At 37.2% G+C, this 126,146-nt stretch overlaps 5 protein-coding genes across 7 annotated transcripts; 3 read left to right on the top strand and 2 right to left on the bottom strand.

Annotated features, from left to right (window-relative positions):
* Positions 1-36,960: 36,960 nt before the first annotated feature.
* Positions 36,961-48,772, top strand: LOC113049696 (probable G-protein coupled receptor 146). The gene is made up of 2 exons (XM_026212269.1): positions 36,961-37,296; positions 45,976-48,772. The coding sequence occupies exon 2, from the start codon at positions 46,018-46,020 to the stop codon at positions 47,017-47,019; it is 1,002 nt and encodes a 333-aa protein (XP_026068054.1). The 5' UTR covers positions 36,961-37,296; positions 45,976-46,017; the 3' UTR covers positions 47,020-48,772.
* Positions 48,773-59,341: 10,569 nt separating this feature from the next.
* Positions 59,342-65,567, top strand: LOC113041876 (G-protein coupled estrogen receptor 1). Its single transcript, XM_026200446.1, has 2 exons — positions 59,342-59,515; positions 62,940-65,567. The coding sequence occupies exon 2, from the start codon at positions 63,359-63,361 to the stop codon at positions 64,418-64,420; it is 1,062 nt and encodes a 353-aa protein (XP_026056231.1). The 5' UTR covers positions 59,342-59,515; positions 62,940-63,358; the 3' UTR covers positions 64,421-65,567.
* Positions 65,568-70,030: 4,463 nt separating this feature from the next.
* On the bottom strand, positions 70,031-71,923 carry h3f3a (H3 histone, family 3A). The gene is made up of 4 exons (XM_026212257.1): positions 71,785-71,923; positions 70,764-70,904; positions 70,528-70,681; positions 70,031-70,413 (listed from the first exon to the last, which is right to left on the bottom strand). The coding sequence occupies exons 2-4, from the start codon at positions 70,889-70,891 to the stop codon at positions 70,285-70,287; spliced, it is 411 nt and encodes a 136-aa protein (XP_026068042.1). The 5' UTR covers positions 70,892-70,904; positions 71,785-71,923; the 3' UTR covers positions 70,031-70,284.
* A 1,197-nt stretch (positions 71,924-73,120) lies between these two features.
* Positions 73,121-90,831, top strand: LOC113049675 (putative E3 ubiquitin-protein ligase UNKL). 3 transcript variants are annotated; one of them, XM_026212229.1, is made up of 16 exons: positions 73,121-73,247; positions 74,158-74,367; positions 77,227-77,403; positions 79,705-79,838; positions 79,975-80,110; positions 80,326-80,443; positions 80,544-80,628; positions 81,311-81,477; positions 81,851-82,033; positions 82,552-82,614; positions 83,430-83,607; positions 84,106-84,198; positions 84,298-84,531; positions 84,613-84,809; positions 85,401-85,658; positions 85,882-90,831. In XM_026212229.1, exons 1-16 carry the CDS (start codon positions 73,183-73,185, stop codon positions 86,014-86,016), a joined length of 2,433 nt encoding a protein of 810 aa, XP_026068014.1. In that variant the 5' UTR covers positions 73,121-73,182; the 3' UTR covers positions 86,017-90,831. The 3 variants fall into 3 exon arrangements, with proteins under 3 accessions (XP_026068014.1, XP_026068023.1, XP_026068031.1); XM_026212238.1 differs by lacking the exon at positions 81,851-82,033; XM_026212246.1 differs by lacking the exons at positions 73,121-73,247; positions 74,158-74,367; positions 77,227-77,403; ... (5 more) ...; positions 81,851-82,033; positions 82,552-82,614 and having other exon boundaries at positions 83,470-83,607; positions 84,426-84,531.
* A 126-nt stretch (positions 90,832-90,957) lies between these two features.
* On the bottom strand, positions 90,958-100,389 carry LOC113049670 (uncharacterized). The gene is made up of 29 exons (XM_026212217.1): positions 100,176-100,389; positions 99,932-100,021; positions 99,647-99,826; positions 99,480-99,570; positions 99,262-99,397; positions 98,440-98,670; positions 97,959-98,234; positions 97,756-97,879; positions 97,468-97,659; positions 97,215-97,364; positions 96,816-97,010; positions 96,624-96,737; positions 96,218-96,362; positions 95,879-96,149; positions 95,280-95,362; positions 95,040-95,194; positions 94,794-94,920; positions 94,576-94,701; positions 94,332-94,499; positions 93,784-94,077; positions 93,628-93,684; positions 93,509-93,547; positions 93,253-93,422; positions 92,407-92,599; positions 92,233-92,327; positions 92,052-92,154; positions 91,600-91,888; positions 91,430-91,499; positions 90,958-91,170 (listed from the first exon to the last, which is right to left on the bottom strand). Exons 1-29 carry the CDS (start codon positions 100,242-100,244, stop codon positions 91,099-91,101), a joined length of 4,305 nt encoding a protein of 1,434 aa, XP_026068002.1. The 5' UTR covers positions 100,245-100,389; the 3' UTR covers positions 90,958-91,098.
* Between the last annotated feature and the right edge of the window lie 25,757 nt (positions 100,390-126,146).

Raw genomic sequence — 126,146 nt, 5'->3', positions numbered from 1 at the left:
TTGTGTTGAGATTTTATCGTAGCATTTCTGTAAGATGTTGTCTTTCCTAAAGAATGTATTCGTTTATGCCAAGTGGTCTATCAATTTACGGGTTTAATGTTCAGATGGTTCTCTTCTCTCGTATTTTCTCTGCCAAATTACTTGTTTCTATTGCCAGTAAATGATTAGGGTAAAACGTAGGACTTTTCCACACCGCAAAGGCTTTTCACCACAATGTTTTGAATGTCTGGCTACTTTTGTGACTTAAGCAGGTGCAGTATATGGGGGTTTATTGGATTTATGAACTCTTCTATTACATTCTTTCCCATCTGTACATTACCAATAGCACTCAGCAGGCCACTTCCTGTTCAGCTATTATAACTACAGCCTGTTACTTTTCCTCAGCAGCATCTCTCTTCCTCTGACCTTCACACTTATCATGTGCTATTCACCTCCCAGTGAGTTAAAACCACCCAAAATAAGCCACTGGCAAACAAATGAAGGCCAAGCCTGCTGAAACATACCATAGCACCCAGCAACACTGATATTATTGCTCCACTTGAAACACGCTCGAGAATGTGATACTGTCAGCAACTCTGTCTCTTTTGTGACTCCAGTAATGGTGTAGGTTATATGGTGTGTGTGCATGCACGTTGTGTGGCTGCGTGCACTTTTAATTCAATAAAGAGATGATAACAACTAAAGAGACGTGTTTATTAAGTTACAATTCATAACAATTACAACAGAGTTTAACAGTACAGCAGTTGTATACCCTTGTTTTATTATATAGCCTAATTCTCTATTTTATAATTTTTAAATTATAAAAAATAATTTTAATATAATTTTAAATTAATTTACATATATATATATATATATATATATATATATATATATATATATATATATCCGAGACTTACGATTAATTAGCCTTTAGGTAAATAACTAAAAGAATAACGAAGTGCAGTAAATGGTAAAAATATCAAAAATAGCTTTTTTTCTTTTTTTTTTTTTTTTTGTCAAATAGCTGGAAGGTAAAGGAGAAGCTCTGCACGTCCACCCCTAGGTGTCCTCACAGATTTCAGTATTACTTCCTTTAGTTCCTTGTCTGGACACTAGATGGCACGTATTAAGAGGTGAGACGGGTTCAAACAAAATAGTCCGTTATTAACCCGCATCATTACTAATAACTGCCAGGCCTCTTTAAAGGACAAAGAACAGTATCATAAAAGTCGAAAGTGTATCACGCCCTCTGGAAGAGGTGGGAAGCTGATCTGTGTTGCGTTGCAGCATCGTAATTACGAACACACCATTAAAGCACTGAGAAGACACCTACTTATTAACTCCACTTATTACATATAGTTGGTATACTTATAATTGACCAGTCCTAGTTCAAAACTAGCATGGAAACACTGCCTCATATTGTTTGCAATGTATTATTAGACTGCTAAAATTAAATGTGTTTTAATACTGCTTTGGCTTTTAGGCTATTGTGAAACCTTTTTGCATGCATATAATAATAATAATAGAAACGAGCGATAGAGGTATTTCATAGATGATGTGAGTGAACCTCAGATATCTTCTTAAATGTGATGTCTTGAGTCATATCTCACTCTTAAAATGTATTTATATATATATATATATATAGCAGCTTACCCATTTTATATAAAAAAAAATGCATTGCATACTAGTATTTATTACATCATGAAAATATTAGCAGATATGTCACACATTACATGTGTAGTCAAATGGTATTTGTCAAGGTACCATTTTTTTTTTTTTTTTTTAACTCCTGCTTATGCCTTCAGCTGGAAAGTGACCTGAAATGTCCGCTTCGAGCCTCCTTGCACATGTTTGTGTCCTGGCAGCATCTCATAAAGCCAACCATGGGCTGTTAAGCTCTAAGTGGCTCCTGCTGATGGTCAGGCTCTGTGGACTGTTATACCTGGTGTGTGGGCCTGATTGGACCCAACAGACTGGTCTCTGTTCCAAATAAACCACTTCACTGCCTACTAGTCAGTTGTCTTCTAAGACAGCAGCTGTAATTGCACTTCACAGGTTAGTGATTTGGAGCGCTCTGTTTGGACAGATGCAGCACTCTACATGGGAGACTAGACTTGCAGTTGACTGAAATAGAGTTTGCTGTTTACACGTTGCTAAATAAATTGAAAAATATAGAATAAATATACAAATATATACAACAGGTAAATCTATTTGAATTACACTGCAACATTATTTACAGATAAATGGATGATGGTATATGCATTTGCTTGTTTTTTCCAGCATCTTGGATTTTTGTTTTCCAGTCAGCCCATGTAAAAAATAAACATATAAAAAAGTACAAGAGGGTAATTATGTAAATAATATTCTTCAAAAGAATATTCTTCAGTGTGTTTAAATAGTGTGCATGTGTGCGTGTGTGTGTGTGTGTGTATATATATATATATATATATATATATATATATGTGTGTGTGTATGTATGTATGTATGTATGTATGTATATATATATAAATGATGTGAAGTAATAATATGATTAAGTGCACTTTCTCCCACTAAGGAGCTTATGGCAATACATTGTAAGCAATCCCTATAAAGAATACATGTACTGCTGCTGCATATGCAAACAATTGGACTAAAATCTGGTATCTTGTAAATCAGAGTAATAAAGATTTTTTCAAAAATATTTCATGTATGGAACAAGAAGTAATGATTCCTTCAAATGTGGCCTCTCTAGGAAGCCAACTATGATTTGTGAAAGAGCAATGGACTCAAGTGAGATCTCCTGATGTCACGAATAGGAACTGTTTTATCTGTATGACCATTACATTGCATTATTAATAACATATAACAGGCCTAGCTGTGTCTGGTGGTGGGGGGAGGGCTAATTGCATTCCCATTCCACTTATCACACGTTAGCCGTGATGGACATCTCCTTACACATGGTCCTCATCCAGCCTGGACATCCTAGACCTAGAGTTGTTAAAAGAGACAGATGCTGCAGGCCTCTGTATCCCCCTTAGCACTCATCCTGGGAGCGAGACCCTCTTCTGAGTGCATGTGTGAGGGCCACATGGTGCTTGGGATGCCTGCCTCAGAGTAACGGCTTAGTGGGGAACTGTCCTGAATGACGGGGGTAGATGAGGAGAGAAGTGCAGATCCACTGTCAATCCTTTATAAATATTACATAGAATGACTGATGAAGGGCACAGAACGAGAGCATGTTTGATAAGATAGAATGTGCTGATATGAATGCCCACGTCCTGCTGAACTTCGTGAATTATTCAGGGGACTTGCAGTACTGCGTCTTCACAAACACGAGGTAATTCTCTGAACTACCATAATATCAGCACTTTTTTGTTTTGTTTCAACTCATTTAGAAAGTTGGATTTTATGCCTTAAAGGATTATTCCGGGTTGAATAGCGATAATGATTAGCACAGAAAAAAAAAAGCTCCATCCTTCAGTAGTGAAAACACATTTACTCTTTTTTTTAATGCTCTAGCAATGCAGTAAATGTTATGCAACTGTTAGGCAATTTTTTGTTATTGTTTCGAAATGATAACACTTAAAATGTGCTTTAGAATGTATTAGCATAATACATTGAGTGTATCCACAAAGCATTGCCTGCTTCGAAGCCAACTCCAATGATATTATGAGAAGTTCATCCACTTAGAAAAGTAGTCCCCTCTAAAAGGATGCATTAGTCAATTTAGCAGCTCAAATTTTAGGAATCAATGTAAGTGCTTCAACAGAAAAATTATATAAAATAAAAAATTAACCATACAAATAAAAGCATACAAACATATTACTTTTAGCATACCACTCCTAACTCCTATGCTGCTAACAAACTTTGGCTTATTCCAAAATATCATACTGCTTTTGAATAAGTACATAAACTTTGACAATAAAAACATATGTCCTAGTATTAATGCGTTTATTATAAATATGATCTGGATGTACTACAGCTGACATGTTGTCATTGGCATATGACCAACCAGCATCAGTTTCATCACTTTCCTGCCCTTCATAAATCCTCTCTAGGACTTAAGTATCCATCAGGTGTGCACTTCAGCATTTCGCCAGAAGTACTACAGGTTGGTCATCTGTGTACTTTCTGCTTTCTGTTTAATGAACATCGTGAATTCTGACATACTACTCTGTTCACATACTGTTTTGTGATTACTATATATAAAGGAAGAATGCATATTTGGAATCAGCCATCATGCTATTCCAAATTGAGCTGCTCTTAAGCCTACACAGGATCACTGGCTCAACCAATAGTGTGAGTTTGGGGTGGGGCTTTCTGTTGGACCAACTAATAACAAATAGGGACACCTGTTCAAAAGCAGTCTTTGTTTTTGCAATTCCATTTTATGTAGCACAGAAATTAAACACTCCACCTGTATAAACAAGAGTTTGTCTTGTTTCTAAAAGCAAGACAAGGGCCTGAAACTCCTGCAGTCTCTCTCTCTTTCTCTCTCTCTCTCTCTCTCTCTCTCTCTCTATATATATATATATATATACATCTAGGTGTGTGGAGAGTGTCTAAGAGAAAGAAAGAGAGGAATGCTGGCAGAGGGCTGTGCTTAGGGGTGGGTCTCAGTTTAGATCTGGCTCAGTCAGGTACATTTAACAGCTCTCTGATCTCACATCCCTTATCTGTTCTCTCACAGCCTTAATCTTCCCACAGAAATGTAGAAGTGAAGAGTTTCATCAATAGCAGGCCAACCCCTCCAAGGCCCCACCGTACAGTTACACGTGCATGTTCCTCTGTTTCACCTGAGCAGCCCGCATTTCAGGATTAGTAATAATATCAGATGGGATATGTTTCCATTTGAGATTTATGCATGCTGGGCTGTCATTAACCTCAGGGTTCGCGTTATTACTTTCATGTTAAAACATGTTGTCTGAAAGCCAAAATCCTCTCACGGGGAACTTCCAGACTTCCAGCAAGTCAAAGAAAATGACATCAAAGGCACAGAAAACTGATCTGCTCTTAAATATATATATATATATATATATATATATATATATATATATATATATATATATATATATATATATCTTTTGCACAGCTCATCAGATCTACAGTATCAAAATAATTGGAATATCCCATGAAAGTCAAACCAATAACCGAAAAGAAAGTTCCTGGCAAACACTTCTACAAAAAAAAGGTTGTGTTAAATCTTTTGCTTTGTTTGAGAGCACATAATTAGATTCCCACAGATAAAAGCTGAAAAGAGGCACCTGTTGAAATGCCCTTTGGCAGAAAACCACAGGTGGACTGCAGATTGGAAGTGGCGTCGGGGTAATTAAGCATTTCAGAAAATAAGGTTGGGAGAGCTGGGGTGAGGATAGACCGGCACAGCGACTCCTTTGTGGCTGCCAGAGCTCCAGTCAAAGGGAGCAGAAATTATATTGGACAGCTCGCCCCTGAGGAATGCAGCTGGACCGGCAATGGGGGCTTAGCTCAACCCCTTCCTCTGTCCCTGTCCCTCTCGCCTCAGAGGACTTCTGAAAGTGCAGAGTCATTCTTGTTATCTCCACTGAAGAGAAGGGAAATACAATGAGTGGTCAAAATGAAGAAGGAAGATATTCTAATCACACCATGTTAGCAGGCCAAATCGTTGAGCAGCACATGGTTTCCCAGATCCACACCCAAGATATTTTAGCATAAATTACCAAAAAATATAGCATTGTTCTGTCCATACCAAGAAAAAGCATTTATACCTTGTAAATGTGCATTATTTCCACAGCGATCATAACTGCGGAAAACAGAATCAGCAACAACATGATGTTGATGAATTGGGTAAACAGAAGTACTGTAAATCATCTTCATCTGTTCTCCAACCACCCATTTCCATACCACTTGTGTAGGGTCACAGGGATGCTACAGTGTCTCAGACACTGCTACTCAGGTACTGACCAGTTAGGATTTATGCTTTCTTACCTTTATAGGTATTATCACTGCAAACTTGAAATTTCACAATGAGTATTTCACATTGCACATTTAATTTCATGGCCATTCATCATACTGGCTTGTGAATGCAGAGGCGTTTCTAGATTTTAACGGGCGGGAGACCCATCAAATTACTTTTACTGATAAATTCTTGTCTTTCAATGAAATGTACTGTATACCACCCTGAAAATAATTTTCCATGATCATTGCATGTACAGCTTGTTATACCAAAATATCCAAAATAGTATAAAAAATATACGGGGCCACTTTCTTGATGTGAGGCCTCTGTCCTCTGTTGAAAGGCTAGAAATACCCCTGTGTGAAACTGTTTATGTTGGGACCTTTGTTGGAAAGGAACTTTAGAGACTGAACACCCCAGGACTATTGTATGGAACGTAAACACCCTTTAAACACTGTGTGTCACAGTAACATCTAGTCACAAACAGCATTCTACAAAACGCATGATAAGAATTACAAAGAGCAGCTGACACCAGTGGAGAGCTTCAGGGTTGGGAAGTGGGAAAAGGTCAATCCTGAATATAAACGATACATTCTATGCACCAAGATCAGGGCATTTCTATATGTTGCCTCACTGGAAGGGGTTTACATATATGAAGAACTGTTAGCGATTATAATGCTAGGAGACAACATTTCTGGAACCGTTGATTTCATAAATACATGGCAGGGAATCACATGAGCCTAATCTGATTTCTTTCCCTTGTCCTTGTGTTTCTGCTGTTGATATTGTTCTCTGAAACAGAATGGCATTAAGCCAGCATTGTAGAGAGGAGCCAAACAGTCCATACGTTTCATAGTCTCATGGGCCTTTAGCTTGGGCAATTAATTAGCTTAGGTTGGCTCACTTCCCTTCAGTGCAATCGAAAAACATCAGATTGGCGGACTCATTTGTTTTCCCTGCCCTCAGCCAAATTTGAGCTCCGCTTGCAATTTTGTATGTGGATAAAAGCAGAAAGGCCTTCCCAACAAAAGAGGGGGACAGTCGGGGAGTGACGTTAACCCACTCTGGGAGCATTTTCTGAGGCCTGAGATGTTCATTTTGGGAGCGCTCTAATGCGGTGGATGTTTGTTCTGCTGGGTGGAGCAGAGGGGAACTGCACAGTACCCATTATTGTGGTGCGGCTGGGCCACATCAACCATCTGTTTATGCCTACAGCTCTGCATACTGAGACATTCTGCCTCCTTCTTCTGCAGTCTCCTCACACACACATCAATGCTCCAATGAGCAAGCCTCACACATGGACTCAAATGACAGCAAGTGGACCAGAACTTTCCTATAACTTCATATTGAAGGTTTAGTCCACACAAAAATGAAGATTCTATCATCATTTATTTACCCTAAATAGCTATTTCGATCATTCTTTCTTCTGTGGAACACAAAAGATTTATGTGCAGGAATAATGAATGAGGTATTCAGACTTCAAAAATGAAATGACGCAAAAGCAGCATAAAGTAGTCCATTCAGCTTGTGTGCTAAACCTGAAAATTTGGTCTTGGACTCAAGACCAGTCTCAAGTACTTCAACACTGTTCATTAAAGAGTGTTCTTTTGAGACAAGTCTGAATCATAGAGTACACAAATCATACGGGTATGATTTTCTCTCTCTTTTTTGTTGAAGCTTGAAAAGCTCTGCCCTCATTCATTAGATGAAAAAGAATTTCTCATAGCAAATCTAAATCCATATTTCAAATATGAAATTCCTTCAAATTGTAGGTAACAAAAATCAACCATAGCTAATGTAACATAACTCGAACCATAGACATACATCAAGGTCTCAGTATACATTTTTGAACTTGTCTCTCATAATTTAAAGACCTCTAAATGCAGTTAGTTCACCTTTCATAGGTTATCAATCTAAAGTAAGGACAAGGGTAAGCAAAAAGAAGCACAGGTTTACTCAGCACAAGGTTTAATTGAAAGTAAAGGTCCACCGCACTTGTTTTCTTATGTGTGCACCCCTCCGGCTGTTCTCTCTCCTGCGATGCACTAATACCATCAGAGGCTTAACTAATACAGAAGTGCCCCCCTGAATCCTGTGACACCGCATTGCAGTATACTTCATTTCCTATCATGACTCCCCAAAACCGGGCATTTGCCGTTCAAGTGGTCAGTCGCCAAGCCAAAGTGTCCACAGCTCCTTCCCTTTGATGTCTTTCATGACCAGTGAAGTAACAAAGACCATGGTAGCCATGACCACCAGCAGAGCAAGAAAAAGAATGACCCCGGTAGCCATGGATGCAGTCTCCTGGTTCATTCGAAGGTCACTGGAGCTCCTCCACTTCTCAGTGCGCAATGCACAACTCGGCACATTAAATGAATAAACACTTACACCTTTAGTTTCAAAGCCTCCTTCAATGCTCCCTAATAACAAGTACAGTTGACCTTTATCATCACAGACAAATTAACCAAGTCTTACAGTTTACTTATTACAGAGATAGTCTCTCCTGAGCAAACTGAGGCTTATTGTGTTGCTCAATGGTACAGTGGTCGCACCTATGTTTGATCACTCACAATGATTATCAGACTTGACCTTGTGCTATTGAACGTAAAAGCTATATACCTATATGGTTAAGTGAAGCACTGGGAGGGAGCACTGACATAACTAAATAAACTAAATGAAATAACTGGCGCTGATATTCTGCACAATAGCCTTGACCTAATTTAACTTCAGTACACAATACAATAGAGTTTTTATGATATTGTTAAGATTCTGAACACCTCTCCTCCCCAGGTTTACATACCTGAATTATACAGGTCTGATGCAACTAAATGCCTCAGAATTACATAAATTTCAGTTGTCATTGAAAAAAACACACATTTTCAAATATAAATAAGTCAATCATTTAAAATACTGACAGGTTTGAAAAAAAAAAAGTCATTTGTGTAATCTCTCTTTTTGAATCTTTAGCTTATACGCTTTGCACACATGAAACTGTAAATGCTGTATACAGTATTTTCCCCTCTTTTTTTTACTTTATCTTAACTTTAATGGTTGATACATTGCTGGAATTTAATTTATTTTTTAAATTTGACATCTTCAAGATTAAGTGACATCTTGATTAAAAGCTAAAGCTTTTAAGAGAACTGTATGTGAAGATGTAACACTGGGTGACAGTCTGTCATGTCCACTGGAAAAAAAGTGTATGTGAGTGATATCACATTCAACCATCCATCCATCCATCCATCCATCCATTCATTCTCCAAAGCAAACTGTGTAAGGTCGCACGATGCTGGAGTCTATTGTCTCGGGTCAAAGGCAGGAAAACACCCTAGACGGATGACCAGTCTATTACAGAGCTAAAACACACACAGATACACACATTCATAGTGACTTTATATCTCCAGTGAAGCACACTACACACTACAGAGTACACAGTACAGTGAGTAGACCACAGTAGCCAGACTAGTCAGTAGAATTTGCTTGAGAGTTCCTGCAAATCAAAGTGCTGAAATAAGTGTGCTTATTAGGATATTTGTCAAGGGCAACCATGAAATTACTGTACTTCCCTACGACTTCATTAGAAGTGCCATAAATTGTCCCCTGGTGTGAGGCGCAGGCTCAGATAAACCATCTTTCTTCTTTCCCTCTGACCTCTTTATCTCCTGGTCAGCCAGTTGCTGAGTAACTGTGGGAATGCTTGTAGGGAGACTTCCCACTTGGGATGTTAGAGTATGAGAAACACAAATTCCTCAAGGGTTGCTGGTCATGAGGGCTTGTGGGTACAGTGTTCTTGTATATTAGGGGTTAGCCAGGACGTCAGCAACTCTCTCAGACCCTGTGTGTCCAACCGCACAGAAAGGGTCCAGTTCATGGCATTTGCCCTCCTCACCACTCACAAAGGCCTCTAAACCGCCCTGCTGCCATTGGCCCCAACAGCCTGAGGGAGGCAATCTAGCCTATGCTCCACTACAGGAGGTGAGCAAGTGGAGTGTTTTGATGGGTACTGAGCAGCTGTTAAAATGTTATCTTAACGTTTTTTTCAAAATGCATAGAAACATACCATTTCAACAACATGTGGCATTGTCTCAGCTGTTCCTACTTCCCAGCTTATATTCTGTGAACCTCACTGGGAGCATGTGTTTTTCTCTTTAACTCTTATGTCTTTATTGTTCCTTCTCAAGTATGTAATGGATTACATTCATTTGTAGTGGTGTTTGTTCATGCAAGCATCACTTTTAATACTGGATTATCCAAAACCCCTAATCCTAAATATTAAACTCAAGAATTTAATGCATCCCACATCATGAATGATACCTCAAATACAGAAGCTTTTTTTAAGTAAACAGACATCATGGACTTGTACTGAAGAAGGGACCTGGATATCACAAGGCTTGAAGGTAGGCTCCTTTGATTCGGGTCAGTAAGTAACCACCCAGAACACCCTACTAGCAACTCGCTAAAAGCCACAGAGTGCATTAGCGCCCTCCCACTTTTTCAGCGGCGCTGGTTCCAGAAGTATTCTTTTCCATTACTGTTACCAAAGGAATTTAAAAAAGACTTCATTACAGCTTTATGATCAAAGAAACAAACAAACCAGCTGCGAAGTTAGTCCAAATAATTAAAGGCAAACGTGCAAGACAGTGTACTTAATGGCTTTTAGTCCCATGAACCACTGTCACTGTGTATGACATAATTTAAAAACTATGGCAAAATCTAAAACTATCCATTTGAAGTTGTTGAATGTCTATATATTCAGAAATGATATATTATAAGTTTAATTGGTGGAATTTCCTGCACAGTATCATGGGTAATGTAGTTTTCACAAGGAATCCTGGTGTTAAATATGATTATTTAAAACTTAAGTTGAAATAATACAAAGTGATGGCTCCAACAAAAGCATATAACCCCGATTAACAACCTCTGAGCTCACAATGGTTCTTTAAAGAGGTCAGGACATGAGTAATCACATTTGGTTTGATCTTTTGATATATAAGAGGCCTTTGTACCATTAAAACATCTTGCAAATTTCATAGCTTAAAACGTCCTCCTCATTATAAACAAAGCATTTATTTAATCAAGCTCCAAAAATAGCTCATTTAGAAATGGGGTGGCATGTGACGTCACAAGCGCACAAACATTTGCTCATACACTGCCTCCAAGACATCGACAAATAGTTATACACTGTCTCAACATAGGCCCTGCCCACTGGCATTCAGTCGCTTAACGACTTGTTTACACCAAAGACGAGCGTTGTGTCGCAAGAAACTATAAACACTGATGCTGTTTGCACTGGATACATTACACAGAAGCACATTCGGTTTCTGATATTCTCAACGTGCTCGGATCTGCTGACAAATGGAAGAGTGAAAGAAACTTCCCGACCGAACCCGACTGCTGCACTCTATATTGGTTATGCCTTAGCAACCACATAACAACCCCTTGACAACCACTCAGAACACTCTAGCAACCAAACACCAACGCTCTGTCCCCTCTCTGGCACAGCATTTGTTTAGACGATAACCCTCTGTAAAACTGGAGGGAAATTATGACTCATTCAACTCAAGCTCTCATTTACTGTCATTGCTTGCTTAAAAGGATTTTTGTTTCGCTCCCCTAATGTGTTCTTGCTGACAAACAGGAGCTTTAGCAAACAATTTTCTTTAATAGACCTGTTTACACACCACCATCTATCAAAAATAGGAGCTTTGTCAGAAAGGCAGCTCTCTGTGAAATTAATACAATGACTCCGAGCAATCTTCCATTAATAGCAAATTCAGATCAGTAAGAGACATTGTCACTCCATCCATCATGTTCAGACACGCTCAAGGTTACACTAACAGCTCTCTACTCACGTCCAATCAGCATCTAGAAACCACAGAGCAGAGGTTAAACTTTAGTCTCACATAGCCATAAGTTTCACTAATGGATGAAAGTCCATTACTCCTGATGTAACCTCTGTTAAACCTGTGATTCTGACAAGCACACATGGAATTAGCTTGTATGTGTTCAAGTTTGGTTCTTATCAAAGGGGAGATGTTTGTTTGGTGCACCGCCTGCGGAAGATGTAGCCCAGCCGGGAGAGCAACTGGATCCAGATGACTGTTAATGGATAACACCAGCCTGCACTGTCCCTTTGCACTTCAATGGCTGTCAGAAAGCACATCACAGTCTGGATACAACCCTCAGATGGTCTCTTTCGTTCCTCCCTTTTGTTCCTCTCCTGTTTTACATGCTCTGCTCCTCGTGGTTCCACTTCTCTCTTTCATTACTGCACACTTTGTAAATAGCAATTACTCATCCAGACACACTATTCAGTGCAGCTGGAGGAACAAACAATGTGTTAGAGTATACAGTGTGGTCCAAGAGTATGAAAGCACTATAGTGAAATAGAGGAAGTCAAGTTTTTTCTCATTTTTAACAAAATGTATTTAGCGTAAATGTAAATTTTAAAATCACAACTGACATGGTTTTCAAAGTGATCTCATATTTTTGAACCTCACTCTAAATTTGATGGCAGTATAAAATATGGCATAACAACACTTTTTAGTTAATAATTAAATGTGAGAAAATATGTCGTCTTATTTCATTTTTCTATAAAAAAAAAAAAGGTTTTCCATTAATGAAAGAAGCAGTAGTGAAAATTTGAATTTTATTTTATTTTGTCCCCCTTTTGATTTTAATGAGAGCAACACATGACATGATTTTCAAAGTGATCTCATACTTTTGGACCCACGGGAAAATTTTGATGGTAGTGTAATAAATCTAACTTTTTTTTTCTTTTTTTTTTTTATCAAACAATTAAATGCATAAAAATAAAGTGTAGAAATAACTATTTTTATTCCTCAATGGAGGACTTTTAGATGAGGAAGTCCCAGCAGGGATGATTCACCTAATGGGAAATGTTACAGAAAAACACATTAGATGCTCTGCTTCTCTGGAATCACTCCATGAAAAAGCAGGCCGCAGGCTAAAAGCTTTCCAGGGAAGTAAAAAAAGTGCCAAGGTCTGCCTCCACGGTTTATTTGCTTTCCCTGAAGCAGAGGTGCTATGACATCTTTGACATACTCTACAGCAGATTACAACCACAGACTGTCTCATGCGCGCACAAATGCACATAGGCAGATGACTTCACTGACTTATTGTATTGCTCATTAATCAGTTCTGCTTTGGCAAACTAAAAATTGCTGTCTTCCAACTGCACAAAGAGAAAGAAAAAGCAAAAAAATGCTGCTTTGGCTCATTGCACGGCCCCGTCTGTTTCTTTTTAATTGTCCTAAACATGTGGCCGTTTTAAAGGAAAGCCATTAAGGAAGATTATGAGCGTAAAGATGCTGCAAGATCATTATTGTGCACATAAATGTGACAGCACTTTCCCAGCAAACTGGAGGTTTTGTACTTTGAAACAGTACACAGCATGGACTTGCACAAGAAGTGGATAATATTTAATAAGCAGGGGTCACACATGACTCTGGATCATGGCTGCTATAAGACTGTATTCGTTACATGTAACCATGTAGTTATTCGTGCAAACTCTGGCTGCGCTCCAGCAGTTAGTGCTGCTGCATACGCTGCCAAAACATTCTGCATCACTTGGCGAGAAGTCTTTCAACAAAATGATTGAATTTTCCCCCTGCTTGCCATAAACAATAACGATGTCCACATTCAGATTATGCTCACAATGCAGAGATAGACAAAAATAGCCTGCTTCGCGATTATTACACCACAAAGGAGAAAAATAATTTGCGAATACTTCAAGATGTCTTTGAAGGTTTGCCATCCGCCATTCACTGTAGGAAGAGTTCTGATGATGACAGCAACAGAACTTTATGTTCCACCCTGAACGGTTTCATCTAGTCAGAGAAGACAGCATATTTAATGTGACAACAAAAAAAGAAAAAGCTGTGAGGTATGGAAGTACAGTCTGTTCCATACTTCAGTAACTATGTTGGATGTCGATCATTGCGCACACAAAACTTTGATACGTTTTCAAAGAATTTCCAGTGGAAAATAAGTTGTGTAATCAATGTTTCATTTTTGGAATTACTGAAACTGAATGACTAAAGCAACTGTACTGATATTCCTCACAGCTTTACTTCCGTCCACATCCAGTTGAATAAAGACTATTTAGCCTTGTTTTTCAGACTAAAGTACAAATCATGTTTTTTTTTTTTATTATTGAAAGATGAATATTTGTAGAAATACAGGCATTAAATTCTCTTTCTAATTAGCAAATGACCGTTAACACTATGATAAATCATAATAAATTGTAAAATGGTCAACCTTGTTAAAGGTCTTCTCATTACCCCAACATATATTTTTGGATATTTAGATGGCACCATGAAAATTTAAATCACCATTAATCACCATTAAATCACTATTTAAAAGGCATTTCAAATCAAATCCATATTTTCTGGTCTGGTCTTTCTATGCTTTCAGCATTCTGACAGAAAACAGGCACTACAGGGTGGACGCAATAATTTTGCTAACAAGTTATAATCAGTGACATAGGAATGCTGTGTAGTCATAGTTATTATGTGCGTCTATGGTACTCCCTTCTGTCGAATGATGCAGAAAGTATTACACACTCTGTTGAAAGCACGTCTCCATCGGGAAAACAGAGATGTTGCTTCATGCTGAGCAACTCAAGATAGTCTGAAACAAATGTTACAGTGATCATAACGTCATGGACCAAAAGAGCAAGGACCAGGTCATGAACTGTCACTGTCCTAACCCTCTGTCAAACAGAAATTAAAAATGTGGTTTTCCAGTTTTAAATCTAAGTCAACTTAAGAAAGTTTGAAATGTTGGTTTTAAAACATGAATAAACGTGTGACAGTGTGAACCATTTTTTCCTAACCTCTCCCAATATTCCACAGGGAAAAACTTCAGCTTTACTAAAGCTGTCTTAATAAGTTAACATTAAGTAATGACCAAGATAATGTTCACCTCATGCATACACTCCTCCAACCACTGTATTTTATGAACATGTATAAAATTCTCCTAACAGCCTATGTAGGGATTGTGGAAAATGCAGCTTTGTAGGTGCTTGCAAGAACACCATTCTAGTGCATCCCTGGTGGGTGGTCCTCCCAGCCCAGGGGGAAAACTCTTATTAATGACTGAATATATGGGCTTTAATCAAATCCCCTTCCTGAGAGGATCCAATTAGGGGCAGGAGATCACTGCCTTCTGCAATCTAATAAATAACATGCATCGCTGCAACACTGTCTGATCTAGGACACAAATATGACAGCGCACACAAAGAGCTCCTTGTGTGGGGCCGAGAGGAATGCTCGACTTACTCTGTGTCTGTTTTCAGAGCTTGTTCTTATCTGATGCATTGTGAGGAGAGGTTCAGGCTTTGCCATTGTTCCAGCTCTTAAACAGGCTGACTGTGCCTGCTTGAAAGGGGACACCTCGGCTCCAGGGATGAGTGCACACTGCTGTCTCACTGATACAGTATCACACACAGCCCGACTGATGGCAAGTCTCAAAATTCTCCATTTACTGTTTTCAATTAATGCAGACAAACTACAAATCAATAAAGGGCTGTGTAAATATTTATATATAAAGTGTATACAATATATAACTTTATGTTAAATATACACATTACGTTTCACTTTATATGATATATTATACAATTCCGTTTAAAATACTTTTCAACAAGGATGCATTAAACTGATGAGAAGCAATAGTAAAGACATTTATAAAACTACACACTCTGATTGTATTTCCCTGCTTGATTATTTATTTAAAGTCATTATTTATTTATTGAATACAACAGAACTCCCTCCACAGATGTCTTTAAATGATTTCAGTCATCATGTAAAATTCAAGAAAATTGCATGACCGGAAGAAAAATCTAAATTATAAAGCTGCTATAACTGTAGTGCCAAAAAGATCACAAGATAACAGCAGCACTAGAACGGTTTGCTGCTCAGATGGTGTTGCCTCTCTCAGATGTTACAGTGTGGACAAAACCAGAATTCCATTCTTGAGACACGCTCTTGGCAGACTCGACGAGCAGAGTGAAAAACAGAAACTCCTTTAATGATCCTCTCCCTCTCTATGGGCCCCACCTCAGCTATGACCTCACAGTACTGGAGACCCTCTCCGTCTTGGTGGAGCTTATAGAACCTTTCATAGCTTTTCTAGGGTTTTGTGGGTGGTTGTCAGGATGTTCCTGTGTGGCATTTGCTGTATTGCTATACAGTTACTTACTGCCCCAAGTCAAAAGAGTCCAACTTTTATCATCTGCCCAATAAAAATCTTAACATTGATCAAAGCAACTTCAACAAACCACATTAAATAAGGTGAGATGAGGCATATTGGACAGGTTATGTGCTGTTTAGAGATTTGTACAATTGCAAGGAAGAATTTCTCAATGTGGGCTAAACTGCAGATCGTTTATCATTGCTTTGGCACAAAATGTATTGAGTGACTACTGTACATCTTTCAAATGACATTAAATATTTGAAACCCTAACCCTAACCCTAACCCAAGTTCAAAACCAAACTTAATACAAAACTCAATAAGACAGCAATCTGATACATTTCAACATGTAAGAGTCTGATTTGGGCATTGGTCCAAATTCAAAAAGCTCTCAGTAATTCAGAGCTTTGACCGTTCTTTTATCAAATATGTTGTGCACATGGACTGCAGCCAGTTCTGCAAACTCAACATGAAATCATCCTGGTTCCCAAAAAGAAAACAAGGTTTAGGACTAATCTCTACAGAGAGCGAACAGTGTACAGCTAACAAGACTCTTTTATGGGCTGAGGGTTAAGCCATCTGCTAGTTTATTTGTTCCTGAGGGACAGGCCGAGTGGATAATCTAGCTGTAGGGTGTATGAACCACATACATATGAGTGTGTGTTTGTGCTTAAGATTGAATTGGTTGGTCTTGTATGTCACAATTGTGTGTCTGATAGTGTTTATGTGAAAAGCTGTGTGTGCATGGGTTTACTTAACTATACTTTATAGGAAAGTAGTCTGCAGAAGTTATCTAAATCTGTCAAGAACCTGGGGATTTAAATTGTTTTGGAAAAAAAAAATAAAGGTCAAATGTTTGGGATAAATGTTTTAAATGTTTTTGAAAAACCTGCGAACCTCCAATCTCTGTGAGTTCAACTCAGGATTCGTTAAACGGTTCTGCTAATCAGCTTTGGCCCTCTTTTGTTTGGAAATGTGTTGATTAATATAGAATGTCTGTCATTTTTATTACTTAGAGTCATGAAAAAGCATTGAGCAATACTTTGGTTATGAAACTGCAAGGATTTATCAGTGCTCCCAGTCTTTTCGGCTATTGCATATACCACCATTGTTTGGGTCTTTACTACCAAGCTGTAGGTCTGGTTCGCTGGAATAAGTGTAAAACAGATGCCATCTTCTTGGTCTATACATTGTGCACTCTCTCCAGTTATTAATAAGCCGTAATGCAGTACTGGTGATGAGCGTATTGTTTCTGACTTTCACTGTTTGCAGTAGACCAATCACAACTGGCTGGGTCATCAGACCAATCAGAGCAGAGTAGCCTCATGCTACAAGGAGAGGTCCTCGTGTGTGTGGGTGTGGGTGGGTTTGGGGTGGAGCCAAATTCTATTGATATTGACAGCTCTCTTTGAACACACCCACCAAGATATCAATAGAGATTAGCAGGACTTCATTGCAGAAGAGGCCCACACAAGGGCTCCAGCACATACAGGCCACACAGCACGAGGACGACCTGATCACAATACAAACATCTCAAACCTTTAGAAGACTAAACTAAGATCTTAGGCATGATCCCTCTTTGTTCAACAGGCTGAAAATCAAACTACTGTATGTAAAAACCCTTTACAATATGCTCAACAGCAAAACGGTTCAACAGGCTGAAAATCAAACTACTGTATGTAAAAACTCTTTACAACATGGTTGAAATTTGATACATGTTTCACATTCACATGTTATAAACCACTTAAACTCTAAGGTGCCTAAACTCTGGAATAACCTACCTAACATTGTTCGGGAGGCAGACACACTCTTGCAGTATAAATCTAGATTAAAGACCCATTTCTTTAACCTGGTTTACACATAACATACTAATATGCTAATCCAAATCTGTTAAATGATTTTTAGGCTGCATTAATTAGTTAAACAGGAACCGGAAACACTTCCCATAACACCCGATGTACTTGCTACATCATTAGAAGAATGACATCTATGCTAATATTTGTCTGTTTCTCTCTTATTCCGAGGTCACCGTGGCCACCAGATCCAGTCTGTATCCAGATCAGAGGGTCACTGCAGTCACCCGGATCCAGTACGTATCCAGACCAGATGGTGGATCAGCACCTAGAAAGGACCTTTACATCCCTGAAAGACAGTGGAGACCAGGACAACTAGCCCCAGATACAGATCCCCTGTAAAGACCTTGTCTCAGAGGACCACCAGGACAAGACCACAGGAAACAGATGATTCTTCTGCACAAACTGACTTTGCTGCAGCTGGAATTGAACTGCTGGTTTCGTCTGGTCAGAGGAGAACTGACCCCCCAACTGAGCCTGGTTTCTCCCAAGGTTTTTTTTCTCCATTCTGTCACCGATGGAGTTTCGGTTCCTTGCCGCTGTCGCCTCTGGCTTGCTTAGTTGGGGTCACTTCATCTACAACTATATCGTTGACTTGATTGCAAATAAATGCACAGTCACTATTTAAACTGAACAGAGATGACATCACTGAATTCAATGATGAACTGCCTTTAACTATCATTTTGCATTATTGACACACTGTTTTCCTAATGAATGTTGTTCAGTTGCTTTGACTCAATGTATTTTGTTTAAATCGCCATATAAATAAAGGTGACTTCACTTCTTCTAGCACAGCTCTTATAGCACAGCTCTTCATTATTTACTTTTCTGCATATTGTTCCAAACCCATTTGATATATAAAGACTTCAGATGCAAAAGCCGAAGTGCCATCTGAAATGTTAATCTAAAATTAGCATTTTTATCAGGCTCTTATATTTATGTTCAGTTATTTCACTTTAACGGCATAGAAAATACCTATACATTGTACTTAAAGTGAAATTACTGAACCTAAACATTTCAGACGACACTTATTTCATAAATACTCCCTGAACTTTCAAATCCAACAAAACAGATAGATTAACTTTCTCACTTCTGTAAATCTGCCATCTGATCACAGAGTTTATTAATAAAAAAGAACAGGTCAATGTCAGAAAAGTCAGAGCAGCTTTGAGCAAGCAAAGGCGCGGATGCCAGAAAACAGCGCTGTTGCAAGCCACTGAATTTATGATGAGACATTTTCCTCCAGTTCTGCCTGTCTTCAAAGCAGCTGCTGCCAAACAGAAACCATCTTAGGTTCTGAAGTGTACCTGGTTTAAATAGAACCACAGCAACCCTTGATCACTTTACTGCACCAAATATATCTATAGCCATGGTTGAATTTCTTATTGTTCCTCCTTTTTTTTAAATCTCGGATTAATGTTTAAGTACTTAAAAGAAGGAATTATTTATATTTGTGTAGCCCTAACTGAAAATCAAAAATTCAACATGCCAAAAATACTGGAGTCGAAGCGAGACCGTATCAAAGTTGACTTGTTTGCTGTTTTTTCAGCATGTCTACTTCCTCTGTGTTTTGCATTGACCCATATCACACTGATGACTTTGAGCTAGACTATGTAAACACATTTTGTAGCCAAACATGATATGTGAGAAGACTGAAGCATATGGAAGTTCCCTGCTTTCGGGTACCATGTTAATGGGTAATAAATGTTGGTTATTTAACTGCACTCTTTTGGTGCACCGCAATATCCAAGCATGTTAATACAGAAGCATGTCCCACATAAAACAACTACTGATGCATTTGATCTGGTGAGGAAATTGGGAGGGAAAGTTGAGGCTGTAATGATGACATCCAGTGTATGAACAAAGCTCAGCAAATTTAACAATCTGTGACATAGATGTGTTTCTGGAATAAAGCTGAACACAATGTTTTCCTAATCCTAGAAAATGAGGTTCCTGGGAAGTCCAACTTGTGGTAATGAGAGGGAATATGTTGCGTTGGCATGTCTTAAAATAAACATGTACTGTGTGTGTGGGTGTGTGTGTGTGCGAGCGTGCGTGCGTGTGTGTATATATACATACTATATGAACCCACCATGTTGCTATGTTTTAACAAGACATCAATTGTACAAAAATAGTAAAAAAAAAACATTTTAATAATTTTAATATAATTTTAATAATCATTTTTCATATACGAAATGCGTAAAAGTGAAATAAAACTTTTTGAATATGTTTCAATTCACAAATGTGAAAATGTAGTGCAGTTTGTCTTTATTTCTATATTTTTTACTATACCCATACATGGTACCTGCATACATTGCATTAAATTGCAAAATATAAGCACTAGTTACCATGTATGGAAATGTATTATTTAATATTTAGCATTATTTTGTTGGTGTACAGTGATTAATATTCATGAGCCATGCTGATAAGATAGAGGATGTGTTCCACCGTTAATCCCTATTCGGATGGGACTTATTTTCTAAACAACGTTTGAGTTACAGCTCTTATTATTCGACGTCTGTGAGTCCACGTATGGACTTGGACGGGACTAACATCTGTAGTGTATTACAAAGATGGAAGGTCTGTTTTGTACATCTGGGCATTGCAAAGATCACATCCTCTGTATGCGTGCTTTGCGTATAGTCATAAAATATAACATGACAACAACCATATTTTTATTTATTTGTTTATTAATTAATTTATTTATCTTTGTTTCTTTGCCGGCAAAGTCACTGACATCCATAATGAATGGCAGGCACCTAGCAGAAAATGCACATTGAGTAACACTTTAGAATAAGGTTCCATTAGTTAATGTTAGTTAACTACTTTCGTTAACATGAACTAAGCAAGAACAATCCTTCTACAGCATTTATAAGTCTTAGTTCATGTTAATTTCAACATTTACTAATGAATTATTTAAATCAAAAGTTGTGCTTGTTAACATTAGTTAATGCACTGTGAATTACCATGAACTAACAATGAATAACTGTATTTTCATTAACTAACATTAACGAAGATGAATAAATACAGTAATAAATGTATTATTCATTGTTTGTTCATGTTAATTAATACATTAACTAACATTAACTAATGGAACCTTATTCTAAAGTGTTACCGCACATTGTGGTAAGAGCATATAAGGTAGTTCGCACAAGGAAACATGTTGTGAAAAAAATTGTCACCATTGTATTCCAGAAAGCAACACTTCTGAATGGATGGCCAGGTGGAGTTTTTTAATTTAATTTTAATTTTTTTTAATGGGGGCTGACATGCTGCACTTCTTTGCTGTTGCACTGAAATGGGAACACAGCCATGGCAGTTAAAACAATTTGTGTCAGAGACACGGATTACAGTCTTATCTGATGGATGCTGAGGGTGGAATATCTCTAAGATAAACATCACGCCTTTAAAAATCTGCTTAGACAGTGTGCAGCACACAGATGTTCAGACGCCTGCGTGCTGCTCTGGAGCCAAAGGTTGCTTTCAATGCAGTTTGGGCCAGTGAGCAGAACAGTGTTGGTGTTATCTGATCAAGGGGCCCCATGGCAACTTGGGGCTGGTCGAGCTTGTGGAACTGGGTTGGAGAAGGGGGGTTAAATTTCTGCTCCATTAAGATTGAACGCAGGAGGCCCTATGCCACTCCGCACCAAGGGGGCTTCACTTGCATATAGCTTTTAAGAGCCTTTCATCTCGGATCACCCGGTACAACACAAACACGCATGAGACTCAGATACCCAATACACTTTTAGGCGGTTCAGATCAATCCCAAACTAATAAAGTCTTTACACTGGAAGCAGACTAAAGACATGATGTCGACAGAAGTGAACATAAATGGGGTAGCGTCACAAGTCTGGTCAAGTTACCAGTGTCTTTTATGCTGTGCCAGGGTGGCTCCTCCATTACCGCTGGATGAGTTCAGGACTAACAGTGACATTCATTTAAAGCTAATGTTGGCTAAAACTGGATACGACACTGGTAGGGCTTGGAAATGAAATCCATTTCTACCAAAAAGCCTGAACAGAACCAATCTAAAGCATAAAGTCTTTTGGGGTTATGCAACGAACCTTCTCAGGCAAAAGAACAAAGAACATGAGAATGTTTTCACAGTGTTGGTTCACTTCAGCCCTAAGCACCCTGTAAAATCATAATACCACTGATCTGTCTGAGAACACTCTGACGAATGAGTAAATGCACAGCAGAGACTGTAACCAGTAGATTTATGTTGCCTTTACAGCTGTTACAGCCAGTTGCACCAACTCCTTTCCTCCATATGTGAACATACCAGCTAAATAAAATAACATTTATACATGCAGAATCAGTCTTTCAATCCTTACATATAAGTACTGGTGGTTTCATGGTATAAAAGTGGTAGCAAGTGATGTTATCATGGTACTTTGCTATATGCTATGTTGCATATAGCATGTACATGGTGCTTTTGGGTATTTGGGTAAAAAAACAGCAAGGTAATAAAAAATGAACACACACACATTATAACACCATGGTACATTTTAGTAAATGAATACAGTGTATACAAAGAATTTGTTCATAACATTTTTGTATGGCAAAATATATATAATATATTTGTTTTCAAACAGGTTTCCCAAACACTTTATCCATCTTGCATTGGATGGTGTATTTAGGCTGTTTAGATAAACACAACAATTATGTTTAAGAGCTTCATTAAATTTGCTTTTCAGCAAATCAGCAAAAGATGAACCTCAGGTCGTCTAATTAATATTCATGAGCCAAGCTGATTTAGAATCCGTAAGGGCGCAATCACACAGAATGTGTTCTTCAGGTTTGAAAACACAAAGAGTACCACACTGCCTTTTTATTTTTAAAATATGTTTTTTTTTTTTTACTTTTTTAATTCAGAAAAGAGCCATGCGCTGCAGGTTTTCTTTTAATGTTGTTAAGCAACCACCAAGTCAGCTGTCTGGTGAGTCTAATCAATGATTATATAGCAAATCTTTGGTTTGCTGTTAAGTAAACTTATATTATCAGAAACTAAAAATAAATAAATAATAATACCCTCAACAGCTACCACAAGTTTCTCCTCCATCATTGCAATCTACGGACGTTCCCATCAACTGTAGCTTCCGTAGTCACAACCCGAAGGCCTGCCTATCCATTCATTTGAATGGACAATGGGAAAAAAACATGAATGACGTCAGGCACTTTCTGCTTAGAGTTGCTTTTTTTCAATTTCAGGCGCTTAGAGTACTCCTGAAAATAATGCTAAAAAGCATCGCGCTCTGGGCGCATAAACAGCGCCCAAAACGTTCACTGCAAATAGAAAACAATTTTAAAAAGGTGCCTCTCTCAGCAAAAAAATGCATTCTGTCTGATCGGGGCCTAACTATCTAGTTTTTAGAATGTGTGGCCCCCACTTTTCAGATTGTTCCTTTCCCCTGGTTGGATGCGTTATAGAGGTCAGATCATGTTCCATACACAGTTACACACATTCTTGTATTTCATGTTTATTGGTAGTATAAAATAAGCTGTGAGGTCTACACTATAAGGTATTTTGCTCTCTTGTTGCTCATGTTTTCAGATTTTAAAGTACTATGATTTCAGAGGCTTCTGGGAAAATCAATATGGAGTACCTGTTGAGATACTCCTGTTAAGAGTCGCCTTTCTCACAGCGACCAACCAAGCCTCCAATTTAGCGAGATAAATCACCACAAGCACACTGAAAGTAAATGGCTCTCTAGTCAAAGCTCACGGATCGAATTCACTTAACTTCACTTGATTTTTTTTTTTTTTTTTTTTGTTTACAGGCTGAGTTTAGGCAGCCAAAGGCATTGGCTGTTTTAATGTCTCATATGCCTCACCAAGGAGTCTTTGTTTGAGGAAAAAAAGACCTCCAGGACTGTTTTTCAAGGTACTAATTAAGATGTTCCTTTTTTCTTTTATGCAAGAATTTTGCAATGGTTTCTTAAGAAGGATGTGGTCAGTTGATGTCATCCCTGATTTTAAAACAGAGACACTTGACAATAGACAGTTGGGGTACTTTCTTTCAAATAAGCTTTTTATCCATCACAAACAATACCATTCTAACCACAAATGTGAGAAAAAAACAACATATAACATAAGCGTCTCTGCATATTGAATCGGACTATTAAATTTGGAGAAGACAAGTGCTGGACAAAACAACCATCAGATTCTTAGCCAACCTCCTCATATGCAAACCTCAACAACATGAGTTGAACAACAGTCAACTTTTTAAACTGATGGGGTCAAATTCAATAGTTGACCACTATATTAAGCAAAAAACTAAACTTAAAACTCTTAATTTGAAACACTCTACATGAGAAGCAACTTCAGGAATTAGGAAAAAGCAAAAGAGACTCAACTCACAAGTGAATACGATAATGGTCATAAGCATAACATTTTAAAAATATATTTCTATCAGCAGTTTTATAAGTACATTTCTGATGCATTTGCTTCATAGATTGCTACACTATTTACAATGGCCTTTTTTTTTACCAATGAAATTTTACCAAAATGTTGCTAATATGACCACACCTTAATGAGGCAGTATAATTTGCCTAGCTTTTAGAACAACGTTTGCATCATCAGATTGTTTGAAGATCATCAGAAAAAGTGCAGTCATACGACTCATTTGCAGCTCCCAGTTGTGGTGGTGGATTTACAGTGCATTTTGACGTATGATATTAATGCCCAAAAGCCATCAATAAAACAAACAATAGACATGTTCAGTGCACAGAGCTTCCTGAGGTGAGCCCACACATCACAAGACAGTCTTGTGAGGAGTTGATCTAGGGAGAACCAAACCTGCAGAAAGAAAGAAAGAAAGAAAGAAAGAAATACATGCCTTGATAAAACATAGTTCATAATGAAATGTAATCCTGAATTATTATTATTTTTCTGTATTTATTTCTACATTTATTTCTATTCTTTTAAAAATGTATTTTCTTATTCTTTCATTTTTTTTTTATTTCAACTATTCATTTATTTTGATACATATTTATTCATTAATTGATTTAATTTTAAATGTATTTATTTATTCCCACATGTATTTATTTCCAAATTTATTTATTTATTGTTTTTTACTTATTTTTTACTTTTCTGTGTGCAACATGGAAATGAGGGAGGCGGTCCTTGCAGAGCTCTGACAGAAGCATCAGATCAAAGTAACGATAGAGATCTGAGTTTGCTACGGGATGTGTCAGATCAACTGGAGAGTTCCAATTTTCATAGATATTTTCACAGATTCACATTATTATGTCAAATTATTTTATAGCAACTGAATTGACTATGTATATGCATGGGTACTTCCTGGTTTTAGATAAGCCAACTCAGTCATTTCCAGTCAACTGTCACATTCAGCTGTGCTATAAGGGGAGTGACGGTTTCTCGGTTTTTCTACATAATCCATTCACAATTTGAAGAAAAGTTTTGTTTGTCTGAAAGGACCAAACGTCCACGTATACTGTTTCATGAATAACAAACATGAGTGTGAAACCTTACGTGAGTGAATTCCCTAAATTGTGCCGCGAGTCATTTCTGTGATTGATAGTGATGAAGTATTGGACAGAACAAAACATCTGTTATGCTCCACGTCTGTGAACAAACCATCTGTGATTGGGCCGTGTTTCCAAAAAGCATTGCTTTTGGGAGTCAAGATTTTCTCTGTGATTACAAAATGAACACAGCTTTGAAACCTCCACCCATTGTGTCTAGGTGCCATCAACCTAGAATCTCATCAACAACGCTGATGGTTCTGAGCTTAATGAGAAAACTGTGAGGACAAGGAACTCTGCCGTGCAAAGGCAGAAGGCCATTACTTTGTTTTTGGTTGAAAATGTATATTTTTTGAGAAAATAATAGGTTGTAATATGTAAATATGTAAATATGTATGTTTTTTTTATAATGTAGATTATTCACTCAGTGCCAGTCTGTTAGTCTTGGGGCAGCCCAATTTTAGTAGCATGCGTGTGGACTTGAATGCCGTGACAGTGTAACATGTATCACACATAAATTTAGTAACAGTTCACAATTAAATCCATATCATACCTTTTAATCCACAATCATCCTGAGAATTATTCCCACTTGCTGGCATTCACATCAATCCATAAATTGTTATTTTAGGTCAGGTTATTTTAAATAATTTCCATGTAATTAGGCAATTAGGCTAAGTTTTTCATCCTTTTACGTTAGTGAACATTGCAAATAAATTAGTTGCCAAACGGTCTCCACTTACATGTTTAACTTGTCTTGTTTTTACAGTCAGAAAAGTCACATTACTAAATGTTGTAGCCCATGATCACTAGATTTTATACAGGTGTTACTATAATGATTTTTTTAAATGGTGATCAGCAACTAGATATTGATAATGTGGAAGATACTGCCTTTTGCCTTGGTGTGACTTCTCACTTTTTGCAGACAATTCAAAGGCAGAGTACAGTAACTTCAAAATAGATGTAAAAAAAGTTTAAGCTCATAATTTTTTTTTTTTTTATGTAGATAATTGTAATTACTAAAACATTTAATTACCAGAGTTCCAGTGTCCTAACTATAATTAATTTGGCTGGACAAATCAAAATCTTTAAAGTATTTTTTTTTTTTTTCAGTTCCACACTCCAGTGAGTTCTGACTTTTGCCTATGTAGGTCAGAGCTGAATTCAGTCGCTAAAAAATAATTTGACATAATAATGTGAATCTGTGAAAATATCTTGGAACTCTCCATTTGATCTGATTCATCCAATAGCAAACTCAGATCTCTATCGTTAGTTTGAGCTGATGCTTCTGCGTGAGCTCTCAACCAATGAATCACTGGAGCTCCGCAAGGACTGGATCTCTCTCTGTCTCTCTATCTATTTTTAATTTCTGTATTTTTCAGCCTCCATATTGATCAGCATGATTATGATTTAAGAAAATCACTGCTCTGCTTGGCTCTAGTGCACCACTTTTATCAGCTGATTAGACAAAGCTCAAGCAGTGTCCTATAACTAAATGCACAGAAAACCAAGTCTGATTATAAACAGTAATTATTTGAAATTTGAAGCTTATAACTTTTACTTTCTCCAGTTCTTACACATTATGGACACAAATACAAGCACACACACCCTTTGGCAAACTCTTTTGCAGATAGCGGGCCACAAGGAATGGGCTTTATGCCAGAGTAACCTCACAGCACTGAATATCTTAAATGAGACCCAGACCAGAGCACAACACTCCAGAATATAGGCTTAGTTATATGCAATAACAGCTGAGCATGCATTTGACATAAAAAAATATATATATATATATATATATATATATAATCTTTAAAGGCACATTATGGAGTTCGCAGCTCTTTGGTCTTCATCAACTTTTGACATATTTTCTCTGAGCTCTTTGGTTTTCAATCAAAGCAGGCTTTCTTAACTCTCTTAATTGTTTTTTTGTTTTGTTCTTTTTTTATGATAAAAATTGAATTGAATATTCAAGACAGAAAACAAACATACCCAACTAAAGATCTGTTAACACTAACAAGAATGTTTGGTATGAAAATTCAGCCCAATTTTCACATGCAAATGAATAAAAAAAATAAACAAATAAATAAAATGGTAGAAAGGCTAAATGAAATGACTCTCTGGCAATGGGTGGTATATATTCTATACTACTATAAACCCCTGGTACACATATGACTAAAAGCACAAACCTTATTGTTTTTACAGCATTATTTACAGTGTGAAGGAAAAGGGATTAACACCTATCCATAAAAAATAGGATGCATTGATGTCATGTGGATGTTCACGTCAGCATCAACTTTCAATTCATAATATTTATCAGACATGAACATTTCTCTTGGTGTATCCAGGCCTTAAGCCATATAAACCGGTGCCACGTTAGTACATCAAACTATCAACTGTGCAAAACTTTTATCTTTTACAAAATGACTGGAATTACCCAACTTTGGCTACCTTACATAATGCCATGAAGTATTTTCCATTGGAGGGACTCTTTGTTCTCGGCTTTTGTTGCCAGTAACAGTTACCGTGAGCTGACGCAAGCATGTTATGGTGGCATGACATTAGATCTCACCTGCTAATGGTGCCAGAACAAGGGTTGCTTGTTCAGCCATTCCAACAACATTGCATTGATCTTATTCAGACATCTGTTATTAGTTTCAATTCGGATACTGCAATTGTCACAAGAAGGTTCGTAAGCGACATTGGTAACATCACCACAAAGCTCTGATTGTGAGTGGCGTTCTAAATTCTGCACATCCCATCAGACTGCTTTGATTTGGGGGTTGGTTGTGTCATGAATTAATTAACAAACATACCACAGACAGATGCCCCCCCTCGTCTGGGATGGCCTGGTGCACAATCCAGAACATCTGCTTCCAGGCATTTCATTAGAGTGCCATTTCTCAGCAGGGAAAGCACCACTGAGGTTATTTCAGGGAGAGTTCGATTTCCTCAAGAGCTTCCATGCTGCTCTGAGAGTTTGGGAGATCCTGCTGCGCGACTGCTCTAGGGTGAAGGGATCAGAGGAGGAGAAGTGGACATTATGAAACATGGAGACACACAGCTGTTTCTGGACAGTCTCCCACTGTTGTGCCACAGCAATCCGTTAATCCCTTAGACATCGACCGCCCAGGCCAGACGGAACCCATCCATGGCACTGCTGCATCTGGAGGAATCAAACAGCAGAATAATTTTGGCAGACACTGCGAGAGGCACAGGTCAGGGGCCCAGACGTGGGTCTGACGGCCGCCTCTGTCTCGCTGCAGGGAGAAAGGGGGTGGAGCAGAGTGGTGATGAGATGATCAGATCAACCACAAGGGAAATCAAACAATGGCCCCATCTGACCGCCTCTTTACTATAGCGGCGACAGACCTTGCATGAGCCATGTCACAGGAGCTCATGCACACTAATGAGATCATGCTCACAGAGGGACGTAGCGTCTTTCACAGGTGCATGCTTTATTAGTGTTAGATTGGGCTGTGGCCTCGCTCTTCAAGTTATGCACTCTGGAAGGATTCAAATATGAACGTGCAAACATTGCTTTGAGACAGCTGCATGCAATCAGCAGCTTTGGGAGGCATGATATGAATAACAAATCATTTACTATCCAAGGACACATGGATTCAGTGAGCGTTCTTGCAGTCATGCAGTCTTTTCCAGGAAGTCGATTCTTTAGTACCTGCATTCTTCTGAACATGCACACACGACACGCATACGCAAGACAAATATGCATCCTCGGACTGGTGATACTGATCTCTTCTCTCACCTATGAGGTGATGTTTATCTCTCTCACATCTTCTTTTTTACAAGCACATAAAACATATGGCAGCTATTTGCGTCAAGTTCAGAGTCTTTCCTCTTTTCTTCTTTTTTGACCCCTTTATATTTGATTTGGAGAATCTCCACAGTCCTGCCTGTTTTTTTTTTTGTTTTTTTTTGCTCTGTGTTTTTACAACACAGGTTTTAGACGTGCTGTCTGAGCATGAATTCACCACGAAGTGTGTACACACATCAGACCATTTAGGCTTACATTTATGCATTTGGTGAATACAGCTTCACCTTCAAAACTAATGCATTTATATGAAGGCACGTCACCAAGAGCTGATAATGTGAAGTTTAGAGGCAGACAGCTCTCTTGTTCTGTGAACTCAGATTTCAGATCGTATTAAGCAGTTTTAAGCTGCTGTTCGCCATATAATTGTATAATGATCAGCAAATGCTCAGCCAAAAGGATTTCAACTGTGTAAAATGAAACAGGACTGGATCTTAGTTGTACACTGACCTTTTAATCAAGATGTGGTTTTAGTCTCCCTGGCAACTGTCTTTCAGTTATATTCAATTCAGTTCGAAGACCTTTTATCTCAAAGGGAAAGGTAATATAATGCTTTGAATGACATTCCACTTAAAGGTAAAGGGAATTCCAAAAAAATATTGTTTCCACTTCCTAGTCACCCCTACCTGAAACCCATTTACTGTTGTCAGAAAAATAGGTTCTGACCCAAAGTCACACGTAAATTAAAAATACAGCTTAAATTCCAATCTGAATGGAAGTAGTAAACAGAAAGCAGAACTAAAAGATGGATGGATATTAGAATACTTCCGTCCATCTTTACTGAATTTATTTTAATTAGTAAATAAATCTTCAGTCCATTCACATTAAATTTCAATCTGGCTTCCTCTGGGCTGTATGTATTCAGTATGTCTTAGGCCTGAAAGTCATCTCTGAATATGACACATCCAAAAAGCATCCACACACTTCACCTATACCATTTTACATTAAATTACAAATGGAGATCGATCATTTCTTCTCTCAATAAAATAGCGATTATCTGAAAGCAACGAGTGTAATGAACATGCAACATAATATTATGTGAACAGCAGGGGCCAACAATACCAAGAAGTTTCCCTTTATACAATAAAACAGCCTTAAACCCAATATATTTGTAAGTGGATTAGGTGAGAGCGGATTATGGCAACATGCTTGTAGTGCTTCTCTTGCAAAAAACTGCAAATGTTGACAAGCTGAAAGTGCTTTGAATGGTTTATGTGCGTTATGGTGCAGGGAAAGGTTCACGCCGACCGCTGCAAATCAGCAGACTGGGAGTGGACCGCAGAACAATGCTTCCCAGTCTGACACTTTTATCATACAGGAAGCGCCCTGGCCAAGAGGTGGCCACAACAAAGGAGTGACAGGAATCCCTCGCACTTAAAAACAGGATGTTATTCTTAGACCTCAGCGCTGGAACTCCACCTATTTTATGACGGAAGGTAATGTGCACTAGAAACTCTCGTGGGGGAATATAGGAAAACATACTGTGGGCCATAAAAAACACTGTTCGAGAATGATGGCAGAAGGGGATGTTATTGAAATGGCTCTGTTACAGGGTTGATTTCAGGTCAGCCCTCCATGCTTATACACATAATACATGGCAGGCCTATGGGAGGTTGTGACTCTAAAAGGAAACAAGAGCAGCAGATACACACAGCTGCCAATAGTTGTGTGTGGCTTAATTCATCTGAGGCAAAGATGCCACAACCCCTGGATCTCAATTTGGATACACGTGCCAGGGTCCGCCAGGTTCACTAACACGAGGAATGTCTCTGAGTATTCCAAGCCTCCAAGGAACAAAGTGGTGTGACGCACATGTGGAATGGTGCCATTTTTGCATATTTGTGTGTGTGTGTATAAGTCGAGCTTAGGATGTGTTGTGTACATGCTTCCACTGGAGTGTCTGTTTCAATACCACTTGATGAATTACAAAATCCACGTTTTGGCTCGGCTGGATGTTTTTTTTTACACAAGAGTAATCTGGCAATTACAGCTTTTATCTCGGTGCTTGAGTTCCATTTGACAAACAACGACTGTTCTGTCTCTTCTGGTTTATTTAGAGCTCAGAGCCAAGAAGACCAAATCAAGGATACACCCTCCAAGAGAGGAGATTATTCATTCAGCGCAGGGAGGCCCAGATGCTTATCAGGAGACTTTTGGCTTTCCGTGCACCTCATCTGAGGGTAAATAAAGTACCAACAGGGATCGCCTGTGGTGATTACATCATTTATAGGGCATCAAAGGTCTTCTGGCTCCCACTGAAAAAAACATGTGGGCTACGCAATTTTTTTCTTCCATGAAATTTAAAAAGATATTTTGAAGAATAGTGGTGGCTGCATTTTACATGCAATTTGGACAATAGCAAAAAAAAATTGAAAAAGTGTAATTGCATGTGACCAGCACATTATTCATTAAAGAATCCTTAAAAAAAAAAAAGAAAAAAAAATATTAAGACTGTTTTCAACATTGATAATAATAGGTTTAGTAATAATATGAGCAGCACATCATATATTATATGAGATATTAGAATGATTTCTAAAGGGTCATGTTACACGGAAGACTACAGTAATGACAGATTCAGCGTCACAGGAATAAATAACACTTTTTTTCCCCACTGCATCTTTTGTCTCCAGCACAGACAAAAATAGAAGCTGAGGATTAGGCCACACCTGCCGCCTGAGACAGACAGACAGGACCCGCCTCACGTGGGTCCCTCGGGCTGATGCGTCCCAGACGGATCTGACAGGGTGACAGGGCTCAGTATGATGCCAACCTAATATAATCACACAATGTCTCCGTCCTTTATTGTTTTATTCTCATTAGAGGCAAATGTCACTTTTACTGTCAATTATTATTCGTGTTTGGGATCTAAACAAACCCTTATGTGTTAAATTTCAGCACACAAATTTTGTCCCTCATGGTGTATGCTAAGAAAAATGATTCCTCAAATGCAGCTTGATGCATGTAAGCTTATTTTATTGCCACGGAATAATTTTTTTAAATAAATTATACTAATAAACAGAATTGTGAGCTTTTATCTCACCAATGCATGTTGTAAACGTGTAATTCTGACTTTACATCTCACAATTCTGCCACAGAATAAAATAAAAAAAACATCATTTTTACTCCCATGGCAGAAATAAAGTTTCCATATAGTTGCCATATTTTTTTTCTTCAGTGAATGTAAAACTAATTATGTAAAGTTAAAACCTCCATATTTATGGTTCATCATAAAGGATAATTAAATGGACTTAATTTATACAATATATCTGGCTAAAGCCATGATAAAATCCAGAAGAGCACAGGGTGAGGGCCGTTCATCACGTGTCAGGGGTGTGGAAGAGTCAGGTTCTGTCTGTGAACCTAATATGTGCCCCAGCATAAATACACAACCTTAAGAGCTTAGGCAAGTAAGGAGCGATCAGATGGTGTATTGTTTTTAGGTGTGGACAGAAGTATTTGTGGGATGACTTCCACCTCAGATAAGACTTTGTAAAAAATGTGTGTGTCACTTGGGTACACAATAAAGCTGCAAACAAAGACCACGCTAACTTTTCCCAAACCGGACGACCAGCGGAGAGCATCAAAGGCCACAGTTATGTCTGATCTCTCTCCTCAGGAAATACCAAGGAAATATCAGTCTTGTCTTGGGAGGTGATTGTACTCTTTAGAGCTGTATTTAGATCCACAAGGTCCCTAAGCAATGTTCACTGCTCCCTACACACTGAACAGAGAACTTCACTTCAGAATGTGTTGATTACCCTTCATGTTATGAAATGCCATATGAAAAGTCATCCAGAGAAAGAGTTTTTGATACATTGATGACAATGTATGGTAATTAAATATAAATGGCATGTATTATTTCATTCAAAAGTTTGGCATTAGTAAGATTATTTTTAAGAAATGAATAAAAGATTGAACTATTAAAACAGAAAATATTGAAATAGAAAAGTTATTTTAAGTTGTGATAATATTACTATTTTTACTGTATTTTTGATTAATGAAATGCAGCCTTGGTGAGCGTACGAGACTTCTTTATAAAATCTTACTGACCCCAAACTTGTCAAATATTTTCTCTTAAGGTTAAATATTTAATTAATTTCACTTACATTTCTATTTTGCTGAAAAACTTAAGGTTTTTATCTTGTTTTAAACAAAATGTAAGATTATTTATGGCTAAAATAAGAAATTTAAGAAATATTCTATGATGTTTTGTGCAACATTGCTTCTCAAGTCTAAAAATCTAAGACATATTTTGATGAAGATTAAAAAAAAAAACATTGCTCTAGGATGACCAAGTGAGGGTCTCTTGCAGTGCTAACAAGGACTTTCATTAATTAAACTGGCCATATGTCTTGGTGAAGACTAAATCCTTCAGAGGAAGGTGGCATCAGGTCAAAACTACTGTCCCTTGACTTCTAGGAAGAGGAGAGACATGAGAGCTCAGCAGGGATAAACAGTGATTTAGTCTTGCCCATGTTCCCTTTCTCTCATTACATCTGTCGAGTAGTATACATATAAATATATAACAATATAAAATTTGTATAAATATAAATATCACTGTTTCTGGTAGCACAACTGTTTGCAACATAGATATTAATTAGTTTCTTGATCATCAAATGAGCACATTAGACTGATTTCTGAAGGATCATGTGACACTGAAGACTGGAGTAATGATGCTGAAAATTCAGCTTTGACATTACATGGAAGAAAATACGTTTTAAAACATATTCAAGCAGAAAACAGTCATTTTACATTGCAATAATACTTCACAATCTTGCTGTTCTTTATTTGATTAAATAAATGCAGCTTTGTAAACAAAAATGTAGTGTATCTAGGTCCGGAATCTTATAAAGACTGCCCTGACTCATCTAAAGATAAGGCTTTAGTCCATGCATTTAGCTATTCACACCCATCTAAGATCAGATAAAAACATCATGTCCTTTTAAAGCAATTCAAAATGCAGAATACCTGTAAACAAATGAGGCAGTTTCCCATAAATGAACTGACTCCCAATGTTAAATTATTATCAGAAGAGGACAGCTTCCAGTTAAAAAGTGTGGGTCAATTCATGGACATTAGAAATACATTATTTCTTTTTTGCAAGTCATACATTGTGAAAACAACACAAAACAATTTGGACATCTTCATCCTGTTCAAACGTTTTCTCTTTTGCTCTTAATGCATCGTGTTTCCTTCTGGAGCATCAGCAAATGTTTAAACCTGTTTTAATAGTTGTGTTTGAGTCCCTTAATTGTCCTCAGTGTTGAAAAATGGATCTCAGATACAGTCACTGCTGGAAAGAGTTCAAATATGTGAAAGATGCTGGAAAACAGAATTCTCATCTTTCATCTCATCACACATGCTGCAGGCCGTGACCCACCGGCATGCATTCATTGAGGATTACATTTAAAATACTAATTCTTTAATTCCTCATCAGCTGCTCCAATGAAACTATGGGTCATGTCATCTATTACTTTGGATAAATGTGAATGCAGCACAATTCAGAAAAAGCACCCAGGATTACAAACCATGTAATTTGCAAATCCCTATCATAAAAATCTACATCAAAAAGTATTGAACCAAATTCAGGTCACATTAAAAGAGACAAGGCCAGTTGTTTGGAGGAAATGAGGGCACTGACCTCTAATATTTCTGCTGCAAAGGGTCTGAAGTAGAAGGTAGGCATGTACTACAAACATGTCTCTACACCTTTATTGTTTTTAAATTGAATAAGGTTACACAGCTATGCTTCAGTCTTTATCAGCATTCCCAACGTCGCATATAGTGCCGCTACTGTGATGTCAAAAAGGGGATGACCTAAAAGTCCACGTGGTTTCGAGAAAAGGATAAAGTGGTCACCATTAGTGGACATGGAAGTAGTTAACAGTGGACACTGCATGACAACAACACTCAGCCCGCAGGTTTAACTCTTTTCCCAGAGGCTGCTGCTACCAAGAGGTTTTCTCCCTAAAACCTAAACAAAAGCAATAAAACTGCATTTATCCTGTAGATTTCACATTAATCCGCACTTATCTCACATCGTATCTTTTTCTAAATTGAAACTACCAGAATTTTTTTACATTTAAAATTGGTGGGTTACAACTCAATATGTGTTAACTGTCAAAGTACAACTTAATGTTACGTATTCATAAACGGGATGCACTAAGTCCTTGGAAATGAAGTGTTAGAGGAAACAGATCTACCATATAAGATAATGAATACATCAATGGCTAACCATCTCAAATACTGAATACAGTATGCATTGGGGGCCTTCGCCAAAGACTAAAACCTGCATTTTTTGTTTGTATTTATCCTCATTTTGTAGGATGGGAGGTGCAGGTCCAGTGGAGACTGCTTTTTTTGTTTGTTTGTTTTTTTTTTTTTGCCTCTAAGCAAACTTGGAATGGTGATGCTGATCCATAATATCACTCTGGACTATGTCATTTTATCAAGCTTAGTTGTTATGTTTCATCAGGAAAAGTTTATATACATATATATATATATATATATATATATATATATATATATATATATATATTCCTTTAAGATTATGAAGTACACATCTGATGTACACTTTACTATCCCATGAGGCCACCGGAGAGGAGTTGTGAATGACAGTGAAGAGGCACAAATGATGCTGGCAGGTCACTTGACTATGATACGTGGTGAATGCAGTACATCTGGACTGAATTTATTATACACAGAACTAGAACATGCTTTCCTAACAGTCATGAAGTAAGTAGGCAATTCAAAACAAGTACCTACTCAGAAAGTATGCTATTTTTGGACACAGATTATTATATCAGTAACTCATGTGATCTCAACAGAGAAAATCTCAATGTAGAATAAAACCGTTTCTTTTGAGTCTATTTCATAAAAGTGCTGTTATTATTATTATTTTTTTTTATTAGTTTGCTAAATAAATAAATAAAATAATACAGAATGCACTTTTACAAATCAGTTATAATAGCTTAGCCTATAGGCTTTTGACTAAGCAATATTCTGAATTTCAGGATAAACCTATATATAATAATAAACCTAAACTAACTAAACTATACTAAATACATTTAAAATAATAAGCATGTCATATTTAAGTTTGTTTGCTAGCAGTCACAGTCAGCTCTATATTCTAATATAGTTGTTTTCTTGAGGCTTTTGAACCAAACAAAACCGACCTGAGTTTGTTGAAATTAAAATCAACCTGCAAATAGGTTAATTTCCTCATCAAGACTACCGCTTGTAAAGTGGTCTAAATAATACTGCGGTGTCCGTAATCCTCTGTCCTGTAGACTCAAAGCTGCTTTTGTGGCATGGCTTTTGAACGACAGTGAGTGTGTGTAATGTTGAAAGTTAATGCATGCCACCCCTTCCTCCGCTCCACTCGTCCAATGACTGACGAACTAAACGAAATTACTAATCCTACTACGGCTGGGGGTACGCTCCTGAATATTAAGAAGGTCGCGCTCACGTGACTTGGTAACCTTCCATTGGCAAAGGCTTAGTTCATGCATATGGATTACTCTACGTAGGCGTTGGCCGGTAACCTTCCAATAGCCAACGCCTACTTAATGAATATTAATTAGATATGTGCGTATTTGCTGTGTTACCGTCCAATAGCGAAAGTTTGCGTTATGAATATTAAAAAAACAAGGTTTACCATAGTAGGATACAAAAATGTGCAGTCGGGCCTCTTGAAGAGGACTGTGGGGGAGGGTCACGTGACGTGTGTACACACTGTAGAGTTCAGCACCACTCGATTCGTAGTAAGATCCTCTGCGTCCTCCCCTTTCCAGAACAAGCTTTGACGGACCAGAGACGAATATTACCATCTGTAACTGAGTTTACGCTACATTACGGCGCCTTGATCGATCGCATCTTTACTTACTTCATTTTTGACGATGCTCCGGTAGTCTAGCTACCGGTTTGGGAGATTTTGTCAAAGTATCCGAGGAGAAATGTCAATGGAAATACAGCAGAACCCGATGCCTCCGTAGAGCTGCCTCAGTACCAAGAACTGGTCCTCCGGTGAGTAGGTTAGCCAATACTTCCCGAGTTTAAAGTTGTTTTTAAAGTAGCATTTAACCCGGTGTTTTTCGTCAGCAGTGATGGTAGAGCTCGCTAAATCAGTCAGATTCATGTTTGACACTTTTTAACAGTTTACCGGTCGAAGCGTGGCTTATTTTTGACAGTTAATTAAAACCGCAACATCAGACAGGTTAAACTCAAACGTGTAATGCCCGGATGAAAAACAAACCAATGATAACCGTTTGTTTTGAAATAATGGGCATATATGTATGTATATATATATATATATATATATATATATATATATATATATATATATATATATATATATATATATATATATTATTCACAGACACACACACAAACAAACACTGTATGTTTACATTTAAACACTAGATTCTCCATTTTAACTTTTATTTTAGATATTAAAAATAAAAACAAACCAGGGTAGTGAGTCAGTATAAGTAATGAGCTAACGAATGAAAAGTGATAGATTGATTTCAAAACTTGTGAAAGCTGATGTGAAACTTGCCCATTAAGTCTCATAGACCAGTGAAATTTGAGAAGAAAACCAGTGTGTTGTAGTGTAATATCTAGCTTAATCAGAAACGTCTTATATTTACATTTAAACCTCAATTGTGTTGTATTTACGGCAGATTTTGAGGGTGTTCAAACATTAACCCCATTCATTTTGTGTTAATGACCAAAATAACAACGGGAAAAGTATAATGTAAAATATCATTGCTATTTTGTTTATTTTGATTGCTTCCATTGTCCTCATTTGTAAGTCGCTTTGAATAAAAGCGTCTGCTAAATGACTAAATGTAAATGGAAAAGCATGATTTTTTTATTATTATTATTATTATTTGCCTGAAGTTTAGCCTCATACTATGACACATCGGCTTATTTTGAAATATATCTGTGTACAAATGATTTTTATTGGCCATACAACCAAAAACCCTAGAGAGGCTACGTTACCATTGGATCAGGTCCATGTAGGACTTGTAAGAGGATGGCAGTGTTCCTATGCTTTCTGTTGAAGATCGCAGACATCAGATGATACAGCTGAGAAAAGCATGCCTCTTTGCCCGAAGACACTATAGAGCGCTTTACTCTCCAACACATTCTGGACTGTCCAGCTGGACATGAGAGGATTACATAACCTGTTATCCTATTTTCTCATACAGTTGTCAACTTTGAGCTCTCATGTTCTCTTCAGTGCAAATATTTCATTCCGATATAATGTTATCAGTTGGATGTAAAATCATTGGATATTTTTATAAAAAATACTGATCTGACCCCAGTAACTCACAATGCCACTATTCAGCATTTTTTTTAAAGATATGATGTACACACCAAAATATAATGCACACCAGCAAAGTGGTGCATAACCAAATTGTGCTATGCAAATCATTTATGAATAAGTTTGTGTAACCAAGAACGCTCTTGCACCGAGAATTTGTTTGTCTGAGTTCAAGATTGCCTAGCGATAATCCATGCACGTGGTATGCAAACACCCAGAGTGATCTGTCCTGCTGATGACTTTACAAAGAAGCGCCGAGAGAACATGCTGTCCCACGGGTCAGGCCAACTGAGGTGCTGTCACGAAGACTAATACAGATATGTGCGGAGGTTTAATTGAGACATTGTTTGTTGGTGTTACACAACTTCAGGAAAGTATTGCAGGTCATCATTTGCCCTGTTGCTTGTAGGTGGTGAAAAGAATAAATGGGGAATGAGAGACTGAATCGGGTCAAGGCAGAGTTGAATAAAATTACTTGACTATGTAGAATGCGTAAGGTCCGTCTGCAACAGCCACGCTTCCAAGCCAGAAAAACTTTAATTACGCAATCACACGGTTGAGTATCCATTTATTAACTGATAAATATTCAAATAAAATGTATTTAAATCATCAGGCACACTTTATACAAGAGGACCACTACTTATTTCTGCCTCACGCAATAAGCAGGAAGAGGGCTGCTAAGTAAAAGACTGTACAACGATGGAGAGGCACAAGCATTTACTCAACTTACTCTTTTCACGGTATAAAAAAATGTCTTGTTAAATTTACAGTTGAAAAAACTGGCAGTTGTTGTTGCAAGAATTTCACTGTAAAAAATTTGATGACATTGTTTCTTGTATAACTGCATGGTATATTGACGCTAAAATTATGCAGTAAACATTAACTAAATAACAGAACATATTACATAAAAAACACATAGTGTAGCCTACTATTAAAACTATTTATATTTACGGACTGGTTATTTATTTGTATTAATCAAAATTAAATCTTTTAATAAACTAAAACAAAATATAATTGTACATGTTGTGTATTGTGTAACAAAGGGACTTCTGGGACAGGTTCTGTTTTTCACTATAGATTATATGGTAATTCTTAGTTTTTACTTTTGCAGAATTAATCAGTAAATATATGTTAAATCATTTACAGGTCTTCGCTGTTTTAGTCTTTTCATTTTTTTTTTTTTTTTACAGTGAATCGTTTTTATCTTGTTTTTTTCTGTGAAATTTAAAAAAACGTCTCCCTTGAAATCTCAAAAAAAAAAAGTACTGATCTTCATTTACTATTTGTTGCCTAAACCCTCGCATCATGCACACACACACACACACACACACTCACAAAGCTCAGAAAATTCAATCATGTGACATCACTCAGCCGGTTCTGAGAATTTGCTGTACATTCCATTGGGCAAATGAGGGGTGTGGAGCAGCCCTCTTTTCATCTGCTCGGCGGTGGGTTGATTTCTCTGAAAGTATCAAGAGAGCATTTCGTTTTACTCCCACAACACTCTTCATCCAGATGCATGGTCAGCCAAGATGACTTGTTTGTGGGAGGGAGGTAGAATTAATAACTGGGGTCATTGAGAGGTACGCTGTGCGGTGCAGTTGATGGACACTTACCTTTGCATGCATGCTTGCTCATGTATGTAGAACGCCTCCCTAAATGACACACTTTACAGCAAGCCATGATGTCAGCTACCTTTTGTACCAATTCAAGAATGATTCTTTTGAAGAAATGAGTCTTTTTAAAGAGACAAGATGCTGCAAAGCAGGATTGTACAGTAAGGATGAGCAGGATGGTTGACTATATCAAACAGCTAGAAGATTACTATGATTTGGTTTTAGATAACTTCCTTTTTTTTTTTTATCTAATACATGTATAATCCCATTCAAAGGTTTGAGGTTGGTAAGATAAAAACAGTACATACTTTTATTTAGCAAGGGTGCATTAAATTGATCACACGTAAAGACATTTATAGTGTTACAAACCATTGCTATTTCAAATAAATGTTCTTTTGAACATTCTATTCATCAAAAAATCCTGAAAAACTGTATTCTGGTTTCCAACATTGATTTTAATAATAATATTCTTGAGCAGCAAATCAGCATATCAGAATGATTTCTGAAGAATGCTGAAAATTTCACCTTTACATCACAGGAAAAATTGTTTTATTCAATATATGTATTAAAATAGAAAGCATTTTTTTATTGTAATAATATTTTATAATATTACTGTTTTCACTGTATTTTTCATTGGATAAATTAGGCCTTGGTTGCCATAAGAGACTTTTTACAGACCATACATTTTGAATTTTGAACATATTACATAAAAAACACATAGTGTAGCCTACTATTAAAACTATTTATATTTACGGACTGGTTATTTATTTGTATTAATCAAAATTAAATCTTTTAATAAACTAAAACAAAATATAATTGTACATGTTGTGTATTGTGTAACAAAGGGACTTCTGGGACAGGTTCTGTTTTTCACTATAGATTATATGGTAATTCTTAGTTTTTACTTTTGCAGAATTAATCAGTAAATATATGTTAAATCATTTACAGGTCTTCGCTGTTTTAGTCTTTTCATTTTTTTTTTTTTTTTACAGTGAATCGTTTTTATCTTGTTTTTTTCTGTGAAATTTAAAAAAACGTCTCCCTTGAAATCTCAAAAAAAAAAAGTACTGATCTTCATTTACTATTTGTTGCCTAAACCCTCGCATCATGCACACACACACACACACACACACTCACAAAGCTCAGAAAATTCAATCATGTGACATCACTCAGCCGGTTCTGAGAATTTGCTGTACATTCCATTGGGCAAATGAGGGGTGTGGAGCAGCCCTCTTTTCATCTGCTCGGCGGTGGGTTGATTTCTCTGAAAGTATCAAGAGAGCATTTCGTTTTACTCCCACAACACTCTTCATCCAGATGCATGGTCAGCCAAGATGACTTGTTTGTGGGAGGGAGGTAGAATTAATAACTGGGGTCATTGAGAGGTACGCTGTGCGGTGCAGTTGATGGACACTTACCTTTGCATGCATGCTTGCTCATGTATGTAGAACGCCTCCCTAAATGACACACTTTACAGCAAGCCATGATGTCAGCTACCTTTTGTACCAATTCAAGAATGATTCTTTTGAAGAAATGAGTCTTTTTAAAGAGACAAGATGCTGCAAAGCAGGATTGTACAGTAAGGATGAGCAGGATGGTTGACTATATCAAACAGCTAGAAGATTACTATGATTTGGTTTTAGATAACTTCCTTTTTTTTTTTTATCTAATACATGTATAATCCCATTCAAAGGTTTGAGGTTGGTAAGATAAAAACAGTACATACTTTTATTTAGCAAGGGTGCATTAAATTGATCACACGTAAAGACATTTATAGTGTTACAAACCATTGCTATTTCAAATAAATGTTCTTTTGAACATTCTATTCATCAAAAAATCCTGAAAAACTGTATTCTGGTTTCCAACATTGATTTTAATAATAATATTCTTGAGCAGCAAATCAGCATATCAGAATGATTTCTGAAGAATGCTGAAAATTTCACCTTTACATCACAGGAAAATTTTTTTTATTCAATATATGTATTAAAATAGAAAGCATTTTTTTATTGTAATAATATTTTATAATATTACTGTTTTCACTGTATTTTTCATTGGATAAATTAGGCCTTGGTTGCCATAAGAGACTTTTTACAGACCATACATTTTGAATGGTAGTGTAGATAGTCTAGATGTTTTCCATTTTTATTACAATTCCATTTTTATTTAGCAATGATTCTTTAATGCTAGAATCAGCAACCAAGGTCATCTAGATATAAGTTTTAGTCTAGAAAAATTTGCTTTTCTGTTTCAGATTTTTGAGTCATGTGAGTTTTTCAATGCCAAATGTTTTTGAGCAGCAATTCTGCATATTAGAATGATTTCTGAAGGACGATATGACACTGAAGACTGTAATGCTGCTGAAAACTCACCTGTTGTGGGCTCTTATTATATATGACTGTCTTAGGGCTGACTAACTGATCGTTCAGACATCCAAATGAGTAGATGATTTTGAAAAGATTATTTATTGTATTTTATTATTATAATCCCTTATGGACAGCTTGCAGACTGAAGACCTTTCCTCGGATGAAAATGGTCCAGTGGATGAGTAAATACGAAGGCTTTGAAAACTGTAACTCAGCAGCACTTCCCTTATTTGCACTATTGGTTGCTATGGTCACAAAAAGGGGAGGAAGTGAAAAGGATGATGAACAGGAGGATGTTTTTAAGTGAGAGATAGGGACACAGGTATAATGGATAGTCTTGGCTGCTCTTTTGTGTTTGCTTGAATAGCAGTGAAGCCCTTTTGCAAGGTATGTTGTTTCTTTGAAAGTAATTCATGTGGAAAAGCCGACATGGTCTTGAAAGCATCATGGAGTCAGACTTTTACACCTGCCCTTTAGAAACCACATCATCACGTCTTGTTTTCCCATGGTAGTCCTTTTCCTCTTTTTCCAACCTGTAGCCAATAGGACCGAGTCTCTTGCCAATGAAAAAAACCTCCAGATGAGTTGAACCCATTTAAGTGTAGATGTGAAGTTATATACCGGTTAAACCACAACATAAAAGTGCTGCAGAGCTGTTGATGCAAAAACATGCTGGTTCACTATAGATGTATGAATACAAGGTGAAAAGGGTAAATGATTGTCTCCACCCTCTAGTGAGAGCCATAGAGGAGCAATCCATGGCTGCCTGTCTCCAGGCCAAAGCAGCCGCTCTGTGACTGTTACGTAAGCAGACACAGAAACACTCACTCAACAGTCATTATGTCTGCTCAGATGTGCTCAGCATTGCCTGGGATAACTCCAGATCTACAACCAAATATATGCTGACATGCATACAAAAGCCAGAGGCCTTGTGTAAGAAAGTTTGAGCTGGAAAATGTTCCTAAGACTGTTGTTCTCAAATAATGTGCAATTTCATTTATTTAATTTAAAGGGGTCATATGATAAAATTTTTCCTTTTTCTTTAGAGTGTTACAAGCTCTTGGTGCGTAAAAAAGATCTGTAATGTTGCAAACAATAAAGTCTAAAATCCAAAGAGATCCTCTTTATAAAGGTTAAGAGTTGTCCACTCTCCCTTAAACGGCTCGTTTAAACTCGCCCCCACATCGCTACGTCACGATGTGAGAAGATTTGAGAAACACTGCCCAAATGTTCATCCAAAGAAAGAAGGCGTACCTTTTATTCTTTTATTTTATGAAATATTTTGATTGGGACTCGAGTGGACTCTGGAATATGTCCGATTCCTAATAAGTTAGAGTCCAAGTCAATACAGAGTCAAAATGCACACTAGTCCATGACAAGACCAAGGCCATTAAAATACGGTCTCAAGACCAAGTCCGAGTCTCGAGTACTCAACACTGTCATAGGCTAATATGAAAGTGAGGCTAGTATTCACATTGTGTTCAGGGTAAGCGTTATGTCATTATGTTTTAATGAGTGGACTGCAGAGCAGTTCTCTGCATGTGCTATGACCTCACCCTGAACTCAAACCTCACACTGTGTATCCACTGCACTCTTGACATGTCACATCTCATGCCATAAATCTGCATGCCTCACAGTCTCAGAGCTGAATTATGCCATCCTTTGGTCACAGCAAGTGCATTGTCCCTGCCCAACGAGCGGAGGTGCTGAGCTGTAACCTATTGTTATGGAAAGAAATGCCTGATGACATATAATGCTGCTCCTATTTTAGAACATGAACAACATGAACCTCAATGGCATGTGGTAACTATGATGAAACCCATGGGTTTAGGGCCTTGCTGTCCAGGGCGGTATATTGAGTTCCGTAAGATGCCATGCTGTTTATCTGTGTGAAAAAACACAACATCAAGAAGGTTTTTGCAAAGCCATTGATCAAAAACAGCCCTTAAAGCATGGAAAATGCTAATATTTTGAATTGCAGGTATACTGTGTCATAGGACTCTTTACATATCAATGGCTTATAAAGAGCTGTTACTCTGTGTAAGGAATGACCACCATGCTGAAATCACGCGATTAGCTGTGTCTTTGCAATTTGAGAAAATTAGCAAACGTTCTTTAAATGTTACAGTTTTGCAGAGTACATCAATATGTTATGTTGCAAATTGTGACTCAGCTTTTAATAAATGCTGTGGTAGCTCCAGAGCTGGTAGGAGCAATAGAGAGCTTAATGTTATCGGATCACTTATTTATACAATTTTGATTTTAATTTTAATACAATTTTAATTACCAGTTGATCGCAGGAGAGTATTTGTGAGGTATTCATCATCATGGTGTTTAGGGGTGTCACCAGAGGTGTGCTGTCCTGCTCCTGGTGATAGGGCTGTGCAAAAAATAGAATGCGATTTTCATGCACATCTCATCAGTAAAGACGCTCCTGTAATTAGAAGTATATCTCCAGCACATGCGTTCAGATCATGGTTGCCAAGTTTTCACAAAAAATCCTGCCCAGCTGCTTCTCAAAACTGGGCCAAACTAGCCTAATCGCATTCCCAGGAGGTTTCCCCGTAAAAAATTGCTTTCCGGGGTTAAAGTTTAAGTTTTATGGCATGGTTGCCTTGGTAAAATTTGCATTTTAGGGGCTAAATATCACGTTATTGGTATTGTCGCTTCGACCCGCGGACATGAAAAACAACCACAGACATGGCAACATTGGTTGGCATTTACTACTCAGAGCCGTAATTCACAGACAATCTACACAAAATTGGTGGCGATTCTTTGTCGATTTTGAAAGCGATTTTGTGTTAGTTGTCGGTAGACTACGGCTCTGTGTAGTACTGCCGCTCCACCTGAAGCAGTGTTGCCAAGTCTGCTGTTGTCTTTCATGTCCGCGGTTTACCAAGACAATCATGCCAAAAAAAAAAAAAAAAACCATATGTTTTAACCCCGGGAAGCAATTTTTTTAAAATCTGGGAACCTCCTGGAATCGCGAATAGTTTTGGACTAGTTTTAAGAAAGCAACAGGGCAGGATTTGTTGTGAAAACCTGGCAACCCTGATCTGAACACACGTGCTGGAGATAATACTTTTAATTAAAGGAGCGTCTTTACTGATGAGATGTGCATGAAAATCGCATTCGATTTTTTGCACAGCCCTATCAGGTGATCCATTTTCCAACATAGTTTAGCTCTATGCCTAATTAAACACACCTGAACCAGATAATCAAGACCTTCAGGATCACTAGAAGTTCCCATGCAGTGGGTTGGAGCTAAACTCTTCAGGAAAGTGTCCCTTCTGGAGCATGATTAGACACCGCTTATCCTGTCGGTTAATAAATGTTTTTTTTTTTTATTCCTAACCAAACCAATTCATTGATACATTGCTCATTTTCTTTTTTACAGCTGATTCAGAAAGAAGGATCGGACACCTTTGGAAATCTAGAAATGTGGAGCTGCATGGTTTACAATCAGACAGATGCCAGCGTGGATCTCCAGCTCTGCCAGGACTTTGGACTCATTCTGTCCATCTTCTCTCTCGTTTACCTCATCGTCTGCTTTCCAGTGGGGCTTTGCTACAATGCCCTGCTGGTGGTGGTTAACCTTTCCAACAAGGTCTCCATGACCATGCCTGATGTCTACTTTGTGAACATAGCCATTGCTGGATTGGTGCTCAACTTGGTGGCTCCAGTAGAGCTGCTGGGGCCCAGTTTTACACGGTGGCCCATGTGGGAGTACAACAACGAGCTCTACATTACCCTTCTCATTCTCTTCAACATCTCTTCTCTGGTCATCATGTACTCCACAACCTTGCTCAGTCTGGACTATTACATCGAGCGAGCTCTCCCACGCACCTACATGTCCAGTGTCTACAACACCAAGCACGTTTGTGGCTTCATCTGGGGCGGTGCCATCCTCACCAGCTTCTCTTCGCTGCTCTTCTATGTCTGCAACCACGTCTCTACTAAAATCATTGAGTGCTCTAAGATGCAGAACAAAGAGGCGGCTGACGCCATCATGATGTTCATTGGGTACGTGGTGCCGGTGGTGGCTGTGCTTTATGCATTCGTGCTAATCCTCCGCATCCGGAAGGAGTCCACCCCTTTGGACCAGGACTCTGGGAGGCTTGATCCATCTATCCACAGGTTGTTGCTGGCCTCCGTGTGTATGCAGTTTCTTCTATGGACTCCATACTACATGACCCTTCTGGTGCACACAGTGGCTGGAGCTCCCGGGAGCCATTCCAACAGGCAGCACCTTACCAAATACTACTTCCTGCGATGTTTATCTGAGCTGCTCGCCTTCTGCAGTAGCTTCGCCATTCCCCTCATGTACAGGCAAATGAATAAGAACTTTTCCCATAAACTGCAGCGGCTTCTGAAGAGGCTGCACTGCGGGGACCAATCGTGTCCTCACGAACACTCAACAGTACAGCAGGTAGTTACATGAGAGCTCATGTAAAGTCAGACATGCTTCTCCCTAACTGGCACTTACTCCGAATCCACAGAAGTAGAGCCAGCACATGAACCTGGATATATATTGCGTGCTGAAAGGAAGTATTTTGCTCACCACAAGGAGTGGTATGTGTCTCTGTGAAATTGTGGAACCTCCGTAACACTTAACAACTCAACTTTATTTATCCATCTTTACAGTGAATGGGCGACCAAAAAGAAACCACTAAGTGCTGTTTTTGTGCAAGCTATGTCTATTATTTGGGTTCTTGGGCCTGAGGAAAATCTGAAACTATCTGATGGTCCTTTCATTGGAGGTGGAGGTGGAGGTGGAGGTGGGGGGGGTGAATGTTCGTAATCTGTTACAAGATATGTGGCATAGACTTCTTATGTGATGCTTTTAATCCAACCTCTTCCCTTTTAGCTCAAGGCTATATTTCACACCAGGCTCTCTGTGTTGTGATCCACAACAGCATAAGCTCTTCAGTCTGGATTAAGTTTTCTGGTCGCACTTTCCATAAAACCTCTCTGGTAGATGCTAATAAATGCAATATAATTACCTCAATTTCACACACCAACGGGCATTACATTGGAACCGTCTAACCATCTTTTACAGCAGTCAAAAACAAGTCAATGAGACTGATATCATGGAATGGGAAGGATTGTGTGTGGTTGCGTGCTGGTGGTTGTGAGTGTGTGTTCTCGAGTGCTTGCTGCTAAGGTGATGTGCATCATAACTGCACAGCTGCTCAGCCATATTAAATCCAATCAGATGTGTATAGCTTAAGACAAAGCTATAGAAACAAGACAATGGATCGCCATTTTAGGGTCAACTAGTTTTAGATTTAATCTTCATTCAAAACAGTTAAAAACATAAGTCTGTTACTACTGTAATTATTATCCATGCACCGTGAGGATGTGGTTAACAATTCATGTCCCAAAATGTGAATCCAAGTCACACAAGTCCTGTTGATACAATCAAATATGTTTAATTTCATTTAACAGCTCTATGCATTAGATTATTTGGTAAAACTGCTCCAATTTTTTGTACCCGAGTATACAGTTTATTTCAGAAAGTGTTGATCGTACTTCAGTGCTTCTAAGAGATGAATCACACAGGGATAAAATTTCCTTTCTGATGCAAATATTTAAAAGAGAGAGCTTTTATTGAGATTAGTTGCATGAATGATTTAATTGTATGCATATATATATAGAGAGAGAGAGATATGCATCAATGCTCTCTGAGAGAAAATTATAGACATTTCCAGAAAATAAAATTCAGAGGCAGGATGAGAGATAGTACAGTTTAACCTAGTAAATGGTGTGTTATCGAAAATGTCTTTACTCTTGTTTTACTCAAGTCAGTGGATGTGAAATGAATATTTTTTGGAGAGAAAGCACTCTATGTGACTGGAAGAGTGAAGAAGTGTAATATGAATCCACTCATGTTTGCAAGGAAAAGAATGTATTTAAAGTCATGAAGGGGATTCAAATTAACCCTCAATCATAAATGATGAAACCGCATCAAATCGCAATGTTATGGCTGTTGTTAGCGTGCTAACGCCGGTATGTATCATATTAAGAATGTGTATATATTGTACTTCAGAGATTAAAAAAAAAAAAAAAAAAAAAACATGCCATTTTAGATAACAGTATTATTTTCTCAGAGATTTATTTAGATACTAAAGTGTCAGTCCTCCTCTGTCCCATGCTGAGTCAAAGACTTGTTCAATAAACTAACATGAATATAATCCTGCTTGGCTCTTCATTGGTTCCCCACATCTAAGAACATCACAGCTCTCCAAATGACAAATGATGAAGCCTGTTTTGGTTTGCATCAGCAAAACAGGTATGGATGACTACACTCACTCATTCATACCAAAGAAAAGAAAATAAATATAGTTTATGCCACAGATTCCAAAACATATTTATCTTGCTTGCTACGAGCCTTAGAATAGTGCCAGGCCCCAGGAGCAAAACCACACTGAAATGTTCTTTGGCAGAAACGTTTTGTTTAGTTGCCCATCTGCAGAGCAGTAACAGCCACAGACATCAGTACTGTGAAAGACATGTTCGGCTTGTTCTTCAATTAACAACTGCCTTCACTTCTGAAAAACACATCCTGTAGCATAATGAACTCTTGCAATAAGAGATTGAGTTTGGCTAAGTTCAAATAACTTGTTGAAGACAGTGAAAAATGCATTGCAAAAATAATTATTGTTACTTTACAGGTTTCCCAAATAATTTACATTTACATTTATGCATTTAGCAGACACTTTTATCCAAAGTGATTTACATTGCATAAAGGCAAACAATTTTCTCTTAGCATGTGTTCCCTGGGATGTTTCCTACAAAATCTCCAGCTGCCAGTATATATATATATATATATATATATATATATATATATATATATATATATATATATATATATATATATATATATATATATATATATATATTTTTTTTTTTTTTTTTTTTTTTTTTTTTTTTTAACAATATGGTGTTTGGTGCAATACGGTGCATCTGCTTACAAAATAGTGCAAAATAGAAAAAACACACTTTTTTTTAAAGGGGACATTGGATTCCCATTTTCAGTTTGGTATGATTATTTATGGTCTTTATGAAATGTCTGCAAAAGTGCTTTTAAAATTCATCAATGATCGCGTTAAACAATACCTTTTTTTTTTACCTTGTCAAAAACAGCTCTGTTCACAGCGACTTGTTTGGTCCATGTCTCTTTAAATGATAATGAGCTCTGCTCACCCACTACCTCTTCTGTTTTTTGTGTAACTGGTGACACATTACCATGAAAAACCAAACTAATCTACTGCGCCCTCAGTGGTTCTGATGTCACTCTTATGTTCACTTTTACATCACTTTAACAAAACACGTGCATTGCTTACGAGATGTTGTTGTTGCTACAGCCATTTGAGCGCGGAGAAAATAACGGACAGTGTAGCCTACAACTGAATGAGGACAGCTATATGCTGATAATGGACGGTCCGTCAGCAGTCGTGGGCGGGGCCTGAGCAGAATGATATCATGCAGCTTAGAAAATCAAAAAACTTTATAATTGAGACTGTTTGGTTTTTTGGGAGGTTTAAGAAAAAGAAGCGAATGGATTTTTATTATTGTAGGGTGCTTGTATCCACACACTGCTAAGACATTAATATGGAAACACCATGTAAAAGTGAATTTTGCATCTGATGTCCCCTTTAACATTGAAAAGGACTTTATTTTATTGGCGTTATTTATGAAAATAAAAAATAAAAATAATAATAATGTTTGCAGTTTGGATAAGAATGCATGCTTCCAAACCATCTAAATGTTTGTAGAGTAAATTGTAAAGAGACAGTCCAGTGTTGGCTATTTTAAAAAAAAAAGTTTACTTAGCTGACTTAAGACGCTGCAGCAATGTTGATGCTCGCAGAATAAGAACTCACATTGGATTTGTTATATACTGACTTGCAGTGGGAGCACCTCTAGTCAACAGTATGTGTGTGTGATTATGTGTGTGCATGCCTGGAATCAAGCAAGCATGGTCATAGTAGACCGAGGGGCCCATTCAGGCTGCAGCACTGTGTGCAGTCTCTCCGAAGTGCCTGTGGTGTCCCCAAACCAAGCCACAAAACTCTTGTGGAAGAAGAACATTTTAGACATTCTGAGAATTGTTTTGGCTTCTGAACACCCCCGTCACAACATATCCGTCTGCCACAACACAAGAACAACATTGTCCGATATGGAACAATGGATCCAGGGTGAGTATCGGAATGTTAGACAAGGAACCAATCAGGAAACACGAACAATTCCATGCTGTTTGGCATAACACTCCCGAACTTTATCGTAAGTGTATTTCTTTAACCATCTTGTTTTTGTTTCATGAAGGTCACGTACTTGGAAACATTTTATTTTATTTTATTTTAACAAAGAAATCAAGCAAAACAATAACATTATTTAATTGTTTATTTATTTCGTTTAATTTCTTTTAATTTATACACACTGGATGAAATCAAAGGAGACAATAACATTATATTATTTTTGTTTAGTCTTAATTAAGAGATTTTATTATTTTATCCACGTCTTAATTTAAAAAAATATAAAAGCCATGTTAAATAAGAATTACATTTAACATTTACGTTGAATATGTCCACACATATGTGTGTGTGTGTGTGTGTGTGTGTGTGTGTGTGTGTGTGTGTGTGTGTGTGTGTGTGTAAAATTATGCCTGAAAAGTCAATTTTCCACAGGGCCAACATTTTCATTGTTAAAGAAACACCAGTAAATGTGCAACTGATCGTGTCTGGTGAAAAGCATTACAGACATATATTTTGTGTTTTTTGTCATTTTAATTACAATAGATCCATCTGCCAAACTGTTCTTGACTGGCCACATTTGTAATTACTTAAGAGGAGATGAAATTTGAGCTTAACCAAATGGAGGCACCGTTGCATTAAGAACAGCGCTTTAATCTACTTTGAAGGGGACCTTTCATAATCATGTCACTGCCTCTGCATGCCTCCGCTTCATATATGCATGTTCAAACTCTTGTTTTTGCCAAAGCATGCAGGAATTGTTTTGTACACTCAACCTAAACAAAACCCAGATTTGCTGGGTCTGCTAAATCCAGAACTGTCATAACACAGATCCGCTCAGCTGTTTTTCATTTCTACATCTGTATAGAATAAACCACATATGGACTGAATAAAATAATGGATGCCATGGATGCCTTCCTCCATTAATAATTCAAGAAGGGCAAAACAGGACCTAACCGTTTATCTCAAAAGCACAAGCTATAATCAATACACTTTCTCTTTTTGCAGCAATTGATGCCAACTAGGATATTGACCTCACCTCACACATCTCTCAACATGCACAACGGCATGAAAGTTCAACATCCTGTTAGTATGTCCCGCCCAAAGAAAAGGCAAGCGACCGCGACAGTTTTGTTTTTTAGTGATGCTGAAACAGCCCACGTTTATTCTCTTCATGGAACCTCTCATCATTCCAATGGCCTCAAAACATGACTTCACAGTTTCCTTAATCGGAAAGCCTCTGAATAATTAGTTCAAAGTCCACCGGCAAAAAGGCAAGAGGTTTGCACAACAAGTTTTAAATCCCACGTATTGGATAACACATCCCGAATAATGTTCTAACTCCGGACATGAGCTCAATTTACCCCTAAGAAGCCGGGGTCTCTAATGTTCTCTGGTCTTGTTTCAAAGTAAACTTGGGTTGAGCTTAAAAAGTAATTGTTTTGCAGACCCCAGCTTAAATTGGCCACAGTAGACCACCAAGGTTGCACATTTGGTTTATCTCTTAAACTTTTTGCTGTTTGACTTGGCTCTTGCCCAGATCTCTTACAGAAATTAGGACAACGATTCTTTTTGGAAGTTCAGGGTCACATCAGGCAATCCAACTCATTCAGTTAACACATTATGGTGAAACAACATACTGTGTTCACATATATATATATATAACATTCAATGACAGCCTGACGAAAAGATTTAAAACTATCAAATGGGTGACCCCTTTTCTATCTGTATGACATTATAAAAATGGGTCAGGAGCTTTGTATTTACATGTCTGGTTTACCCAACCCACCTCTATTCTATCCCCGATAAGCGCGTGAAAATGGGATGGGTCACTTCAGTCATGGGACCCAGATTTATCACTCTTTAGATAATGTTATCATTTTTCCACCAGAAATATCTGTGATTGGCACATTGAATGCCTTAGGCGATTACACGCTCCCTTCCTCCTTTTGCACCATCAAAATGATCTGGCATGAACTGAATGCTTTGATAAATCAGAGCCGATGTGGAAAGACAGTCCAGCCATGCTGGAGAGGCCCAGACTCCAGCAGATGGCTGAAACCCAATCCTCTACGCTCTCTGTATTTTTCTTCTTTGCAAATGTACCAGAGATTTGGAAATACAACAACAATGAAATCTTGGTGTCAGCATAAAGATCTAAGAAGTGGACCATGGAAACCACACAGGGACGAGTGGCCAGGATGGCTGTGTTGGACGCAGTGGTTGTGTGGGTTGGAAGGCAGGGAGTGGGTGTCTTTTTTAAGTGAGAATGTCCCTTGTGTCCTTCTACTCAACGAGACAAGTGCGTCCCCACCAGACCACAGAAATGGAGCTCTAGAAGACATCATCTTGACATGGTTTCTTTCTGTTAAGTGTCGTTTCCAAAAACACTTTGACATAGTCAACATATTTCATGTTTGCTCTCATAGCTCAATTTATGGGTCAATATATCGTGACCTAAATGTTTAAATGTTTCATAATAATGTTCCAGTCATCCAACCTTGAAAATACATTTCACATGTATCTCTAGTAATGCATTAACACTCTCAGATTAGATAAACTACTTTTTCATTCGTGTGCATCAATGAAATGTACAGTATGGTCCATTGTCTGAGACGGGATTAAAAATATAATTTGAATTTTGAAATAACCAGAACATTTAAGGATTAAAAAAAAAAAAAAATATATATATATATATATATATATATATATATATATATATATATATCCCACATCTTAATATAATTTTTCTCCATAACATTTCATGATAAGCGGGAAAATAACTATATTTTTTAAAATATATTATTAATATATAGGCCCTAAATGTTTAATTTTTGTTAAACTTTTAATACATTGATGTAAAAAAGTGTACATTTCATGATTTTAATTAATTAGACATGCCTTTTAATTAATACTATTTAACTATTAAAAAAGTAGTTATTGCTTTTTATTTGAATTTTTTTTAGATATTTTATATTGCTTTTTATTTAAAAAAAAAAAAAAAAAAAAAACAGAACAATCAAATAGAAAAAATAATTAAAATAAAACAGAATTTTGAAAAAAATAAAACAAACTTTAGGGAATAAAATTAAATGGATTTCATAGAGCCCTACATTACTCAGCCTCGCTGAGTCCCTTTAATAATAATAATAAATATCCCTTTAAAATGTATTATTTAGTAAACTGATTTCCACTTTAATAATAATAATAATAATATATATATATATATATATATATCATGCTATTTATTATTTATTTTTATTTACTATTTATAATTTTTGTGCAATTACTTGCAAATTATTAAAATAGATGTTTTATTCATAAAGTACAAGTTGATTTCAAAATGCACCAAAATCATTTGCATTTTGTGTTTTTCAGTTGAATAAAAAACTATTTTCACCTATATATTTCATCATTGAGGATTTCTTTAAAAAAGTCTAAAAATCTCATCTCGTCTCATTCTTGTGAACCCAGTCTCGTCTCGTTACACTCTTAATATATATGTGTGTGTGTGTGTGTGTGTGAAACTTCTGAAACCACTAAATAAATACATATCAATACAATTTCGTACAGATGTCCGTTTGTTCAGATGGTGTTTGGATCACCTCAAATCATGCTAGAAAACATGCTGGGAATCACTGGGTTTTATACAAATATGTTGAGTTCATGCACCTCATGTGCTGCTGTTATTAAAGCAAAAATGTAAGTGAAAGTGAAGTGACATTCAGCCAAGGATGGTGACCCATACTTAGAATTCGTGCTCTGTATTTAACCCATCCAAAGTGCACACACACACACAAACCAGAATTTGATATTTTTATAAATTATTTACACAGCTTCAACATAAAGAACCAGTTGGATTGCATCACATTTTGTTGGACAGTGAGTTGCTAATTTTTACAGTAAAGCATTCAAAGTGAAAGGCTGATCATCAGTGTACTGTGTGAAATATTATTCATATTAAAAAATAATACCAAAGTGAAATAAAAAAAAATAATAAGTAAGAGAAGTCTATCATTATAAACCACAGCTTTCAAACGAACAAAGAGATAGAGGAAGAGGTCATAAAAGAGGTGTTTTCTTGTCACCCATACCCCGGGGTGCTGCGGTCGGGTGAGGCAGCAGGGTGTCAGGCGCTGTGTTTAGCTGCTTGTTACTGAGGAGACAGCTGGAGCACAATGCTGGCCTCGGTTCCCACAGGTGCACGACTCTGTCACAACAATCTCTGCATTGACTCGCTCAAGGCCACTGACCTTTGTGAAAGCCTCGGCGCTCTTGTCTTGACCACTGAAAATAGCATCTGACCAAACCATTCAACAAAGCATTTGAACATCTAATGCTATAATGGTAATGTTGATGCATTCCCAGGGAATTTCATTCAAGTCACCTACATAAAGGAATTTGTCATTAAGGAAAAGAAAAATATATATATTTTTTTTTTTTTCGGAGACAATATATCCATAATTAACACTTTATCTCCACCCTGTGTTCAAAAAGAATATTGCAACAGGATGATATTTCCGTTGAATGGACATTCAGAAATAATAGCACAATATAGCACAATATAGCACTTATAATTCACTGCAAAAACATGAAAATCCCTGAACACAATCCATTCATAAAGCTTCCTATTACAGAACAATGCTTGTTCTGGATCAAGTCAATGTCAGCTGCAGCTGCCTGATGCTAGACAGCTTTGTAGGCATTTTGACACAATGCTTCAATCCTAATGTTAGCCATGTTTCCTGTGTTGTGAAGTCATTTAGCTCTGGGTTGGATCCCATCACACTGTCCATGCTGCACTCAGAATCTGTCAGTGTATATGCTGCATGTTTGCATGTTAAGGTGAAGACATACAAAAGATTACATGAGACAAACCATGGGTCACAGGAGGGGGTGCTACTGATCAAATTATTTAGGCAAAGCATCAACATTCACAAACCACTGTCCAGTGTTATTTTTAACAGAAAAGAATGCAACGAGCTGCAATCACAACTTTAGAAATGGGAAATAGAACGTTTCTGATAGCACGTGAAGACAACAGAGAAGCTCTCTCGCCCAACACAGTGGAGTGCATTATTTGTTAACTTTGTGGTTCATTATTTTGAGTCGTATGGGATGTGGTAACACACGGCCCTCTGACAATATATTTCTGTACACATCTATCACCTTTGCCACACAGAAATATTCACGCAATCATGCAGCACATATCGGAAGATCTTTTTAAAAAAGATTTAAAATAAATATTTTAACTGCTATGTAAAAGATACTGCTGTAAAAATGCACCTTATTTGTTTAAAGTGTTTGCAAACCAAATGCTATTACACTTTTGTTAATATAGCAGTATTTTTAAATGAAAAAGTGCACAATATACTACTTTTGAATGCATTTTTTGTTTTGTGCATAACAATCTGATTAATTGCGATTAATCACAGACAATAATGCGATTAATCGCATTTCTTTCTCTCTTTTTTAAATTAATCGTTGCCCAGCACTAAAAGTTACATTTTTGTTTTTATTTATGTAGAGGCACAATTGAGCTTTGGTTGATTTCAGCTTATATATATATATATATATATATATATATATATATATATATATATATATATATATATATATATATATATATATATATATATATATATATATATATATATATATATATATATATATATATATATTCCAATCTTGAATCCATCAACCCCTAACTTAACAGTCTAACAGTCTAAGTCTAACTAACCTAACAGTCAGTGGCTCACTTATTTTGTGTGGAGAACAACCCTTGTGAATAGATGCAGTAATACAGGTCCTTTCCGTTCTCATTCAGTTGATTGATGTTAGATCAAACTCTCCTTTCAGTCAGTTATGATGCTACAGCACTATTTTTCAGTGTCTCAACTCATTTGATGGATCTTCAGAGCTCACAGTAGGACTGTTTTTAGACAGAGCGCAGTTCCTAGAACATCACGCCACGCCATTAACACGTAAATGTGTGAAGTGAGGGAAGATTGTGACACTCAGTTTGCATTTAACTCTAATACACGCAGTCTGTAGAGCACCAAGCTTCCACCACATGTTGCCACCCGACAGATGTAATTACCTCCCTGCAGAGGGACACGGGATGGCAGTGGAACTCATCAGTTGTTCCCGGCATCATAATGAATCAGTTCCCTCCAGATTGTTCCATGAGTCCCTGCAAAAATTGCATTGATAGAAAGTTTAATAGAGGGAGACAAACAACAACCTCTATTTAAGAGCAACACCTCTGGGAAAATGTTACTTGGGAGCAGGTGAAGACTTTCGGACTGTAATTAAAAGAACAAGCATAAAAATAATAATAATAATTCTTCAGGAATGAATCGCTTGTTCTATGAATTATCTAACAATCTGTTTAAATTTTATTTGACCTAAAATTAACAGCATATAAGGTAGCAAATTAGAAACTCATCAACTATCTGTAAATATTTCTGTTGCTCTTGTTAAATAACACAAGAACAGAAAAAAAGAAAGAAAGCTATACTGTCCAAAGGAAAAACTGATAAAATGAGAAAATTACTAAACCTTAAACTAAGATTATAAAAAATAAAAGGTAATCCAAAATATTAAGGAATATATATATGATATATAAATAATACAAGAAAGAAAAAAAAGAAGAAGAAGAAGAAAAAAAACACTGTTAAATATCAGTCATTTTGAAATAATATGTTAAAGTGATTCATTTCATTTTTAAGTTCTTTTATTTTAAGAATTAATTTTAAGAAGTTCATTTTATTTAACTTATTTTAATGACCCCAAATCCAGTATTTAACTGTTACCACATTTCGCCTTCAACCTGACACAAACCTGATGTTTCAATGAAATTGTGACTCCCGGGAAATGGAAACTTTGGCAAAAAGACATGTAAATAATCTTCCTTTTTCTCAATGTTTATGCTAATTATAATGTATTTATTAAACCGAATCATTTAACCCATTACCAAAGGTTTTTAAAAACAAATATATGAACAATCAAACAAATAGATAGGTTTGTAAGCTAATTCAAACTGTAAAACAAATAATTTTGAAGCAAAAGGCCCCTTATGAAAGCAAAATAATGAAAAAAGTATGTGCTGGATGCCAATATTTATAACTGCATATTTGATCATAACAAAAATGATATACCATGTGTTTTTATTAGGTTCTAGTTAACTGTCAGTTAATTAGCATTCTAAAAACGACTGTTTAAACTAAAGTGTTTAGATCTTTAGAAGCAGAGCCCAGAAGCCAGTTGTGTTTTAATTCACAGCTGGACATAATTCAAGGTGATCAAATTTGGTCCTCCTTTGTTTGACAGCAATACAAAAGATTTTTATTTATTCTTTTAGTAGTGCTGGCTAACTTCTTTTATCCTTCACTTGAAATTATGACCAGCAAAGGGTTATGGACCGGACCCAAGAGACCAATTCCCCAGAGGCTTTCTCCAAAACTGAACGAAATCCAGAAAACAACTACAGACAGACTGACTGATTGATTGATTGATTGACAATATAAGCTGCTCTGTCTGGATTCGGGTGACATTCACTTCCAGTTATTTTTAGCTGTACAAAACAGCTCATTCTTCTTCTTGATACTGTAAACTGCAGTGTCTTAGCATATTATTTTAATGTATTATCTTAATTATGAACACACTGGATTGTAGTGCAAACAGTTCTTCTCGTTATTTCCCTACAGCCGCTAATGAACCGGAAGTCTCACAGAAAAATCGTTCCTCCGTTTTGAAAAATAACGTGGATGGTTCTATATATCTTTTGACTTTCAAGTCTGAATTGTTCTTTCTATGATAACAAAGAGGATTCATACGGACAGCCTGACAGGGATTCATTACAGACAGCCTCCCCGAACCATTGACTTCAGGTTGTTCTACACAAACCTCTTTGAAGACGTATAGTTGACGGCACATAAAAGAGCCTTCGAGCTTTCTGTAAACCCATCTCGACGCAGAGAGGCTGAAAAAGTGAACAGAATCCGTCCCTCTCCAGAAAATCGAATTACAAACATAATAGTTTGTGACTCAGTAATCTCAAAAGCTTTGCTGCCCCTCGTTCTCCAAGCAAAGGGTCATTTCAGTTCTCCATCTAACACTGTCCTGCACGATTAACTTCTCACACAATCTTATTATGAATAGTTTCCATTCTCTCAGAGACGTTGTGACATAAATGACACAGTTGTCGATTATTCATAATCAAACTCATTGCATCAGGGAGGTCTCATTCCAGGTCTGGAGCATTTAAACCAACCTGCCCTTGTGAAATCTTCGTTTACAATTAGACTAATGAGCACTAGTGTCATGGATGTCTCCGCAGTTGAAACAGAGATGAAATGAGTCGCGACAGCGGCCATATGTCCTGCGCTAGGTAACAGCCATTGGTGGGTCTCCTGCTATTGATGCTGTCCACATGTGTGCGGAAGAAAGTCAGAGCTGAGAGGAGAGAGAGAAGAGAAGGAGGAGGCAGAGGGGTGGCTAGTGAACTAGTGGCCACAAAGGAGGGAAGCTGTAGTTATATTCTTCTCTGGACCTTCTTCCTGACAGCATCCAGTTGTCTAATAACAGTAGGTGGCGCAGACAGTGGATCTTGTCCCGGTAAAGGAATTACAAATCTGTAGCAACTCTACACTGACTGCATCACAAGCCCTCGTGAATAAAGTGAGTGACTTTTGACTCTCTTATTTTCTATTCATGGATTTTATTAATTAATAAAATTAGTAAACGAGTCGCATAATAGCTTAGTTATTAGACATTAAGTTTATTTGTGGGATAAAACCAGTTGAAAAGTCTAAAACGGCTAGAAAATTGTGTGTGTGTGTGTGTGTGTGTGTGTGTGTGTTTTCTTCAATGCTGGTGTGCTGGTGTTTCCACCAGGTTTCTTGATACAAATGTTTTGTCATTATAGACTTTCATTCTTTATATTCAGGTACCTGAGAGCCCAATGCTATATGTGACCCTGGACCACAAAACCAGGGTCACTATTTGTAGAAATAGCTAACAATACATTGTATGGGTTAAAATTATAGATTTTTCTTTTATGCCAAAAATCTTTAGGATATTAAGTAAAGATCTTGCTCCATCAAGATGTTTTGTAATATCATATACTGATATTTCAAAAATGTATTATCATCAGTAATATGCATTGCTAAGGACTTAATTTGGACAACTTTAAAGGCTTTTTTTTTTTTTGCACCCTCAGATTCCAGATTTTCAAATAATCTAAATATTGTCCTGTCCTAATAAACCATACATCAGTGGAAAGCTTATTATATAAATCTCAATAAAAAATAAATAAATATAATAAATTACCCCATGACTGGTTTTGTGGTCCAGGGTCACATATGTGGAAAAATACAGTAACTTTGAAATTAACTTTGAAACCTCGTCAAAGTAGTCATACAGAAAAGAAAATTACTGTTTCCAATGTAATACCCACGCTGCGGTTTCCTACAGAAAAAACACACAACAAAAAAAATAAAAGTAAACTCTTTGGAATGTACTGCTAATGTGTGTCAGGATTATTGTTGTTAACTAAAACTATTATAATAATAATAAAAAAGCTAAAATATACTTATTATATAAACTTATATATATACTTAAAATATAAACTAGAAAAACATAAATGAGAATTAGAAATATTACTTTTAAAATATGTTGAATAACTAAAATGTATACAACTGAAATCAATAGAGCTAAATATAAATATTACAAATAATGAAAATCTAAAGTAAAATTAAAACTGGAAATATAAAAATGTATAAATACTATAAACAACATAATACAACGTCATGACATATCATGAAAATGTATTGTATTTGTTTTATATCTGGGTTCAGTCAGTCCTTAAGTATAAGTAACATGTAAAATTTGGCAATGAAAGTTATGGAATATCAACTTGATTCTTGAATGAGCTATTGAAAGGGTCATGCAGTCATAACCCAAACAGAATATGACAATTAACTCAATTAACCAAGACTATTTTGGTCAACCGGCTTCACCAGAAAGACTACGCTGGTCGACCTGCTTCACCTGTTTAGTTTTGTATTAGAATAGCATGACTATGCTGGTGCACCTGCTAGACCAGCACCAAAGCACCATGAACCAGAATAAACCAGCCTGGAACATCATGCAGATTCATGCTAGTGTAAGTCTTTTCAACAGGTGCACTAATTTCACAGATTCACTGCAGAGAATAGTTCAAATAGTTGATAAAGAAGTCATTATCTTCGTTGTCTCTCTCTCTCTCTCTCTCTCTCTCTCTCTCTCACACACACACACACACACACACACACACACACACTTTTTCCAAATGAGCCTTTCAATTATCTGGGTGCTTGTCTTCTGTTGATGTGACTACTCCATCACTAATAAATTGACAAATTGCTTGTGTCATTTTGCATCTGTGAGTAAATGTGCAGATTCCTTTTTGGGAAAGAGTTATATTGTCCTAAAGGGGCTTTTGAAGGAGATGTAATTTTAGGCAATAACAAATGTTCCTTTATCTATTATGCAGTGATCTCGTCTGAATGGGTCTGCAGTTGAGAATGAATTACAGCTACAGGATCAGACTAAGACTCTCACAGTTCTGTTTGTTATTATGAAAGCAAGCCTTAAATAATGTTGTTAGTTTATATTTGTTTAGTTTAATGGGCACTCAATAAGCCATACAAATGTTGTGTTCAACATATATGGAATAAAATTATTAAGAGAAACTTTAAAGTGACATATTTTTCTAAATATATATATATATATATTTCCTACATTTTAATTGAGAGATAAGTATTGCAAACTGTCAATCAATGTGAAGATTGCATTTGATTACACTGTGCTCTGTACCTTTATGCTCATAATAAGCCATCTGCAAATACTGAAAATAAGTGGTCTAATTTTGGAAAACTGGCTTCACTTCTTAGACTTTTCTGCAGTGTGCCGACCCGTTTCATTGAGAATTTATTCCGGGCCGATTCTTTTAAAAGGTTAAAGTATTTCAAGTCCAGACAGCCCACACAGACCTCATTAAAATCACTGGGCTTCTTTCTCGATACAAAACTGATGTAGTCTTCATTGTTATTAAAATTATGCACATTTAAATTTGGCTCTATCCCTATATTTGAGTTAGGCGTACTTCATCTATGTAGGAAATTAAAAGTCAGATATGCCCTAAATTGCTGACTGAAGGACAATCTTTTTTCTGCCATACCTAATTTTAGTACTCACTAAGAAAAATTTTGTATTTGTTTTCTAAATTATTTTTGATTAAGATCCTGTATCTAAATACCTACATCATATACCCTTTACAAATATATGGTAATTCTTGCATAATGAGCATTTTAATTAGCATGGAAGCATTGGATTTAATTCATTATACATTATTATTCATGATATACATGATACCGTGGCATATTCATCTGAAATTACTATTATAATGAGATTCTATCTTCTTTTGACACTCGTTAACTCCATGTCAGTGGAAAATCATTACAGTTCACTACCTTGGACTGTCTTTCTCTTCAAAAGCACAATGCATGAGTGTAGTAAAAATCAGTTCTTAATGAAGAGTTATCTAATGCAGTTAGCCTATTCCTGAGGGAAAAATCAAATATTGTATCTATCCCTATGAAGCAGTTGTACAGCCGGCCGAGTTCAGCACATGTGAATGACAGCTCACGGTGCTTCAATGCATCTGTTTAAGACATTGCTTTGCATTTTAATAAGCTTGTAGACACTCAATCCTTAAGGTGAATCAATTAAAACTGGTATGAGGGCTGCAAAAGCAGATATTTAACATATTACTTGCATTTAAGGAATAGTTCACCTACATTTTTTTTTTTAATTACTCTCCCTCATGTAATTCCAAACCTGTATGACTTTCTTTCTTTAATTAAGAAAAAAGTTTTTAGTGTTTGTGTCCATTCAGCGAAAGGTCCGTTGGCTGTTTTGGACTTTTGGCTTGATTTTCATTACATGAACTATAACATATATCTAGTCATACAGGTTTTGAATTACAGAACTGTGAATAAATGATGACAAAATGTTTTGTTCTTCAGATATTATCTTCCTCATTTCTCTCTCGCTTGATCAGGTGTCACCGTGGTGGTGTCATTGGTGCACTAAGAAAATCATGCTCATGGACTGGAGGCGACCAAACTGCACTGGATTAAACACGTGTGGAGAGCAAAGTGTGCAGAAGAAAAAAAGGAAGCACAATCCCTAAGGAGTGGCTCTTGGTGTCGTTGCCATGGATCACACAAGCCCAGGCAGCCTCCACAGCTGAGAGACTGTCCTGAAAATGGAGGTCTTCAACCCTGGCTGCGTCTCCAGTTTGCGAAACTGTCTGGGTGGAATCTATCAAATCTTGAGCGCCTGCTCGTAAACAACCAGACACCATCAAAATTCGAATGGAGGCTTAATGAAGGATGCTCTCTACAAGGCAAACTGGGCACTGACACAAATGAAGTATGTAGCATCATTCACAGCATCTAAAACAGAGACTCTGCCAGTATGGAAGAACAGACTACCACTGTGATTCAGATTTACGTAAATGACACTAAGCAGTTCAATGCTTCGTATGACTTCAACCTAACCGATGTGAAAGAAAGCATAGACACCTATGAGTTTTACGTTATCGGCCTGTTTCTCTCCTGCCTGTACACCATATTATTGTTCCCCATTGGCTTCATTGGGAACATCCTCATTTTGGTGGTCAACCTCAACCACAGGGACAAGATGACCATTCCTGATCTGTACTTCGTCAACCTGGCCGTGGCGGACCTTATTCTTGTGGCAGACTCGCTCATCGAAGTCTTCAATCTCAATGAGAAGTACTACGACTACGCCGTCCTCTGTACCTTCATGTCGCTGTTCCTCCAGGTGAACATGTACAGCAGCATCTTCTTCCTGACATGGATGAGTTTCGACCGATACATTGCTCTGGCTAACTCTTTGAGCAGCAGTCCACTGCGGACCATGCAGCACGCTAAACTCAGCTGCAGCCTCATCTGGATGGCCTCTATCCTGGCTACTTTGCTTCCTTTCACCATTGTGCAGACACAACACACCGGCGAGGTGCACTTCTGCTTCGCCAATGTCTTTGAGATCCAGTGGCTCGAGGTGACGATCGGATTTCTGGTGCCCTTCTCCATCATCGGCCTGTGCTACTCCTTGATCGTCCGCACCCTCATGCGATCCCAGAAGCACAGGGGACTGTGGCCGCGCCGGCAGAAGGCCCTGCGCATGATTGTGGTGGTGGTGCTGGTGTTCTTCATTTGCTGGCTGCCTGAAAATGTTTTCATTAGCATCCAGCTGCTCCAAGGCACAGCAGACCCGTCGAAACGCAGCGACACCACACTGTGGCACGACTACCCGTTGACTGGACACATCGTCAACCTGGCCGCATTCTCCAACAGCTGCCTAAACCCGATCATTTACAGCTTCCTCGGGGAGACTTTCAGGGACAAGCTGCGCCTTTTCATCAAGAGAAAGACCAGCTGGTCTGTGGTTTACCGCTTCTGTAATCATACCCTGGATTTGCACATCCATGTCAGGAGCGAGTCTGAAGTGTAGCACAGGTGTGGCGACCTGTAATTCCTGAGGTTGACATCTGCCTTGCCTCGCTTTCCAGAACTTGATCATGAATCGACGGAGAGAGCTTTGGGTTAGCTTGACGCCTTGAACACTGCCTAATTCTTAAAGTCGGCTGAGCAAAACAAGGATTATTCAGGGTGAATCACCTGCTCATGAAGTGGATTATAAAACGCAGATGCAGAGTTTGGCTTACGGCTACCTTTTACAAAATACGACAACAAGTCACAATGAAGATGATATTCTCTGAGTCCATTTTAAGGAAACAAATAAAGTCTTGGAAGCAACTGCTACCCATTTCCCATCTGAGTTATTGTTACATATATTCTCCTTTTCATATTTTAATGCTACTGACACTGATACAATCAACACCTTAATCTGTTCTGCTTCAAGACTGAATAAATGCATATTTTGTAGGATTTTTCATTGAGGACACCTTCAGGGGGGATGCTAAAAACGTGAGAATCTTTCGTCATATTCAAGAGCGTGAGATTTACTCCCAGGCCAATTTTAGGGATTCCATAAACAATGGTAAACAGCACTAATGCTTGAAAACGTAAAGTTCATCGCTCTAGGTTTACACAAATACATCATTATGGAAACATTCAAGTAAATTCAGTTCAATGCAAGCATATTTGGTGGATTACTGCTCATTTGGACAAGTGTTAGCGACACTAAACCCTCCTGTGGCTCCTGTTTCCAGCATATAATGCAGTGACTTCGGAAATGTGATGTCCAGCACAGCGGTTTACCTGACCCAGAGTTATTTGTTGCATGCTCATTCCACTTATTTTCTCATGAGTGCTCTCTATCAGCAAAACAAGTAGAAATTGCAGTAGATTGCTTTGAACTGTATAGGGGGTTACTCAAATAAGTGTACACTGTCAAGACTGATATGGATAATAAAGCAACACTATGTAAGTTGTCTGTATTCAAAATTTGCAAAATGTAAACAATAAGCGAGTACATCATAAATTCATCTACCTACCAAAAAAGTCTTATCCCAAATCACTATGATACATTTATAATAAGTGATTATTTTTGGACTGTTGTAGCCTGTTCGGGTCATCACCGCTGGGGAGTAACAAATACCTGCATGAATCACCATACACATTTACTTGGAGAAGTAGCTCCGGTTAGAATGTTCTTCCACGGGGTGTTTGCAGTTGTGTTTATTAACCGCTAGATCGCCAAAATGTACATACAGGTGCATCTCAGTAAATTAGAATGTTGTGTTAATTTATAAAAATAAATTTTTATAAAGTTATAAATTAACTTTATAAAAGTTAATTTATTTCATTAATTCAACTCAAATTGTGAGACTTTTGTATTAAACAGATTCAAAGCACACAGACTGAAGTAGTTTAATTCTTTGGTTCTTTTAATTGTGATGATTTTGGCTCACATTAAACAAAAAAAAACCACCAATTCACTTTCTCAACAAATTAGAATATGGTGACATGCCAATCAGCTGATCGACTCAAAACACCTGCAAAGGTTTCCCGAGCCTTCAAAATGGTCTCTCAATTTTCTTCACTGGGCTAAACAATAATGGGGAAGACTGCTGATCTGACAGTTGTCCAGTAGACAATCATTGACACCCTTCACAAGGAGGGTAAGCCACAACATCCATTGAAAAAGAAGCTGGCTGTTCACAGAGTGCTGTATCCAAGCATGTTAACAGAAAGTTGAATGGAAGGAAAAGTTGAGTAAGAAATAGATGCTCAACCAACCGAGAGAACTGCAGCCTTATGAGGGTTGTCAAGCAAAATCAGTTCAAGAATTTGAGTGAACTTCACAAGGAATGGACTGAGGCTGGGGTCAAGGCATCAAAAGCCAACACACACAGACATATCAACGAATTTGCTTAACCACAGACAATGTCAGAGGCGTCTCACCTGGGCTAAGGAGAAGAAGAACTGGACTGTTGCCCATTGGTCCAAAGTCCTCTTTTCAGATGAGAGCAAGTTTTGTATTTTATTTGGAAACCAAGGTCCTAGAGTCTGAAGAAGGGTGAAGCAGCTCACAGCCCAAATTGCTTGAAGTCCAGTGTTAAGTTTCCACAGTCTGTGATGATTTAGGGTGCAATGTCATCTGCTGGTGTTGGTCCATTGTGTTTTTTTAAAACCAAAGTCATTGCACCTGTTTACCAAGACATTTTTGGGGCACTTCATGCTTCCTTCTGCTGACCAGCTTTTTGAAGATGCTGGTTTCATTTTCCAGCAGGATTTGGCACTTGCCCACACAGCCAAAAGCACCAAAAGTTGGTTAAATTACCTTTCAGATGAGCTGAAAGCCACTGTCAAAGAAACCTGTGCTTCCATACCACCTCAGCAGTGCCACAAACTGATTACCTCCATGCCACGCCGAATTGAGGCAGTAATTAAAGCAAAAGGAGCTCCTACCAAGTATTGAGTGCATGAACAGTAAATTAACATACTTTCCAGAAGGCCAACAAATCACTAAAAACATATTTTTACTGGTCTTATGAAGTTTTCTAATTTGTTGAGATAGTAGTGAATTGGTGGGTTTTTGTTAAATGTGAGCCAAATTCATCACAATTAAAAAAAAAAAAAAAAAACTAAACTATTTCAGTCTGTGTGCATTGAATTAATTTAATTTTATTTTAGTTTCACAATTTAAATTAAATTACTGAAATAAATGAACTTTTCCACAACATGCTAATTTATTGAGATGCACCTGTAGTGCTGCTTTCATATGGATACACAATAAAACTTGAAATGATTGTGTCACTGTTCAAAATGTGTCGGGATGATTTAAGAATCATTTAAATGTACAGTACTTTCGTATAGAGATATTACAAATGATAACAAGAGCGTCTTGATAACAGGAAGCTGATATTCTCCCCTAGAGTGAGCCCTCTCATGCCCAGGGCTAAAACAATATATGACTCAAATTATTTATAAACACAGTGGCAGTCTGAGGGCTTTTTCCCAAGTACAACTGAACAAAGATAAACAAATACAGGAAAATGAGAAATTAAAAATAATAATAATGATCTCAAAGTTGGTGCCTTGGGATTTTTTTGTTTTGTTATCATATCATTGATCATACAAAATGATCAATATAATGATTTGGGTTAAGTGTGGTGCAATGCATTTGAGCCTGAGAAAGCAGAATGAATAAATAAATATCCCAATTTTCACAATAAATTATAAAATGGTTGTCAATTTTGTAATAAGACCCCTAGGTAACTCTTAGTTTGAAGAAAGCTGTCTAGAAAGGTGAGGGGATATCTATGCATAATTGATTTATTCACTTCTTATATGGAAAACAAGATTGTAGTATCATATAACAAAATACTGGTTTTAGTTTATGGCACAGTTAAATCACTTATCGTTTATTATATAGTTAGAAGTAGTTAAATAACTTAAACTGAGCAAAAGCACTTAAATATGATCGAAACGGAAGTAAAATTTTGAAACATCAAATTTAAAATAAAAGTATTAAATACTGTACAGGCATATACAGTAAATAATACTCACTGCTCTAGAGACAAGTTATGAAAACACTAAGATCAATGGAGAACATGCTTGTTGATCTGAAACCCGTTTGTTGGTTTTTTACATAATTTTGATAAAATGTATTTCGTAGCATGTATCAGTTGCAGTTGCAATAATGTAACTGTGGTTGATAATCACAAGCGTATGTCATTATGGAGTGCTGAGTGATGCAAAGAGATTGGTTAATATAGATCAGCGCAACAGAACATGCAGTTCTTCCGTAGTGTGCAAGAAGAAAAAAGTACAAAAATAAAAATAAGACAGCCTGGCAAAACCAAGAAATGTTTTTCCAGCTGTAAGAGCTCAGCCTGGGAAAAATATGTAAGCATTGTTTGAATAACTTTTAATGAATTTGTAAAGACATCACCAGGAAAATTAACAGATTTACTCTGTAAAGTTGCATATTATAAAAATCAACCCACATATAAAGAGAGAAACAAAAGAGTGACTTGGGAAACTTGTGTCTCAGACTGATCTATAGGGCATGGGTAAGGTTGTGTTCCTCTAACAGAGATTTGAGAATCCATGACGAGAACAGCCTTAGGATGTGAGCATCGCAGAAAGATAGAGACACATGAGACAATGACAGACAACAGAGCTGAAATCTGGACCCCCATGATCCATCCCCTGGGAAAGAGTCAGCGAGACATGATAATCTCGTATCTGTATAAATACAAATAAATAGACACGGGACGATCCTGAGAACGACAAGAGCAAGAGGTGATGGAGAGAGGGTGAGACAGAGACTGTGAGAAGAGTGTGTGTCTGCAGCTGGGACCGGAGCAGGGCTCAGGGTTGAAGGGGCTGACGTCATTGCGTCCTAGCGCATATGTTTGTCCCAGTTGTCTATGAGATTATTCTTTGATGCGGTTGAATGAATCTACTAATCAGAACTCATGCTGTCTTACGGTTTCCAGTGTTTACATGCTTCCGGTCTGTACTCACACACACAAACAAACAATACAAACCTCAAATATACTTTCAAAATAGATATAGGAGCACAAAATAATCATCTGTCAAAATAATTCATATTTTACAACAAAACAACGTCATATAAATATTGTGGTCTATAATAGAATGATAAGATGAAGGCTTACAAAACCAACACCAAAGGGTTGACTGCCTTTTGTCAAAGGTAATTAAAGTAGAATTAATGCATATGATTAGGGAATAGGAGTCTGAATAAAATATCTGATCCACAATTACATTTACATATTAAAATCTTGAAAAAAAAGAAAAAAAAAGAACTGAGGCAGCTTAGGTAACATCAAGCGTTCAAACTGAGCTTTTCATAGAAGAGTCTTATAAGAGAGCAGCTCTTCTGAATGTATAATGGCTCTAAATAAATACGTCGACCTAATATGGTACTACTACTAAAAAAAAAAAAAAAAAAAAAAAAAAGTAATAAAAGGTGGGCGCCCATGAAGATGATACAAGTAAACATACAGCAACTGAAAATATTTACCAAGAAGTATTGTCGACTTGAGTAACATATTGAGCAGCTTCCTTAAATGCTAAATGTGTGCGGACCCCAAAGAAATGTGTAACGTCTATCAGTACATAATAAAAAAAAAAACTAAAACTAGAATGCTGAATACCGCACATTATACAGATTAAACGGTTTTGATTGGCATGCCAAATCATTGTCATGACCTCATCGCAGATTTAATTTGGCAGGTTTTGCCCAATAATGAGGTGTATATCATTGCAAACAATCTCATGTTACATATAAATGTAACTTACTAGTGCTAACGAATAAGGTGTATTCAGCGTATAATGTATAGCGAGTTATACTGTAGCACACCACATCTAACAGAGAAAATAACCACACCCCTAGATCTAATTTGATGACAAGACTGTGGTTAAAGTTGTAAATTGCACCAAAATTATACGAATCCGCCCTCTTGTGGCGTAAAGAGGGCATTGCTACAATTAAGGTCTGACATTTCCACAAACTAATGAACACAGAAAACACTGGTCATAAGAGACTTCTGTAGCTGTAATTCTATAATCCTGCAAGTCTCAATTAAAAATCAGAGCACATTAAAGAGACCAAATCAGCACACCATTTTGAGGTAGAATAATTTTTATTTACAACCCAATGATCCGTGTAAAAGATAAGTGATAAATACATTAAAGCATGCAACTAAAGCTGCTTCACGATGAGCTCTACAATGGTTAATCTAGACACTCACTTTAAAAACCTGAGTCTGTAAGGAAATGATTTACAAAATGACTCCAATGTACAAATCCATTGCTTTTACTTTGAGTGTTTCTCATTAAAAGTTAAAATAAAAAAGGAAAAATTAAGTGAAATGAAAATTAGGCCCTCTCTCCTCGGATTCGCCTTGCAAGCTGGATATCCTTGGGCATGATCGTGACCCTCTTGGCATGAATGGCGCACAAGTTAGTGTCCTCAAACAGACCAACAAGGTAGGCCTCACTTGCTTCCTGTTAAAAAAAATAAACCACAAGAGTTAATGTTAGAGTTTGTAGAAACTTTGAACAGTGTCACATTGTGACGCGGTCATGGAATAAATCTTAACCACAATAGTCGCCACACACCTGAAGAGCCCCAATGGCTGCGCTCTGGAACCTTAGGTCGGTTTTGAAGTCCTGCGCAATCTCCCGAACCAGACGCTGAAACGGCAACTTGCGGATGAGCAACTCCGTTGACTTCTGATAACGACGGATCTCTCTCAGAGCAACAGTTCCAGGCCTAAAGCAGAGGAGAAGGGGGGAAAAAGGTGTGATTTACCAGTGATAAGCCACTTTCCCAGGTATGTGCACCTCATCCTCACCTGTATCTGTGGGGCTTCTTGACTCCTCCGGTAGAGGGCGCGCTCTTCCTGGCGGCTTTGGTCGCCAGCTGTTTTCTTGGCGCCTTTCCTCCAGTTGATTTACGCGCGGTCTGCTTGGTACGAGCCATTGTTTCTCAGTCTCTGCAATTAAAAACAAAACACTTTGACACGGAATTCTTCCAGTTTCAAAATTAAACTCAAACGGTTACTTAAAATGGCGGTATCATCCGGGTCTTGCGCTTTGCTTTGACCACTTCCGTTCCAGAGCCGCAGCCGCTTAAAGGGCATAAAAATCGCACTTAACAAGATGTACAACAAGAGTCTAAAATATATTTTAAACTAATATTAAGCAGCTACATTTTACGCACAACCGGTCTTGGGCAATCAAACGAGCGCCGCGTTATGTAGATCTAACTTATATCAGATATAAACGCTTCTAGATCACGCTCATCAGTCTCTATCTGCAGAAGACACGGTTCTCCTCAAATGCTGCAGATTAGACGGTCCCAACACGAAACCCACCCTCAACCAGAAATATGGCAGGTGCATAGTTCAGAAACAGCGGGAAAATGTGCAGAGGCACAATGGGAGCTTATCTGAACACAGCATCCCGAGAAATTAACCGGCAACTCGACCTTTTCAAGAACAAGCTCAACAAACCTTTGTCCAAAATGGCGGGGAAAAACCTAACGTTACACTGACAAACCAGCAGAGAATTATCAGATACTACACAATGCTTCAAAGCCCGCCAAAACAGACACACGTTTAACATTTCTAAAACGCCACGTGATGTTAAAGTTAACTTCGTTCAAGACCAAGAATGTTTGAAACACTAATCCAAGCTACTAAAATTACGTTAGCCAGTAAAAGATTCATCAGCATGCATGAGAAAGCGAAAATCCGATCAGCTCTGTGAAGGTAACTGGCGAATTGTTTTGCTTTAAGTTAGCTATAGACCAACTACTATTATTAATGTGTAATGCCGAAATATCTACAAAATAATTTAAATAACTTGACTTACCCAAACCTCGTAAAACCACGATCTCTCTCACGTAGTATCTCGTATTTGAAAATATGTGGGTCGGGCTTCTATTTATATATTCCTGTGGCTCGTCACTTAGACACGCCCATACGTTACGTTTTCGTATCTCATTGGTTAAACGATGCAAGCTCCGCCTGTACAACGTTTCGTTTTATTTACCTTTTATAATAGAACACACTCTATTTTTTTTTTTATATTTATTTAAATGTAAGAAGTTGATTCGATAAAGAGGTGCTGGTGTAATATACTTGGGGTACTCTATTTAGTTAATTTAAGATTTGTTTGCGTCCCCCATAACTTAGAAAACATAAAGATTATTTGCATTAGATAAACCGGGTGATGGAGAAATAAAAGGCTGAAGTAGACTTTAGACGTTGGCTTCAGTCTCACTTAATTTGTTTCTGAACTGTTTTTCCTACTACAAAAACAAAGTCGATTTGCAACCAAATAATGGCTGCTTAACAGGCTACTTGTATTGTCCTCAATCTCACATTTAAGAAATTGTTTACGTACTTTATTAACTTATAACTTAAAAAGCCATAACTTACACTGCCGTCCAAAAGTTTTTGATTTGTAATGTTTGTTAAAAAGTCTCTTTTTCCCGTCAAGGTTGCATTTATTTGATAAAAAATACAGAACAGGAAACAGTAATATTGTGAATAATGGTTTTCTTTTTTTAACATAGCCTACTTTAAAATGTAATTTATTACTGTACCGTCTAATAAGTCACAGATATAGCTAAGGCAGCACAACTGGTTCCAACCATGATAATAAATCAGTATAGCAGAATGATTTCTGAAGGATCCTGTGACACTGAAGACTAGGAGTAATGACGCTGAGAAATTCTATTTTGCATCACAGAAATAAATGATAGTTTGAGGTATATTAAAATAGTAAACCATTATTTCAAATGTTAATACTATTTTACAATATTACAGTTTTTTCTGTCAAATGAATGGAGCCTTGGTGGACAGAAAATACTTATTTAAAACAAATTAAAAATCTTACTTTTCCCAAACTTTTGAAAAACAGTGTAGGCTACATTTAATTGCAACTCAAACCACGGAGAAATTGGCTTACATCTGAAAATAGAACAGTTAGTCTTTTGGAATTCAAAATATATAAATGGCTACTAAATAAGCATTGTTTTGTGTTCATGCTACATTTGAATGTATTTCTGAATAACGTTGTTGAACAACATGTTAGTCGTAATAGTCACTTGGTTTGTGTGAGGCATCGTTGCACTACGGCAGCATGTTTATATTGTCTTCTATTCGTTTGTCCCGCCAGTTGCTCATATTGGCCTTGTAGCGGCGCGCGAGAGCACGAGTAGACGAGAGGGTGCCCGCGCACGCGCTATTATTGTTTTGACTGAAAATGCCGTCGGTTTCGAAAACGGCGGCGAGCGCTTCTCCTCAAACCGAGAAACCAACCCACTATACGTAAGTAAAGCAAACGTTAAATGGATGAAAATACGTCTCTGCGGACCGTGATGACTCTTCGATATTCGACTGTCGGATTTTTGTTTGTAGCGCGTGCTGTTTCCTCTCCCTCTGTGCTTTTTAAAATGGTGCTTTTCCTTTTGTAAATTCTTCCAAATGCGCGCGGCTCTCACGTATCAATGTTAGTGAAATCAACAATCTCATCCGCTCTAAACATGGCGTTGCTTTCTGTATCGAAGCTTTAGTCTAGCTATGCATTTTTAAAATTTAAGAAAGTGCTCTTCGCTTATTTGTTCAAAGGCTGCTTGTTTGAATGCTTGAAGACATGTACATTGCTCAGCAGCGAGACGAACGAGTCGAGACGCTCGCTAGATGTAGCTAGCAGGCTGGTTTGTTAGCTGCATCCGCCTCCTTCTTCGGCCCGTGTTTCTTACGCTACGTTATTTTCCCGCCGTACGCACCGTTGGCTTGAATGGAGCGTACGGCGAAGATTTTACGTAACTCTGAACGCTACTCGCGGAGTACTTGGCGTAAGCTTCTAATGTTGTAGTGGAGAGCCTCAATAAAGGCTACAGTTGATGCACTGAATTTTTTTAAAGCATAAAACCCATTCCGTTCCCATTTAGATATAAATGGGAACACATAAAACGAAGATTGTATGTTTACAGTTGCCGATAAGGGGGTTAATCACGTAAAATATTTACTTGGGGCTAGTTTTTGTTGTGGAATGGTCGCGTATAAGAACTACGCAGTGCAAACAGCCAACACAACTCCAAACTTTGAACGAAGTTGGTCATTAACTTACTGCGTCTGTCAATACTGATTTATTTACACCAGGTTAAGAGTATTTGGCTCGGAGGTGGTTGATTAAATAAAGCTTTTGACCGTGCCTTTTTCATTTTATTTCTAGATATTTGAAGGAGTTCAGGACCGAGCAGTGTCCACTGTTTTTGCAGCACAAATGCACACAGCACAGACCCTTTACGTGTTTCCACTGGCATTTTCTAAATCAGCGAAGACGGAGACCCATACGAAGAAGAGAAGGGACTTTTAATTATAGCCCAGATGTGTATTGCACGAAGTATGATGAAACAACAGGAATATGTCCCGATGGAGACGAGTAAGTAACTGTTTTCTTTCATTTACACTGCAGCTTGAAGTCATTGTAGTCATGTTTTCGCGCCAGTGCACATTGTACTCATGTTTATGTTGCATGGGCAATGTTACTTTTTGTGCTGTTGGGTTGGGTTGTTGTAGTGTTATTTTTTGACTCGTTTCATTGTTCAGTGTAGCACACGCCCTCTTAAAACATGTCATTTAGCAGACTGATGTCTAGTAAATCCACTGTTTACTCTGTTAATGTTTTACTCCCAGGTGTATATCGGAGATTGGCTATTAGATATATCGCTTTCTAGTCTTTTGCTGGTGTCGTGTTTCGCTCGATTTGTGTGTATTTCTCGAGTTTCACTTCCTCTTTTGACTTATGGCTCGTTTCCCTGTGTGTGTTTGTGTGTGGATTGGGTTTGGAAATGAAGGACTGAATGCTGATGGTGTTTGTTGCCTTCCTTCCTTGTGTTCTTCGCTCAGGGAGCCTAAAGACACGCCCCCTGTTCTCTGTCTTATGATTGGCTCTCCCGTGCACGTACACTTTTCTCTTTGGCTCACTGTTACAATGTTCACGAGCCCTCGCTTGATTAAAACTTGTGCTTATATTGCAAGTTATAGTTATATAATAACGCCGTCATGTCTAATCATGTCCCAGCTATATTTTGTTCTCTAACAATTCGTTTGACAACAATCAATGAAAACACTGTGCTCATGATAGAAGTTTCAGTGCTTTATTGCTCTTATTACCAAAGGTTATTTAAATGCGTACTGTGTTTTTGTGTTGTTGAGCTTCTGTTAGTTTAGTATTCATTAAATTGTATAGACACAGGTAATTTTGCTGGAATTGTGCAATGCTGGCTCTGTAAATGGATCTGATAATTACTGTAGTAGTGTCCACATTACTCTACTGTTCGTCAGGCGTCATATGTGGATTCTTTATTCTTGAGTTTTCCCCATAAGATTGATTTGGAGATCTAACCAAAAACAATGGCATTGGCAACTGTTGTATGATATTTCTGATCTCACTGAGAGATTGACATGGTATCCTGTGAGAAATCTCTGTCAGCATTTTGAATGTAAATGCATAATAGCTGCAATAAAAAAAGTTTTTACTAATGATTACCCTAATCATTGTATGATTAGTTTGTATTGTTGATTCACAATATATGGGTTGACTAGATAATGTAGATTATCTGACAATATGATAAATAATATTATTGTTCAACATGTAGTTGTAGATGCTTGTTTCAGTGTATTTTATATTATTTTACACCTGTTTATTAATAGAGGGCCCACATATATTATATGATTTTTCTCATCTCATTCACTTTAAAATGTGTATTTCATTCCTTACATAACAATGTAATGAATGATGTGTAGAAAAATTGCATTTTAACATTTATATGACATTTACCAAAGCTGTTTATTTTAGTTGGACAAAATTAACTTATTTTCTTTACTTACACCTTAACTGAAGGATACTGGTTTAATATTATTGTTTTTATTATAATATAACTCTTATAAAAAATGGTTTGTCCTACGTCTCTGCTGAATCTCCGCGACAATTTATGTCTCACAGTTTTAGTATAGATCACACGTTCATTCATTCATCCATTAGCAGCCGTCCTATGATGACATCATTGCTGTTGCCATAGTTACTGTTGCTACCTGAACAAGATGCAGTTGCTATATTTGAGAAGATTATTGGGTGTGTAGCATTTTCATTATAAATCTGCTCTCTTCCACAGAGCTGTTTGATCGTCACAGCCCTGTTTTCTGTGTGCCTTAAATCCTCTCTTAAAAAATAAACAAAAAACTATGTCTTATAAATGCTATGTCTTATAAAAACTATGTTTCTTTTAAATCTTGTCATTTGCATTGTATGTTGTAATTTATCAGCAGTATGCACTATTCTTATTGCATTCAGTTTCAATCTATTTTAAATATACGTTTTTAAACTAAAAAAGTGCAGTCAGCTGAAAATGAATTTAGTTGCTGTTATTATTAGACTCTTGTGCTGTGCTGACAACACCAAGCATGCACTATAATATTTCATCATTTCACAGAGGCATTACTCTCCTTTACACTATGTATGTGTCTGCCATTGTATCTTGCGAAATAACTTCCAGCCGGGAAGAATTTCACAAGTGTTTGACTGTTTTAAAGTTGTGAAAACTCAGCATTTGCAGTGACATCGATGCTTGTTACCCTTGATGTCTTTTTATGCCTTTTTTATTTAATTTACATGCTATGTTTAACAGTACATTAAGGCCAAAACTTTACCAGTATATTTGTTGATGTATTTCAACATATGTTTGCAGGTGTGCTTCATTTATTTACTCTTATCGATTTTATTTTGTTTCTGAAAATAATACATTAAGTACTATTTTGTGTATTTTGCTAGTAACAGAATGAGTTCTTGAACAGCAATGTTGATGATCCATTTGAGCGTAAGTTATGTTGTCTGTTTATATATCTGTCACTCAGTCATTTTGTGATTTATTTTAATAGATGTCAGGAAGGTAAGTACAGCTCCAACTTCCAATTTAATAATTATTTTGTGACAAAATGCAATATCTTTTTTTCTACTATTTTCTGTTGCTTCGGGCAATGACACGAGCCTCATGCAGTATTTCGAAATAAAGCATACCAAGAGAGCACTCATTAGAAACGAGTTTTACTGTTGTTGTTATTTTACATTTAGTTTTAGTGCTTTGCATTACTTACGCTTTCACTTTAAATTCACAGAGTAACACACTGACCTGTACATGTTTGTGAAAAATGTATTTATATTAAGTGAAAGTGTCAAAAATATATTCCTTTCATTGAGCATGTTTACTGATGAGCAACACTGGTGCTTTTCTCTTAACAGTTGCCCATACTTACACCGGACCACCGGGGACACAGAGCGCAAGTACCATTTACGCTACTACAAGACCGGCACCTGCATCCATGAGACAGATGCTCGCGGACATTGTGTGAAGAACGGCCTCCACTGCGCCTTCGCTCATGGACCACACGACCTTCGGCCACCCGTTTATGATATCAGGTAGCATATTTTCCCTTATAAGCATTTTTAGCTGAGAGGCTGTCAATTTAACACGTTAAATTAATGTAATTAATAAAATAATATGCAAATGATCGTGCTCCCAACCCATACATTAATGTGGCATATTCCTAGAGTCAACTTTTATTTTGATGGGTTGCCTTGAATACCTTTAAATTGACACTGGTTTTACTCAAATGAAATGGTAAAATGTTTGTGAAGTGACTCAGAACAGTTCTGGTGATGTTGTTTATGTATTTATGTCCTCATTGAGACGGCAGATGCTGAAATTACTGTAAGCGTCCTGCGTTTCAGTCTATGAAGTAAACAAACCCGCATGTCTCTGCCATTCATTCATTCATTCACACAGAGACGCGCAGAACATGCAGGTTTCAAATTTTAAACAACTTTCGCTGCTTAACATTTACAGATACTGGTCCATATGGAGATTTTGAATAATTTATGCTAAATTTGACAAATTCCATGACTGTCCATATTAAAATGTTAGTTTCATTTTCATGACTGGATTTTGACATTCTGTCCACGTTTTCTGCTTTGCAGGAATCAAGAACCGGGTAGACTTGCTTGTGCCGGTATTTGGTAATGCGATATATTACAGTAATGAATATGCAGTATATTGTTATCGTGGGCGCTTATAAGTACCGCAAATAATTATATATTACAAATTATTCAGAAATTGAAATTCATTTTAAGAAAACTATTCCAGTCAACTGGTCAAAATGCACAACACCGCTGTATGCTGCTTGAAAGACGGGTGCTCTGATGTAAACAAGCACACATGTTAAATCACACATACTGAGAGCAGACAGCCCAAAACGAGTGACCCTCTATTTACTAAATTTATTAAAGTGTACAAAGACATTTATTATATTATAATGCTTAAATTAATATGAACACATGTAATGTTATTGTTTGAATGTTTTTTTTTTTTTTTAATTAAAGCTGCAGTAGGTAACTTTTGTAAAAATATATTTTTTACATATTTGTTAAACCTGTCATTATGTCCTGACAGTAGAATATGAGACAGATAATCTGTGAAAAAAATCAAGCTCCTCTGGCTCCTCCCAGTGTTCCTATTGCCATTTGCAGAAATACATTCGCTCCCGTTAAGAAACAACCAATCACAGCTGCGGTCTGTAACTTTGTTTGTGTTCAAAATGTAGAAAAATTTATATAATAAGCGAGTACACCATGAATACACTTTCCAAACCATGTTTTTAGCTTGTCCTGAATCATTAGGGTGCACCAATATAAGTGTTTATATTCGGACTATTTTAGATTGCTTCGGGGGTACCGCGGCGGAGTAACCCAGTACCTTTGTGATTCTTCATAGACATAAACAGAGAGAAGTAGTTCCGGCTACGATGTTCTTCCGCAAGACACAAGCAGTTCTGTTTATTAACCGCTAGAGCGTCAAAAGTTCCCTAACGCAGCTTTAACGGAACTGAATAAATTGAACTGATTAATTGGATTTTTGGTTTCAATGGATTCAAGTAGAAAGCAGTTATTTTAAACTATAATAATATTTCACATAATTGCGGTTTTTTAATGTATTTTTGGACAATAATTCTAGCTGACTATATAATAGACTTCTTAAAAAAATTATTAAATGATTACTGAATGGTTGTGCAGTTACAATATTTAATAATTTAATGTCAATAATAATGTTTGCGTTCCTTAGAGTCAAATGGAAAGCTTATACTAAAGTGCAGTTGAGGGAAAAGGAAGCTCTTTGGCTTGTGGCACTCAAATTCCTGTTTTTCAATGGTGGGGGAAATTGTGCCAGGATTCCCAACCCCCAACTAGTATAAAAGCTGTGAGTCCCAAAATAGCAGCAGTTTGCGTTAGACATTGTTTTGTTATGACAATTGCTTTCAGTTGCGAAAAGCTTTTGTCGCTGCACGAGTTTTCAGCTGATTAACACCGTAAGTGTTAACATATGTATTGAGTTCATAAGAGAGCAGTCCGAGTGCTTATTAGAGGGTGCTTAACCTCATTTCAATATATACAGTATTTGTTGTTTTACTAATGACATAAATTACACCTGCACTGACGAGCAGTCTGCACAACATAGCCACGAACGGTTTGATTCTGACCTGGAAATGTGGCTTTCCAGTGATTAAATATGAAGAAATATGCCATTTCAGCAGTTGCCTAGCAACGTGTATGTGAAAATTGCTACTACATCAAGGGCGGCCTTGGTTTTTTTTTTTTTATACATTTACCGTCGTTGGTGTTGGTCCTGTTGAATGGGTGGGCTGACTTGCATAATTCTGGTCACAGAGAGATCCAGGCACAGGAAGCTCTGCAGAACGGCCAGTTGGGATCGGGGGAGGGAATTCCTGACCTGCAGCCGGGTGTGCTGGCCAGCCAGGCCATGATTGAGAAGACCCTGAATGAGGACCCACGCTGGCAAGGTACAACAAAACCTTTCCACACAAATGCAAGCCCAGTATAACAGAAATAAAATGAGGTTAATCAGTGACTTCAGTAGTAACAGTCACAAAAACGACAGGTCAACTAATCTTAAATTTCTGTTCCCCATTTCTGCAGACACTAATTTTGTTTTGGCCAACTATAAAACTGAGCAGTGCACCAAGCCTCCACGTCTATGCAGGCAGGGCTATGCCTGTCCCCATTATCACAACAGCAGAGATAGAAGAAGAAATCCCAGAAAGTTCAAATACAGGTGAGATGGAGACACTTCTGTTCGAGATTCTCTTTGAATACTTTTGGGAGTAGAAGTCAAGTTATTTGGGAATATTTAATATTTCTAGATTTTGTTGTGCTTATTATTTGTTATTTTGGTTGGTCATATTTAAGAATAAAAAAAGTTTAATTTAAGTGTCTCACTTTTATTTTTATTTTTTATTAAAACTCAATCCCCCTTGGATGTGTTGGCAGGTCGACGCCCTGCCCGAGTGTAAAGCATGGCGATGAATGGGGCGAACCCTCCAAGTGTGAGAGTGGGGACAGCTGTCAGTACTGCCACTCTCGCACCGAACAGCAGTTCCACCCAGAGGTGAGACCGCCGCACCTACGCTGAACTTGCGTCATTAACTTATCATTTATTATATTTACATTATTTTTATCATCTCACCAACTTCTGTCTTTGTTACAAGATTTACAAATCGACAAAATGCAACGACATGAGGCAAACTGGATACTGCCCGAGGGGTCCATTCTGTGCTTTTGCACATGTGGAAAGTAAGCATGTTTATAATGATCGTTGAAGTGAAATACCTGCAGTGCAGTAATTTCATAGAGGTCTCGTGATAGATCAAAATAAAACCGAAAGCACAATATGACTTCTCAAAATCACAAAGGCTGTGATTCAGTTAAATATGTTCAGTATTCGATAATATTCAATTAAATACACATGCTGTTCTTTTTCAAGCGAGCAGCTCAAGATCCGATGTTTTAAGTGTCTCACAGCAGCTTGATTCACGGTAAATGCTGCTCATTACAAACTCATCTCTGCATCTGCTATGAGTTTGCTTCACTTGTAACGTGTATTTGGGAACACAACATGAACCAACCATCTTCCCAAACTTGTAATGAGAAGGAAGCACTTATAAACTTGATGTTATCAACAAAAGAGAAGCTCCCTGCGGTTCTCTGCAAAAATAAAACCTGGGTGGTTTCATATTTGAAAATGAAGAAAATAGTAAAATAGTTTAATGGTAAGGAAATTTAGCAGTTTTTACAGTTTTACTGTAAAATAATGTAATAATAAATATTTTTTAAAAACAGTTTTTAAGTGATATTGCAATTGTTCCTTCTTTATTAAGTGTATAACACCCCTGGTGTTAACTATGCATGTCATGAAATGTCTCTGTTATCAAATATGTGTAAGAAAATGTGTGTGTGTGTGTGTGTGTGTATGAAGGAATTCCTTCCACAGAGGAGACTATGAGCACGCTGCTCACAGCAATGCAGTCAGGTTCTCAGTCCAAGCTGGGCTCTCTGCAATATCCAGAGTGTCCAGTCAGCGAGTGGAGCAGCAACATGAATTCCATCACCAGCAGCGCCAGTAACAACGGCCAGACAGCACACGTATGTTTGCATTCCCCCTCACACACTTGTCTTGCATCTGTCTTACATCTGTGGTAGAGAAATGTGCTTAGGAAGGAGTAGATTGTTTCGTTGTTAGAGCTGCTCTTTTTCTTTTCATTTCAGCAGTTTCATTTATCGACTTTGGTTTGCTTTTCATTCTTTTCTGCTCATTGCAGTCTGTGTTGAAAAGGAGACTAACTCAAATTCAAATCAGGCGTTTGTACTCAAATGCAAATTTGACCTGATTGAGCTATTTTTCTATTACTGTGTGACAAATCCTCACACATTTGGATCTACCTATTATCAACAATGAAAAGTCACCTATTTGGCTCCAAAACCACGTTTTAAGCTCATTTGTACTTTTTTTCTTCAGGTATCATGCTCTAATAGTCCAACTGTTACACCAGGCTCAGGAAGTTCTTTGTCCCCAATTGGACCCATCAGCAGGCCAAAATGCTTTACTAATGGTAGCTTTTGTTCAGAGTCCACCACGTCCAGTGTTTCCTCTCCAACGTCTAGCTATCCCAGAGCTCCGGGTTTTGAACGGGAGGATCAGGTACACATGGCCATTTTCTCTAGCCCTTACTAAAGGGACCTCCTGCAGGACTGCAGGCATGACACACACTGCAAGCTTTCCCTTTCTTTGCCCTTGGGTCATTTCATTTGTTTCCATCACTTTTCGCTTCGCTTTGGTTTGTTGCCAAATGAAAATAGTTATCTTCAGTTGTCAATATTCAGTTGTTGTTGTTGTTGAAAAGCTTCACTTAGCAACACTGACTTCGCAGATATTAATAAAATGGCATTGAAATATATTACACATTAACTTTTTTAATTTATCTATGCTAAGCTCTAAAATGATTGCAATCTTGTAGAGATCGGAGAACAAAACCCAGAGGCCACATGACCATGTTGTGGTAACCATAAAATAAAAACAAAGCACGCTGTAATGTTATACTGTCAACAAACAACTTTTTTTTTTCTTTCCTGAGCAGGTAGAAATTCTCTTCATAATAACACCCCTGGTTGCCTTAACAAACATCAGTTCACATGATAGGATGCATTCTCTGATTTCAGGCAAAGAACCAGAAGAGCCAGTCTGGGGAAAATAATCAAAGGTTAATGGATCAAGACAAACAGGTAAAGCAACCTGAACGGTTTTTTTTTTTTTTTGCATGTTGTTGTCTGTAAGGTATGAAATAAACAACAACAACAACAACAAAAAAAATTTATTAACTGAGAAAACAAAACAAAAAAATAGAAAGAAATGCTACCTTGACCGCTAACTGAAATAAATAAATGAAAGGGTGCTTTCACACTTGGTTCAGTTGCATGGTCAGAACCCAAGTTCAATTGCCCCCCTTGTCTGTGCAGTCAGTCAAGCGTCCCTATCTAAACAAGCCAAAACTTAATCGGTGACAAATAATATTACAAATATAATATATGTATATATTACAAATATTATACACCCTATATAAACATTTATTTTAGTTTCTCTCTGTCCACAACCCATCCTTCAAATGTGACCTTATTCAGAACAGAACAGGAATTAATGATACAAGTAAAAAGCAAACATAAATTATAGTGGCACTCATTATAAACAAACGGTTTTATACATGTCAAGCTAAACATTACGTAAAGTGAAACTGAAACTACTGGGGAGAGGGAAATGTGCTGTTCTAACAAAGTTGGGCTTACGTACCTCTCTCATTCAGCACAAAGCCAAATGTGTGCACTTTGTGCATATTTTGTGTACTTCACATTTATTGCATTATATTAGTCGCTTTGGAATATAACTTATATTTTGGAAAACGGTGTACTCACATTGTTGAACCTGGAAAAAAGGGGCGTCTATGGGGCGTCTTATTTGGCCATATGGCACATCTTTTCCTTTTTCTCTTATTTATTGTGGACCCTATTCTTTTACGTTGATGTCCCTTTGCTTCCTTTCCCAGGCTCATAGCAATGTGTTCTCAGTGGTGAACCCATTAACATCCAGCATAACATCAAGCATCACGTCCAGCTTGGCCTCAAGCATCGGATCTGACAGATCGTCACCCACCACTTTATCAACCATGAATGCAAAAGCCACACCTTTCTATCCAGGCAGCAATACTGTGGAGTCAGTAATAGGTAAGCCCTTTGCAGCACTCTTTCATCTTAGAGCTTTTCAGCCAAACACTACCGACTCAGCCCAGATTAGACAGTGCAGTTAAATGCAGAGTTTAGTGAAGTTGAAGCTGTATTTGTGGCAGTGCATTAGCCATAAGTCAGAGAGTCCACTAAAACTCACCAGCAGCAGTGACTCAGCTGCATAGAGATAAATGGATACTAAGTCCACCCATTTAGATGTTTGCCTTTGCATTAATTTAAGTAAAAAAAAAAAAGACTATTGCCCAAAAGCAGCGTTTGATGTATGGTTATTATAGACTGTGAGTGTATATATAAATTGAAATTAATTATGTTGCAGGATGAATAACTGAATTATCAAGTTTTTCATCATAAGATTTTCTATTGAAGTTTAACAAAACCTCATTAAGAACTGTTTGTAATATTGTCTCTTTAAGAAGCTTGTGTTTTGTATACATGCCTCAAAGATATTGAATCGCACACTACTTTTCTTGCTCTCAGGATCTGCACTTGACCTGAATTTTAGTGACATCAATGTTGCCTCCCTTGACAAAGAGCTAGAGGACCAAGACAGCAATGGCCTTGGCTTACCAAGTAAGACTTTATAGTTGTAGTTGTTACTTTTGTGTTCTCTTGTACTAGGTATAGGATGCAGTTAATGTTCAAGCATTATTTTTATTTTTTTAAACATAGGTCAGAGGTTATTAGGAGGCTCTGCTCCTGTCAATATTCCTGGCTCTCTAGCTCGGTCTTCTTCTGTGCATTCCTCATCGTCTCTATCTGCGTCCCCGCTCAGCTCTCTGTCTCAATCCCTGTCCCAGTCTCTCCTCACTGGAATGGCCTCCCAGCAGAGCCAGCCACAAGCACCACCTGTTAAAACCGAGCACGGCCTTCTGGGAACAACCACATCTACGCAGAACTCCTTAGGTGAGAATTGCTTTCCCAAACTTGACATCACAGTTGCAGTTTTATGAATATTTGGGTTAATGTTATAATGTTTTGGCTTAGGTCTGAATGGCGGAGCAGGGGGAATATGGGACTTCATGAGTGGCAGCTTCTCTCCCAGCCCGTCTCCTGTGTTCAGCAGCCTTACTTCCAGCACGGTCGGCTCCAGCAGTGCAGACATCGGCCGGCTCCTCCGAGAACTGGATGAAGCCAAGCGTAAGATAAAGCAATGGGAGGAGGCCTGGCACCAAGTCAAACAGGTCAGATGTGCTTGCTTGCTTTCATGGGCCTCACAAGAGTGATGTGATGCTTACAAAAAATGCTTTTGTCAAGTAGCCATTTAGTTTGTCCTCTAGGTCATTTCTGAGAGATTCAGGTCTAGTTTCATTGTAGAAAACAGAGGCTGACACTGCTTAACTTTGCTTATTGAAGCTGTTATCTTAGAGGGACACTTTAAGCTGTAGAGCACTGTGGTGATCCCCCTGGTTCCCTCAGAAAGAAACAAATAGGATTTTTTGATTGTCTGTTGGGTTATTGCGGAAATTAAGCTCTGTGGCCAGCACAAGTTTGATTCTTACACTTTCTTCATCATTCATAATCAACTTTTATTAATTTTGGAACCTCAATAGAATCTCCAGAAGCTTACTGTAGACCATAAATTAACTTCACCAGAGTTGCATGACTTTAACATTACCACCAGTTTTCAACTAGCTTCTGAATGTATAAAAAAAAAAAAAAGATGCATCATCCCTGCAGTACTATTGTTCTTTAGCTTTGAAGCTTAAAAAATGCCCAGGTGGTGTAGAATCAGTTTAGTTATCATCAGTCTTATTAAAACGCATCTCTCACAGGCCTGTGAAGCGTGGCAGAAAGATGCGCACGAAGCGAAGGAGCAAGCTAAATCGGCAGAGGCGGAGCGGCAGCTAGCGGAGCAGAAGCGGGAGGACACCGAGCGCAAGCTGAAGGAACTGCAGGTAGACTTTGACATTTTGTGTCGCTCATCCAACACGCCTCTCCTGCGCAGCTACGGCGAGCTGGACCAGCTCCCCCTGCCAAAGCTCCGCTCCATCCAGAGCCAGCTGCGCAATGACCTAGACCTCATAGACGGGGTAAGAAGATCCAGGTCCCAACACGCATACGTCAACATGTCACATTTACACACACTCTAAGTAGACCGGCGCACTCTTCTCATCAAATAGACAAGCATGGCTTACAGGGGAGGAGTAGCCAATGTGGTTTAACATCCACACGAGTCAGTCGGTCATGCATGACGCACTGCATTGAATCTGTCAAAAGTGTGACTGATGTCAACTCTTCTTTTTCTCAACACAGGTAATATATCAGCTTCAGTCAAAGAAATGTATAGTTTGCCAAAAGCATGATCGTTCCATTGTCCTGCAGCCTTGCCAACATTATGTACTTTGTCAGAACTGTGCGTCTAGTAAAATGGAAATGTCCTTACTGTAAGACGAAAATATTGAAGTGGTGATGTACAGCTATCCAAGGTACTATTTAATGATTTAGCCCTTTGAAGAACTACTAATACATATTATTATAATTATTATTATTATGCTTACAGTTTCTAAATAGCATTTTTTTGTCTCTGTGTTTCAGTATTTCATAAAGTGATTCAATTGATTAGTTTTATTAAATCTAATAAGTGGTTTTTGACTGATACAAATCAAGTACTTAAATGCAATACCTGTTTTGTACAAGCTAGGTTATCCATTTTCATTAAGCATTTAACTATTCCCCCTTGGTTATTGCTGTTGGCATTTATAGTCGATTGGCCCTGATTTGACTGTTAGCAACAAAATCATCGGCCCAACGCAATTATTGCTACTAGCTGTGTGAAGAGGATTCGTTTCTTGATAAGCACTTTGTTGACTTGGAAAATTGTCTGAGGGTATTTTTTTTTTCCCATTAGAAAATTTTGCTTTAAGCTGCTTTGTAGTCATTTTGTATTATTTTCTTAGATTTATATTTTTTCCCAAATATGTATGAAGCTTTTGTGTGTACTGTGAAACATAATAGAATATTTCATTTTTCTAACTGTTAAATCATGGTATAGTGTATATATCTTGTTAGTTTTCATATAAAATAGTACTAGATAGTAGTTATTAGTTTCATTGTTACTTAAATTTTTCAAAAATCAAATAAGTGCAAACTTTGAATGCATTTTAGGCATAACCAGCAGCTGTAATATCAGTAAGGCACATACTGTATGCTAAGACATTTAGTAAATGGATTTCTCCATCTTATAGTGACTATTTAGATACATTATGTAGTTGTTAGATGAGCACATGTGTGCTGAAGTCCTTGTTTGTTTTTTGGACTTTAGCCTTTCAGATATGTTAGAACATATATCTGATTCCTGGCCACTCCCTCTTAAGTGCCTTGCCTTACAAACATCTGTGAAGAGTTTAGGATTGTAGTAGAAAAACCCATAGCGTGCGCAAATTTCTTCAAAGTGTGTATTTTTCAGTAGTACCATATTATCGGAGCATTTAGCGGACCAATTCAGTACTAAAGTATTTCCGAGAGACTTCACCCTGGTCGGTGCCTGAGCTCTGAGGTTCAGCTGAAAAATCAATTCTTTTCCATAAATAACGATGGTGCTTTTTGGGTGCAGCTTCATTATCCTTAGAAGTGTCGAATCATCCTTGATTTAAATGTGTAGGGATATTCAAATCAGGAAACACGTGCGTTTCTTTGGTTACAAAAACGAAACTGGCTTAGTACATTTCTGTTTATTGAAATGTGTAGAATCGTCGAGCTCTGTAGAGTTTACCGACAGAAATCATTGGTGTTTTTCGTATCCAAATTCGACAGTGTAATGTGCTTAGGTAATCTATTTGAAATGACCTGCTACTGTGTTATCTGAAACTTTTTTTTTTTTTCTTGTTCCTTTCATATTTACAGCAACGAGTTTGTGCGGTAAATTGTCAGGTACATACTACATAAAGGTGCATAAAGTTTAACCGGGATTACCAGTTTACTTCAAAAGGGATGGTTATTGAGGATCTCGTATTTGATTTCAGCTTCACGAGGCAGAGACTCTTTCTTGTATTCGTATCTTAATCCACAAGGTCTGTATGTAGCTGATGTTCTTGACATTTGGACTGATTTGTCACTGCATGTGTCGGTGTGTAACTTCTGTTAACCAGCTGAAGCTCTTAATCACACTGCCAAATCTGTTTGTGTTGAGCAGATGTATCCAGTTGTTGGTTCGGCATCTGAGTGTTTTTGTGCTGTGCTTTAAAAGCATTGACTTTGTGCTAATCTTTTCTAGTCTGATTAGGGGAGATGTTTTTTCTTTCCGGTGACATAGATAGGTTGAAATGGTTCAAAACAGCTCGGGGTATTGTGATGTTTCCGACACTGAAGTGTTCAAGAGCTTTGCGGACATGTCACTTTATTGAGGGATTAGTTGCATTGTTTGGTTACTGGACCACAACGTAGGGTTTTGTAGAATTCTAAAATGCGGTTGAAATCTTTGACATTTCGCACAACGTTTATTTCTCAAATAAAGAGTTCTATCGAATCAAATGTGGACTTTACTTAAATGAACCAAAGTGGTTTTATAGTTTAAGCTCGATTCAAAGTTCAATTGAAGTGGTGTACAATTACTATATCAGTTTTTAAATGTTTAATTTGACAGGACAACTATGCCAACTGCTTTTCCTGACAATATTAATGGACTGAATGCCCATTTTTGTAGTTTCTACCAAAGACCTTTAGTATTCTTTGTTCTCTCTTCAACTGCATTTTCTTTTTAACATTCTGAGGAAATAAGTTAGAAATATGACCAAATCCAGTACTTTTTTTTTATATATACACATAATGTGCATTCAAAAAATCCTAATGAATCACAAATCTTTATGAACTGAATATAAAGATTTTTTGTTTTTTTAATTTCTCAGTGAAAACGGTAACATAGAAATGGCTGTTGTCTACAGTGAAGGAATGTCATAGTAATGAATGGATATTTGTGTTAATATTCTTAAGTGGCCATATGGATTAGTGCTTATTTGAAGTATATATTATTTCTTTTTATACTACTAGTACTTATTCGTAAAATTCTGAAATCGGTTTTGAAACATTAGTTGTTGTGCACTACATGTATGCTGTCAGGAATATAAAAGAGTACTCGGCCCGTAAGGTGCTTTCTTTCGTTTCCATTTGACTGGCGTTTGTTTGTTTAGTAGGGATTCTTAAGAATTTGGATATGAAAGAAGAAATCTTCTAACTTATTTTTTATTTTATTATTAATACTTTTTTTTACCTTGAAGTTTATTATTGTATTGTCAAATGTTGTCTACCATGACGGTGTAGAACATGTTTGATTGTGATGTAAAGTGGCTCCCTTGTTCTTGCTAGTTCAAATGGCTGAGACAGACAGTGGGTTACATTTATGAAAATTGTTCAAGTATCTACATTTCCTAGCCTTAAACCTCACTTTTTGGTCTAGTTATGTTTTCCAGTTATAGTAATGAATAAGAAAATAAATATTTTCTTTTTTTAATTTAAAAGTAAAAAAAGAAAAACATTTACAATCAGTCATTCTGCTTGAAAACATGAAGTCTTGTAAGGATCGAGTCTCTTTTGAACAAATGTGTGCCTTTAATAAAAACACATTGAAAGTATTTTTGATTGAACAAATGGATAATTCCAGTTTCGAAAATGAGCCGAGTTTTAGTGCCTTGGGATACTTTAATTTGTATTTCTCAATGCACGAGAGTCCCGTCTTAGACTTTTTACAGACCAGTGTATTAAAATATGACCTAACTACTCTGCCATGCCTTTGAACAATTTAAGTTTGAGTAATATGTGATTTATTCAGATAAAGAACCATTTATTGATGTTGGAAAGTCAGCATGATGATGCATGTACACAGTTTCTGCTGTCAGAGTAACAGTTCAGGTGTTTTACAACGGTATTCTTTACCAAGGGTGTGTTAAAAGTAGCAGCTCATCTGAACCGTTCATGAAGTATGTCAAAATTAAAGTGGAATTGTTATTAAAAACAAGTTATTTTGGGCTTCCAACTGATTTTCTGTCAATTGTTTGCCTAACAATGATTTTCTGTACAAAACCCCCCTGTCTGCATCAGCCATTTTAATACCAACTGTAATCTTTAACAAAAATGACCATTTAATGTTGACGTAAGACCAGGCATCTGTAATTAAAGAAGCACCAAGGAATCTTTTGTTTAGCAATGTATAAAATAATGTATTGGAAATTTACCATAATGCTCTGCAGTGGAAATAATCATTTTTCTTTCTTTATGCATTCTTGTGGATTTTTCTTTTATTCATTTCTTTGTTTTTCTAATTTTGTTCTCTGTCATAAATGTGATTTATTGAACCTAAGGATTTATGCAATCTTGTATATACATATTACATTTGAAACTGGTTAAATTTAGCGAACTAGCCAGGAGGAAAATACCTATTACAATAGTACAATTTTGTAAGCGGATAATAATAATAGTAATAATAATAATAAAAGCCAGAATTTTTGGAACCACTGGTCCCTATAATTAATGTTACGGTTAATCGAACATTAAATCCCTGAATATTGAATGTACCATTCAAATTAGATATAAAATGGGTCACTGGAATAGCATAGAGAACAGTTCATCTATAATGATGTAGCACTAGTTTTGTTAAATGCGACACATAACGAATAAATTTATTAAGTTAAACACAATTGCAGTTTATGTATTTATCCATGTAACATTTTGATGGGAATATGAGATGTATTTTTCTCAGGGTTTTACAGGAGAACTGTAGAATAGAGCGAGAGGTCCAATTTTCAAAGGAAACTGCAACTCACAGATTTATTAGCTCAAAAGTCAAAATGAGGAAATCGTTTATATTGAATGGAAGAAACATATCCCTTATTTTGGTACAGTATACATCAATATATAGAACAGCTTATATTCTAATCAGTGTTGAAATACTATACAATTTGCTGTCAATATAATACTTTGTGTATGTGTTGTCAACACAAGACCTTAAACCATTTACTGGGAGTTCTGTGTTTAAGTTATGGAGGCTTCTTTATGAAATAGTTGTACGTTTTGATGGTGTGTAAGGCCAGAGAGGTTGTTCTTCACTAGAATTACTTAAGATGGTATTATTTATAATGCATAATCTTTCTCTTGTAGTGTATCATTTAAAATTGTTAACACTTGTCTACACTACAGCAGTTATGCAATGGTTTACAGAATCCATGGAATTATTTTTGTCATCTTGGGAATTAAATAATTTTTGATCTTTAACCTGCCTCCAGTGTTTTCTAGTCTTCTTTTCATCATGTACTTATAAATCATCAGTTACAGAGTAGACTAAAACAGGAATTCAGTATGATTATTCTTGAATTAATATGCTACTTTGCAACACTACACTGTTTTTGTGCACTAGTAAGATTATTACAGTCTTTTAATTTCAGTATAAAAGTATGCCAGTAATGTCTGTGATCATATTCATGTGAAAATAGAAAAAGCTACATATTTAGCTCTAGGTACCTATTATGGAATAACTCCTGGTTATAGTGGTGCTACGCGGGGATGACTGTCAGTACAGAGATCATCAAACAGGTAACACAGCAATTTCTTTGCCTGCAGATACAGAAAATAAGGTACACTTCTTATTATTACAATTAAGTTTCCTTATTGGCATTGATGGTGGTTCAATAAAAAACCTTTAACATCCATGAAAACTTTATCACACAAAAATGAAATGTTCTTTAAATTATTAAAATGATCTCTGAAACTCTAAAAACTGTTTTCTTTGGTGAACCAAAATGTTTCTAGGGCATCGTAGCGAAACGCTATTTTGCAACCTTTATTTTTAAGATAAATGTTACTGTAGACTCACCCCACTTTCAGAGTTTGGGTAAAGAAGTTTCATTGTAACTCTCTTAAAGTCGGGTCTCTCCCTGCAAATGCTACACAAGAAGAAAAAACAATAGAGTTACATATTCATTACATATGGTTTGTGCTATAGGCTGCTGTAACCTTTTACTAATGTTTCAGCTCGTCTTGTACCTCTGGAGAATGATGTTGAAACATGTGATGGCATTGTCTGCTTGCAAAGCAATGATAAGACAGGGCCCCTCACATAGAAGTGCTTCACCAGCAGAAGACCTCAGTAACTCGCGCATGTGCTGCCTTTGTTTCTCATCTGGTGTGCAGAGCCTTCCAGCCACCAGGTGGCAGCCTGTCCTAAGCAGCCGCTGCAGTAGCTCTGAGTACAGAGGAGGCTGATTCTGCCGCAGGAGGTTGGATGGTATCAGCAGGCAGGTGGTCTGACAAAGAGCACCGCAGACCAAAGGACCTACTGGCACCAAAATACAAATAAATAACAACGGTTCCCATCCTCATTACAGAGGTCAATCGCAGCTAGTAAAACATCCAACATGACCGTTTATGTTTTTGTCATTGGCTCAGTTTTGTGCTGTGTTGATAGAGAAGGCTGAGGAAGTGGAAGAATGACTTGCCTTGACTGAATCCTGAAGAAAATGTGTCTTTGTCGGCGGTTCTAAGGCTGTGCAGCTGTTCACGATCCATACTAGCTTCCGGATCTGAATGCAAGCAGGATATCTGAAATAAAACAGAAGATGTGTTTAACCATAATACCAAACAACATATTTTAGGGAGAAGAAAGACGGGTAACAATACCTGCTCATGTCTCATAACTGAAGTTTCGTTGCAGCACACACCGTCTGGAAATACCAGTTTTATATCTTCTACAGCCTTTCGATAAGACGGAGATCCTGTACAAGAACGTACACATAATGTCAGTGAGTTTTTGCAAGTTTTTTGACATTTGATTATTTTTGTCCGAGTGCTGACCATAGATGAAATTGTGCAGCCTGTCAACGCCATACTGGGCCCTCCATAGAGTCTGATCTATGGTACGGGCTTCAACGGGATCCTCAGGGCCCATCAGCTCCAGCAGCCTCTTTACTGCATTCACTCTCAGTAAACCCAAAGCTAGCGAGGGGCCCGATACCAAGTACTTCAACTCCAGTTCCTCAAGGGGATCCTGGGTTATTGAATATGCATAAGACAAATGGTTTCTTATATACACTCAAGCTATATTTTTAGTAAAGGAAAATAAAATGTGCCCCTGTAGTGTATTTAATAAAAAAATAAAAAGTGTAGTGTACTTAATTAAAAAAAATATAATATATATATATATTCAGTTGATTATAAAACTGATGAAATAAAATAAAAAAAACACTTAAATGTACTTAAGAGTGCACTAACTAAACTTTAAAAAAATCAATTTTGTAATGTCAAATTAAGACTTTAAAGAAAATTAAAAACCTTGTGTTAATAATATTTTGTCATGCTTTAAAGAAGTACACTTATTTGGATGTACAAGAGTTTGCAAATTGACATTTTAGTTTACCATAAATATTTGTCAATAATAATTCTAACTATGAAGTCCTACTCAAGTAGGTCAAAAATTACTATACAATTAAGCTAATTTGTCTTATTTGCACTATAACACATTTTCACTTAATTGCAATTAACATGAATGAAGTGTCCAAAAACATTACAGTCAGTTTGCGTTTATTTATATTATTCCATAATAAGTACTCTTTTTAAAAGTATCCTAAAATGTATGCATCCTGAGAATGTGATGATTTGTTCTTTTTTATGATATACTTAAACAGAGGAGGACAGAATGACCTGTTGCTCTGGTGGATGTGTCAGTGCATTTGCCATGCTTGAGTCCAGCAGAAGCACACGCAAGCCCACTAGAGTATATCCGTTCTGTTTGATAACAGTGAGAATTCTACCAAAGCGATGTCTCCAGGCTCCAGGCTTAAACAGAGCTAAAGTCAAAAGTGTCTCTGGGCCTGTAGAGTTCAGAGGGAGGAAGCTGAGAGAAAAGGCCATGAAAGACAGCTCCGAAAAGAACATGTTCTGAGAAGATATCACTTACCCACTGTCATGTAACTGTAAAGCGACTGACTTCTGAGACCTGAGGGTTGTCAGAGATTGACAATCAGTTCCCAGAGTGCATAGCAGGAAAAACATATTTGGGCTTGTTTCTTTACATACCTGGGTTGTCAATGTGATGAGGTGGTAAGAATTTCAATGACGGACGACTGGTGTGATCTGAAGATGAAAGGATTTTGAATTAAGCAAACCGCTTTTGACACAAAAGTAAAAAGATCATCCTTATATAAAACTGGTATTATCTACTTTAATCCTCACCAGGGACCAATTCTGCCTCAGAGAAGAAGAGGCAGCTCTGTCTGAAAGCTGTCTCAGGTGTGGGGGACATCAATACATTCAGGTTTCCTGGGTAATTTTGTGGTAAAAGTCTACGTAGGGTGACGAATGCCCTCACCCTCCTCAAACCCAAAACCAGGGCAGGAGTGGATGTCAAGCTCTGCACACTGCTCTGCCACTCTTTTTCTCCAATCTCAAATGGGCTCAACTCTTGCGCCTGCTGCTGAGATAGCTTTGGCTCCCACTTTAGTGCCAGCAACTCAAATCCCTCTTGTCCTGTTTATACAAGGCAAGGTAGATTTGGTTCAATAACTTGAAATGATTTACTCAATCAAGTATACAGGTACATTTAGTTTTAGGAATGCTCCAATCCTACTCCCGAAAGGCCACATTCCTGAAGATTTAATCTCCAATACACCTAACTGATTGTTTCTAGATATCCCAAAGACCCTGATTAGTTAATTCAAAGTTTAACTGCTGGAAGCTGTCACTCCAGCAGCAGCATTGTACATTAGGTAGATGTCATGTACCTGCTGAATCTCCACTGAGAACCTTCTGAAGAAAGTCCATTTTTTTCTCCACAATGTTTTGACCAGTTAGTGTAAGAATCACCAACTGCTCTGCGTCTGGACAAGAGGGATATGTGTGTCTGGACAAGACCATGTGGCTACACTCCGGCACTGTCCACATGAGCCCACCTGTAGAACATCATATAAATGTCAAAAATGCTCAGATGGTATCTGGACAAATGAAAATGCTAAGTAATGTATATACCCAGAGTATTGTGGTGGTTTTTAGAGTAGGGTACAGTGTGAAAGCAGACATGTGGACCCAGAACATCTGTGAATCTTGAACGGATCGATCCAATAAGGCCTCGTGCAGCAAGCTCATTCATCAAACCTTCACCAGCAAAGACACATGATGCTTAATGCTTGGAGAAGCTTCACATACTGTAAATTGCTGGCGTAATGTATGCTATCCGAAAGGTCTACCTATCGGCAGTCTGGAACAGTGTCTAACTGCACTCTCTCTCCTCATGAGCAGCACCAGGCAATGAGAGGACAGCTCAACCTGTTCTCCAGCCAGAAACACTGTGGGAGCTTGACAGAATGCTGCTACCTAAAGGAGACAGACAGCATTTCCAGACAAATCCAATCAGCATCAATGTCATGTAGTGTCCCACTCTCAGTTTCAGTATATCTCTGTACATGTACAGGCTCACTGCTGGGTTTATGCACCTGCTTTGCGTTGAGTCCCAGAGATTGAGCTTGTTTCCTGGAGATCTGTGCTCTTTGAAGTCCCAATAGACTGAAGCCTGTTTTAGCACATGCAGATAGTATATAGCCGTAACAGCGTGGTCCAACCACAGGAGACACAATGAGAAATATATCCGCTGTAAGGGGGCAAAGAGGTAGAAAGTTTTGACTTATTAGGTGTTAGGCACTTTTAAAATAACATAGCTTTTATTCTTTAGTCACCTTTCACAGTGGCACATAAACTTGCTGGAGAAGAGGTCAGAACATGGGAACATCTGACTCCTTTATCACCAGAGTCCTGGATCCTGTTAACAAAGTCAGCAGTTAGTTCAATTGAGTAGTTCACCAAAAAAGTCAGAATTTACTCGTGTTGTTCCAAACTTGTATGACCTTTTTCTTTTTGAAATAATAATAAAATTAAATTAATCTTCTGAAGCAAGATGATCACTTTTGGATGATGGAATTTAAATTTAAACCTATATTTGAGTCATCTGTTGATTAATGTTTTGATTTGAGTGTGAATAAAGGCTTACATTTAAATCTGTTCAACAAATAAAATGACTTTGTCATTTCAAAAGGCTTAAAACATACCTGTTTAATTTTATGGATTATTTCATACTTGTTTGGCTCCCATTAACTTACATTATATATATATATATATATATATATATATATACTGTATATACACATATATACAGCTGAAAGGTTCTTTGGATGTTTTCTTGTATTTTGTATTTGAAGACAGTCATACAAGTTTGGAATGATAGTGAGTAAACAATGACCAAAATATGGGAATTATTACAATATATAAGAATACTAACGTTGACAGGCTGTTTTTTGCTATTCTACCACCAAACCACAAGCAGAGCCCCAGATGCACAAGACTGGCAAGACGGGGTGAGTAGAGCAGGAGCTGGTCTTGACTGTGACCATACAGGGCGTTGATAGATGCTGGATCTGTCCGCCTTGCCAGCTGGGAGTCTGATGGCCCTGTGATCTCCTGCCACACTGAGTTAGCGTGAGGACCCCGGAAAGCCATGATGAGCACTGGCTGATGAGAATGTTCCCCTTCATGCATAACTGACTTGCTGACTAGAAGATAGAATATGTATTAACCCATGCAATTTGTATATGTAATTATGGTGGGAGTGTATATGTACCAGCAAAGTTTGTCAGGAGTTCTTGGGGCGGATAGAGGAAGCGGATACCACATACATCTAGACTTGATCTCCACATAAGCTCAAGTGTGTGATGCATTGCCAGTGGGTTAAGAAACAGTGCCCTGCCTATCAGAACAAGTGCTGTCTGAAAAAAAAAAACACCATAAACTGAGAAACTTTTCATTGAAAGTAGGGCTGCTTGATAAATCACATCATTAATGCGCATCGTGTCAGTAAAGCCGGTTCTGTAATCAGCAGTAAATCACCATCACCTGCATGCTTTAACATGGAGCAGCATTAACTACCGGTACACAGAGCTGTACCGGTAGCTGTACATGCACAAAATATGATTTATAGTGCAGCCCTAAATGAAAGATATAAAGGCATTTACAAAAGACTCTTTCACCTCAGTATGACACTCTTGAGTAATTGTGGCTTCTGTGCTTTGACATTTTTGATCTTCTGTTTCCAGAGTTTGCCAGTAGAAACTTGGGATCATACTAAAGACATTTTCAACAGCCTGAAACAAAGTGCTTTAAAGATTTAGATAAAAATGTTTCAATTACAGTAAACATAATGGATGCATAAATCATAAGACCTCTCGGTTTGGGTTGACAGAGATGAAGCAGTCCAGATAGGATGAGGGCAAGTTGACATGTGTAGGATAAGCCTGTTCCTCCAGCAAATGATTAAGCTGAGGTACCCAGAAGGCAACAGTCTTCAATGGCGTCTGAGCAAAGAACTTGCAAACTCGTCTATAAAACATGCTCTCGTCGCTTTGCACCTTCTTCATCTATGAGCAAAAATATTCCAATATAAACTTAAATATAAGTCCATTAACTCTATATATATAAAAGGTTTTTTATTTTATTTTTAATTTTCTGTACTTTTTAGTAAGAAATCTGCTAAGTCCACTTTGCCTATTAGCTGAAAGGATTATTAAATTAGCCAAATATTCAAAAAAACAAATATTTTAAGGAAAATGTGTAGAACTGACCCTGGAATTTCTACAGCCAGTTCGACAGTCCTCGAGAGACATGGCACAGATGTACAAGGCAAAGCCATCTTCCTTGTAAAGCTGCTGCAGGCCAGCCACCCAGAAAGGGGCATCAAGCTTACCTTTTCTCCCACATGTTTTTGGATCAGTCTATTACAAGTACGTATAACAAAAAGATGATATGTAGCATAAAATGTCAAATATTTTTCCCTACCAAAGATGAATGCATTTCTGTACAAAACAACAGACATACCAAAGACATGAACCATGCCATGAGTGCATTGTAAACATGTGACTTGCTCAAGGCTGAATCCGTTGTCTGTGTTTTTCTCTGCGTTCTTCCAGCCACCACCCCAGGACTGGATAAGGACACAGTCAGCAGCAAACACTCCTTCATCTGTAGATCTGGAGGTAGAGTGCTCACCGAAGGAAGGTAGGATGCTTCCTAAGGGAGGTTAGTACAGCAGTTTTACTTTAAATATGAGAACAGCGTTCAAATTATTACTTTTTTATTTCATAGATAAACAGCTATATAACTCACAGGCTCATAAAGAATATCGGTCCTCTCAGCAGCTTCCTGACAGTTATTATTAAGATATTCAGGTCTGAATGCTTGCAAGAACTTTAGATCGTTCTGCCATCTGATTTTTTGACTGTGTTGCTCTCTGTATGCACAGTCATATAATTACTACATAAGGTTATGCATGTTCCTCTGAGTGAAGAAACTGTAGGTGTATTTTGTACCTTTGCTTGTTTCGAGCAGCTGGAATGTGAGAAGATGGAGTACTCTGTTTATGTTGGTCATGTTTCACAGTAGGAGAGCAGACATTGAACTGCTGAATGCCAGGTTCACTGCAGCTAGTTTCTGAATCATGGTTTTCCTTTATCCTTTTCCCTGAAGAGTTTGTCTGCTTATCCCCAGCAAAATCTTGTGGATTTTTCCAGCTCCCAGACATCACTAAAATACTTTCTTCTGACTGTCTCTTGTTTTGGATTAATAAACTCTTCCCAGAAAATTCTCTAGAAATGAAAAATAAATGCATTATATATTTCAAAGGAGAGTATATTTCATCAGCCAAATGTATTATTTCGATTTTTTTTTTTTTTTTTAGATTATTGAATTTGTAATGTATTAGAACAAGGTTCTCTGCATATATTTTCAGTAATATTTTATGTTAGGGTAGATAACGTTTATGTGATATTAGATATGTATGTGAGATTTGACCTTTTCTGTCCATTTGCTCTTGCATTAGTGTTAGAGGTCTTCTTAGTGGAGATCTTTTTCTTGTCCGGGTTTGCCGGATTTACGACACTGTTACTCTGGCTAATGACTGATTGTTTTGTTTGAAATGCAGTGTTGCGCAAATCCATATATATGGTTGGAGAATCTTGATTGTGTTGTAATTGTGCTGAGGTCCCTTTAACGTCCGTTTCATTCATCAGTCGTCCAGTACATCTGGGAAGAGCCACAAACACTTTTAACTTGCAGTACAGTAATCTGTAAAAAATGTAATATATACAATACCATTCAAAAGTTTGTGGTTTGAAAGTTATTTTATATATTTAAAAAAAAAAAGGTTCTTATGCTCACCAAGGCTGCATTTATTTGATCAAAAATACAATAAAAAAAGCAATATTGTGAAATATTATTGCAATTTAAACTATTATTTTTGAATGTTTTAAAATGTGATTTATTCCTGTGATGCAACGCTGAATTTTGAACATCATTACTCCAGTCAGTGGCACATGAGCCTTCAAAAATCATTCTAATTGCTGATTTGATGCTCGAAATATTTCTTATAATGATCAATGTTAAAAAAAATGTTGTGCTACTTTTCTGGAAACTGTAATACATTTTTAAGGATTCTTTGATGAATAAAAATTGCAGAAGAACAGCATTTATTTGAAACACTGTATATATCTTTACTGTCACTTTTGATCATGAAAAAATAAAAATAAAACACAGACTGAACCCAAACTTTTGAATGTAATCTAAATGTAATGTCATGTAATTTACTGTAACAGAAATGGTATAACATGACTGTACCCGAGGGATGATTCTTGTATATTATGAGTTTTCGTAGATGAAAAATGTGTCTTTATTTCCATCTCATTTACTTTCTTCTCACAAAAAGCAATCAGCTGCTTCATTAAATCATTTTCGTTCATTTCACTGTCATTGCCTGTAACAAACAAATGATATCCACTTATGTTCATCTGAAATGTATGCAGCCTGAATGAATACAACAGTGCCTGTGATCCAACCTCTGTGTGTATCGGATTGAATTGGTTTGACAAGAGGTTTGTGTTGCTGTAGCGTCTGAAGGACTTGGTCAAGATCCCAGGTATCAAGAGGCTGTTGAGATAAGTCGTCACATGGTTTTACTGAATAGACCTAGTCTAAAGATTTTATTAAACACAACCTAACTCACTGTCAGTGATAAAACAGGACAGAACTTAGTCTCTATCCAATCAGTCTTGTTTGCTTTTTGTTGCAAAGGCACATTGTGTTCTGTTTTATGTGGCACTTTTTCATTCAGCGATTCTTCTGTTTCATGACCCACAGGATTAGAGTCACATTTTTGGCTGTCATCAGTCCAGGAAGTAAATGGCTGTGATGCAGATTTAAGTAATGTTAGATGCTAAAACATTGTGATCTAAGAAATTATTTAAGATGGAAAACTCACTCTCTCACACACACACACACACACACAAACCTTGACTTTTGGACACTCCAGGTTCATGCTGCTTCCTTTAGGCAAGTGAGTCACTTGTTGCTTTAGAAGGTTATCTCCTTCATTGTCTGTCTGTAGTGTGAAATGTGAAGTTCAGCTGTGTTTATTTCAGTTCGTCAGTGAGTTTTAAGAGAATAACTCACCTGGACCTCACTGACTAGGTCAAAAATAGTTATTACAATTATAAACACTGTTAATATAACAATTTGAAGGAGTATCAACTTACTGATGATAGGTCAGAGTCAAGGGATGGTATCTTTGATATAATATCGTCTAGATGCAAATTCCTCTGCATTTCTGAATGTATTTGGCAGGTGCGTATTTTTCCTCTCAAAATACTGTAGTGAACAGCAGTTGCATGTTGACGTTATGCAGCCGTTCAAACCCACCGAGCAAAACTGTAGTTGTCATGACGACGGCACGCGCTGCTGACACGCTTTGTTGACGCGCTTTGTTAATTGTATTTTTTTTTTTCATGTTTTGGCTCGAAAATTTGCGAATCGCGTACTTGCTCTTGATTTATTATCATTTCTATTTTTATTGTTATTATTATTTAAAACGAACAAGTATTGTTTTTTATGGAAAAAAATCAGGATTTGTTACTTTTAAAGGTATTTAAAACTTAAAGTGAAATAAGCATCAATGTTTGTGTGAAAATTACATTTAAAAACAAGACTGTTTCTAATGATTGTTGTTATTGATTTTCTACTGCCCCTTGTAATAAAGATTACCAATATGAAGGAAACAACATTGTGCAAATAGCGTAAGATGAAATATGATGCGTGATGTGTGATGTGTGACATAAAAAAAACATAAATACCACTTGTGATAGCTGTAATTATATATATATATATATATATATATATATATATATATATATATATTATTTGGCTTTGCATAACATGCTATGATAAAGCGAAATGAAACAAGGTGGAAAGACACTGGAGTGCAATGGTGTTTGTGCATGACCCTTTAGAAGAAGAAAAAACAAACAAATTCTTCAAAACTGCAGTAATAATATTTCAATAATTCAGCTGGAAACCTTGTAGGTTATTTGGGTTGTTTAGGGGTAATTTAGGGGACTTTAGTAAAGTTATTTTGCAATTTAAAATGATTGTAATAGTTATTTAAATCATTTTCATTGTCAATAATTTTAGATCATTGCTGTTCTAAAGAAGATGAATTGGAATTGACCACTGACTGTATTCTCAAACGTGAAGATGTTGCTCAGCAGGTCTTTGGACTTAGAGCATGGATCAATATTATGTGCATATAACCATATTTGGGTTTTACCAGTCTGAGCATTTGCACAATGCCCTTTTACATCACCATAAACAAACACATTTTGTTTGATTTTGAAGGAGCTAAAAAAAAAAAAAAAAAAAAACATGGGCAGCATAATACTTGAAATGTCATATGTGGATTACAATTAGACAACACAACAGACAGAGTAATACACACACATGCACACACACACACACACACACACACACACACATCTTTTCACTAAACTGAGATAAATAAAAGTCATGAACTGAAACTCTGACACGTTTGAATTATAACGACTGAATAGAAAAAGTTAAATGTGGTTTAGCAGAATTAATAGTTTTAGATTTAACAGTCCTGAAAATATTCACTGCCAATGTTCCGCAGGTCAAGTCCAGAAACGCTAGGTGGGCTGGCACATGTGATGTTGTTGTATATTGTGACAAGTGTGTGGGGCTCCTCACCTTCCCCAAGCATTTCAACCTGCAGGGGAACCACCTGTGGCTTCTGTAGAAAGAAATCTCGAAAGGGTTTAGCACTACAGTCACATTTCCAGTTGTTACAGTTGGAACCCCGTCTCAGGCAGGACGGACAGTGAATTCCATCCGAGGTTCAACAACCACATGTGGCTGAGTCCTGCGAACGACTTCTCATCTATTCGAGACAGCTGGTTATTGTTGAGACTGAGGGACGCAAGGTTGGGTGTGCCCTGAAAGACTATGCCAGGTAATGAACGAATATTGTTTCTCTCAAGGTGCAGATGAGCAAGGGAATTCAGACCTCTAAAGACATGGCCATCGAGGGATACCAGCAAGCCGCTCTGTAGGTTCAGGAACTCCAGATTGGACAGCTTTTTGAAAGCAGCCGCTGGTAAGTTTGTAAATAGGTTTCCATCCAGCCATAAGGAGTGTGTAGATAGAGGGATGTCGGAGGGAACTTGGGTGAAGTTATGTGTGCTGCAGTAGACATTGAGTTCTAAGCTGTAGTCATCTTGGCTACAGGTGCATCCCTTTGAGCAAGGCTCACTTTTTTGGCCATTGGGTTCCTCTGAGGGCTTTGGATCTAGTGAGAGCCTTGGCTCCTGTGAGGGTCTGGATTCCTTTTTGTTGGGGTCTGCCAGCACCACTGATGTCCCCAGTGTGTACAACAAAAACAGTACAAAGTGGCTCATTCCAACTAATAGACAATAATCAAAATGTCAAGATTAAACACTAGTATGATACTAGTAGCTATATACCTTTCTAAAAATCTGTGAAATTTGTGACATTCAGATTAGCACATTATTATATTACTTTTCTCAATGCTTATAATTCGGAATCCCATAAACATTCACTGAACATCTATGGAAAAGTAGATAAATATTATAAGAATGATTGATTTGGTTGTTTCCAAATGAGAAATTTGGATTTGGCTCTACCGTTTTATTGTGGCAGCAGTCCAGCAGGCGTTCACAAGAGTGGCATGTGTGTGACAGATCTGAACCAACTCTGCCTCTATATATCACCTAGGAAAATACACACAGTGTTCTGCACAGAATTAACCTCTTCATTTCTGATGTTTTCAATTTGCTGCTGCAACTACTGTTTGCAGGTTTAGCATTTGAACATCAAATAAATTCTAGCAAATGCTTATTATAATTATAATGATTATTATTATTATTATTATTATTATTAACCTTTAGTCAGTGTTTACTGAGAGGCACGATATGAATGTATGAACATTAATTTTAGAAAAAGTGTCTTTTTGGAGAGTTTAAACATTTCGATTTTGCTAATTTAACTCTATTTGGCATATTTTGTTTGAAATTAGTAGTGTTGCTGATTGTCAATGCATTTTTCACGGAATGTTCTCTCTAATACTCTCACATATTTTAGACGAAAATCCTTTGACTTTCTCTGAATAGTGTTCCAAAGTTCATGTAAATCTGCCGAGCCATCAGTGACATTTAACAGATGGCACTTACTCTTGGTTGTGGTTATCTGTTGGAAGACATCCAACTGCAAAAAGTTACTGAGAGTTAAACAAGCTCGAGGAAAAGGCCTGCTTTTAGACTGAAACATAAGTTACAAAGAGAAGGATATTAATAACACAGATTAAAATTTATTTATTTGAAGAACGTGTGTCAGTAATTATTCAGTTGCATTCAAAGAATGTTAGAAAGAGAGGCAACTACTGTAAAGACAAACAGAGATAGGACTCTCCTCTGGCAAACACTGTAGTCCTCTACTCTCATACAGGAATCAATACAGACATCTCATTCACATACAGTCATTTTTAAATGCAGAGACGCTTATCCATCACCACTAGAACTTGTTGACCCAGATATGCTCAACTAGGACCAGAGCGGAGACTAGGACAATGGCAGTGGAAATGTCCAACAGATTTTCTGCTGTCAAGATTTTGGGTATGTGTCAGAACTTGGGAATAGTCCCAGGAGCGACACGTGTGACCACATATATGTTATTGTTTATGCTCAATGGTACAGTGGTCAGGAAAAAGAACCTTTAGCCTTCAAGCCTACAGCAGATTATTATTATTTTTTCTGAGTAGCTGATAGACAAGGATGAAACAAAGTTGTGTATTTTAAGACACATTAGCATTAAATCACCAGTAGAGGGAAGTGCAGTCTTTTGCTCACAATAATTCATCAAGTTAAGCTGAGTTACCTCCAAAAAGTCACATTTTCTGCTATTTCTGATATTTTATCATAAAATGTGTCAATCTTGAAGGCCACTGAAAAAGACATGGACATTTTAAAACAGAACCTTTAATTTTTTCCGCAAAATTATCAATGACTAATAACTTCCATGTTGTAAGTAGGGCCACTTATGATTGATGAAGTTCACCTTGCCTCAGGTCTGTTTTGCATCACTTTCCCCTGGCTGTTGTAATGTTTTTTTTTTCTGTATAAATGTGCATCTGCTGGAGGACAAAGTAAGGTACCCGACAGCCAGAAAAAGTTTCTTCCCTCTCAAAAAAAAAAAGAAAGTGCTTACATATTCATGAAGAATATGCAAAGGAACAGCTCAGGTATAGGAAAGCAGTCAGTACTAGAGGGTAATCTGCCACACTGTGGCTTTTAATGATTGCTGCTCCCCTGACAAACAGCTCTAATTGGCTCAGTCTCCTACAGTCAATGATATACGAAGGTTTGGAGCTTTGTCATTTGGCTGTGGCTCACCATGAGCACAAGAGGTGTCAGGATGAATGACAGCGCCAGCTGCTAAAACACACTCTTTGCATGTTCAGGAAAGATGCCTCTCAGTGCTGCTGGCACGTTCACAAACGGCCTCTAATGTCAACCAGCTGAGCTAACTAGTCCTGGACATTATAGCACTTCTTCAGCACAGTGAAAGTGAGGAGGAAAATAGGCCTAAAGGGCATGATGTCAGATTAAGTTAGATGAGAAATGTGTGTTATGCTGATGTTCACAAGATCTCTCTTTCGTCTTCCCTCCATCTTCCAGTGAATCCGCATATCTGCCGAGACGCTCACCTCTGGAAGCTTCTTTTCTTTTGAAAGTGAGAAAAGTAGTGTTGCATAAATATTGAAATACAAGGACACCAGTTTGGAGCGAGAGCAAAATCATCTTCACAGACATAGAAATGATACTTCAGAAAATGTACAAGGCTGTAATGGGATTGCATAATGTTTAAGAATTTTCTATCAAAATAGAAGACAGTTTAAAAGACATGACAGTCCTCTTGGTCAAGCTTGCTTGAGGCAAAATTAAGAAAGTAAGTAAAGTGCCCTTAACTTTAAGAGTACACCAACTGAGCCGCATGTACTCAGACCTTGATTGAAAGTACAACGTATCAACTCAAATGTAAATACAAATGTAAATTTCAGCTTTCAATTTTCAATATATACACACTCACCGGCCACTTTATTAGGTTCACCTGTTCAATTGCTTGGTAAAACAAATCACATGGCAGCAACTCAATGCATTAAGGCATCTAGATGTGGTGAAGACGACTTGCAGAAGTTCAAACCGAGCATCAGAATGGAGAAGAAAGAGGATTTAAGTGACTGTGAACGTGGAATGGTTGTTAGTGCCAGACGGGCCGGTCTGAGTATTTCACAAACTGCTGATCTACTGGGATTTTTATGCACAACCATCTCTAGGGTTTACAAAGAACGGTCTGAAAAAGAGAAAATATCCAGTGATTGGCAGTTGTGTGGACAAAAATGCTTTGTTGATGTCAGAGGTTAGAGGAGAATGGGCAGACTGGTTAGAGATGATAGAAAGTCAACAGTAACTCAAATAACCACTCATTACAACCAAGGTATACAATATACCATCTCTGAATGCACAACATGTCAAACCCTGAAGAAGATGGGCTACAGCAGCAGAAGACCACACAGGGTGCCATTCCGGTCAGATAAGAAAAGGAAATGGAGGCTACAATTCGCACAGTCTCACCAAAAATATTGCCTGGTCTAATGAATCTTGATTTCTGCTGCGACGTTCAGATGGTAGGGTCAGATTTTGGGGTAAAGAACATGAAAGCACGGATCCATCCTGCCTTGTGGTGGTGGTGTAATGATGTGGGGGATATTTTTTTGGCACGCCTTGCGGCAACTGCATGATGCTATCATGTCAATATGGACCAAGATCTCTGAGGAATGTTTTCAACACCATGTTGAATCTATGCCACAAAGAATTAAGGCAGTTCTGAAGGCTAAAGTGGTCCAGCCCTGTACTAGCATGGTGTACAAAGTGGCCAGTGTGTGTGTGTGTGTGTGTGTGTGTGTGTGTGCTCTTGTTTTTGTGTCATATCAGGACACAACTCTGTATAATGACATGGGTATGACACAAGTATTACAAGAAGAGGGTGACTTATGAGGACATAACCCATGTCCCCATTTTTTAAAACACTTATTAATCATACAGAATGAGGTTTTTTTTGAGAATTAGTTTTTGTGTGTGTGTGTGTGTGTGTAGTCAGTAAGATTAAAAAAGGTGCCAGAAAGAACGAAAATGGCAGCAGTAAGAGAAACACAATCAAAGCAAGTCAAAGTGCTATTTTGCAAGTTCATCCATCCAACTATCTACTCTCCAAACCACTTATCCTCTGTAGGGTCATGGTGGCTATAGTCTATTCCAGCATCCTGGGCCACAAATTCATCTGATTCATGGTAGTTAAGAATATAAGAACTAGGAAACAATGTTATACAGTACTATGTTTACCAAATCTGCATTTATAGAAAACCGTTATATTGCAAAATCTATTCCTGTGATGTAGAGCTGAATTTTCAGCATCGTTACTCCAGTCTTCAGAGTCACATGTTCCTTCAGAAATCATTCTGATATGCTGATTAGTATGCTAATTAGCCACTTAGGAAAAACATTTCTTATTATTAAAACAGCTGAAAACTTTTTCAGGATTCTTTCAGGATGAATAAAATGTTCAATGAACATAATTTATTAAATAATTTAGGAAATAGAAATCTTTTTCCATAAATTTCTTCACTGTCACCCTTGATTTAATAAAAGTATTCACTTCCCTTTTTTAATCTTACCACAGATGTTTGAATGGTATCATAGTTGCCATAAAAATTGTAAGCAGTAAAAAGACTGATAATAATCAGAAATTTTTCTTCAGCAGCAAATCATCATATTAGGCTGATGATACATGTGGCAACTTTTTTTAGCAATGTTGCTTGGGCACTTTCCCATTGGGAATGGGTAACAAATCTCTATCTGGATACTTCAGGTCGGTCTTTGGCTCTGTGTCTCACCTGGTTGCCTGTTGCCAGAAACATTAGCCAAAGTTGCCCTGTGTATCATCAGCCTTAGAATGATTTCTGAAGGATCAGACTGCAGTAATGATGCCGCAAATCTGCTTTGATCACAGGAATAATTTACAGTTTAAAATATATTCACATAGAAAATGGGTATTTAAAATTGTATTTTAAATGCAGTAGGGGTTGTTAGCACTACTTTCAAAAACAAAACAAAAAATGTGTACCAACCTCCAACTTTTGAACAGAAGTGTATGTGTGAAGTTTTACTTACTAGTCATATAGTTCATAGCACCTTAGACATGTCTTACAGGAGGTCCTCTCCAATTTGGCTGCGTAGTAGTGTTAATTTCATTAAAAAAAAAAGTATGGCTAAAATGCTTTAAGAAAGAACCTTTATTTTTAAGAGCGGAGTCATAATGCTGAAACTTCAGCTTTGCCATCAAATGAATGAATTACATTTAAAAATAGAATATATAAACAGATGAACATATATGCTAAATAAAGATGTTTTCATTACCTGCCTGAGATTTCACTGTATGCTTAAGCATTTCATGCTGAGGAACAAATTGGAAAAGCCGTTTGTTTCTCAGCAGAAGCTTTGTTCCTAGACACAACAGTTACACACCTTCTCAATGATACATTCAAATAGTTTCCTTCATTATCTCTCTGAATAGTGTTTAGAAATACCCATTTGCATCTGTTCTGACCTGTTACCACCTTCACAAGGGGACAAAGTTATTCCTTCAGTCGGTGCTATTTAAATGAATAGAACTTTTCTCTGTAAGTCTAGTGTCCCTTTGGGAGTGTAACACAGTCTGTCGGTGACAGGTGAGGATGGTAAGCTATTGCCACAGATTTCACCATTATTTTCAGATCTTTAACAGCCATGTGAGCCAGACAAACCTTAATAATGGGATGAGAAAACCCACTGCCACCTTTATATGGCTATACTAACTACTGAACAAATGACCTCACCTGCAATAATCAAATTTCAGCTTTCTTTATGGCTTTAAACGTTACATCTCTGCATTTCCAACAAAATAGTGGTCATTTAACAGTCACCCTTATAAGAACTTCTCTTCTGATTGTTTTCACTGTGGATAAATTACATGACCAGTGGACTGACGGACCTGTTTTCTGGTTTATATGTGTTAAATTTCAAGGAAGGTCTTTCTTTATGCTGTGAAGCCTCACATGATCTCCCAGTAATAATGTTCATAAAACTGTGCCTATTTGAAACCATTGTGGCGATTTATTCTGCAGTGGAAATATACAACTTTGCCCTTGCACCACAGCACACACATGCCTAAGAGTCAAGAGGCTTAGACTGAACAATGCATGGGTGATGATTCGTAATATCACATCTTATTTTTAGGCACAAGCATTGAGAAGCGTCATCAGAAAAATAGCTGGCCTTTCTTTGGGTCTCAGTTGTCATGGTTTAATCTTTTTCCATCCAACACTAATGGTTAATGTCTGTTTTATGTTACAAAATATGTCTGTGGGAGAGGATTCAGTGGCTCTGATTGGCTAGTCTCTCTGTACACCTTTGGGGGAAAAATTTCCTTGTTTACCTACTTTCTTGTTACAAGATGTCCATGTGAAACAGGTGGGATTGGAGGTGAAATAAACTGTAATAAGCATGCACTGATTAAAATGTCCATCAGTGTGCAGGGAGTGAAGCAGATCGGATCTGTAAGTCTCATGGTATGGCTTTCTAGGCTTCCAAGTTAGGAGGCAAAATTGCCATGTGTTGTCCACCTTTTGCACACTAATAATAACTGTGATCAATTTTAATTAAGCAAGCAAGGATTGTTGTTCTTGGAGTAAGTCAAGCCACTGGCCTCAAGCTTTACATTCTAAAATACAGGAATATGTGCTGAATACTTAAACATTGAGAAATAATAATATTTATTTTTAATCTAAAAATATGCATATGGTTTATAAACATTAAGTGCCTTTTTTTACTACAGGTAACCTCATGTCCATACAATGTACACATTTTCAAGATTAACACTAAAAAATAAAAATAAAATTTTTCAGTCTTTCTACTTCAAAATATATTTTTTAATTCAGTGTGACTTGCTGACTGTCTAATTATTTGTGAGCTGTACTAGTAATTTCTGAATGAAAATTGTTTCTACATCATCAGCGGTTTGTTATATTTGGAAGGAAAAAGGTCCGCTGAATATTGTTCTTAAATGTAATGACAATGAAGCACAGCTCTCACAGAGTTTCTTTCAAACCAACCAGCTTTCTGTTGGGCAATGCAATGAATCTATGAAAATCTTAAACTTGTTGCATACCAGTCTGGGAAAATCTTTTACCTTTACACAGAATTCACAATCAATTCCCATGTAAATAAATGAATCCCATGTAAATAAATGGATTTTGTCTGTGAAAATTTGCCCACAGCTTCAGTAAATACTTTATCTTGCTATCCAGTAAAAATAATTCTGGAGTTGAGTGGGACAGGCAACCCATTTTTCTGTGTAGTGCTGCACCTGTCTAGACAGCCAACACGAGATGTTTCCACAGCCCAGTGGTCCGTTCTGACCACCTCTCAGTGTCTTTCCAGATAAACACATTATTCAGAATCAAGTGACTGATCTTTACTCAACGGAAAATTATTTATTTTCATTTCATAAGAGAGTTTTGCAATTTAGAAAGTCCATGATGACAGCCCATGCGATTCTGAATAATCACGAGTTTAGCAATCCTCACCATCATTAAAAAGACGCTCCCTCTGTAGAATGCCATGGGAAACTTCTTCCAAAAGTGGCAGATACATTATCAATCATTCCATTTAACAGTTTTTTTTTTCAGTGAGTTTGTGTAAAGTGAATATAAAGTCATTACTCATGGATCACAGTGCTATTTTTACATTAATTTTGGTGTAGTCAATGAAAAGCCGTCTCTGAGGTTTTGAATTCTGTACACTTTGATACTTGGCCATTATTTGCTCACACTATTTGAAAAATAGGCATTTCCATTGGCATATGTCAAGATGCTTTTGAGGGACAACTTGACCTTTAACTTCTTGGAATTAAAATTACTTGCAAATGCTGCTTCACATTGACTTTAAACATTGGTGACTTGAACTGTTTAGAAAAGCAAGTGCACATTCCCTACTCTTTCATATGAGAAAATCTTGAAGTACTTTAATTGCCCTTTAATTTCTGTTTTCACTCAGGGATTGGTTCACCCAGTTTACTTGTTCAAAGGGCTTGTCATCCCAAGGGCAAACGTGTCATACGCTGAGTATCTGAGATTGAGTTAGACTTGGACTTGGCACAGATCCTTGAAGCATATGACAGTTCATGTTGAAATAGAAGAAAGACTAAGAGGTTGGATCAATCTGTAGTGTCTGCTCACAGAAGGCATCTCTTCCAAAGATCACCTCTACAATCAAACATAATTTACATCTGCTGAGGTGCATCTTCATAGTGACTCTATGACATGGATCAAAATTGAATGAACAGAAGTGCTGTCAAGAAACACTGTGTCACAGGCCAGTTCCTGACATATCTGTGTAAAATTTGCACACATGAAAAAGGTTTGAGAGCTGCGGTGAAGCTTTTAAGTAATGGTTTAAATTTCAGTCTGTTCACATGAAGTTGTTGAACGGCTTCAAAAGTCTAGTAATTAGAGGTGCACAATTTAAATAAAACCAATGTTGCATTATGGTTTAATTTGATTTTCAAATGCAAAGGCATTTATTATTAAATAAATAAACAGAGCTGCTCAACGCTGTATTATGAGCTGCGCACGTGTAAACGAACACAGTGCCACGCTTCACTCTCAAACACACAGCACATTTATGTACAAGAAAAAACATTGAAATAAAAGTTAAATGATTTAGCTTTTGACAATGGACATAAATATTATTTTTGTATTTTTTTTATAATTACAATTGTTTTCATAATTAATATTTTCGTTCTTACAATTATTATTTTTTTGTTTTCTACGCAAATGCACTCCTTGACAATCACTTCCCTCATTCTACATTACACATTAGACATACATACTATAATAATAATAATAACAACAGTAAATTATGCATAATTACATGCAGATTACCCTAAATCAAACCGTAATCCTAACCCCAACCCTAACCCTATAATAAGTAGATGTTGTTAATTAATATCACGAATTGAATGTATAATTACATTGTAGCAAGGATTCCATAAATAAAGTGTAACCAAGAAAAAATTATTTGCAAATAGAGCTATTCATGCTGCAAAATATAATTGCGGGAAAATGTCAGCCCCCCTCCCTCATAACAAAACATAGAGATAAAAATCACATTGTTTTGTAATTAATTAATTAATTAATTGTGTATCGTATGGCAGCATAGGCAAAAAAAGTGGAAATAAATAAACATATATCCATTATTTCACTGACAGACATCGTTCTACTTAAACGGCATGCTAAAGAATCATTAGTAAGCTCTTTATTCTCCATCATTATCCAGAGGCTGCCTGTAGAGGTTCAAAACCCTCTTTCATCTCTAGTTTTAGGACTTGGTCACAGCTTTGAGGAGCAGGAAGGGGTGAAACATGGTTCCTCAGGGATCAGATTGCAGTCTCTTACATGTGAATGCGAAGGTGGGATAACGCTGGCATAAGAGCAAGGATTATACTTCAGAATCATGTCATCTGAATCAAATGGTGTGTGTAATCTGACGCTTGGATGGGCTTCTGTCCTTGTTTGTTTGTTAAATAACTGGTTAAATAATCTGTAGACTGTTTTCTGAAGTGAATGAGCCAAAAGAGAAAATGATTCTCTTGTTCACGTATTGCATCTCAGTGGGTCTATGAAATATTACCATGGATTTTTAATGATGGATCCTGATTGTTCTTCCAGACATGGTCAACCAACTAAAGATGATGAAAGAAGACCCACTCTGTGGTGTAAATATGTCCCGGTTTACTTTACCCTAAAGACATGATTATTGTCCAGCTGAGGTTCAACCAACCAAAGAGCTTTAATCCTCACCAGCCACCTTCCCTTTGAGTAATGTGTGACTGAATCCTGGGATATGAATACCTGCTTATCAGCTCTGGACCATGCCTGTGTCCATAAATCATGCTCTGTAGTTCACCACCATGACGAAATCATCATGAACGGGTTTTATTCCTAAATGTTTTAGCTTGGCAGAACAAGATATGCTATTTTGGTTTGTAATCTGGGCCACCCTAACAATCATAAAATAAAGAAGACACTGTAGACAGAAGCATCATGCACCTTATTTTTTGAGGAAGCATCTGTGGCACTCTTTGCGCCCTACACTGAAACAAATCACAAAAAAATAAAAATAAATAAATAAGACAAATTAACACTTTATTTTAATGGTCCTTTTAACTCTCATCAGAGTTTTAGTAGACTGTTTGCTTAATATCTGTTAACTTGCTATTGTCATGTTCTCCCAACAGACATTCTACTGACTATAAGTAACTTTGCAAGCACGTGTCAACTTATTCTAAACCTAACCCTACCAGTCTACTAATACTCTACTAGTCTGGTGAGAGTTAGTAGACATGTAGGTGCAACGTTACTTATAGTCAACAGAATGTGTTAAAGGGACCATCAAAATAAAGTGAAACCAATAGATTTTCTCTCAGAGATTGCTAGTAATGAAGCTAGTACAAAGAAATGACAAGTGACACATTGAATTAAATGTGAAATTTTGAAATAAAGTGAAGAGAGAAATTGCATTTCCTTACAGAATGGACTTCAGTAATCTGTTTTATTTAGAACTTTTTTTTTAAGTTACATTACAAAAATACAAAAATTACATGGCCATGAGAACATCTATTTTTTTTAAGTTGCCATTTCATTTCATTGTTGTTGTTTTCTGGTACTAAAACAAACAAACAAACAATATGAAACTTAACTAAAATACATTTTCATGACACTATAACTAAAAAAGGCCACAAATTAAAAATAAATTTTAAATAGTCATTCTTAAAACGTTCAATATTTATTTAACATGCTTAAACTACACAAACAATGTGTAAACATTTTAAAATTAAAATATATTTCAGAATATAAAATGTAATATATAATATATAACAATAGATAATATATAACAATAGAATAATAATTTATAACAATAGAATAATAGTAAAAACAAAATAAACTAAAGCCAGAAAAATAAAAAGAAGTGTGAAAATTGAGAATAAAATGCAATCAGAAACTACATTCAAAATTATAGTAACTCTGCTAAGTAGCCTGTATATATTGCAGGAGAGTCCAACGGTACAGTTTTTGTGTAAAAGTTTTTTTTGATTGAAGAAATACAGTATATAGCCCCAGGGTGGAAGAATGATGGGGATTGTGAATCAAGTTACCTGAAGCTAAAGTAATTCCCAAAGTAAATCCACCCTCTCCGACTCATTTGAAAAAAATGACTTGTGGCCTTTTTACTCATCACTGACACACAAAACTTCATCTGAGTGACAGTAACTGTGAAATATTCCGCCCTCATAACGCCTAATGAAACAGCCATGAAATTGGCTGGGAGCCACTGTATCCTACGGCTCCCATGAGTGGTCGTAAGGGAAAAAGTGCACAGTGTAATAAGAAAACACAAGTGAAATATTACACCAATAATTTTACTCCAAAGACAACTGAATTTGTGAGAGGAGTGCGTCTGGCCCCCTGGCACAGCTGCTTGCTGAGGTAAACAGATGAGTCAGGAGATGATGGTGACCTCAGACAGCCTCAAGAAACCACTGACCGTGCTGCCCAAATCTCCACTCACAGAGCTGACCTCAGTCTGGGAAGATCTCGACAGGTTTAAAGAAAAATCACTTACACTCGATTGAACGTAAGCATAATACATGTCGGATTTCTCTTTGATAGCAGAGATGGGACGATGTCTGCAAAACAACTAAAAACTTTTTGATAAACCCTCTAGGAAACATATATCTAGCTTTGTGAATTCCCATTCATATTTGTAATAAACCTCTATTGTCATGTTTTTACTGTTGCTGTAATTAGTTTTTTTTTTATTGTTTTTACTTAGCCTGTAATTCAGACTGTCTATCCATCCATTCATATAACATTGCAGAATCCTGCCCCTGTGCAGCATCCTGCCCCTGATCTCCTAATTAAGAAACATTTGTTCTAGCTAATCAAAATAGGTTTTCTTAAGGCAGGCGTACATGGTGCGATTTTTGCTGTCTTACGAGCACTCAGACAATTTTTTTGTTTCAGGAGAAAATCGCAGATGCTCGCATGGTCGCAGCCTGTACCTTGAACAAATACGGACTGATCCGAAAATGTTACGAGCACCTCCCGATAATTTTTAAATATGTCAAAAAAATCTGGCGCTGTCGATTTAAATTTGTGGCATATGTGCGATAAATGGCGCAAAACGCAATGCTTACGTCAGAGTTTGTAAAAATCGTAGTAAATTTGTGTCGAGTGTGACTGCCTCCCTATGATTTTTGGAAAAACTCAATCGTGACATGTGCGAGGGCTCACAAAGTTCCGACCTTCAGAATTATAATCTCTGTGCAAACTACAGAAACATGAATTTGTGAAAATGATTGCGTCATTCACATGCAGATTATGTGTTCAGTCGATAGGTATGTGTATTGGCACATCATGTGATATGTGGTGTACATTATTGTTTAACTGTTTTGTCTTCACTAAGATTTTTTTTTTTTAAATGCATTTAGTCAAAAAGGATGCATTAAATTGAGTGACAGAAAACACATTTATAGTATAATGTTACAAAAGATTTATATTTCAAATGCTGTTCTTTTTAACTTTCCATTCATCAAAGGATCCTGAAAAATTATATCATGGTTTTAATCAGGACCACTTCCGTCAAGTATATTTATGACAATTATAATTGCATACAGTTAGTGTTGGCGGTATGGTTATGTTCTGGGCAACACTCCACACGCCTGTCCATGCAACCATGCTTGGACAGAGCGGGGAGAGCAGCAAGACAAACCCCCCTGGGGTACAGAACAGAACCATTATAAGCATATATATACATAATTACAATTCACAATCACGTGAGTTGTAAACAAAATGTGAGCGACTGCTTCCAATGAAGAGACTGTTAAGAAAAAACAAAGTTAGATTGGATTACTGGTTCAGTTGGTGGAGTTGGGGTTGGACGAGGGAGTTAATTGCAAGCAGCAATGTGATGGAAGAGACACTGAAGAATGGGAATTTAAATAGGCTGCAGGTGATAGGTGTCAAGACTGGATTGGTACACATCAGGAACAGCTGACTGTCAGCTTATGCAAGTGTGACTAACGTGGCCTGACTGAACTAACGCGAAGCTTGATTTCCACCAAAATATTAAGCAGCACATCTGTTTTCAACATAAATAATAACAAGAAAGGTTTCTTGAGCAGCAAATCAGCATATTACCATGAAAGCATTAATGGCTACGTTGAAAAAGAAGGATTGGATCTTGCACAACACTGGCATAATTTTGGACTCAGAGTCCAGTCAGAATTTGCAAGACTTTCATACATTTATACTTATGCTCATGATGTTAAGCCAACAGTCTTATAATGCAAAGCTATGATAATTTGAATCATCTGAGACGGATCTTCCAAAGTAAACCTGGTAGTGAATGAAGACAATTTCAATCATTCTATGCATCATTAGAGTCAACGCTCATATGTATTTATGAGTCTATGTTTGAGAAAATACAATATATACTGAGATCAGGCTTAAGGTCAACACTGGTAGAAAATTATTTTGAGTCTCACACACTCCATCCAAATGAATCATGCAGAGTGGGCAGGCTGAATGTGGCTCGCTGAAGCACAGCATCACACACCTATATCAATTTCTGTGTGTAAACAGTCAAATGTGTCAGATGGATGGATAAAATTACCTAAATTACTAGGGTGAATCACAAGTGATGTTTCTGAATGATAATTAATGAGTGGAGAGCATCTCACATTTGACACAAAAGCCATTGAGATTTACCAAGCAGACAAATAATAATTCACATACAGAACACAAACACCTGCTCCAAATACATATTGACATATTCTCCCTTTACTATTTTGTGTTTTGAAGTGGTCGTGTTCGAAGTCCTCTAGTAATTAAAAATGCCATTAGTCAGTTGAGACACCTGGAACTGTCACACTGTGAGTCTATGATTTATTAAATTTACCTCCTTATTAAAGCTAACTTTGTATGCTGTTGTTTTGATTAAAAAAAATATTTATTGATAGATGGAAAATATGAGATTTCTGAAGTATATTCTGAAATGCATTTAAAACCTAATAAAAATGTAAATATATAATCATAAGTACGGTATTTGAAGAATTCAGAGAATTTATTATAAATTTGCAATATTTTTTTTATTATGTATATCTTCAAGTTTCACATGTCCTCCAAAATAAGCACCTAAAAGTGCGATCTCCAATGAGTAATGTAAGTGAAAGAATAAGAATAATACAGAATATATATTCAAATTGATGTTGAAAGTCATACTTTTTTAAGATTTATAAGATATAAGATATGGAATTCCTCTAGGTCAGTGGTTCCCAACCTTTTTCAACTCGCGGCCCACACAACCAAACACATATGTTTGCGCGGCCCACTTCAAAAAAATTAACTGACCCCGCTATTGTTGGGTTAATAAGTTAGTACTCAGAAGCTAGATTTTAAACTATATTTATTGAATAAACTAGGGCTGTGCGATATGGACAAAAAAAAAAACTATCGCAATTTTTTTTATCAATTTTGCAATTGTGTTTTTACAGTCATAAATGCATTCAGGATTAATTTGAAACATATTTCCAAAAGAAAACCAATCAGAGCTTTATCAAAAAGTTGTAACATCTCTAGAACAGACATAAGTCAAAATTATCACTATAGTGAAGATGTAAAAAAATGTATAGACTTGTGGCAAAAAAAATGAATAAAAAAAAAATCCTGTATACAGGGACTTTTTTTTCTTTTTTGCCATGCATTGTTCATAGAGCTCATTAATTGTAGCGGTGCCTCAGGTGTTTGCAGTGTGTATACAGTATGTGTATGCGGTCAGCAGTGAGAGTGCATAAATATAACGCGAAAGCACATTAAAATAATGCACGAGTGCGAATCTCTCTGTTCGCAGCAGATTTCCTTTGCTCTGTCACAAAACCGGTCGTTCTTGCTCAGATACACGCTGCTTTGCGAGGAGAGAGTGTGCACACTTAAAACGTGTCTCCTCTCACTTAAACTGCATCCTGTTCACTAACAAATTCACTCTATGCTCATGTGTTAGACATTAATTATTTTCGCACGTTTTTATTTCTAGCCTTTTACCACAGTGAGAACGCTCTGATCCGTCAACATTGGCTCAGAAAAAAGGCGCATCACAGACAGTGTGTGACTTGGAGTTAGGCATATGCGCACGCTCAAATCGTGATTTTAGGACGTTTTCTTTTAATCGCACAGCCCTAGAATGGACTGGAAGTGAACAGAAAATAATTGGCGGCCCACCTGCAATACCAGTGGGCCGCAGACCACAGGTTGAAAACCACTGCTCTAGGTACCTTGCTAACATAGCTTCGTACTGGAAACCTTTTTATCCTTTATTTACCTTGATTTATATAAAAATGAATTAATATATTTCTGTTTTCCAGAGTCTGACAAAAACATTTAACAACAACATTAGATTATGGTTCATACTGGAGCTGTCTGAATTTGACATCAATGAGATGCTGGCATAAAGGAGTTTTTGTTTTTTTTGGAGATTGAAGTGGTACAGCAGTGATCATGACTTCACAATCATGCTGATTGCACAATAAGCAGCTCTGCATTATATTATCAATCCTATGCAGTTCACTAATAAATCTGTCACACCCAAAACTCAATTAGCATGCAGTTACATCAGTCCCACAAAGAATAATGCTTTAGGTCCTACTCAGTTTTAGGTTAGGTCCAACTCAGTTTTAGGTCCTACTCAGGGGAAGTTGTGGCCTAATGGTTAGAGAGTTTGACTCCTAAGGTTTTGGGTTCGAGCCTTGGCTGGCAATACCACGACTGAGGTGACCTTGAGCAAGGCACAGAATGCCCAACTGCTTCCCGGGAGCCACAGCATAAAATATAAGGTTGGATTTATTAGTTTTCCTTGTAAAAAGGAACTTACTGTTAACCAAATAACAGGTTTTTGCTGTAGGAATTTTACAGTCTTTTTCATTTAAAATTCATTGTTTTGAACAGTGTAGAATGCAAAGCTGATTTGCAAAAATGGCCAATTAGCGTTGTTATGATGTCAGTGTGAAATACAGTCTGTTAAACATGTGTGGGTGTTCTGCCCGAGGCTGAGACCACATACTGGTTTAGATGGTTCTGGCCGTAGGTCTATTATTTATGAGTCAGGCTAGCTCACGGATACAATTTTTTAGATTTTCTGCAATAGGACTGTAAAAACTGGCCAGTCAACTCGTACAGTATAACCACTACACTATTCCATTAACCTGTGAAAGTCAAGCAATTATATGTTTTTGGAGATATGTCCAAATGATGAAAAGGAAGCCTTGCGAAACAGGCAGGTCAGTGATAAAGCACTGCAAAGTGAGACGACGAGCGTTTAGAGATATATAGACATTGCCAGGATTCCTTAGACTGTGCACACACAGGTCTGACATCTACTTAGGTTGATATGTCCTTGTCAGGTGATTACCACCAAAACTTCCTAACAAGGATAGGGGTTCTTTTAATAGCAAGAGGAATCGGGTTCAAGGACGTATTGTGTCTGATAAATTCAGAGACAAAATAAGAACATACAGATCGAAGGTGGAGACACTGCGTGGGTTCGTCCTGTGAGATGGATGTCTTCAATTATCTCTCGTTGGACTAGGGTTAGGAGGATGTGGGCTAATGGAACTCAAATAATACAGAGAGAATTCACCTTTGATATTCACAGAATCCACTCAGTCAATTAGTGAAGTCAAATCTGCTTTAATGGCTAAGAGCTCTTTGTTGTAAATGTCATTGTCTCATTTAGTAAGTGGCAATTTTTGTGAGAAGAAAACACAAAGGAATCATTTGTCTGGACTATGGTGTTTTGGTGTTCCTAAATACATTTCAATGTCACTCTGTTGCATACCAAACTAGATCATCCAGTTACATTCTGAATGTCCTGAAATCAAGAACTGCTGGCTGCTCGGCCTTTAAATTTGCTGTACCTAAAGAACGGAAATGAAGGAAAAAATGCTGAAATGCTTTTTTATTAATGATTTTAAATGCTTCAGACAAAATTAACATGAAAACTGTCATATTAAAAACATGAAACTATAGTCTCTTGTATTAAATTATGTATACTTTTCTTTTAATTAACCTTCTGAGTATATTTGTTAATTATTCATTTTTAATACTTTATTATCTTTGTGAAGTTTGGGGTCAGTTTTTTTTTATCATTTGGATATTGCTATCAGTTTTATTAAAATTTTTATAATTAATTATAATGATCTATAATATATATGTATTTTTTTTTTTCATTTACACACACACACACACATGTATATATATATAATAGGGCAGCTTCTCAGTCTGCTTGTCACTGGGGTCAACCACCTGCCGTTGCTCCCGCTCCTGTGTAGCAAATGCAGCAGCCTCCAGCAAAGTAGCACTGTGGAGCCTGTTTATGCAAACAAATGTACTACTCACGTACGCTCTGCCCGAAAGCAGGTAAGCGTTGCACACACACAGACCCCGCTTTTGGACCGGCTGCGAGATGCCTGGGCTGGGTCCCTGCGTTCCTCTTCACTGCCCCACTGCTGGTAAGTCTTGTTTCTGTTGGTGCCGCTTGTTCGGTATCTGGGGGCCTGGCTAGCACTGGCTTGTTTTGACCATCAGACTATGCGATTAAATTCGCCTGGCATACTCCCAAGTTCAGGGGAGTCTTGCGTGCAGAGATTGCAGTCCTACTAGGATAGAGCCGTTCCCTCCAGCTGATATGAAGATTGGGTTTTACAGCTCTTACTTCATTTTACCCAAGAAAGGCGGTGGGTTATTACCAATCTAGGGATGAGCATATTAGTAAAAGTCCTGCCCATCGGATTGTCCCTGTCCCTGTCACTCACCAAGTCCTAGTCACACCGAACTGCCTCTAAACCTTCACCTCGTGGTCAACCCTTGCATTTCTCCAGGCAGGAGTGCCCCTGGAAGAGGTCTCCAGGCATGCTGTGGTTTACATGGATGCCTTTACCACTGGCAGTATACCTTGCCTTGAAACATCTCAAAGGGCGCTTACAAGGCAAGCATATGCTGGTCCACATGGACAACACTGCGACCATTGCATACATCAGCCATCAAGGGGGTCTACATTCCCGTCACATGTTGCAACTTGACCACAATATCCTCCTCTGGAGTCAGAAGCATCTGAGGTTGCTTCGTGCCAATCACATTCCTGGTCTGCATAACCGGGCAGCCGATGAGCTGTCACAATCTGCTCTCCTGAAAGAATGAATACTCCATCCCCAGACGGTCCAGCTGATTTGGAGATGTTTGGAGCCTTCATGTGAAACTGGTATCCTCCTGTTTTCTCACCATAAATGGATAGAAGCACTGAGAGTTAGTGTTGGCTATTTCCTTACTGAACACCCTTTTGAGCTCCTCCATCCCTTTGATGAATACTATGAGAACCAGTAGTGGATAGGGACAGGGTTGCTTATCTAGAGACCTATGTGGATTCCATACAGTACATGTAAATTTCACAGTATAGCTTCAGAGCCTTGGTTTCCCTCGCAGACTCTTCTGGAACTTCTCTACTGTGCAGCATTTTTGCTTTCAAAGTGGACCGGCAAATCTATTGTTGCTGGAAACTTGCCGTGTCACACCTGGTTAGGACACGTTGTGATTTGGCTGTTGTTTATCTGACACCAAAATCCCCCAATGCATTTCCATCATTCTACCCCTTGTCTTGTTTTCTTAGAAAATAGTGAAACTCACATCAGCACGATCCCTCAGTTGAGGCAGTCGACTCATGCAGAGCAGGTAACACATTTAATTTCCTTTTCGATTACCGGCGGAGCGGCAGTGGGCTGTGCCCTGGCGAGCAAGCGGAGGAAGGCCGGCTGATGGTGAGGATTGGCTGCTCAATCACACTCCGGTGGAGCAGAGGAGCAAAGGCGGCATACCAGATGAAACACTATAATGACTTCTTAAATGCTACGACTGCACCGAGGAAATGGAGAAAGAAAATCGAACAAGTTGTTCTGTGTTTTTTTTTTATCAATTTCTGCTGAAAAGAGAGATATGAGGGTGAAGGGTGTAATAGGAAGTGTAGGACAGATGAGGAAAGTAGAAAGATATAAAGTCGGTATGAGAATCTTGGTTGGAACAAATTGATGCATTGACACTGACAGAGTATCTCTGAAAGTTTACTCTTTACATAGCCGAGATGCACCCTACAACGATCATAGCTCTGTCAGATACAACCATGATAATCTGAAGAATAAAACCTGATTAATAAACCATTACTCTGCATTGTTTTATCTCTGTGCCTCTTTTTTTCTTTAGACAATGTGCTAAAGACAATCTGATTTGAACCCATACTTCTGCAATGTGACATTGAAAGTAAAACATGAGATTTAATGAGAAAAAATGTAGAATTGGAATTGATTTGATTATAAAAAGTGGGTTATGTACCAAAATGGAGCCAGAATAAATGAGAGTTTTCTAAAACAAAGCCTAAATATCTTAAATATCAAACTTTTTTTTAAAAATAAAGTTGTGATGTAATGAAAGTATTTTAGATCTCGTCTTTCATATTGTGACGTAGCTTACATCTGAGTTCAAATATGAACACTTAGTGAAAAAGAAAGCGAGAAGTTCTTCTTTAATTTACAATAGAAATCTATTGAATCGTTAACATAAACACAACTACTGTACATTCTTCTTAAAAAAAAAAGAAATTTCACAAAGGAATTGTTCTCCAAAAACTGAACATTTGCTGAACATGTACTCACCCTTAGGCCATCAGAGATGTAGATGAATTTCTACATCTTTTTCTGATGTAGATGTATATATATCTGTGTGTGTGTGTGTGTATATGTATATATATATATATGTTTTTTTTCATATATGTGTTGGACAATTATTTTTTATGAGCTCTACTTAGGGATCAACGTATTTATAGTATTGAAGTAACTCTTTCAGGAGAGCTAAGGGTTTTGGCATGTCAGAAAACTTTGGTTTATTTACTAGAGGGGCATTTCAAGCTTTCTGAAACATACAAATACTGTTTGTTTTATCTTGTGAAACCAGCTGCTTAAGCAAGGCTGGATATGGGAATTGAAAACAAATGCAATTTTCAGATTTATTTTCTCCTCTGTCACACAATCCCCTTCAATGTCACTGCCGTTTTGTGTGCTGCACGCCTGCTCACTACAGCTATGCTGTTTTTTATAAACAACCAAAAAATCCATTCTTCTCTTCAGCTCATGCTATTGAATCCGGGTTATGCACTTTGTCAAGTGAAAACCCTTAGAGAATTGTAATCAATATATATTTATACTTTGACAAAACTAAATCCAAACTGGTCGGACCTATCATACTTATAGATGAAGTGTGGAATTTGAATTTGCAGAGGCAACAATTCAAGGATCAGCTTCCATGAATATTGTAAACACGGTGGTGCTTTCAAAAGCTGTTTGTTTGAGCCAAGGTCAAGGTTTGGCTGGTTAACATAACTCTGGTAGCTCCAAACAAAAGAAGGGTTTAAAATTAGCCAACACCTTATCTTCTGAATCCAACTTCAACTTTCAATGCACTTAAGGCATAATGCTGATTATTATACAAAAAAATAGTAAATAGAAATAAATAGTAAATTCAATAGTAAAGCCACAAGACATATACACGGTATTTGTAATATCACTTACTTTTTTAGTGTGTTCAACTTGTGTGTAAAGTTAATATATTTTAAATGTACTAAACTGCAAAGCCTTCATTACAAACTTGTAATTACAAATAGATTTAAATACACAACATACAAGTTTCAACAAACATAATAGTAAAATATATTTTAGTTGACCATAAATGCTTTCAGTACATTCAGCAGTACATTTTAACCATATTTCAAAGACAATATAATTTTGATATTACATATAAAAATTCCTATTTAAGAGGTTAAAAAAGGCACTAATTGAATTTAATATACATTTTTAAACTACAGTACATGTTCAGTTTATTGCATTTAACATTCAATAGTAGATTATTTTATTATTTCTGTAATGAGTACTCTTTTTTTTAAGTATGCTAAAGTGTACTCCATAACCACATTTTGTGGTAATCAACATTATTTCATATGCTGTCAGTTGAGCTTTTCTTGTATTAAACCCAGAGTATTCCTTTAAAGCCCTTTAAATTATAATTTAGGCAGCCATATGATACGTGAAGACTAAAATGCAAGCACCAGACAGATTCCTCCACCACACACTGTGAGCTGAAGCCTATAGCAGTATAGTGATAGTGATGTCACTGATGATGTAAAGAGACAATCCCCACAATCTCTTTACACATCTTTTCACTTTGAATACTCCTCTGTGGCATGCTGTTACATCTTGAAATCATATTATTAAACTGAGTCACTGTCTGGTTCCTTCTCACAAGAGAGAGTCACGCATAACGTGGTGTCCTTTTCTAGAAAGCAGCAAGTGATCAAGGGCTCACGTCACACTCCACATGGTCAAAGACAGAGATCAGCCAGGCCTGACAGAAGGTTGGGGGAGTGATGGCTGCATCACTCCAGACTATAAACGTGCGGGGTGTATTTTGGGTATATATACGTTTCTTCTTTATTTTCTGGGTTAGGCCTTTATATTTTATTATTATTATTTTTGAATATATATATATATATTTGATAATCATTTTTTATAAATATTAGAAAATTTAGATGTTTTTTAGGGATATTTTAAAAATAAATATTTTAGGGAAAAGAAAAAATACACAAAATTATTTCTAATAAAAAGCAAGTTCAATCTAATTAGCATTTTATGTAATATTTTCATTTGTATATAGTACACAGTTATTACAGAAAAATGTTTGTGACAGTTCATACAACTATAACATGTGAAAACAAAAAGTCACCCCCCCCCCCCAATTATTCTTTATAGTATATCCCATTTATTAAATTATATTAAAACAGATGAAAAAAAAAGATTTTAGCTAATTTTTGGTACTACATGGCTATGGATTTCAATGAAAATATAGGTTGCTCACAAACTTTTGTAGATCTATACAGTTTTTTAACAATCACAGAATAGATTAATTCCCTTTTTCCTCACACATTCACAAACCTTTATAATGAATTAAACTATATAGGCATAAGGATATATGGATTGACAAAAGTCTGTTCCAATTTTGCGAACTCAAAAGAGAGCAATGATTCAAAACGTGTTTCAGATTTTGGTCAGGTGACCTTTTCTCTTTAGGCTGCACAGCTCTATTCTACTGCAGCCAGAATCCATAAATTCTAAGGTGACTGTCCATTCATGATATTCAGCTGCCTCTAAAACAGTCTGGCCAAGAAGTAAAGCATTGTTAAATTGAGCGTGACGTTTCATTGCTCGCCAATTGCTTTTCTTCCTATGTCAAAGTGACGCGGTCAGAATTGTTTTCAATGCGATGGTCTGATCAGGAGCTGCCAGCTGTGCTCTCTGAGACGCTCATACAGAGTTTTGTCTCTCTATACAAACTTGAGTAAAATCCCAGAGGAATGACTGAACTATTCACAGCAGTCTTTAAAGATACAAACAAAAAATAGCCATGATTCCCTTGACAGCCAATTGTGAATAAAGAAGCTTTCTGTGGCTCAAACTTACATCAAACGCAAATGAGCTAGATTTCTCAGGTGGCAGATGGTGCTTTCAAAACACTGCTAAAATTCCAGATTAACACCCCATCCAAAAATAAATGATCTATGACAAACTTTGAGTTTATGCATGATCAAGGCCCCTCATTGTGATGGTGATTACAGAGAACTAAAAAACTGATCAACAATAGCTGAAGATGCAAATAACTGAGCTATGTAGAGTTAACAGTGGGGTCCAAAAGTCAACATTTTTTTCTAATCTAATACAATATTGTCATTACAAATTGAACTGTATTGTTTCATTTGTGTAAAAGTCTTACTTGGTTTGTCCCTCTACAGCTTTAACAGAAGGACTCGAACTGCAGGAACTCTAAAAATTTGTGTAAAACCTGATGATCATTTATACAGCACGATTTGAAAATGATCGAAAGAGCATCTTGAGCTTCAATGGATGAACACTACCTTAACAAAAGTGCTCTTTCTTGTAATAGTTTAAAGGAATAGGAACATTTCCCGAAAATGTACAGTACTCACCCTAAGGCCATCCAAGAGTTTGTTTCTATATCAGAACAGAGTTGGACAAATGTATCATTACATCACTTTTACATCACTACATTTAGCTCACCAGTGGATCCTCTGCAGTGAATGGGTGCCATCAGCATGAGAGTCCAAACAGCTGATAAAAACATCTCAATAATCCACAAGTAATGTCATTAATAAACATCCATCACTAAAATGTTTTTTTTTTTTTTTATCATTGCTAAAATATTAGTCCTCTATCCATACTATTGCATTCTGGAGTGAAAAAGTCATCTTGTCTGAATCAGGAGAGAAATATGCACAGATCACATGAAAACATTCAAAACACTTCTGAACTGTCAGTGAATTTTGTTGTGAGAGGACAACAGTGGTGGACTTTTTTCACTGGAGGAGCTATGCTATTTTGTCCAGAAGCAATGGTTTTGTATTTAAAAACGTCTTAATGATGGGTTGGTTTATTATAAACAGCTTCACAAGACCTTAATTGAGTAGTGTGGATTACTGTCGCTCATTCTGACGGCACCCATTCCAAAGCATTCTGAGACTTTCAAGATATCAAGACTAGAAATGCAATTATTTAGATATGAAAATAAAATAGAGCTGACGGAAACGAAAATCTATTTTAGTTTCTGAAAGACATGTATGCTCTCCACAAAGAAAGAATCTCCTTGGATGCACAACAGAAAAACATGAGGTAATTCACTACGTATTGACCTTTAAACAACAGGGTGCATCTCTTGCACAACCCATCATTCAGCTTCAGCTGTCCTTTATACAACTTGAAGGATCGTGCTGCTGAAGAAAAAAAAAAGGTTGGAAAAAATAGAAAGACGGCACTTTTCTCTGGCT

The sequence above is a fragment of the Carassius auratus genome, chromosome 3 (assembly GCF_003368295.1).
Source record: "Carassius auratus strain Wakin chromosome 3, ASM336829v1, whole genome shotgun sequence".
Classification (NCBI taxonomy): Eukaryota; Metazoa; Chordata; class Actinopteri; order Cypriniformes; family Cyprinidae; genus Carassius; species Carassius auratus.
The sequence above is the reverse complement of the archived record's forward strand: the minus strand, read 5'-3'. Positions and strand labels throughout refer to the sequence as shown.

Coding starts and splice junctions, on each gene's coding strand:
- LOC113049696 (XM_026212269.1), top strand. CDS start 46,018: ATGTGGAGCTGCATGGTTTACAATCAGACAGATGCCAGCGTGGATCTC.
- LOC113041876 (XM_026200446.1), top strand. CDS start 63,359: ATGGAAGAACAGACTACCACTGTGATTCAGATTTACGTAAATGACACT.
- h3f3a (XM_026212257.1), bottom strand. CDS start 70,891: ATGGCTCGTACCAAGCAGACCGCGCGTAAATCAACTGGAGGAAAGGCG. Junction 70,682..70,763: donor AAGAAGCCCCACAGATACAG/GTGAGGATGAGG, acceptor CCTCTGCTTTAG/GCCTGGAACTGTTGCTCTGA. Junction 70,414..70,527: donor CAGCCATTGGGGCTCTTCAG/GTGTGTGGCGAC, acceptor TTTTTTTAACAG/GAAGCAAGTGAGGCCTACCT.
- LOC113049675 (XM_026212229.1), top strand. CDS start 73,183: ATGCCGTCGGTTTCGAAAACGGCGGCGAGCGCTTCTCCTCAAACCGAG. Junction 73,248..74,157: donor GAGAAACCAACCCACTATAC/GTAAGTAAAGCA, acceptor TTTTATTTCTAG/ATATTTGAAGGAGTTCAGGA. Junction 83,608..84,105: donor TACTGTGGAGTCAGTAATAG/GTAAGCCCTTTG, acceptor TCTTGCTCTCAG/GATCTGCACTTGACCTGAAT.
- LOC113049670 (XM_026212217.1), bottom strand. CDS start 100,244: ATGCAGAGGAATTTGCATCTAGACGATATTATATCAAAGATACCATCC. Junction 99,571..99,646: donor GTCCTGTTTTATCACTGACA/GTGAGTTAGGTT, acceptor TTATCTCAACAG/CCTCTTGATACCTGGGATCT. Junction 98,671..99,261: donor ATACAAGAATCATCCCTCGG/GTACAGTCATGT, acceptor GGCTCTTCCCAG/ATGTACTGGACGACTGATGA.